This window comes from Corapipo altera, unplaced genomic scaffold (genome assembly GCF_003945725.1).
Source record: "Corapipo altera isolate COAL_440 unplaced genomic scaffold, ASM394572v1 61281, whole genome shotgun sequence".
Lineage (NCBI taxonomy): Eukaryota > Metazoa > Chordata > Aves > Passeriformes > Pipridae > Corapipo > Corapipo altera.
The window spans coordinates 446975-591153 of record NW_020884921.1 but is presented as its reverse complement, the minus strand read 5'-3'; the positions used below and the strand labels follow the sequence as shown (position 1 = coordinate 591153).

Here is a 144179-nt window from a genome sequence, read left to right as displayed (position 1 = left end):
CTTATGTCATGGTAGAGATAGCTAAGGTTGTATATAATGTATTGTAGTATTTATTTGTATAGTCATTGTAATATATTCCCTTTCCCCCCGCTTTGAATCTGTGTGATTGTCTGGAAAAACACATCTTACACTAGGCTGAGATGTGGGAGGGGGGCTTGGAGCTAGGGAATTGGATTTTGGAGTATCTCAAACCATGACAGCCAGCCAATTAAACTCAACTTTCCTATGTGAAAATAACTAAAAACTATTCATGAAAAACAAATTAATCCGTTACATCAAGATTTCCTGCTTACTGACTTAAATTATGATTAAAATGATTTAAGTACCTCTACCCTGCTTCTTTCCTTGCCAGGTTGTACTCTTGCCATTACAAGTATGGGGGACCAAAGAAAATAGTTTTTCTCCTTGGCTGGAAATGGATAAAATATATTTTCTGCTTTCAGAAATGAACTCTGAAACAGAATAAGGACAAGGTAAGAAGTTTGGGACAACTTGCATGTGTTACCAACTCTCGGTCTTTTTCTGCCCGTGTCAATTTGGCCAAGAGTTGAAAAGTCATTGAGAAGTGATGAAATGTCATGATTTCTTGCTCTTCTTTTCCATTTTGCCTTTGTTGTTAATTTTAGTCAAATTTTTGCTATTTTTTAAGTTTTCTTATGTTTTGGCTGACAGCTCATTCCAGCTCTTCAAAAGAAGGGTAGGTTCTCTCTTGGTATTGCAGATATTTACAAAATATTTTATCCTCCTCTATGGAAAATTCAAAGGTAATATTTCTTTACTGCTATAAGCAGTCCACTGAACTTCCCCACTTGCAAGATGATCGGATCCCATCCAAACAGTTTATGATTGTATTTGTCAGAATTAAATTCACCTTGGATGTGATTTTCATTCCAGGTAGTAAGCTGTGTCTTAGCTTTCTCTCAGGGTAAATGTTGTCCTGACTTCTATTCAGCTCAGAGGTGCTTGATGCAGTGTCTAATGACTAACACAAGAATGAACATAGTAAATGGAGGTGCAGATTAATAGCCACTGTATTTGTGCAGACACTCAGTGTGGTGGCCACCAACCTCTATAGGAATCAGCAGTACCTGGCACACGATGCTCAAAGATAAGAGCTGGATGCATTTCAGATCCTGGTAATTACTCAGGTCTGTGACTAAAGAGAAGTGGACATTTTTCAAAGGAATGATTGAAAAGGGAAGTGTTGCAAATAGCACGGTCTCTGGTTAAGTGGAGACAATTGGAGATGCAGCAATTCCCAGAACAGCTATATAAAACAGAGAGGCTGGGACCTTCGTGTTTCTGGCCCTGCACAAACCTCCGCAGTTCAGTCACAGTAGATGTCCCAGCATGAAAGCTGGGGTTTGAGTTAGACGTGCACTTTTGAAGTGGGTTTCCCACTCATCCCTACATGCTCTGGTTCACAGTTCCTGGACTGCACATACTTCTTTCAGGTGATGCTAAATAAGGGAGGCGGCCCTTGCTGCTGAGCACTCAGATGAGTGGTAATCTGAGCTAACCACTCTCTGAAAGGCTTTTAGCACAGGTACCAGGGAGTGTGGCATAAGAACCTTTCCAACTTCCCTTCCAATTCACAGTAAGGAGAAAATACAGGTGATTATTTGACCTCAGGTGACTTTTCGGAGATGTTTTACTTTCCCCCTGCATTGATTAAGTAACTGCAGGTGCAGTATAAATATAATTTTTGAGAGTAAATGTACTGTGCACTATTATTAAGTGTGTGTTGTTTGGGCACTTTGCGTTTAGCTAGCTATTTCTTTTTTGAGCTAGAGACCCACTGAAAATCTTCACTGTAGCTAAGGTGTGTTGTTTACCCATAAAATTTATGTAGTGCACACTGGTTTGCAATGGTTGCTGTGTAACTGAGCAGAAGTAAAGAACAGATCTTTTAACTTGTATCTGGGGTACCATGTCATGAGCAGTGAGAACAATTAATCCTGTAATTCCTTTCATTTTAAAGTGCACCCCTACATTTTGTTTAACCTCTTCATTTGACATTTACATCTACATGATGTGGATTTAAAAATGTGTAAATAATATTTATTTATAGATATTCTCAAAGAATATCTGTAGGGCAAAGAGGGGAAAATATTTTTAAACTTTCTTGAACATGCTCAAAACTATGATGCAAATCCTATATCAGTGACTCTTGTATGTTTTATATTTACCTCTTTTCTCTTGAGTCAAATGTTACAAACTACAAAGGAAGACAAGTACAGATTTAATTTTAAATTCCAGTTACATAAAAAATACACAACCCACCCAAATTGTTGTCTGATCCTACATACAGCCATGTACATTTCATTAGTTTGGCTACCAAATACGTCAAAGAAACAGCTGATTCTATTTGCCTTTTTCTTTTAGTGCTCAGAGGACTTGTTGGTACTTTCATTATATGCTTAATTCTCCACTGTGTCATATCCCTTCAGTGTCTCAAGAAGTTTTAGTTATACAACACTCTTAGCTGTGGATAATCACTGTCAATATGTTAAACATTCAATTGTGTTGCCATTGAGTGCAATGGATCCTCAGTACAACACAAAAGACTCTTAGGAAGCACATTATTCTGAGACTGCAATACAGGCAGATCTTAAATCATACTGACACAAGTCCAGTTATCCATATGATTACTTTAAAATAATGTTTAAATGCAGAATGGATAGTTAGGTGGGTAAGCTGAAGAAAAAGTGCTTTAATTTTATGAAATATACTTGCAGTTGAGAAATATAGCAATGGGGACTACAGAACATTCTACAAAAGAAATATATATATGATTTTACTTTTTACAAAGAAATGATAAACTGTTGTATCCTATATAAAGTATGACAGAAACATGCTTTCACAGGATTACTAAATTATTTCTGTTCTAAATTTCAATAATGTAATACATTAAAAATAAAACCTGAAAATTAGATGATTGCTTTATATTGAAATGTAACACCATATATGTATTCAGAAAAAAACCCACAACAACTATATTATTTGTGTAAAGACACTGGATAAGACAACAAGTACACAAATACAAATATGTTTATCTTAGGCTTATGTTGGATTTTATTTGCTTATCCTTTTTCAGTTTTCTGGAGCAATTTACCGCATTAAAGATAACAGATTTTGAATGGAGTTGATGCAGTTCAACAGTTTTGTCTCAAATTTTGAATGAAAATTTATTTTTAATCTATATTTTATATTATAGTTCCTTTTTTATGTGTAGTAAACAGTTCTACTCAGAAATGCTTTTATTTTAATTTATGAAATTAAAAAGATGTGAATACTTCAACATAATATTCATATAAAGAATGCCTAAAAAGGAGTAAAAGCAATTTTATAATGAAAATTATTCATGTACTGTCATTCAAAAGAGAGTAAAGGCTGTTCACTAAGAAACCAAATTTTTGTGTCTCTAGTTAAAAATCAGCTATAAAACATGCTCCAGCTACCATACAATTTAGAAAAAAACAAGATCGTATGTGTTACCCTAGCAGAAAAAAAGTATGGTGTCCTGAGTCAAAGTACTGATACAAGTCATATTGCTCAGTTCCTTGACCAATTTACCTTCTTTAGAATTGATTTGAGGTATGCGTCTGTGTACAGGGATTGTACCTATGGCTATGGTATCTAATTAGTAATACTAGTTGTAGTTGATGGTAGGTAAATTTTTAAGAAATAAAAATACTAGATTTTATTCTTTATGTTACCTATTTCTGTATCTATATCTGTGTTCCCATCTGTGTCCTTTTCTATATCCATATCTCTGTTTTTATCTATATAGGTATCTGTACCTAGCATTGAAAGCTATGTATTTTATGGATATTGTCAATTAGATATTGCTATTACTGAGCTTTTTTCACAGTTCAAAATATAGCAGATATAGAGACCTAGACTAAACTCTCATTCCAGGTTCTATGTAGCTGTATTTTAGTGCAAAAAAAAAGAAATCATATTAAAATTAAACTGAGTTGGAGAAACTATTTCATATTTATTTTACATCAGTCAGTATTTTTAATTTAGTCTTACTTTCAGCCTTTTTATTTTCTGTAGTCAGTCATTATGAGGTCCTTATGAATTTTAAAAGAATGTGGTTAGTTCTCGAACAGTGCAATACAATACAAAGTTCAAAAGTCATTAGAAAGATCTGTAAAGCTTAGATGTACTTGTGGTTTGATCTAAATATTTCTTGGTTTTAGAAATGTAAATTAAAAAAAACCACCAAAACCCTTTCTCAAAAATCCTTAAGTTCACACGAATAGGACTTCTGAGTTTCTATAGCCATAAATTGGGGCTATACAATTCAGGGAAGTGCAGTATGTGAAGATGACTTGCCTACTGTTTATACAGCATTTAGAGAATTTTAAATGCTCAATTAGAAAAAGAAGAATGAAAAGGGAAGCTTATTACCTTTTTCTCAATAAATTTATGAACTTTTTATAGGTTTCAATCAATGCTTGTCTTTACATTGCAGTCAAACTCAAGATACAGTTAGGAAGAAGTCTTATCTTCCTTGAGCCATCAAAACTGCTGATTATATTCTTGCCTGTCTGTGAACTTAGAAGTAGCATTCAACTTCGCAAATGATCATATTTTTTCTATTTCTATCTTTAACAAGAATGCATGGAAATACCTTTCTTCTTACGCAAAAGTGTAGTCAGCACCTGTAGACTACAGCTATCAACAGACAAAGTACACAGATTTGATCCTTGCAGCTCCTAGGAGTCTGTCAGCCTGTGAAGGACGCTACTTCTGTCCTCACAAAACTCTGCACAGGGCAGCATCATCCAATCAATGTAGAAATGTGTGGACTTCCCAGGGAAGAGCAAACTGCCTGAAATTTAAAGTGATCAGGGAACAGATTGTATTTGGGGATCAAAATATTCTTTTCATTCTTTTTGTAATCCATTAAGATGAAAGATTAACAATATTCAACTGTTCAATTAGGAGGATTTTTAAAAATGGCTTCCTCTCTCTTTCCAGGAAGAGGGAGGAAATCGAGTATGCAAATATAAGAGAATCATGGCATGTGGTACACTGAGAACAAGTTTACTTTTCTTTCACTTTTTTGAGGAGCTTGAATCAGTTGCACCAATATTTGAAATGAAAGAAATATTTTGAGTCATAAATAGATTATTGTTGATATTTCAGGTCTTGAAAATAAGGATCTGAGGGAAAAATTTTAAACATGTTTAATGTGATGAATGTTAAAAAATATCTGAAGCCCCTGAATTGTTTGCACAGTCAATATCACTAAGGCATAGCAGCACATAGAAGATTTATGGGACTGTAATAGAAAATTAGACCTAAATTGATTCAACAAATTACTGCATATAAGAAAAAGCTGAATAATTTAAAAAATCAATATGAATAATTTGAGTAACTGGAAAGTACAGAAGAAAAATGTTGCATAGGTTAATGTTTATTGCACATCTACTTAGTGACTATCTTGAAGTAATTAAAATATAAATATGAGATATTTTTAAGTGCATAGCAGGAGAAAGTGTAAGGAACAGAAGCAGATAGTTTTCGAATACCTGAGAACTGTGCTAGAAGTGCAAATATTTGGACTATATTTTGGCAGAGGAACATCTGGAAAATTTAAGTCCCTTACTACTTTTCATGCTGCTTCTTCATCCAGTAAGTGAAATATTGGAATTAAAAACTTAAAAATGTCCCGTGATGTAAGGTAATTTGAATTTAAAAGTTACTGAACTCCATGCAAGTACTAATGTCATTTTAGTAGCAAAGATGTACAAAAAATTATTTTTACAATTATTGCATTTGTTTATTTATTTATAATAAAACAATTGAATTTTTAATATATTTTAGGATTCAACTGCAGAATGGAAAAAAAAACCAGAATGAGACCCATTTTAAAAAATATATGGAAAATATAAAAATAATAATTAAAATATTGTCTTTATTTCCTGAAAAGGTAGCTGTAATGCTTAGGAAAATTATTTAAGATTGTTTTGGATTTTAGAAAAAGTATAAGAAAAACATTTTGCCATTTTAAAGTACTACGTGAGTTCACACTACAAGTTGCCAAATGACTGTTTCTGCTTTTTAATCTATATTCTTTAGGATTAGCTAAGAGCCACTTAGGAAGGAGTGCTATAGGCTATGAACACACTAACTGACTTAAATAATTTTGTTTATTGTTCTTGTACTCTTGCTCAGCTAATTCGAGGTGTCCTGAATTTAAAGGCTTATATCCTCTCTTTTTTGCAGCCTCCTGAGAGTAGGGAAAATCAAGCCAAATCATCATCCTCACTTTTCTATTTTTCTGTGGAGGCAACTGCAAGGCATTTGTGTGCACTGCGATTTTAACTTCAGGGAAAATAAAACACAAATAATTGCAAAGTTTTATAGCACTATAATTTATTGATCCACATTCATTATTAATTCCCGAAGGGAAAAAAGAGAAGGTGTCTCACTGTTGTGCTTGAATTCTTTAACTTGCTGATTTAGTGAAAAAAAGTCTATCGCTATTTCATAAAAACATTTGATTCCACGGTTCAGTACAGCATCATATTCAAGAAAAATCAGCAGAGGTCTGATTGTTTGAGATTTTCCTTCCTAGGCTCTGTGCCACAGCCAGATGTGGGAGAGAGGCACTCTCCATGCTCCTTCACAGACAGGAAAGAGAGGGAATGGAGTTATATATAGATGTTCTAGGTATGAAGCACTGTGTTTAGAAGTTCATGTTCAAAAACAGATTAAAAATTCAAAGAATTAAAAGGTTGACAGTTGAATTCATGGTGAGTTTGTTTTGGCTGTTTGTTTTTTTTTTTTCCCCCTAAGAGAAATTCTGTAAAAGTTACCTAAAAGAGAAGACATTTAGGGGTAAAGCCTATTCTCAGTGAAGAATTTTTCAAAACGTAACCACTTATTTTTCCATAAGTAACTTACAATGAATAAGACATCTACAGCCCAAACAGGCCAGTCATTTCAGTAATGTAGTGTTACAACTGTTTCTCTGGACTTCTGTCCACTGCACAGAAACCTTATTTTTCCGTAGAAACATGGCTCAGTTTGGGGTCCGTTATTCAAGATGCTCCCTGCACATGGTGGTACACCATGGAGTAGGCAAAGATATCCATCTTTAATAAAATTTATCTCCCTGAATGTCTTTTCTTATTGGCCATTTCTTCCTACAGCTTGGTCAATTTCCACTCCTTTTCCCTTTCAGATCAACCGTTCAGGAAAAAGGAAAGAACTGCTTTAAGGAAGTGAATATTGTAACTTTTTCATATAATCAGGTTCTCCCAAGGGCATGCTGTCAGGAAAAGGTGGCATTCCAGAGGTGTTCTTGCTTCAGAATCACCCAGGGAACGATTTTAGTTTATTATGGCATTGCTAAGGCTAGGTTAAAGGTTGTGAAGGAAAGCAATAAAAGGAAAGAAAATCACAAACAAGACTGAAATGTACCATATGCCTTTTTTAATTAATCACCACAGGTGCCACCTGAGCAGCTTTATCAAGTATTGTATTGTACTTCTGTTTCACAGAATGTACAAGGTACATTTCGTCTGCAAGTTAATTTAATTGCTTTTATTCTAACTCATTAATATTCTTTTATTGCAGGTTTCTTTGTGGACATAAATGACCTTGGAGGGACTGTGCAATTTCAAACGTACATAAATTTTCTGATAATGCTAAATTGGACTGGACTGGTAAATAGAGGAAGGAGGTAAGTGTTTGAAAATTATCGGTTTGGATAAGGCTTGGAAGCTGATAAAGAAGCTCATTCAGTTTAGCAGGAAGAAGTGTAAGATAATGAAATGGGCCACCAGAAACAATCACAGCTTCTTTGGGCTAAAATCATACAAGTTTCAGAATTTGGAACAAACAGACAATTGATGGTAATTAAGACCGTACCTTTGCAATTTTACATGCTTACATTCAAGTCTTTGGTTATTCTGAAAACAAATGAGGAACATGAGTCAAAATCATTTCTTACAAATGAGACTGAAAATAATATACGAACAGAAAACATCAGATGTAAGATCTGAGTTACCCATTTTGTTTTCTATTACCAATTAAAGCAATTTCCAGATTCATTTGAAACTGTGCAATCTCTTCCAGCAGCACCAAGAGATTGGTTTGCTCTCAAACCATCATAAAGAGCTTGATCTTTCAAAGATGATTAAATAGCCTGATCTAGCAAAAGGAAGGAAAATTTCTAGTTTCCTCATCAGAATTTCCATGCCACTCTTGTTTCTACAGGCTATATGTTTGGCTTTGAAATCCACCGTGCCTTGCAGTTGTTAATGTTTATATTGTAACTCTTAGGAATCCTAGGCATGAACCAAGTCTAACTTTGCTTCACAAGATAAGCACCTGCATCAACTACAGATGACCTATTAAAGAATATTTGATTTATAAATACAAATTTCAATGACAAAGAAAGCCTAGGGATAACCCATTTGTTTAGCAAACATGAAGAAATGCAGCTGTCTTTCAGTGTATCCATCTCTCATGGTGAAATCAAGATAGCTAAAAGAATTCTTCTGCTTCCTCTGTCTCCTCTTGCTCTCGCATCCCATGTCCATTCTCCCAGCCACAGGCCTTCCATCCCTGTCTTTCTTAGGCTCTATCCCGTTTTCCAGACTACCTCAATTCACTAGCCCTGCAGCAAAGCGTTTTCTTGTTTAGGTAACCAAATTGGCATCGCAGGAGGCTGATGAGTGCTGGGGTTGGCGGAAGGTGAAGTGTGGAGAAGAAAGCCTGCAGCCAGGGGCAAGGTATGGGAGATGCTGCTGCCTGTGGAAATTTGTTCCATAGTCCCAGGCTGCAGAAGATAATTGGTCTTTCAACCCTTTATCCAGCTTCCTGAGGCAAGAGCCTGTGCACCAAATAAAACGGCATTGCACAACATCAGAGAATACATGGCAACATTGCACTTCCCCCCAGAAAAATAGACCCCTTCTAGAAGAAAGGAGTCAAATATCAGTGTTCCTGCTGGGCTGTTCACAAGTCATATTTAAATTGTCAAGCAAAGCAAAAGATTTGACCCATTCCTTTTCACCTATAAAAGAAAGGCTTAGTCTATACTTCATATCTCCTAGCAACACATCCAAGATGTTTTAATATTGTAACTTGGATATTGTTAAATAAGAGAAAAACATTCTGTGTCAATCAGTACTACTTAATTTAATTGGAAGAGTAGTATGGGTTTAAACAAATAGAAATATAAGCTTAGTTTCAATAAAATAATGCTTTCAAGTTGTTTTGCTTTTAGTTTATTACCAGACCAAAGCTCAAAATATTAGTTGTTATTAGTTCTTTTTCAATTAATTGAATAAAAAAAATTGAGACTTTTTATTTGCTTCTGGCGTTAATGGAAGATATTCTAGAATATTTTGGTTTCTTTAAAGACGGTGAAATGTGTTAGAAATAGTCTAGGAAGAAAATGAATGATTCTTTGGAGAAATATAGGAGCAAAACCAAATGAATCTTTCCTAAAAGGAAAAAAAAAATCCAAATTTTCTTTGTTATCTTTGAGTTTTCTATGTGTATCTTTGTGGTTGTGTGGTCAGACTGCTTCATCCTTCATGCTGTTTTCCATGGGGATTTCCATTTGTCTGGCCAACATCAAAATACTTTATTTCCAGCTGTTGCTCCCTCCCTGCTGTAAAATATAAGGAATAGTATTGACAACATAAATCTTTAAAAAGGCTTAAAAATACTTCATATAAAGTCCAGGAAAGTTGCATTTTCTAACAGACACTACAGCTGAAACACATTCAAATTGTCCCAGAGATTTAATTTATGTATTTGTCTGCTTCAAATGTGAGTGATAAAGGTGGGTAAGAAAGCACCTGTCCCATTTTATCCACCAGTTTTCTGATGCTGGACAGTAAACTGAGGTGAGCAGCTTTTGGTGAATGTGTACAGTGCCAGAACATTCTCTGACCTGACCCTGGAATGTAACTGACCCAGCACACCTGCTCTAAGGAAATTGGCTGTGAATCCAAAGGAAGGAGAACACAAAGATTTTAACTCTGCTGCTTCATGCAGAAAATTCAGAAAAATTGCTTTTCATCCTCAGAACAAAAAGTAATATTTATAGCCCAATTAGAATGTCTGCAACTGTGTGAAACTCTGCACCCAGGGAGGTGTCTGATCCCCTGGGCTGGGCCTGCCCTGGGGAGACCGTCCCCCAGCCCACAGAGAGCAGGTGTTATGTAGAGACAATGGAAGAACTTGCAGTAGTGACAGACATAAAGAGAAAGTACCAATAAGAGAGAGGCAAAAGAGTGAAATTTTGCAGAAGGGTTTTTCATCTGACTGCATTTTTCAGGATACATTTAAGCTTGATTAGTGTTACCATGCACACTGATATTTATTAGATGAACATAGAAGTCCAGAACACAGATTTGTTGTGTCAGGTGTTCAAAGTCATGTAAATCCAGGTGAAGTCTTCTTTTATACCATAAGATTTTGCCTAAATGCACTATTTAACTAAAACATCCAGACTTGTTAGATGGTGACCTATCACAACTTTTGGATATCTCTGTGTGGGCCTGATGAATTGTCTATGAAAATAAAATGAATAGGCAAACATGTATAGAATGGATCTTCAAGGGTGTCCAATAAAAAATGTATAGAGATATGAATGTTGGACCTTAATGTATTGGCAGCTCTTTTATTTGCAAGGAAATGGGGAGAACAATGCTGAGAAAATACCTTTACAGATTCGTTAGAAACATTAAAAAAAGGGAACAGATCAAAGATGAATTTTGAAATTAAAAATTTTTTAAATTAAAAAAAAAGTTACATACTTTTCCAAGATAGTGTAAGGTTTGGTATAAAATTGGAAAAATTCAAATTGAATGTTAGGTGCCATTTTCTCTCAAATAATAATAAAATAACAATAAATAAAAAAATCAGCACATATTCTTCTTGAATTTGAACAACAGTAATATATCAGTCCAGTGTAACAGAAAATTTAATACAAGTGGATTTTCATTTTGTTGTGACTCATTTAACTAATTTTCATTTTTATACTTATTTTTTTACCATAAAATTTATGTTTATTTTTACCATAAAATTTTAAATAAATATTTAACATTTTTATTGTATTTTATTTTGTTTGAACATTTGTTTATGAAATAAATTAAGATTAACATGTTAGACATTGAAACAAATAGTATTTAAATAAATATTTGATGTGTTCATTTTGTTTTATTTCATAAATAAATTGTCAGACAAAAGATATGGTAATTTAAATCAGGAAAAAAAGGAAAGCAGCATCAAATTTATATAGAAGTCAAATTTTAAATGAAAAAACTTCAAAACTGAATATCCAGCAGCTGCTGCACACTAATTCTGGTCTTCTTACACGTGATGGCAGAGAGCCAGTTGTATCACACACCTCAGGAACACGCCGCAGCATTCACCCTGTAAGGTCGCTTTAAGGGTGGGATGATCCAAGACTATCTGAGTAATTCCCAGCACAGGAACTATTCTGGGCTGTGCTTTTTGATTGACATGTGCTTGATGCCAGGGCTGCAGGAAGAAAGGCTGGTAGGCAAAGGGAGTAGGGAAAGGATGGCTGGAGCCGTGGGAGGCTTCCTATTCTCCCACAGCTTGCTGCACCTCTTTAGACTCAAACATCTAAAGGGTGCCAGAGGATGGCTGTGAAGTGGAACATGATTTTCAGGAAATAATGTAGGTACGCTGGCTCACTAGCTGCATTTTATATCATTCAGTCCACCTGATAGGGCTGTCTGGAATATAGGGCATATGCTGGAGATGTGGGAAGCAGCTTTTGGGTGAAGACTGGAAGGTGGAGAAAGGTGCTGGTTTTTGGCCTTGAGCCTGAGCTAAAAAAAGTTACTTGAATAGTTAAAAAGGGGTCACAGAGAGAGAAAACTGCTATACTGGATATATCTCTACATGCCATATAAAACAGATAAATTTTTTAAATTTTTCTTTTGTTTTTTTTTTTACCTGTCAGCTCTGTATCCTCTGCTTTCAGGAATGTATGCAAGAGAACCTTGTGCTATGGATGGAGTATCCAGTGTCACTTTCCAAGAGTGCTACCATGTCGTCTGTTGTGAGGGGCCACAGCAGAGGAGGACTGGATCACTTTGCGTGTGTGCACACACAAGTATGGCTGGCTATGTTTACTTCAATTGTGCCAGGTGAGATGTGGTGTCAGGACCCTGCAGGGTGGTCGAGCTGCAGCCCATCATTTAGAAGCTGATGCATTTGGCTCCTCCAGTTGCTGTGGGAAGCAATGAGAAGAAGATATCTCAGGATACCACTTCTGAAGACCCAGTTTTCTTTGATTGGGAAACCCCTTGGACTGGAATTTACCACTGAGTCTGATGGCAGCAGCAGTTCTCCATCCATTGCTATTTTGATCTCACTGGAAGATGGTACCTTGGGAGTAGGAGAAAAAGCTCCTAAGCTGCAATATTTTAATTTCCAGGCCTTACTCATCATTTGGGAGACCCTGCAGTACTCTCCTTTGAAGATCCAGTTTAGCACAGCTTAGTGCAGATACTTATGCTGAGCTGGGATGGATGTACAGCCCTGACCCTGGACCTCGATATAGGCCATCTTGAGTTTTTTTAGTATGTGTATGCATGCTCTGAAAATCCACCACTTCGCCTTACCTGGAAACTTCCCAGTAAACAGGTGGAATTAGACAGAGCTGAATAGGCTTGATTCTAGTCTAGCTTCTCAGGTATAAAAAAGACCTATCTTCCCATGCCCTTCTGTGGTCTACAGCTTCTGGCAGCTTTCTGTCTTTGAGAAAGTGACTGCTTTGCAGTGGACTATAAACATCAAGATGTGTTTATAAAGCACAGCCTGTGTAGTGTGAAATCATACAAGGAAAGTGAGCAACAGAAGACAATGTAGATCTAAAATGCCAAAATGGTATGGTCTCATCTGGAATACTGAAAGGAAACATTCCCTGGAAATTTCTGAATTATGCCAGTGAATTATTTAGAAAGTAAAATATGCCAATAGAAATATGCTAAACCTGTGCCAAAAAAATAATAGGAGTTTATTACCATAGCCTACAGCATCCAGATTCTGGGAAATGTTCCTAAAATACTGGATATGTCAAGGGAAAATGTAAGATAAACCCAACTTGATACTGAATGGTACCAAGGGATATAAAAGAACTCTATGAATACTATTATAAGAGCCTCAGAACAAAATGTTATGTCAGCATTTACATTGGAATTGCATTTATAAAAATACAGAGTGGATTAACTAAGGATAGTCTAAAATAATCTGAAACTCACAGTTTTAGAATGAGAACTGGGGAAAACCCTAAACACAAAACATAAATAAAACAAAGGCTAAATCTGAGCATGGCATTCTGGATGAAGAGGTACCTGACCTCCAGAGAAGAGAAGGAAGTCAGCATCCTGCCTGTCCAAGGAAACTTCCCTTCTGCAGACCCTTTTAGCCTCAGCTGAAGTCTTATACCTGAGAGAGTTGGATCATAAGCCTAATCAATTTTTAATAATTTCTAGGGCATACTGGTGTTTGGGTAAGGTTAGCATTTAAGAAACATTTAATTGTGTTTTGCAGTCCTCAACACATTTCATAGATTGTAACATTTATGACAACTACAGGTAAAACAACTATTGCTTTTGCTATAGCCTGCAGAAACTAGGTTAGGCTGCTGATAGGGAAAAGAAAGTGTTAAGCATCAGCATTTATGTAGTCCTAATTGGATCTATCTAATTGTATGTATCTCTTGTTGTTCAATAAGCACTGTTCCATCATTCTTCCACTGGCTTTAAACAGTCCTCTTTTCTACTAGGAAAGAATAAGCCTAACCAGAACTGAAACTCTTATTATATACATGATAGATGTCTGACTTGGCCTACATAACTCATAGCTTTTTTAGTGCTAAAGTAGGGCACAACTAAAGAGAGAAGAGAATTAGGCAACAAATGGAATAAATGTCTCAAAACATTCCTCTGAAAAATTCCCATGCTTTTCTTTGGATTTGAATCAGACTCTGGAAAAAAAACATGTGGTGATGAAGCTGTGGTTGACAGAACTGACTTCTAGGAGGCGAAAACAATTCAGAACGTTTTATGCTGTCCTTTGTTATGGTAATTTCTATAGGAAACATGCACAAGTGAGTTGCTGATAACTTCCTCCTAGGATTGCTGTTGGAAAGGACCCTACAAATAGTCTGAGTGACTCAAACTGGCCAAATTGCTACAGCCAGCATTGTCAGTGATGGTATATACAAGAGGTTTACTCCGGTAAAATTAAAGAAATTCATACCTTTAGGATACAATTTGATGTTACTGATTTTTTCTAAATCCTGAGTGTTTAGATTTAATTAGTTATATCATACATTTTAAAAAATTAAATAATTTATTCTATGAATGCATGAGATATTAGATGAAATGAGGACAATACCATTCATAAAAATTACTTCATCTCAATTTTATATCAATAGTTAAATTAATAATCTCTACCAATTTTTTATATTACCCATAATAAATTCAGTGTGACAAAAATGTATTCATTATAAGCACTACTACAACTACTGCTAGCAAGAGTGTAGTTTAGAGAAAACTGCAGCTAAATCTTTCTTTGTTTTCATTTCATTATTCAGTTAATAAGATCAAAACAGGAGGCAAGTAGCAAATTTCTATGTGAGAGGATCAGCTACTCAAATATCTGTATTATTTAGTTCAGATTTATGAGAGCTGATGGAGGGTTACATCTCTCTTTCACATCTATTTGTGGAAGTCCAGCTTACTTCGACAGTACTGAACGGGCCTTTCATTATTATACACTCTCTTGGTGAATAGTACTTGATGACTGAACCAAGAAGGAAAAAAGATGATCAAGATAAAGTAAATTCATCAAACACAAACTAGAAAATGTACAAAAGTAACACAGGTCAATGGAGTATGGTGATACTATTTATCATGTTATAAAGTTAGTGCATCTGGATAAGATCCCAAAGTCTGAATTACAAGACGGTGCCTTTCTGCTGACCTTCTGAAGCAGAGTTTAGTTTTCAGAATTCAGAAGTATAAGAGTTTAATATCAATACTGAATTATTCTGCTGCAGTGAAGGTACAAGAATGTGGTTTGTCTCAATGCAAATGTGATAAAGTCATCTGTTTCTACACTCTTCAAACCTTAAATGATAGTACATTCTTTCTTACTCATTTCCTCAAATGGCACTTTTGCTGATTGTAAACAGTAACCTTTTAGAAAGACTGTTATGCTAATGCATACCTCTTTAGAAGCTTCCTTAGACATTGAGTAAATAGATAAATAAGTTTGCTTGTAACAGAAGGATTTTTATCAAGGCAAACTCACCAACTGTTTAGATTCATCAGATGGTGTGATTTAACTGTCTTTCTCCCAAGGAAAATTATCAATAATCTATCAATCTCATCTTTTCTCTCAATTGCTTTTTAATGCTGTTGGGAAGGGGAAAGAATATAGAAGAATCATATTCTTTTCCCTGGAGAGGTTCATTTTCCCGTGCTGCTTGGATCATATACTTCATCTACTTCAGTCTAAGAAATGCTTGTTTCCTGTCTAGGATGTTTTATCAACAGACACAGTGAAGCCAGTACAGGTGTTCTGATAAGGTGTAATCAGAGCTGGCTGCCTTTCCCAGATTAATCAAGTCCTGGTAGAAAAAGACTACAGCAAAAAACATAAGGTTTTGGGTGAAACCATCCTTGTATCTTGTAGGAGACCATGTGATGTGGTATCCTGTGGACTGTCTTTTCTCTGTGGTTTAGGCTTGCTATTTTGTACCACAAAATCTGCCAGAGCACTTCAGCAAAATTCTAAGAAATCTGTCTGTTGTGGGTTTTTTTTCTTTTTTTCTTTTTTTTTTTTTGTTTGTTTGTTTTCTTTTTAGTGTCATTTTTATTTCTTAACAGGTCTTTCTGCTAGTAACATGAATGCTGAATTAATCAGTGGAACTATCTCATATATATTCAGGTGGTGAGAGCTACTTTTCCGCTTGCAGAATGACAGCACCATAAAGGCAATCAGCATTTTCAGAGTTAACTATATCACCTGACTCAGTGCAGGTTGTGGCAAGCAGCTTTGGAAGACAGAAGGAAGGCTAAAAATGTCTTACACCTAGAACAGTCATTATTACAGAAAATATCTGTCATGCTATTGTGGCATGATTGCATTTCATGACATTTGTGAGACATTCTAGCTCTGAGGCTGATGTAAGGTGTTCAATTTGTCTGCTGACTTCGAGCAACCTGAGATTTGCCAATATTTTGATAAGTGGCCACAGTAAGATTTAAAAGGGCGGTTTGACAGAACATGAAATCATGCAGCTGGAAAAGGAATAGTTGCTTTGGACAATTTCGGCATGGCTGTGTGTCTCAATACAAAGACACTTTTTTTTTTTTTTAACTAGAATTGTCTAGAAAATATTACTTAAAAAGTGGACTGCCACAGGAATTGCTCTGACTAAGCTAATGCAAGGACTGGAATTAAGGACTGTAATCAAAAGACCAAGATCAAGAAGCAAAAGCTGAATCAAAGGCAAGGTAGGAGCATGCCCAGCACACAGTTCAGCTGTCAGTAATCCTAGCAGTTCAGTACTGCAAGGCAGGTCCTGAGAGAGCTTGTGGGGCAGATATGAGTACAGCTGCAGACTGATGAGTACAGTAGTCATGACTGGTCAGCTGGGAGCCCAAACAGGGCCCCAGCACAGGGACTGCTCCATTTATGCTTCTGGTGTAAAGGCAGAGCACTGAGTAATACAGCAGTAGTGGAAACAGCATGGATACCTATCAATCATTTAGGCTTAAAGGTCAGGCTTTATTTCTCACACAGTTTGGTCAGGTTATCAAGATGTAGGAGATTGGCTTCTGCCAGAATGCTGTCTGATATTCAATAATCCAGGCAGAGCATAATTGCAACTGACAGTAAGTTTATTCATAGAAGTTCTTATTATTTTCTGCCAGAGTGAGATTATAGGTCTACTACTAGGAAGACTGAAAACCTGACAAGGAGATTTACATTACATGGACAGGAATAATTTTTTTTCTGTACTGTCAAGAGGCTTGTGCTGCAAACCTGCTGATATTTTGATCAATAGTGCACTCTTGACACTTAAGTCTTTTGCAATGAAAGATGCAAAATCTCTTTGGGTACTAAAGATCAGTCTTTCCCAATCAGTTTTACAGTGTAACATAGCATAACTACTTAGCAAACATCTCTGCAAAATTTGTCTCATTTTTGACTGCTATCAAGCACCATATTATCATGAAAATAAATGTCCAGGTTCAAACAAAAAAGTACATGCAGCTATCATTTTGAAAAGAAGGTGGGGAAAGGATTTTGGAGAAAATAGGCTGTCTATATTTATGAAGCAGCCACTTCTGCATCACATCTACTCAAATTCTTTCTCTTACCATATCCAGACACATTTCCAAGCATTTAGTTCTTTCTCTCAACATCATTGCATTTACAGCTTTAACATTTTCTCCCGCAGGCACCATTTGTAGGGCTTTTCTCAGTTCAGATCCGATTGCTATCCATTGTTGCTATTAGGAAGGCATCAGGTTTCCAGTTTAACATGTTAGTGATGAATTAAAAAAAAAATCATATCTGAATAGGAATATTCAGGCTTATATTTGTGCTCTGTAATCTTGATAAATCTGGTACATTTAATTTCTCTTTATTTGGCATACACTCTGTCCTGCTGTACTTCTGGGCTTCCCTGCCTCCAACAAAAACATCCACATTATCATTGATACAAGACCTGTATATCAACGTTTTAAGGAAATAGAAGATTTTTTTCCTACAGCATGTAACAGCATAAAAGTGAGGCAGACTACGCACGATTATCAGAAAAATGTGCTTGGATTTGACAGCCAGGCTCTCCACGATGCTTTGCTCCATGAAGAAGAATTAAAATATTGGAAAGAGTAAAATTTCTTCTGCTGGAATAGCTGCATTGTTGGCTTGTTTTGGGAGAACTGTTTAAACTGTGATATCATTCTTTGTCTGCTTAGGCACTGCATAAACACAAATATAACAACAGATCTCTTATTTTGTTTGAGGAACAAGTTTATATTCACTGGTAAATGCATGAGAATTATGTACACAACTTTATGCATACAGACAGACTGTGATAAAAGAAGCCAAGTGCCACTGATAAATCTTTGTAGTAATGACCAGGCCAATGCTAAAAACTAGGAAATATCATTTGGATTCCATAATCTTTAATTCTGCTGAGTCTTTGAGCAAGTATGCCAACCATGATGAGTAAATAGTTGGTTTTGCTTTGTTTTAATCATAGACAAGCTGTGAGATTTCATATTTAAAATAATTCACAGCAGAAATGTAACATAATTGTGACATCCAGTCTTACTGAAAATAGACATATCTAGACTAACTGTGGTGCAGGAAAAAGCCCCACATAGTAACAATAAAATAATTATTTTAAAAAAGCTGTTGATAATCTACTTGTCTATTTAGACTTTGTTTTTCAACTTGCTTATTTCATTCAAAAAATTAAAGGTGACTGCTCAATGCACCCAATTCTGTCAAGGTTTTATGTAGTACCTGGCAACAGGTAGCACTAATACAATTCCAGAATTTTGGCCTTTTACTCAGAGAGATCATTAAGAACAGTGGAAAAGGAAAAGTTTTACTAAGATTTATCAAACTTGTCTCCCTATATTGCAAGCTGAATAGTTTCAGAGCAAATACTGTTCATATCTTTTCAGATGTTTGTCCTAGGGTCAAGCTTTGGAACTGCCCTTTCATCATCTATTTGAAAAGAGAAATAATCTGTTTCTATTTCTTTTGTCTGAATTTTGTGGTTTTCAAATGTGTTTTGACTTATTATTTCCATTACAGAACTCAAGTTGTTTTAAGATAGATTATCTAATTTAGTTCAGTTTCACTAATTTTTATACTTCTTGGATAGTTAGACAGATGATTTATAAACTGCATGAGTGAAACAATCCTGAACGATCAGAACAATTCTGTTGTCCAATATGATACTCAACTTCCTTCAATTTATTCTGCATGCTTTCCAATGTATTGTATTTCTTTCAAAAAAATAGTACAAATCCAGAAAAAATAATGCTATGTTTATCCATTATGACAGTTTGAATTCAAAATTCACAATGTTCTCTTCTTTGGTCCTGAAGAAGTTTTCCCAAAAGGTTTAAGCTGCCTCAAGAGTGTCTTAGCTCTGCAGAAACAGGATACATTCAAAAACCAGAATTATTGGCAGTTTTCTATTAGTCACTAGTGACCAAAACAATCCAAGCCCCAGTAATGAATTTAAGTATTGCATGTTTGATGGTTATACACAATCCAGCCATACCTGAAACTCAGATCACTGCATCCCTGGGTTAAAACAGTGAGTAAATACACCTTTATTTGCCAGTTAAGCTGCTTTACAATAAAGGTGTTGCTTTAACATTCATCTTGAAACAATATAAACCTATGTTCTCTTGCTTCTGCCAGAACAACTATTTCTGCAATCAAAGGGACAGTTGGATTCAGGAACCCAGCTGGCTCGAAACAAATTATTTTTTGTTTCCTTAGGTATCAGCTGCATTGGCTGATTGCACTGACCATGCACCATCATGATCTCCAATGCTGCAGTGCAAGACCTGTGATGTGAATTCAGGAGTAGAGCAAACAGTAAGACTGACTGTGATAGAATTAGTGACAAATAAGATAAACTGTATAATTAAGGGCCTGAATTCCCACCTTCTATGAGCTGTAAATGTTAGTTATCACTCTTTTGAAATTATGTAAAGGTGGATAAGCTAGCCCTTGAATATCAGTTCACATATTGATTAGCACTGGTAGAAATAAAACACACAAAAAGAAAACAGCTTGTCCTGAAATAAAGGGAATGAGAATTTTCTGTTGAGAAACATATTATCTAGCCAAAGATTTACCGTCTCAGCTTAACAGAGAAATCAGTTCTGGAATAAAGCTATACTTTCTCATCTAGGAGACTTTTTCGAGGCAGTATCCCTAACAACTCTTTTGTGATGACAATAAAAAGAGCTGCTCTTCCTGCTAGATGATAAGAACTTCAAAACCACTAATTCATTCTCGCTCCAGATTTACCACTCTCCTTTACTGTAAATTTAAAAAGTATTCAGAAAGTATCACAATTGCCCTCTTCCTCCCTGTAAGAATGCTATTCAGTTAAGTAAATTATAGTAACAGATCACTTATGGTTTCTAAAACCAGAAACTAATGTGACTCAAATTACTAAGTACAGAGCAATTTTCAAATGTTTTCCTTCTAGTTTAGTGTTTGTGTAACTGAAGTAACAGTTCAAATCTACTTTAAATCCTAATAAGGATCTTGATTTAAACCTGAAGTTAAATTCTAGAATTATCTCGCATTCTATGTACTACAAAATACTCACTTTAATAAGTGAATAGTCTGCTATGTAGTGTATATCTAATAAAACACACTAAAAAGAGAAAAAATATATTAATGATTTATATTGTCATTATTATTTAGAAAATTACATTACATATACTTTCACCAAATTATGTGCTCACTTACTTGTCATCAAAGAATATCATCAATGGCAAAGAGATGGGAATTTTTAGTTTGTAGGACATCAACAAGTTGCATATCAAATACAAAGCAACAGCCACAGTTTATATGCACAATTTTGTTGTAACTGGAAGCACAGAAATACTCCATAGAACTCCATAATTCAGTCTCAGTGTTTTTGCTGTGCCGTTCAAATGCATAAGTGTGAATATTATCTTAATCTGCAATTCTATCACAAACCACCAATACCTTCCAATTCTCATTCAAGCTTGCAAATATTGTAAAACTTGTTGAAGGTACATTCACTATTGGTATATAGTTTAAATTATTCCTTATCCAGTTGATACACACCAAAATAAAGCTTCCTCTGAAGGGCAGCAAGGGGTTTTAAGCTTTCCTGTAAGTACAGCAAGATGTGCTCTCGTATGAACATACTGTCATTAAAACACTGAAAAGGTCTTCCTAAAAATGTCTTAATTTACTTTCCTTCATGGAAAAGTTCTAAGTCCATGCTTGATCATTTTAAATTTCTGCCGTTGAGTGTTCCCATCTATTTTTGAGGTCCTGGTGTACCTGATCTATATATTCATCCTCATCTGCTCCTTTTCAGTTGTTGCACCACTCTAAAGGACAAGCTTGGTCATCTCCATTTTCTCTGTCTCTTAAGCAAGCTTTGCTAGGGTCTTCTAGCAATAAAACAAAGAAAGCTATGAAACACAAAATCAGCACAAAGTCCTCAAAAAGATTCCCCTTCTGAAAGGCAGATCTTGGTCCTAATAATTACAAAGCCAAAGATTCATACCTCCAGCATCTGACTTTAATGAAGAGAATTGAATGGTTTCCTTCTGTGATGACAAGCATAAGCAGGCAAATTATATCAATTTCTTACAAATGCAAAGACTAAAATGATACAATGTGAATTTCTGTAAACAGACCAGATACCTGTGTTACTTTTCATCACCACACAGAGTGCCAATAGAATCTTGTGTCTTGCTGACACTGGTAATGTGGTCATGGAGCAGACATGGTCATGTTGACAAGTATGTGATTGCTGGTGATGAAATTAGCATGCTGTGAAGAAAAAAGCTACAGAACTCCTTGTTGCCTCCAGCAGAGAGGAGAATGGGAGATAATTTCCTCCTCATCATTCACATATTTTTCCTCACAGCAGAAAGAAAGAGATGAAAGGGCTAAGGAGCTAGTTAATCATTGACTGAAGAAAGGCAACATCACCAACAGAAAAACATAGATACAGTGTCAGGTTGTTATCATAACTACTTAGTGATTCCTGATTAATGCCATTTGATAAGAGTCTGAGGACCACCTGAGTTGAGGATAGTTGCAGTATTTGCTTCTAATCTTCTCTGCTGTGGTGGTGAAGGACAATACACTTATTAAGTCTTTTCATGACAAAGCACAATATTTTCTCAAAAATCTCAGCACTGTTCCTTATTTAATGAGGAAAAAAAAAAATCAGTAATAAGAGTGCTCATGTGTCCTCTCTCATCTACAACTTTCAAAATCACTAGCAAATATCAACCACATATTACAGAAAAACAATTATAAATATGTTGTGGTCTTGCAGAATTAATAAAAATGGGCAGTCGAGTAGAAGATAGACATCTGATTAATGCCCTTCTAATGGTGAAGTTTCGCAGTTAGCTTAATATTATTAGTTAGTTTATTTAAATCTATAGGTTTAATAACCTATAGGAAAAATAGGCTAATAAATGCCGTCTCTGTGAAAAATGGCGCCTGTCCTTTATTAAATTACTGCAAATCAAAGAAGGACCAAAATGACAGGAAACTCAGCCTCACTTGTTCTGCTGTCAACAGAACAGCTGCTTTTTTTCCTCCTACCTTTCCCTTTTTGCTTGCAGACTAAAACTCTAAAATATTTTAACTGTGGGACACCATATTACCAAATTCTTCCTTTGTGCATCTCCCACAAGAATTTTGGGGTCATTTCCACCAGAACTGTATAAGTAAGGCTAGAATCTTTCTTTCTTTCTTTTTTTTTTTTTTTTTTTTCCTAAATAGTGACATGAAGTAGTGGAGTAATGCAACCAAGTATTATGCCTCTCTACAATATAGTTAATGTACTTCGATGGTCATATAAGGTTGTTGCAACATGTTCCAACTTGTAAAGAAGTTGTTGATTTTGTTTTTTTGCTTCTTGTTAAGGTAACACTTCAGCATCCTGCAAGAGTCCTTGCCCAGGGGTATTGCTGCCCAGCAGCCCTTAGCAGGCCATCTATCTTCCTGCTGACAGAGCTGGATACATGACAAATCAGTTTAAACTTAAAAATGGGCTGCTGGGAGGAAGTTCCAAGGTACTTGATGAGGTGATGAACATTCTTTCTGTTTTCCAGTATATAACAGTATTCTCATTCTGCACTTAAATATTTGCGATTCCCAGAATGGTTTCACAGTTGTTGATAATTCTGAGAATAATCCGAATAATGTTATATTCTTTATCTATAATTAAATACTTCCTTGCTGTTATGCTTTTTAGTGAGGGAACTTAGTCCATTTGGGATACTTGGAGATGCAGAAAACTGACTGTACATATTTAGGAGATGTAACCCTAGTATTACAAAATAGTTCTGATCACTGTATTTCTTGAGAACTGAATGACTCTGGAAGAGGGCCCCAGAAGATCTGTTCTACAATGTTCAAATTCTCTTTCCTTAGATCAGACTATGCATTACTTTTAAAGCCAGTGCTTCACTGTTTACAGTAGAAACTTCTCTGTCTTTGCTTTATCTGTGCTTTGTGCTGAATCAGCTTTTATTTTGAGAATAAAATACATGTATAGCAGATATATTGTTCATTTTTCTCTTGTGCATTTATTCTAATTTTTTAAGGAATGACCACATATTAGAGACATGACTGAGTATACAAATAAACCCCACATACCCAGTAGTGTTTAGTAAAGAAAGCAAGCATTCTTTTCCTTTGTAAAAATACATTGATCTATTGCATAATGACTAGATTCATTGTGAATGAACAGCCTTGTCCAATAAAAATTTTTTTGCTCTCTGGTATTTAACATTTTGATTTGAGCATTCCTTGTTATAGAATGGCATATTATTAGTCTGTAATAACTTCAGGAAGCTTTCATAACACACATTCAGCCAGACTTAACAACATGAGGCTTGGCACAGCTTACTTCTAAGATCTTTTTGGTGTTTGTCATGCCATACTCATTAAATTAACATTTGTTGGGAAGATCTCTTCCCCTTAGAATCCAGCTTTTTTGACTCAGCCCATCTAGGATTTATGCAGGACTGTTGAGTTCAAAGTCCTTCAGTAGAAAAAGGTTTTTCTACAGTAGTGGGCAAACTGGCCATTCCATTAGCAAAAATTAATTCAGTGCTTGAGGAAAACATCCTATATACAGGTTTAAGACATATGGTTAATGAAAAAGTTTGGAAAAGGGTGTCAGACAGCACTTCCTGAGAGGGATCATACTGTTCTAATTGACTGTAGCACTGTCGTTTGCAAACAAACAAAAGGTCTTCTGTGGGTTCAAAAGAGAGATTTATGAATCCTAATGGACATGCATTCTGCACCGTTATATTCTATGGTTTTGCAGGTTAGTGGAAACCTATAATAGGTTAATGTAATGATTGAGTTACTTTGCCTATCAGGATGACAGAACAGACGTAATCGATTGCCAGCTTCCATGATAGCTTTCTGCATACACAGAGTTTCAACATTTGGATTTTAAGAGAAGCATCACACCACTTTCCCTCTCTAAATGATGTATTGTTAAATAAAGACATAAACTGTAAACATATGTTTAAAACAATGCACTCCAGAAGCAGCTGGGGAAAAGTTCTGTATGTAAGAGAGTATACATACATACATACATACATATATATATGTATATACAAGTACCTTATAAAAATTAAATTTCTACAGCAATTCAGCTCTAAAAATGAGAGAGATATTGCTAATTGCCTGGTACTCCACTCTGTTATAGTTTTAAGATCTATACTAGATCAATGCAGTCTAACTTTTAAGCCATGAGCATTTAACATTAAGTTATATACAAAAAACAAGCAAATAAATTCAATGGAGGTGAAAGCAATGTCTTATTTTCCTTCACTAGTTAGTAATATTTTAGAGAAGAATGACCTGACTGTTTGGAAAGTGGATTGATTTTTGCAGTCTGGAGCCTTACACCTTCAATAAATGCAAAGACCGGCAAGTACTGCAGCATGATTTTAATAGTAGGCAATAAGGCACTGCTAAACCATTTCCTGGTTGATTTTTCATTTGTATTTAAATAGAAGTGATTGATCTGACATTGCAGAAACATCAAAATTAAGTGGTTTTATTATTACATCTTTATCAAATGTAGGCTATTGCATCCAGAACTTGAAAAACTAATGAAGCGGAAAACAAAAAGAAGGATTGTATGCTCAGATGAGCTAAATTTCTTAAGAAAATGAAACTAAGAATTGTTCCTCACTGTGATCATTTGTATGGAATCTCATTCCTAAGAATGCATATGCTTAGCATTAGTGGAAAAAGCAAAGTATTCTACAGAAGTTCATGAAGCTGATGAAGAGTCTGGAGGACAAGTCTTATGAGGAGTCCCTGAGGGAGATCGAGGTGTTTAGCCTGGAGAAAAGAGGGCTTGGGGATGATCTTGTCATTCTCTACAACTACCTGAGAGGAGGTTGTAGGTAGGTGCGGGTCAGTTTCTTTTTCCCAGGTAACCAGTGTCATGACAGGAGAAAACAGCCTCAAGTTGTGCCAGAGGAGGTTCAGATTGGATATGAAGGATAATTTCTTCATTGAAAGGGCAGTCAAGCATTGGAACAGGCTGCCCAGAGAGGTGGTGTAATCACCACCCCTGGAAGTGTTCAAAGGGCCTGTGAATGTAGCACTTGGGGACATGGTTTAGTGGTGAATGCAGTGGTGTTGGACTCGATGGTCTTAGAGGCATTTTTTAACCTAAGCAAATCTATGATTCGGTGAAGGATGATGATAAAGGTATATTCTTCTCACTTATGCACTTGTATCTGTACATCAAAGTGTACTATCCATATATATATATATACACACATCTATATATATGCGATACACTTACAATACCAAAACAACCAAATGAGAACTGGAAACACTGTAGTTCTTGTCTTTAATACCACCCAGAACAGATTTATTGTTGATAGATTAAAAGTGTTAGTCTTAGACCACTTAAGATGAGTCCCTTATTCTACAGAGGATACATTCTTATGTATCAGGTATTAAACATTACAATTCTGCAGTGCATCTGACACAACAGCACAGAGCATGTATCTAAACAGGTAGCAATATCTAATCTTAAGAGTCACCTAAGGAAATTCTCCAACCATAAGAACAGGAAGAGTTGCAAAATCAAACACAAAGAAACCAACACTAACAGGTCAATTTGTGCATTGTGACACACCTGTAAAATAACCTGGATTTCCCCCCTCAGGCAAATATACATTATGACACAGCTTTAAAGTATAAGACCAGGTACTACTTTCCACTTGACCCCTGGTTTATTCAGACTGCTCTCACTGAAACTATTTTGATTCGAAATATGGTTTAACTGTAATCATAAGTTTTAACCTCTCATATTACTCCATATACACCACCGAAACAGTGAAGTGACAATAGAATTGGTAACTTCCTTGCAGTCTAAAAAAAAAAAAAAAATCACAGTTTAAAAAAAATTACAGTTTTATCTGTAAAAGGTCCTTTTAAGAAAATGGATAAACTCATTGTTTTCATTAGCCTCAGGTGCAAATGCAAGTTATGTGTGTTTCTGCAATTTAGATCACATATATCTTGAGAAAGAACCAGAAAACAAAGAATCCTTACCAGCTGTCTGCAGGTTTTTCAGTTCATATGACTTACTATCACCCAGAAATCCTCTAATAGAGAGGAGAACACGGTCTCATTTTCTATGACATTTGTTCTTTTAGCCACCTGATAACTAATGTCCCTCTGTGGTACTCTCTCTCTGTCTAAAGCCATTCCCCTTGTCTTATCACTACATGCCCCTGTGAGAAGTCCATCTCCAGCTCTCTTGTAGCCCCTGTTTAGGTACTGGAAGGCTTCTGTAAGGTTTCCCTGGAGCCTTCTCTTCTCCAGGCTCTTCACCAACCCCTGATGAACACCACCAGGTCTCCACTTGGATATTGACTACAACTCTTTGAGTGTGACCACCCAGACAATTCCTTATTCACCAAGTGGTCCACTCATATAATCCAGTTCAGGATGTCATGTGGGACAGAATCCAAAGTTTTACACAAGTCCAGGTGAATTATGTAGTTTGCTCTTCCCTTATTCACCAATGCTGTAAAACTATTGTAGAAGGCCAACTAATTTTTCAGGCACAAATTGGCCTAAGTGAAGACATGGTGGCTGTCACCAATCATCTTCTTGTTTTCCATGTGCCTGAGCATACTTTTAAGGAGGATCTGCTCCATAGTCTTGTTGAGCACTGAAGTGAGAGCAGCCTGTAGTTCTCTGGGTCTTCCTCATTTCCCCTTTTAAAAATGAAGTTTATGTTTATCCTTTTCCAGTCAGTGGGAACTTCATTAGATCACCATGACTTTTCAAATATGATGGGTAGTGGCTTAGGCATTTCTTCAGCCAGTTCCCTTAGGACCTGTGGATGCACCTCATCAGGTCCCATGGAGTAGTGCACCTTCAGTTTCCTTAGATGTTCTCCTGCAATGGGTGGTTCTTCACTCTACCTGTGCCTGACTTTGCCCTTTGTGACTTTGGCAGTGTGGCTGGAGCACTCACCAGTAAAGGCTGAGGTAAAAAGGTCTTTAAGTATCTCAGCCTCCTCCATGTCCCAGGTCTCCTATTTTCGTCTGAAGAGGGGCCACATTTTCCCTACGCTTCCTTTTACCACTGGTATACCTGTAGAAGCTTTTCTTTTTGCCCTTGAAGTCTCTATCTAAGTTTAATACTCGCAGTACTTTAGCTTTCTTAACCTTATCCCTGGCTACTCAGAAAAGTTCTCTTTATTCCTCCCAGAACACCTGTCCTTGCTTCCACCATTTGTAGGCTTCGTTTTTGCGTTTGTCCAGAACCTCCTTGCTTCTTATCCAGAAATTCATCCATGCAGGCCTCCTGTGGTTTTGCCTGAGTTCCTCTTTGTTGAAATGTATCACTTATGAGCTTGGAAGAGGTGATCCTTGACTATTAACCAGCTTTCTTGTGCTCATCTTCCCTCCAGAGTTTTATCCCATGGTGCTTTATGAAGCAGATCCCTGAAGAGGCCAAGTCAGCTCCCGCAGTTCATTTCAGTAAACTTGCTGTGCTTCCCCCTCATTGCCCCAGGGATCTTGAACTACACCATTTCATGATCACTACATCCCAGGCTGACCTTGAGCTTCACATTCCCCTCTAGCCCCTCCTTGTTGGTGAGAACAAGGTCCAGCACAGCATCTCTCCTTGTAGGCTCCTCTATCACTTGGAGAAAGAAGGATTCATCAAAGCATTCCAGGAACTTCTTGTTCTTGCAAGAGATGTTGGGTCCCATGAGGACCAGGGCTTGTGAATGTGAGTCTGCTCCTGTCTGTCTGTGGAGGGATTCATCTGCTTGGTCTTCCTGGATGGGAGGCCCGTAGCAGATCCTCACTGTAATGTCACCTGTCCCTTCCCTCCCTTTAATCCTGACCCATAAGCTTTTGGTCAGCTCCTCATTCACCTCCATTCTCATCCATCCATGCACTCCAACAGGACAAGACATTTGTTTGCATAGAGGCATTTGAGTTGCAAACCCACTTACTGGCTAGAGTGGCTGGAATTCCTTTGTGCTGCCCTTCAGGTGTTCTCCTGCTGACTGTGATCCCTCTCCAGGCCCTGGGCATCTCTTACTGGTTCTGGCATCAAACTGGTATGACTTGGATAGCCTGAGGTTCCCCTGCCCTTGGCAACCACAGTAGTTCTTAATGCCCATACCCAGTTACTGCAGCAGTCTTGTACGGTCCTTCAAAGGCAGAATCCAACACTTCAACATTTTGTCCAGTGGGAGAGACAGAAGGAGAAGTTATGAATAATCAAATGCTCAAGTATGTTCTCTAAGATATTGGAAGAAGCTCCAAACATGGAAAAACTTAGGAATGATATAAGCCTCTTGGCTCCTGCAAAGGTCTGTTGAAATTTATTGGCCAAATATTTGTGTACTATTACAGTTTTACCAGCTTTTTTTTTTTTTTTTTTTGGGAGAGGGTGGGGGGGTGTGGTGGAGCGAGGATGATTTTAATGGAAAAAGAAAATAAAGCAGTGACGCTAACACATACATCCTGACTTTAAGTCATAGGGGTATGTCTCAATGACAGTCATTAAAAAAGAAGCACACATAGTGGTAGAACGTGTTTCCAGGATGTGCCTGTACTTCCTCGAAATATTAGCCAGGAGCAGACACCAAGCATGGACGTTTTTCAAACCGAGTAGATTAAATCTTTAAGAACTAGAAGCTAAAAGCTACAAAACAGAGAAGTGGCACTACCTGAACGGCCAGCCCTGAACCGGCCCGTTCCAGCTGTGACCCATTCCTGCAGGAACAAGCGGTGCTTTCCATGAAGCTATTTATTCGTACGTAGAAAAGCCCGACCCAAGCCGGACCTTGGCAGCGGCTCACAAACGTGCCTGTTGTTCCATGGGCAACCGGTATGCTATGGAAAGGTGCGTCGGGGGCTTTGCTAAACAACGCGGATGCGGGGGGTCGTTCTGTCCCTCTCTTCCTTCTCCCCCTGGCCGCCGCAAGGCCCAGGCAGCACGGCAGAGTCCCACGGCATCCCTCCCGCTTCCTCCCCCAGCCTCCTCGCTTTCTGTCGCCGAGGCTGCCACACAACGACGGCCGACGGGGCGGCGGCAGGAGCGGCGCCATCGCTGAGTGGCGCCTCCGAGCGGCCAGGCCGCCCGGGGGGGAGGAGGCAGCTTCGGGCCGGCCCCGCCGCGCCGAGACAGAGGTAGGGAGCAGGAGCGGGGCTCCCCTCCTTCCCCAGGGGGAGCGGGAGGGGGGGCGGCTGCGACTCTCCCCGGCTTCTGGAGCGGCGGGGCCGGCAGGGGTGGGGCTGCGGCCGTGACGTGACGGCTCCGGCGGCGGCGGGGCCGGGCGGGGACTCGCTCGGCGCTGAGCGTGTGCGCGGCGGCCCCGGGAGCTCCGGCGGCGGCACCGGTACCGCTCTGGCCGCAGGAGGAGGTGCCGGACTCCTGCGCCGCGTGCGGGCAGCGAGGAGCAGCGGGGCGGCCCCGGAGGCGGCCGGAGGAGGAGGAGGCAGGGAGCGGGGAGCAGCGTCGCTTGGTCGGCCCCGCGCCGCCGCTGCCGCCAGTTCCCCTCCGAGCGCTCTCCTGCCGGGGAACTCGATCCGCTCCCGGAAACTCTCGTGTCGCCTCTTGCCGCGCCGGCGGGGTGATCTCGACACGGCTCCTCGCCCCGGCGCAGCGGGCGGGGGAGGGGGGGCCGGGGGGCAACTTCTCGCACTTCTCCGGAGGAGGGTCCGTGCCGCCTCTCTCCGGGGGCGGCGGCGCCCGCGGTCCCCGCCGCGCCGGAACAACTTTCGGCCCCGAGCGCAGGGCGGCCGAGCGGGGCCCGGGCGCGCCGGCCGCGGGGGGAGGAGTGCGGCGGAGTCGGCCCGGCGGCCGCGGAGATGAAGCTGAGCCGGCAGTTCACGGTGTTCGGCAGCGCGGTCTTCTGCGTTGTGATCTTCTCCCTCTACTTGATGCTAGACCGCGGCCACTTCGACCACCCGAAGAGCCCCCGGCGGGAGGGCACCTTCCCCAAGGTGAGCGGGGCGGTGGCCGGGGGCGGAGAGGGGGAGGTGGCGGTGCCGCCAGCGGGGCTCCTTTCTCTCCCCGCCGAGATTCTCGGGCTGCGGGGGGCGAGCGGAGCAGCTTCCGGGCGGCGCTGCCGCGGCTCCGCCCGGCCCGGGGCTGTGCGGGGAGCGGGGTGCGGGAAACAGCCCACCTGGCCGGCCTGGTAGGGGGACAAGCGCACTTCACCCCGGCAGGACGAGCTGGAGGCTGCGATGCGGCTCCCGCCGCCCCGGGGGCTCCTCGGGCGGGCAGCATAGCAAGGGTGCGGGGCTCACTCTGGGCTGTGGGAAGCGGTGCTGGAAACAGGAGCTGACAGGGAGAGCTGGGAATCCGAGAGTAGAATCTCAGCCGTGTCAACAACAGGTAGGTTTAGGGAAATGCTGACTTCGCTGCTGCTTTCCGTTCCACTGTGCCTTACTTGGGAGCCGTAACCGGCTGACCCGACTGCGCCGCGTGGTTGAAAGATGCAGCTCTTCACTTTCCTCCGTTGTCTGTGTGAGGGAGAAATTCAAAAACTGTGCGTGGCGATTGTGATAAGGAATGTTTGGCCGTGACAAGAAACATGTATTTCACAGAGGTCATGGTGTGCTGTGCAGAATAGCAGAATGCTGCTGGGTATAAACAGCTGTGTGTTTTTATAGTAGTGGACAAAAAAAACCCCAACCCAGAAAATGAAGTTATAACCTATTTATGCTTGCACGGTACTTATTTTTATTGGAAACAAATGAAAATTTATTCTAGTACTGCACTGAATTCACTTCAAGTGAATAGAATTCCAGAAGATGGTATAAAAAATAACAGTTATCTCTCTGTTAGAACCGCTATTGTTTAATTTAATGCAAAAGTAATTACTGATACCATTTTGTTAATGGTAAAGATAAAAACCTTTACTTAAATGTAAAGAAAGGGAGCAGATCTGTTCTACCCTTTTTCCTCCCAGTTACAGTTCAAAGGTCAGCCACTAGTTTTTGCAGGAATGAGGAGAAAGGAAAGAAGAAGCTCAGGAGATGGAAGAATGAAAGACAAGACTGGCTACAGCAGCTGTGTCTGTTCAAAATGTAACTCCAACAGGCGAGTAATGCCACGTGTTACACTTGTAACAGCTAAGTACAGGTGCTGCTTTGGTGATACAGTTGGTAACTTCTGTAAAGAAATCACTTAATGTGTCGTTATTTCACTAGCTGAGTTTAATCCAGGTGAAGTATAGAACTGGAAAGTTCATCCATTGGTGGTTTTTTTTTTTTTTTAATGTTCGATTTTGGTTTGAAATACTCGAGTGAATAAGGAACACTTATTAGACATGTTTTGTCTTCTGTTGTCACTGTCTTTCAGCTGAAGTTTCTGTCTGTATTCTACAAGGGTCTGAGGTGTAACATGGTCTTTTTTCTTGTGAGGAAGCGTCTGGGACCTTAATCTGTTTTTAGGCCTCTTCCTTCTATGTGATCTAGTCAGTTAGATACCAACATTTCTCCTTCCATACTCCTTTCTCTCAGTCTTCTAGAACAGTCTGTCAGTGTTTACTCTTTTTGTTTTTTCCATGTCTAAATTTCTTTGAGGCTTCTTATTCTTATTGGAGAATCTTCTGCCTATCGCCAGTCCTTCCTTCGGGTGAACAGTTACCTTTTCCTTTCTTATTGCTTTATCCTTTGAGAAAGTTAAAGGTGAAATTGACATGATTTTGTCATTTGCTTTTGCTACTCATATGATAGAAATTTTTCACTTTGTTGTAGCTGTGAAACCTCTGACATCTGGCAAATGCTTTCATAGCCTTATAATATCAGTTTAAAATTAATTCAAACCATGAAAAGTGGAATAGAAACCTCCAGAAATATTTGAAAGAAACAGCTTCAATACCACTACCTCATATGACTGTTTGTGTCAGTGCAGTGTTGCCAAAGCTCAGAGTACTGTAAGTGAAACTAGCCACAGATGTAAAACCTTCAGGCTGTTTTTGTTTGTGAAAAACTATGGCAGCAGTTTGTAGATTTTAGAAGGCATCCTGTTTTCTGATAACAAAGGTCAGTATTTTTTGGCTTAGAAAGAGGAAGCAAGCCTTTTTTTTTTTTTTTTTTTTTTCCTCAGATATTACTGGTTTGATTTACTTCATACCTCTTTCTGTGCTGGCAATGTGCTGATTTTTCAGCTGGTAGTGTCTGTTAGTCTGCATTCACCTCAAGTGTCATGGTACCTAGTGCCAGTAGTAAAATTATTAGAATTGCTGCTTCATTTTCATTGCCATGTTTTCTTTCAGAGAAGGTGCCTTGGTCTCAAGGTAGTTTGCATCAGACTCAAGTCTTGTGAACCTGTCTTCTTTCAGGCTTCTCAGTGTAGACCAGTGAGTCAAGAGCTGCCCTTACAGAACTCGCATAACACTTTGAGAGTTTGGGTGGTTGTTCAAGGATACCAACAGAAATGTCTTGCAGAAATAATTTTTGGGCAGGATCTCCCAAGATGGGTGAATATCCATAGGCAGATGGCTTTATGTGCTCTCTAACCAAATACTTAAATGATTTTCACTGCTGTGCTAAACAGAACCTGTGGTCAGGCTTGGAACACAGCGGTGACATTGTGTCTTTTTCAGTGTTTGGATTGCAAAAGCTGACATCAGTAGTCAGTTTTACAGTGAGGTTTTTTCACACCTCTCCATGCTAAGGTGGCAATAGGGGCAGCTCTAATAGAACTTGAGGTAAGGTGATTTACAGCCTTGTCATCAGTGGTGGTGCATTGAAATCATAATACCAGAAGATCTCTCTGTTGCCATACAATGGAAGTCCCTATTAATTCCAGGAAGAATAGGTACTTATAGACTTACATGCAGGAATTACAAAGGAGAGGTCAGTGTCTTCATGAATCCTGCCTGTTTGTCTGACATGTATTATTCTTAGGATGACCATATCACAAACTCTGTCTTTCTGAGCCTGTTCCTAGCCATAGGATGCTCCTGTCTCAGGACATGTCTCAGAATATGATGTGTCCCAGTGTCCTATCTCAGGCTGGGTACCACGTTACAACATTACACAGGGATGAACTCAAGGTGCAGGAATGGTCTTAGGTGCATTTTTACTTTATTGTACCCATTGTCAGTAGATCACTGTGTAAGATTCTTCTAGTGGAATATAGTAGAAAAAGTGGTTAAGTGTATTAGTTTTGTCTGCAACAACACAGAATTTTTTGAGAAATCTTGTGTGACTGTAGAGTGGAGCAAGGTTCAAATTGGTGCTTAGTCCAGTGATATCTCTTGTGCAGCGTCAGCTACAAGTGATTTGTGGGCCAAATTGATAACTGCTAAATGAAAACTACATTCGAATCAAGTCTCTAGTGGAGTAAGTCCATAAGCAGCTTATGTTGAAGAGCCTGTGTAATGGTATACAGAGGAATACCAAATACTGATAGGCCCATATTTATCTACTCTGGATTTTGGACTCAAATAGAAAAAACAAAACATTAGCATAATGGCTTGTTTTCTCAACTAACTCTACCTTGACTTAGAACAGATCCATGAAGGCTATTGAGGTCCATGAAAGCTGTTCATTTACAGAAGGCTGTGAAATATTTCTTTTGATTCTACATTTGCACCTTAGCTTGCGTGACACTTTAAAAGTCCAACTGAAAAAACAAAATTAAGTGGAGGATTTGTAAGAGTGTCTTACTTCAGAAATGTATGGTCTTTTTAACATGGAAGTTAATTTTGAGTTAATTTATGGTTGAGTAAGGCGAAACAGCAACACATTGCAGCATCCTCTGTCAGTATATGATAGGTAATGCTTTGAACTTGAACTTTTTCCTCTAACTACTTTCACGTGGCTTGGTTTAGCTTTTATGGGACATATCTCCCCCCGTGTGCAAGATTGTTTTTGGAAATACATTTTTGATAGTCAAGTCTCCCATTATTCTGGTAGATAACTGGATTGATACCAAATGATTGATTTAATTTATCTTTGTTCTTTGTTTTAAAGTTTGTTAAAAGTCGAAGCACAAACATACTGCAACTTCCATGCTTACTATTTTCTTTTTCCTAAGCAATTGTTATTTGAAGATCCCTCTCTTTGCCCCCTCTGTGTTTTCTTCACCACCTCCCTCTTCGAATACTGTTATTTGAAGCTTACTCTGATCTCATGTGTGCTAACTGCTTTTATGGTTTTATAGACTCACTAATTGCACTGCATCGAACTAAGGTGATTGAGTACAGTTCGTCTAAAACCTGCTGGCTTGGTGTATGTTTTTGTTGGTTTTGTTTTGTCTTTTTTTTGCTTTTGTTTGTTTCCAATGTCCTTCCAGCAAAGCATTAGGTATCCTGGCTCTTGGTGGTACTGATAAAGCTTCTTTACTGGAATCATACTTTCAAGGCATCTACACAATGTATCAAATATTTCAGCATAAATTGCACAAGTGGTGATTGTTGCAGTGCAGGGTGTTATTTCATCTGAACTTGCCAATAATTTGACAGTAGTACCACTTGGCCAAAATATGAATCATGGAAGGGTGGAGCAGTAATAGCAGGAAATAAGGACTAAACACATGGCAGAAACACCAGCGGTTCTTTGATCTGTGTGTTGAACAAAGGCACCTTGTGAACTTTATTCTGGAGTGCCGCAGAGATAGCACTTCCCCTACTGTAAGAAGCTCTGCCTTCAGTTAGTCCTGTGTAGCCGCAGTGTATCAGCTGATGCTCGGTAGGTACTTTGCCCCACAAATACCCTGTAAACACCTTTTCTACACAGAGTTTGGCTATGTGCCTTGCCATAGTGAAGTAACTGAAATCAGTGGCTTACATGGGCACGTTTTTAAGTTGCATGTTCGGAGTAGTTGGTGTGTTTTCATGAGCTTGTTTGGGAGCTTTCCAGTCAATGTTGTGTCACACATAACAGGACTTGTGTTTGCAGAAATATTGGAAGCAGTGCGAGCAGGCATTTAGGAAATGTTTGTTTCACTCTAAAATGTGAATAGTGATCATTAAGGTTATCCATAATTTTGAATTGTCACTTTTTGACTTCTGGGCACTGAGAAATTATGGGTGCAGTGACTTTTACTAGCATTCTTACAAGTTTCACATTTGAGGAGACTGAATGTTGAGTGAAAAAATCCCCAAATCATCATTTTCCTGGATTTGAAACATGTTGACTGATTTTAAAAACAAACAAACAAAACCCTTAGTAAGTTCACAATCTAAAAGCCTTTAAATGTCACTGAGTGCAAAATAATTTAAATTTAGGATTACTTTTTCTCAGCTTGTAGTACATTGCAAAGGAGGAGCAGCCCTCTTTGTGAACATAATTACAGGTCAGTAACAATTCTTTGTTTTCCTAATGTTCACAGAGCGTTTTCATTGCTTGCTCGTTTTTTGTAAAGTTCTGGCTAAGCAGCAGTCAAGCAGAAGCTAATAGCCTCCCTCAATTACAGGCTTTGAATCTGTTGCAAAATGTTGAGCAAAATGTATTTTACAGAGTAGTAGCACTACCTATAATTGAGCAGTTCCTTCTGCTACCTAGAGTCAATGCCTAACTTAACTGTATAAACTATAACTGTATAAACTAAATGGAGAGAGGTTTTCTAGTTTATTCTTACTTTGAGCTTTTATTTTTCTAACATGTTAAGTTTTGACTTTGTTCAAATGAAAATAACTGTTATTAAAATGCTCATACTCCTAATGGCATATAAGCTGTGCTTCAGTCTTGTATTGCTAGCCATTTAAATAAGGATTTGGCTTAGGGTAGGAAGGGAAATCAAGAAGGAAATGCAACTGAAATGTATCAGTCACAGTGGACATTTTTCAGTTTAATTGACTTTGAGTATTTTTAGATTTCTCTCCATCTCCCTTTCTTTTCTCCTTGCCTTCAGATCACTGATGCTTGTGTCAAAACTAATCCCTAACAGCATGCCTTATATTTGTCTCTGTAAATTACATGAAACTTAAATCTAGTACAATAGTACATTAAGCATTCCTGTTATTGCTGCCTCTGGTAAAGCAAAATGTGGAAGTCCATCAGCTTCTTAAAATCTGTCTATCAGGCTGTTCCATTTTTGAATCAGAACTTTCCTAATTTTTTTTAAGAGAACAGACTTTTGTTTTGTAGTTATTTAATTCAGAAGAATTCCAGTGTCTTTATAAAAAGTGAGTTTATTTTAATAATACTTTAAAGGTAGGAAATTACTAAGAGGATTACTTATGTACTTTTCATTGTCATGAATGCACTTACGCCTTCTGCCCAGATCAATAAAGTCTTCAGACCTTCAATTGTCCTTTTAACTGGTGCACTGTATGCTTGTTTTTTGTTCTATGTCCTACCTTGCAAAGTGAATACATGCTGAAACAGTGTGTTCAAGTATTAAGCTTTGATGCTACACCAGGTTGCATTTTTGACTTTCACTGTTTTTTTTTTTTTCTGTGCAGGAGGTGACCATTTAATTCTGTATTTAGTATGTTCTGTTCACTGTACAGTGCTCTGATAGTGAATGCTTCCTTGTGTTACTATCTTGATATGCTGGCATCTCTTCAGAGGTTTATATCAAGATTTTAGCAAAGTTAGTACATGATTTCCAAAGATGTACCTGGATATAGTAATTGACAAAGACTGGTGCGGAAAACCATTAAGATGACTACCATTCAATGCTGCCAGAGTCCAGTTTTCTCACTGCTTGCTGTAATAAATGTGTATAGGCAAAGATTTTGAATTCCACATCCTTTGAAGAGCTCCATTCATTGTGGTACTCCACTTTCTTCACCACACTTCGGTAGTGCACCAGTCTCTTATATAGGACACTGCCAGTTCCTTTGTCTCCTGCTTGTTCATGTACCGGAGAAAGAAAATGGGCTCTTTCTGGTTTTGAACCAAACACCAGATGGTTGCTGGCTGATTCTGGATACAAGTAACCAAATTCCAGCTGAAATAACATAAGAAGTCTCTAAAGCAGATTTCTCCTCTACCAGCCTGTTTCTTTGAGATGATCTCATCTGTGAGCCTGTCATACTCTCCCTTCAATTATTTGAGCTAGCTGTCTTTTTCCTGAGGAAATGATCATCACTGTGGCCTGTTGGAAGTTACTGCATTTAGGGAAAGAGTGAGCATTCACTCAGGAAACGAAAGTTGCAACTAATGTCTTTTCTACAATGTACAATGTTTACATGGGAGAAACTGTCCACTCTCCACTTCCCCGAATAAAACATCTTGATCTCTCCTTGTGCTGCTGGGCTTCCCTCCTTGTGCTGGGTGGCAGCATGCTCCTTTCTGGAGAGTCCTCGCTGCAGGTCAGACTGGCATCAGAAGCAAACAGAGAAGGGCAAGCAGAGGGCAGTGGGAAAGCAGACTGCTTTGGAGTATTTGGGGCATGAAAACCACTGAAGGGTTCAGACTGACTGAAGCATAAGGAACTGTTTATGTAGCTGGTTCATGTGGTGGTAATGGCAGGTTTCTCAGTGCAGCTAACAGGTGTGGACAGTTTTTGTTCCAAGTGGGAGGAGGGCATGCTGATCTGTGCTGCCCTTACATGGAAGGATTTTGTTGATTAAGTCCAATCCTGTGTAACCACAGTGTGTTGGCTCATGTGATGCCATTCTTCTACCAATGCAGCTGTAGCTACTTTCAGCACTATTTGATTTGTTGGTACTTTGCACTTCTTGTAGAAATACTTCCTTTGCTGTGAAGTAACAGGAGGATTGCCTTTCTTGCTTTTTAATAAAATCTTTATTTGCACACTCATCAATGTTAAAAGATAGAGAGAAATGAAAGAATCTTACACCAGAGTTGTTATAAACGTATTAACTGGTTGTGTAGGCCAAGTGATTCTCATAACTTTATATTTATTTTCCTTGTATTAAAACAAGTGTGTAGATTAACAGAGCATCCTTTAATGTTGTTCATTTGGACTAGGACACACCTACCCAGACGGCATACCTCCAATTTTCCTTGCAGTTAGGCATTTCTCAAAGTCTTGGATCAGGATTGCTTCTTTTATGAGAAGACTTGATGCTGTAAAGTCAGGAGTAGGTCTGCTAACATTTATGATTTGTGCAGCTAGCTCAACTTTTGCTATCCAGTATCTACAAAGCCACGTAGAAAACAAAATTTCAGATAGTACTGTTTAAGTTAAAATTGGTATGTGTCTGCTCAGGTAAAAAGAAAAAGAAAACCATGGAAAAATTGAAAGCTTCATTTAAAACAAAACACTGGAATATGGTTTTAGTAATAGAGAGGATCTGTGTGTTTTATATTTTAATTAGATGTATATAGTGTCTCCTGTAACATGCTTCTAATCTGTTTTACTAGTAAGTCAACATCTGTTACTAATAATTAATAAGATGAACGAGCTTTAGTAGTAACTTTGCTACTGTTTGATACTGTTTGGCCTTGACATTTGAAGTAAGTCAGTTGCTTTCATCTAAAAATGTTGAAACTGAATTTATTTTCATGTGTTAAATGTATTGTTTTGAAGAGTTGCAGCATTTTCCATGTTTAGGTCATATTTTAAAATCCTTTTGCTGTTGAATAGGTGATATCTATTTAACATGAGTAAGGTGAGAAGGTTACTATGCAATGAAAATAGACCTAGCTTTTGCATAATTTGAATGCATGGGAAATTTTAACCTTGAGAATGGGTTCTTGGTGTTAATTATTTTCATGCTGAATGAAGGCTGGGATCCATTTCAAGTCTGTGACACTGTTGTTTCTTAAAGTAAATTCTCATGTTGTGACATTTCACAACAAAACTGAAAATATTTTGATGCTTTCAAAAATTTGGTTGCCTGTCTGTTTTAACTTGGGTAGTGCATGAGGTCTCAGTTATGTATTCTTAACTATAGCTTTTTATTTCATGTTTAGCATTCAAGTTGAGTTAGTACATGGCATGTTTAAATGCTTTCAAAGACAGACATGATGTATCTCATAGTCTTCAGAAAAGAAAGCAGGATTTTCTGTATTAGTGTCCTCTGTTAAATTCCGCATTGAGAGCTCTTTGTAAGGATTTCTTTCTCCAAATAGATCTACCTCAAAAGTTAGAGTAATATACTTTAACAGACTCCTGAAAATCAGTGTGCTAGGTAGGCTTGAACCCTGCAGCTAGATTATTGCTGGATGTATGAAGCAACATATGAAGTTGTTGTTTGAAGGTCATGTGGGAACAAATTACTATTTTTAAACAGGGAACCTGGTTTACAAAGAAGCTGGTAGAACCTGTTACAGATATTTGAAGGTTTAAAGTATAATAAGTTAAATGAAAGGTCTGTCTAAGGATAGGTCATATTACATGACCTCCAAATCAGAAGTTCGTATCTGTCTCCTAGGGGTTGACAGTTTATGACAATGAGAGGATCAATCTAAAGACATATTTGGTGAGGTTTTAAAATATTTTTTGTTTCTCTCCTGGGTCTGTTATTGTGCTGGAGAGACTATAATTGTTTAGATGATATAAGTGAGATTGATGGTGTAATATATGACCGGGTAGTTGAAAAGCTATTGCTAAGCAATATAAATATCTTTTTGTTTAAGAAAGGTAAAATATTTCTAAAACATACATGAATAAGAATATAAGTTTTAATCAGGTGTCTGATTTCATAGTTGTATTTGCAGTGTATGTGGTGGTGGGATAGGTGTGAACAGCATTTGAGCTGCGCACTTTGTAAGTTTGAACTGTAGTCATGGGCAGTGGAGCAGGTAATACTTTGTATAGGTGGCAGCTGTACTGTAGCTTCCTAGGAATCTGAAGATCAGAGCCTATGATGGGCAGCCTGTAAAGCCCCTATCAGGTGTTGTTTTATATGTATTATTTTTAGAGTGAGGGGCATAATAGGCTGTTAGTTTTCTGTGTAGAGAAACCTTTCATAAATCCTAAACATCATTGCAAGGGAAAACACTGATTTTAGACAGAAATGTGCACACAAGTATCTTTGATGTAGCGTTTGAGATTTCCATCTGGTTGTTTCTTTTGTACCACCAGGGGGCATGAGACTACAGTCTGTTCGGTTTGAATTTTTATTTATTTTTCTTTCCAGTATTCCATCATCTGCATATGAATTTCTTCTTGTTTTCAGCTCATCCGTTTTCTAAGTTTGTAGCATTTATCTTTAAACTATTGGGATTCTAGGATGTTGACCCTACATATCAATTAGCTTGATCTGGTTCTGTTGTCAAAATATATTTTACTCTTTTGGGAAAGGAATAGCTGTCTGACTGTGTTGCATTCTAAAATCTTTGTTTGTTTTCAGGATATATCAATCTAAGAAACAAATAAACAAGCAGCAACAAAGCAGTGGGCCAGCACTTCACACAGCCCAAAAAATGAGGGGACCAGGTTACCAACATGTTAAAAAAAAACCCTAAAATTTATTGTCTGCAAAATTACAAAGAGCTTTCATAAAAGGATGAATTAAAGATAGAATTATTCTAATGGTAGAATTATAGCACTGACAGTTGGGAATCCAAAAGACTGATTGGTATCCCTTGGTTAGGGGTGGTTTTTTATTCCTGCAGGCTTCTCAAAGTGAACAGAATTTAAAAGAAGGTACACATCAATTCAGAAAGGAGGCTTAATCCTTTGCAAACCACAGTGGCTGAAAAGGAAAACACAAATACTTCAAGTGAATTATGGTTAAAAGGGAAAAAAGTGTCATGTACAGATGTTGTTTCTAATATTATACTATAGTCCTAAGAAAATAAGGCATTGGTGCTAGGAAAAAGTTATTAAAATCCTAAGTGACAGAGTAGCTGTCTACTGAATCAATGTTGTTTGTATTGAATGTAATGGTAAAATGTAGATGCCTGAATCTGTAGAAGGTTTTATTTTAACAACAGCTGCTTGCAAAAATATCTAATTATACATGTATATTTTGGAGGGTGACCACAATTTTAATAATAGGAAGTGACTATTTTTTTTTTATCTCTTATAATTTCTTATTATTGTTATGTTACAGTCATTCTGGGGAAATAAAGAAATTACTGTTAAGATGAAAATCATGTTAAATTATGTTAAATAATTTGGCCTTTTGTAATTCTGTAAAAGCTAACTCATTCATGCCTGAACAAAGGCGTACTGCAAATAATTTGGAAGGAGTGGCTATTACATGAGGGGGCAGTAGCATTTGGAGGTACCTTGTTTGGCTATGCTCCCTCCTATATTCCAACAATACAGTGATCAGATGCTGTTAAATTGCTGTGTAGAATCTGTCTCTCCTTCTAAGTTGCTTTGGGAAATGTAATGACTTTCAGTTATCACTGATGTTGTTCTGTAGCCTTCCTATGGGGGTGCACACTGGAATCATCTACAAAATCCTGTTGCTTAGTCAGATGACCTTGTGACTAAAAATGCTCTTAGCTTGATCTCTCTTTTACAGGATTTTCTTGATGTTTGTAATGGTCCAATTTACAGATTATTCCTCTGACAGGCTGTTAAGGGATCTTTTACTCCCATTAAGTGTTTTTGTTTATTTCTCTGTAACTTTCACTGAAAGTAAGAAACTTGGTATTTATTGAAATACTGTTTTAAATGTACAGGAAAACCCTGAAATGTTTACATCCTGTTAATCCCATCACAATGTGACTGATTGTAAAAACTGGCTTTCTGTTTGATATTCTGATAAGTGAAAAGATCAGATTTTTGTGAATCTATGACAGATGTGGAAGAAGTTGAAGTTGGTATAATTGCTTCTTGAAACAGTGTGACTTTAAAGAGTATCTTCATATCACTGATTAAATCTTGTGCTGTGAATTCAAGTTCATAAAGGAAAATGTATCTTTTGCTCTTTTGCCTTTTGCTGAAAAGGGAAAGTTTCATATGTTGGGTCACTTCCTTTATTAGTTTGTCTTTATATAAAATAAATATATTTTGTAATTGTTTTGTGTGATCACATGCTGTTGTGGAATTGAAATTTTTTTTAATTCTGTCAAGAATTTGTCTGAGAAATAATTAAACTTTCCTTTTTCTTTTCCCCCCCTAGGGCCAGCTTTCAATATTGCAAGAAAAAATAGATCATTTAGAACGCCTGCTGGCAGAAAATAATGAGATTATTTCGAACATACGAGATTCTGTGATCAATTTGAGTGAATCAGTAAAAGATGGTCAAAAAAATCCAGAGGCCATAAACTTCAGTCAAGGATCTGTTTCTGAGCTCTTTCCTTCTGCTTCAGTTTTGTTTGCCATTGATTCTGAGGATTGTTTGTTTGCTTCCAAAAGGGGAAGTCATGGTTCAGGTGTACAGGTAAGCAGTACATCTTTGTCTTATTCTGCTGGAGTCCCAGCTGTCATTACCTTTTAATTCTGAAAATGTCAAATTACAGCTAAAAGCTTGGTACTAAGCTCCTAATCTAAGACATAATAGAGTTGTTCAAGTAACTGTTGTATTTACCAGATGTTATGAAACTGTTCCTTTTTCACCTTTTTAAAAAACTGTCTAGAAATTGATTAGTGATTATTAAGAGCCAACAGTTGAGAAAGTTTAAAATTCTTAAAGAAGTTAAAACAAAATGATTATACTCAGATTATTGTCCCCTCAGTTCTTTGGAAATAATTTATTTGAGAGTCTCAGTTTCTCCAAATTGTTCTAAAACTGATGAAAAATAAACTAGAAATAGTGGATAGTCTTGATTTAAATGGAATTTACTTTTTAGGAATATGTAAGTAGAGTCTTGATGAGGAGGTAAAGAATGCTCAAGAATTAATAATTTCGAGAAAATCTTGGGTCCTGTGTTCCCTTTTGAATGTCATTTCTGTATTTCAGCCTTCCTGTGTGTCTCTGGTTTGTGTAGGCACTTTGGTCAGAAAGAAGGAACATTTACCATGTTGACTGGTTGGCAATGAACTGGGGAGGTTGAAGTTTTTAAAGTCAGACACTTCAAGTTGAATTTATTTTTCTTTCTGGTGATGCTTGTGAGTTCATGGACTCTTATATATTCACTTTTAATGGAGTGATTCAGGAGCACTGAGAATACTCTGTGAAGTTTGTGATCTCTACTGTTTTTGTGAGCCTTTTGGGAGTACTATAAATATTCATAGTACTCTAAAGCAAAGATTAAATTTTGAAGTCCAGCTTTCTTATTTTAGAATTTAAAGTATTTCTATTACAGGAGAAAGACTGTGGACTTCATAAGAATAAGTACAGCTATTAGAACAATTGCAACCTCTGATGTATCATGCTTAATGCCTTTAAAGTTTTCAAGGATAGGCACCACCTTAATATGTCTTTTACAGAGAAAATAGGCTTTTTAAAGGCAATATCTGAATATCTGATCGTGTTTCTAATATACATTCAGACTTCTGTGCAGGGAAGTGAAGCATGTGGACTTACAATTATGTGTGTTCAAGTTAATGGATTGTTAACAGGTTATTCATCATGCAGTCTATTACCATATTAAATGATGTGCTTTTTTAGTATGCATTAAAAATAAGTTCTAGTAAATGAGAATCATGAATTTTGAGGTAAAAATCTGTTGTCTTAAATTCTTAGGCATGTTAACCTGTTATGAACAGAAAGCAAAAAGATCTTTTCTTAAATTGTTCTCATGTTTTGCTTCACATTGGCAGAATATCAGAACATGCACCTACTATCAGCTAATATGCCTACTACCTAGCTAATGGGAAACTGTAGTAGCTAAACTACTTTTGGATAGTTTTCTCTACTTTTAAGGTTATTTACATGTACTCAAGAAGAAAACATATTGTTTCCATACTCACACTTTCTTCCTTGCACAGGAAAAAGAGCTCTAATGTTCTTTGTGTCATTGCATTAGTACCTTGTACTCAGCAGGTTATCCACTGTCATCACTAAGTCACTTTAATATTGCTTCTGTGTACAGTTTCTTATCCTGTGAGTGTGACCCACATTTCACTTATGGAATCCAAGACCTTGACTTTAGCAGAATTCCTATTACACCATATTAACAAGCTGATCTAAATTACTATATTATTACTGTATTTGAATACAGTTTTACTTTGCCATCCCTGATGGATTCTGTAAGCTCAATTAATTTATCTGAGACACTTTGGATAGTTATTTGGAACATTTTAACACAAAAATATATTTTGAATTCAAAAGCAGCTTACGAATGTTAATTTAACATTCGTAAATGTTAACTTAAACCCACAGACTTTTCCCATTTTTGTCTCTTAAGAGGATGTATGAGAGACAAAAGTAGTAAGTGCTAATATAGGTGAGAGATAGTGTTTGGATAAAAAACAACATTAGAGAATGAAGGCAAAAGAGTCTTCACTGAATAAGTTGTGGAAATTCATTATAGTCTCCCACAAGGGGGAAACATTGTGAGAAGACATTCTAATAGGGATTAAAAAACTTTGATGTTTCAGTGAGAAATATTACTGGGATTTGCTTCTCAAAGAGATGTATTTTCATAAAACATGAGACCAAAAGATGCTTGGATGAGACAGCCAAAAGATTCTTTTTCATGGAGGAATTATAAATCAAGAAACTGTATACTTGCTACTTGTGATGTTTGTAAGTAGGTAGGAAATTGTCATAGAGCTGGAAACTGAAAACAACGCTGACTTGAGAATGCTATAATTCAATTCAAATGAAAGATTAGTGTGCACTTTTTTCCAAAGGATGAATAATGGAGACAGGTAATAAAACCAACAAAATGAAAAACACTGGATTAAATATGGATACAACTTGATGATTTTTTTAGTTCAGTAGTTCAAGAAATATTTGACATTTGTGCTCAGGGAAGATGGAATTCTCGACAGCCATTGTGCTGAGGTGGAAGGCCTTTTAAATAATACAGTGAGGTGTCTCCTGCCTTGTCCTTCTCAACTTCTGAAGCATCTAACATTGGGCTTAGCAATGTTACTTCTTTTAAAAATGAGACATGAGTCACTCTTTAAAAAGGTAATCTGAAGAGGCACAAACTATGCATTTATTTCTTCTGTGCAATAGTTTAGTATTCACTGGGGAAATGTGATTTTTTCACAAGATTTGCATTACTTCAGCACCTTGAGTCCCTCAGCGTAGAAAAAGATTAAGCCCATATACGGAAAAAAAGACAACCGATAAATTTTCAGATGTTTTAATGAAAAGCTTGTAACAATATGACTGTCTTCTGAAGGAACCATAATGAAGACAGGCAGCATTCTTTTTCAATTTCTGTCTACTGTTTTAACAAAATCCTTTCTTTCTATATCAGTATTTTATACTTAGACATGAAACTAAATTTTGTCCATGAAATACTTTCTTTAACCTTTTTGGCTTTTACTGACTAGGAATTTGGAACTTATTCTTTACTTGCAGTCATGTAACTTGTTCGAGTGATGATGTAGTTTGCAATTTATCCTTTGCACAATTCTTACTGATGATGGTGTTGTATGAAAGACAAAAATGACTTCTGTCTTTTGGATGTCTTGGCATAAGTAGTGATTTCAGCCTGATCTGACTTTAGTTTATTACAGTGGGAGTATTTTAATTTTTTTTCCTAGGCTTTTTTTGTTACTGCTTCTGGTTAACATTCTAATCACAAACTGACTGATTTTTTTTTTGAGGTTGGGAGGGACCTCTGGAGGTCATCTGGTCCAACACTCAGCTCAAGCAGGGTTACCTGTAGCCTTTCGGGAGGAAGCTTCTGTGTTTCAATGTGTGCCCATTGCCTCTGGTCCTATTACTGGGCATCAGTGGAAAGAACCTGGCTCCACCTGCTGTGGACTGTCTCTTCCGGTATTGCTACACATTGACAAGATCCTCCCAAACCTTCTCTAGGTTAAACTGTTTCATCTCTCTGTCTTTCTCCTGTGAGAGCTGCTTCAGTTCCTTCATCGTCTTGGTAACCCTTTGCAGGTCTCTTTCCAGTGTGTCCATGTCACTTGTACTGGTAAACTTGGAAGCGGACACAGTACTCCAGGGAAGGTGTTTTTAAGACTTGTTTTAATTCTCATAATCTGGCTCTGATTTTAATTAGTAATAAGTTCAACTAATTTCCCTGAATCAAGTCTCCTTTGCCTGTGATGGTAATCAGTGAGTGATCTCTCCCTGCTCTTAACTCACATACCTTTTGTTACTTTGTTTTCTTCCGTGTCCAGTGACAGAGGGAAGTGATAGAGTGGTTTTGGTAAGCACCTGACATCCAGCCAGGGTCAATCCACCACACTCCCATCTGACTGCTTTCATCTTCTGTAGGCTTCCTTTTTGTGTTCACATTTTGCCAGGAGCTCCTTTTTCACTTATCCTGTGGGACTTTTGCCAAGCAAAGTGTTCAGACTCTAATCTCCTGAAGTCCATTGCCCTTCTCTGAACACACTCCAACACCTCAATGTCCTTCTTGTAGTGAGGGAACCAGAACTGGACTCAGGATTTGAGGAGCCTCATCAGTGCCCAGTACAGGGGACAATCACTTACTTGCTGGCCACACTGTTTCTGATACAGACCAGGATGCCACTTGCATTCTTCCCATGGGGGCACGCTGCTGTGTGCTGATCCTCAGGTCCTTTTCTTCTAGGCAGTTTTCCAGCCCATTTCCCCCCAGCCTGTAGCACTGCAGGGGGTTGTTGTAATCCAAGGGCAGGACCTAGCTCTTGTTCCTGTTGAACCCCATACAATTGACCTAATCCCATGGATCCAGCCTGTCCAAATTTCTCTGTAGCACTTTCCTAGTCCCCACCTAACTTTTGTGTGTCTAAGTGATGCAGGTGATTGACCATTTGCTCTGGGTTATGGGGCCTTGATTCTGCACCCCATCTCTGTCTTCCAGCTTAGGGCACTAAGTACCGGAAGAGCAAGTAGTCTTACTGTTCAAGACTGAGGCAAAGAAAACATTTAGTACCTTAGCCTTTTCCTCGTCCTTTATCACTACATTTCACACCACATCCAATTAATAATAGAGAGTCTCCTTAGCCCTCCCGTTGTTGCTAATGTATCTCTAGAAACATTTTTTTGTCTTTCACTGCAGTAGCCAGATTAAGTTCCAGTTGGCCTTTGTTCCTTCAAATTTAATTGGCCTTTGTTCCTTCTAGTTGGCCTTGTTCCTTCTCTGCATAACCTCACAACATACTTGTAGTCCTCTGGAGTGACTTTCCTCTTCTTCCAAAGCTGATAAATTTATTTTTTTTCCTGTGTTCCAGCCCTGAGTTCAACAAACTTGTTCATCCAGGCTTGTCGTCCATGATGGCTCGTTTTCTGGCACGCGTGAACAGACTGTTCCTGCTCCTTTAGAATTTCCTTTGCGAATAATGTCCAGCCTTCCTGGACCCTTTTGCCCTTCAGGACTGCCTCCCAAGGGATTCTGTCAACCAGGCTTCTACACAGGTCAAAGCCGCCCCTCCAGAAGCCCATGGTGGCAGCAGTTCTGCTGGCCCTGCTCCTTGCTTCTCCAGTAGTTGAAAACTCTCCTTGGTTGACCACTGAGGCCAAGATGGCTTCTGACCACCACAATACCTGTTCACAAACAGCAAGTCCAGTGGGTCCATCCCCTAGCTGGCTCTCTCACCAGCTGTGTCAGGAAGTTATCTTCCACTCACTCCAGGAACCTCCTAAATTGATTTGTCTCCGTTGTGTTGTGTTTCTAGCACACATCTGGTAAGTCCGTGAGTCCCCCATGAGAACAGTGACTAGCAGTTGTGAGACTTCTACTTGGAGAATATTTGATCTACCTCTTCATCCTGCCTGTGTAGTCTATAACAGACTGTCACCATGGTAGGTAGGTCTTCTTGGCCTTCCCACTGATTCTTGCCCATAAACAATGGTGTTGTCATCGTCATAAAGCTCTAGACAGTCAAAACACTCTCTCACATACAGGTCTACCCCACTGCCTCTCCTTCCTTGCCTATCCCTTCTTAAGAGGTAATAGCCATCTGTTGCAGCACTCCCATTGGGTGAGTCATCCCACCATGTTTCTGTGTCAGCAGCTGTGTCATAGTTTTCCTGCTGCACAATGGCTTCCAGCTTCTCCAGTTTGTTTCCCATATTGTGTGTATTGGTGTAGATGCATTTCAGTTGGGCTGTTGGTCCTTCCAGCTTTTTTGGGGGGGAAGCCCTAGTTGCTATGTGACCATTCTTAGGTACTTCTGTAGTTTCTACCCTTGTGTCTTTGGATGGACACATGGGTGTCACATGGATCTCCATCCTCCACTCCAATTAGATGGCAGACTGAAGGACCTTGCTAGCAGACTGACCCTCCAACTTTAAAGTGCTGTGTGCAGGCTTATCTCTAGCAAACGTGGTTTTATCCCTTTCCAACTTCAAACCCACAGGCAGAGCTCCATGCACACCAGCTGTTCTCTCACATAAAAGCCAGTGCTCCCTCCTTGTCTTTCTGACCTGTCTTTCCTCAAAATCTTGTGTCCCTCCATTGCAGCTTTACAGTCATTAGAGTCATCCCACCATGTCACCATTATCATAAGATCATAGGCTTGCAGCTGCACACAGCTCTCTCTCACTCATCGTGTTTATTCCCTTTAGTGTACTTCAGTGAGCCACCCCAGCATGCTGATTTCCCAGAAAGGCTTTTGGGGATTTCTCTGTAATTATGCCTTGTAGGCACTTCCTTGCTCACCTACAAATGTTAGAGGTGACCCTGTTTAAGCCCTGTTTTGTTGATTTCTTAAATTATTATACATTTTTAAAATCCTTTCGTGTCACATTGTTCCAGAGCATTGCTCCTCTGCAAGACTGCTGGTATCTTAATCTGTCCCCCTTTATTCTTAGCCAGAAGCTGTCTTTAATAGGTCAGCCATCCTTCTGGCAAAGGTACCTCTGTGCACTTAGTGAGTTGGATCTCATCTCTCCTAAGCAGACACAGATTTGCAAATAGGGTCCCATCGTCATGGAATCCTCAAATCTGTTTCAAACAGCAGCTCTGAGGCCAATTATTGATCTATGCTATCAGTGTCCTCCTCTCACACCCGTACCCCTCACTGGTGGGATAGCAGAGGACACCACCTGGGCCTTGATTACTACCCACAGAACTCTGCAGTCACTTTTGATGCAGTCTGGGTTGCCTCTGGCAGTATCATTGGTACCCACATGAAAGAATAACAAGGGCTAGTAGTCACTGAGTTGGACAGCTTCAACAGTTCCTCTACAATATACAGGATCCAGGCCCCTGGCATACAACAAAAACCTCTAGATGATGGGTCAAGTCAGGTCATTGAAGCAGTTATTTCAGACAACTTGTTGATTAAGGTTCCAAGACCTATTTTCTGAATTGCAGTTTCCATCTCTTGAGCTCATAGTCATATAAGCATGGTTTGAGATAACTGTAAGGTTGTAGATTTTAGGGAAAAAATAATCTATGTTATGGACTGTAAAAATTGGTATCTTGCAGACTGCAGAAAGTTCCTTGTTAAATTCAGGCTCCATCCATGAGAAAAAAACAGGAATGTATGGAATTCCATCAGTTACTGCTTTTTAAACAAATACATTTTTATGGTTGAAATGTCCAAAGAGTTTATCAGTCTTAACGCTTATCTCAGTCTGAGGAGACTGGAATGTTTGCTAAAGAGGATGAGTTGTGAGGTAGACCAAACTCCTCTCTCTCAGCAATTGTAAATTCAAAATTAAGGGGCTTTAATCGAGGAAGTGTGGAAAAAACAGAAGAAATAACAACCCTTTATTAAAAGATATATATATGTTGGCAAAAACAGTAACAAAACACAAAAAAACTAGACAGTAGTCCTAAAAAAAAAAAAATCTGAATGAATCCTTCTCTGTCCTTTAGCACAGTCCTAATCGTGGCCTGCAGGGGGTGCTGTTGGATTACTGAAGGTGTAGGGCCTGCAGTTCTTGTTCCCAGATCATGGTGTTCCAAGGCTCTTCCCTTCTCTCCCAGCAAGCACAGACCTCTCCGATGAAAGCCCAGTAGCTCCCGGCTGGAGTCACGAGGCAGTGTGCGAACCGACCGAGTCCGGTGGTCCGGCCTCACCAGGACGGAAAGCCAGAAAGAAAAAACTTCCAGGCCTTATCTCCAAATGCCCACACGCAGATCCTTGTCTCTGTCCCCGAGAACAAACTCCCCAGTCTGCCTCCCTCCTCCCAAAACTTCTCTCTCCTCTCTCCCTAGCCTCTCTGATGGGCCATTAGCTAGGAATTCGACCAGATCTAGGAATTCGGCCAGATCCTTTGTAAAGCTAATTGACTCCCTTCCCCACACTCACTCTGATTTTTCTTAGAGTGGAGCAGGGGAAGCAGAATTCCCCTATGGAATTTATAACCTATAACAACGTCCTTCATTGTTAACTGGCAAATTTACAGAATATGCACTTACATTTTTTTCAGAACATTGCATTGCAGAGAAAAGATATGCTTCCTCCTCAAACTGAGATTTTGGAAAATACCATATTGAGAAAATATATAATAATAGCATATAATTATATAGATTGTATATGTAACTATATATATAATATATATAATCTATTATGTGATTTATATTATTTATATAAAATATAAATTAGCCTAAAATAGTGCATTTAGAAAATATTCCATTAGGTTAATTTCAACATAACCCTTATTTGGGCCCTTCAGGCTGACAGTACAAAATGCCTGGATATGCAAGTATTGCACCTATTTTTTTCCATTAATTAATATTGTCCAAAGATCTTCTGTTGGTGTGAGGTAAAAGAACAAGGAGTGGAGTTTTATCTTATATATGTGTATGTGTAAAAATTTCCACTTTTTCAGTGTTCTTATGTCATTTTGATTTTAGTGTTTGAAATGTTTTTTGTAAATATAAGTGGAGTTTGTGAAGAGTATGTGATGAATGTATATTTTATAGACTTTTCTTAAGTGTTTCATGGATGTGATGGTGGAATGTACTGGGTACAGATGTCCAGGTGTTGGCAGTGAGGGGCTCCAGGGGTGGTGTGTATGAGGAGAGGCCAGTGCTGTCCTGTGCCAGGCACAGCTGTTCTAGGCAGCTCCAAAACAGACCCAACACTGGATACAGCCAAACCCTCCATCAGCAAAGGGTGGTGTGCTTCTGGGACAGCGTGTTTTAAGAAAGTGGAAAATGTTGCATGTCAGTGTATCATAAGGTTAAACAAGGGAGAGAAACAACCCTGTGAACAACAAGGTCTTTGATGAAGGAAGCAGAGAAGGTATTCTAGTCCCTGGAGCCAGGTGGGGGAGACCATAGTGGAGTAAGTATTTCCTTGAAATTTGTGGAGGACCCCATGCCAGAGCAGGTAGATATTTCCATAAGGAAATGGAGCACATAGAGGACCCATACAGGAGGAGTTCTTGAAGTACTGTAGCTTGTGGAAGGGACCCCATGCTGGAGCAGGCAAAAAATGTGAGAAGGAAGGAATGACTGAGAGGAAACAGGAGGGACTAACCTCTCACTATCCAATTCTATTTGAATTATCAATAAATTAATTTACCGTTCCCCATGTCAGGTCTGTTTTTTCTGTGATGATAATTGGTAAGTGATCTCCCTGTTTTTATCTTCACACATCATATTTTAATCTTATTTCTCCCCCTGTTCTGTTGATGAGCAACTGGATGGGGGCCGAAATCCTTCACAAGGCCTTAACTTCTTTAGTCAGATGTTTGTTTCAGATGTGTGCAGTTTTTTAAAGTTTCCTAGCAGGACAGAAACTAGCTTGCCACTGAAAAGTTTTAACTCTTGTGATGTTAAAGTAGTAAATGATTCATACAGGCTTTTTTTGTGGAGAGAAATTGTTTATTCCAAAAAGTTTGTCAGGTGACTAATGGTATTCTAACATAGAGTTAGAACTAATTGAAATTTAGTTTTTAAACTAGAATGTCAGGAAAAGGCTTGACCAATGACAGTTCATGCTTATATCTTGTCTTCTTTCTTAAAAGCAGAGCAGAGCATTAAAAAAACCAAACAACCAAAACCAGCCAGAAAACTCATTAGTAGACTCTCTTTGCAGCTGTGCGGTGTTCCCAAAATTTCATAAGAACTTGCTAAAGTAATTCTAGAGTTGTTTTATTTACCTGTAACATTCTTATTTGCATTGAAAAGTGAAATATGTCCTCTCTTGTACAATTATTGTACTGGGCAAGAGTGAGCATACAGGGAGCTTTGTTACAGCAGTTGGGTATCGATATGAATGTTTTTTCTTGGTAGTTTCTTTCAGTTCCCTTTTGTGACCTTGACTTTTGCCTCGATCTCTCTTATGCTGTTATTCCTTCTTACTGCTTGCTTATTTTCTTCATTTTCTGCATTCCTGTTTAGTGTACTGTGCTTTTCTGTGTAGTCCTCTTCATACCTTCCTGCCCAACACCATTGTAAGCTGCCTTAATTTTTGTGTTTTAAGACTCTTAATCCTACTGTTTGTCTAATCAATTTCAGTTTCCTCAGAATACAGCCTGCCAAATGCTCCCCTTCCTACCACCTGTGTCTTGGGTGTCCTTGTATGACTTGAAAGTTGCTCTCATTTGTCAGTTTTCTATGCATTTGGCACGTTATCTCTCCCTCTGTAATGAACAAGCTTGTCCATTTTCATTGAAAATGGCTTTGATTTTTAGTAGCAGAACTGTTTTTCTGAATTCATGTTTTATATGCTGTGGTTTTTTTTTTTTTTTTTTTTAGATGCTGGATGTCTACGACATTCTTCCTTTTGATAATCCAGATGGTGGCGTTTGGAAACAAGGATTTGATATCACATACAATGAAAATGAATGGGACAATGAACCACTTCAAGTTTTTGTTGTGCCTCACTCCCATAACGACCCAGGTAATATTTTAATTGTGTTGATTTGACTACTTAGAGGCTTTTGAATTAGGAAATATATTGCTATTTCTGTCAAGATTTGGGGTTTTATGAAGTATATTATTTAATAAGTTAGATTTAAGTCTATACATCTTAAACAGATGTATAATTTATGTGCCATTGACTTCAAATGACAACTGTTATGATATAAATTGTACATCTACTTATTTATTAACCAGAGTAGAACTTCAATGTTGAAATTGATATGTAATATGAATTTTCTGTGTTCATTCTTCTGGTAACCCATTCAGTTTATTCATTGCTGCATTATTTGCTGTTCTTATTTTGACTTTTGGACTGTCACAGACGTGTAACCCTTAGCCTGCGCTAAAGAAGTATGCTTTTGGAAGATGTGACAGTGGTAAATCTGAAGTTTTTGACTGTAACACTGCCTTTACTGTTTTGCACACACCCCCAACCTCCAGTGGGATAACATAAAGTCTAGATTTAAACAGAAAACTAGGTATGCCTACCTAATTTCACTTCTTCTGCCCAAGTGGATGTTAACTGTAATAATTAAAATGGAGAAATATTCCTTTATTTTGAAATTGCTGTAAAATTTACCACAAAGCAGTGAATTATACTGCTACAATATAGTTCTGATACATGTACACTGAACATGAGAAGCTGATGGTTGTTATTGTAGAAAGCCACAACTTCAGTGATATTAGATTTTACTACTGTGTATCTCTTTAACAATTTAATTTGTTGTTTGAAGTGGATCTGAGTAAAGATATGGTAGTTTGAATGTAAGTGGCTTTTATCTGCACATATCTAGCATTTTCAAAGAAAATGAGCACTGAAATTTGGAGAGGAACATCAGGGGGGCTGCATACGGGTTGTGCTGCTGCAGTGAAGGTACTTGTGTCTGAGTGCGCCTCCTGGCAGCCGCACTCGCTTTCCCGTTTCCCTGAAGAGCCTGACCGTTAGTGTCATATTTAGAGCGACATTGTTTAGCAAAATGCCGTGGCTTTCCACAACGATTGCAATGAATTCCAGGAGGATTTGGCTTTTCCCCTTTGCTTTTATCAGGGCAGTTAGCCTTAAGGTGTCCTTCTTTATCACAACTATGGCATCGAGGGGTAAGACGCAGTATTGCAGCGAGGGCAGTCATTTTGTGATCTATAGTACCCACTTTGGAACATGCAGATACCATATCAGCCACAGATGGGTCTCCTGGCAATGCATCTATAATTTTCTAACAATCTTGGTTAGCATTATCTTTTGCTAACTGCTTTAGGAGTACCTGACACAGAATTTCATCATCTACCTGCTTTTCTAATGAAACTGCAATACGTTCAACAAACTGTAAAAAAGGTTCCCTCGGTCCCTATTTCGCTGTTGTATATCTAGGATGAGGGGAAGCAAGTTCCATAGTTTTAGTCAGAGCTAACATTCCCACCTGCTGTGACATTGTTGTAACACAACAGGATCGCACTGGGCTTCTAAGTCAGGATTGCTAAAACAATTTTTTCCCATTAAACTTCCACTCCTACGCCCAGTCTCAGATCCCCTGCAGGAAGTCTCATATTCTTCATAGATATTCTTTCTGCTTGTTTCTGCCAGTTAGATTTAAACACTTGGTGTTGTACAGGTTCAAATAAAACTTGAGCTAGATGGTCAATATCATAAGAAGCTAGCAAATCAACATTAATTGCATGAACCATACACATAACTTCATGAGAATTTACACAATATTTTATTACATACATTTGCAAATCCTGAATAGCCTTCCAAGCAGATACATGATGTTCATCTTACTTGCCAGAGTTAGGAACAGCTTTTAACACAGGATAAGCTTCTACTCCTGGCTCTATTCCTGGAGCAAATGCAACATCCTTCACAGCTTGTGAGGGGTGCCCAATCTTGTCTAACAACTCCCATTCCCCCCTTTCCGCAGCTTGTATGTACACCATCTCCCGAAACTTTGTAGGATGATGTGGCATCACTGTAAAAGTTACTGGTGGCAAAAGTCCATGGATTAGTCAGTGTTCATGTCTTTAGGCACTGGGCCCCCCCCACGTATAGGTTGTTGTACAAGTTTCGAGCTGGCTTCCCGCCAAGTCCCCAAAACTCGACAACAAGGACCCGCCTCCCAGAGAGGGAAAAGAGGGAAAAAAAAAAAAAAACAAGCAGCCAAAGCTATAGCAAATATATATGTATATATATATATATATTTTACATATGAGACGATAGACAAAAGGAAAATACCACACACCCGGGGGGGGGGGGGAAAGGGGGAGGGAAAGGGAGAGAGACAAAAAGGGGCAAGGACCGAGCAAGTCAAACAGCCAGCCGAAGGCAAACTAGCAGAAATCTCACCACTTCCCTTCGAACAGTCAGAATGACTTGACGCAGCCCAAGGCTCTCCTCTCACGCGAAGCGGATAGCGGCAGTCACTGTAGGCCTTGGCTCCAGATAAGCTCGACCGAAACAGGGACCCACCGTTCTCGAACCTCGCCGGAGAGGAAGAGGGCGCGATCCCTCCCACTGGCTTTATTTATACCTCCAGTTACGTAAAGGAATAGCATGGAATACTTCCGTGATCACTTTTCTAGTTCCTTCCTGGTTACAAGTTGGTCTCCAGGAAGGCCTAGGGTGAAACCACTACAGTTGTAAGGCTCAGATATGGACAGAGGCATTTTCAGCTTCCTCCATGTCTGCATCATCTGTTGGGGGTGCTGATGCTGACTGATACAAGCCTTTATTAGGTATATCATCCTCATTGTTTTAGTCAGTGTCCTCGTCCTCCTCCTCCTCCTCTGGCAGAGGAACAGAAGATGCAAACTTTTGCTTTGCTTTAAATCCTTCAAGTTCCATAGGTGTGTTATAATGGTAAGGGACTATTGCAGTAGGGGACTTGTATTGACAAGGAGTTTTAACTAGCTTGTGGGGTCAGGATAGCGAACTTTTGAGCTTTTCGGGGTTCTTGTATCCAGACCCTTGGTAGATTTTTTAGTATGTGTATGTGGACACCACACTGTTTCTTTTTTATCTGCTAAAGCACCCAATTCATCATCAGAGGGGGAGGTAGCAAGCGGAGATGCCACAGCAGCTGAAGTTCCCTCCTCCCCTGCATGTCCTCCTGTATTGACAAAGGCTCTGTTTGAGGCAACTGAATACCTTCCGAAACTTGTTCATTAAGCCAGTCTTTTAAAGTCTCAACCAGTATATGCCAGGTGGCAGGCAAACCTTCTACTTCCTTAGCACTCTTAGTATCCTTATAGACCTCTTTCCACAGTTTATTCTCCACCTTCTCCCAAGTCTTAACTTTGAATCCAACTGATGTGTTAGCTTCAAAGCCTTGGTTTTGACACCAAAGCAGCAAATGTTGCAAGTCATAATCTTCAACAGTTACACCTTAACACTTTAGGAAGTGCTTCCAAGTGGATAGCACCAACTTTTCCTCTTTAGAATCTGATTCCCCATTATCACAGTCTTTGTTCTTGATGGCGGCTCACCTTTTCCTGGTGTCAGTAGTTCTCAGTAGTTCTCAGGTCCGGACCCAGGCAGTCTGCCCACTGCTCTCAGCTATGCCAAGCTCCGTCACCACCATCTGTCACCCGATGGTCAGTATTGCAGTATCACATCAGGGTCACCATATGTCGGTGTAGAGTTGTGACGGCCGATAAAGATACAAAGAGTCAGTTATGTGCAGAAAAGATGTCTGAAGTTTCACTTTATTTTCTCATCTGCTTTTTTATACTCCTTGCTAGCATCAAGCAGTCACCTTATTTTAAGTAAGCAAGCAACAGCATTTTCATTGGCTAGGATCTATTTGTGATACATTTGGCAAAGCTCAAGGGCTTATTGCAGTTCCCACATCCTAGGCCTACTGACTTTACAGTCTGTCTTTGTTTCTTCATTAGGGCTGCATACTGACTTTCTTATCATCAAGGATACACCCGAAAGTTTGCCCAGTCAATATCTTCATCCTAGGAGCTAATAGACCCACTATTAACCCCTTCAATACAGTATTGTCCAATTATGACAGCTAAATTAACCAAGTATGGATATAGTAAAAAGAAAATAATCACAGTATTAACTTTGAACTGCCTATCTGTAGAAATATCTTGAAACCTGTGTCTGTTTTCTCTCTTGTAGTTCTAAAAACTTTCCTAGAAAGAAGAAACTCTGTACAGACACTTAATAAATCCAGAGCTATCCCAAAGGACTATACAGAACTCATTCTCTTGGTTCTCCTTAGAAAGGGCTTTGGAGTTTACCTGTGTCATTTCTGCTGAAGTTAGTAGGATCATATCCTAACAACAGCCTGTTGGCATCCTGCTAGAGACCAGTTGCCAGGTCTGGTGTTACATCTGTCCTGGAATAACTTTAGCTGAATTGAACAAAGACTCGGTGCACAATGTAGGCTGAGGCAATTTTTCAAGAGCATGAGGCTTGGGAGCTGCATGGGAACATCCTGAGGAAAACAGAAAACTTCACCAGTGTCTGTGCAAGTCATGAGATTCAGTAGGGGCTCAGTGTCATGGTACTGATTTTTTTTATTTTTTATGTTTTATTTCTACTGACACTTTTTCTACAGATTCTAGTAATTTAAATTGTTTTAAAAATTATTTAATTTTTATTGGATTTGTACACCTTCAGTAACTGTCTTCCAAACATTGTGCTGATTTCCTCTATGGTGCCTGATGTGTGTAAGACACATGGAATTTACCAGTTTCTATTGCCATTATGGAAGGACTCTTTGGAGCTAACCGTTGGCTTTCTGAGCTCTAGCCTTTTGCTTTCTACTTCACGTCCAGCTTTGAGTCATGCCTCCTACAATCAGCTGTGGTAGGTTTTCACAGCCAACACCTTTTGCATATGACAAGATTTAGCACTGAGTGCCTTAGCAGTATTTGGTTCATTCTGTAGCACTAGTTCTGTTTCCCAAAAGTGACTCACTGAATGTTGATTCTGAGGAATCTGAGAAATTTGAGTTTACTGAACATCTTCTCACATCAAGATTATTGCTGGACAGGCTGGGTTGATGGACCAAGGCCAGCTGTATTGAAGTTCAACAAGGTGAAGTTCTGGGTCCTGCTGTTGGGTCCTGACAACCCCCTGCACTGATATAGGCTGAGGGAAGAGTGGCGGAAAAGCTGCTCGGGGAAAAAGGACCCGGGTCTGCTGTTTGACAGTGGCTGAACACGAGCCAGGAGTGTGCCCAGGTGGCCAAGAAGGCCAAGGGCATCCTGGCTTGGATCAGTAATAGTGTGGTCAGCACGACCAGGGCAGGGACCGTCCCCCTGTACTGGGTGCTGGTGAGGCCACAACTCTAATCCTGTGAACACTTTTGGGCCCCTCACTACAAGAAAGACATTGAGGTGCTGGAGCAAGTCCAGAGAAGGGCAACAGAGCTGAGTAAGGGTCTGGAGCACAAGTCTGATGAGGAGCAGCTGAGGGAGCTGGGGGTGTTTAGCCTGGAGAAAAGGAGGCCCAGGGGGACCTTACTACAACTTACTTACTCCTTACAATCACTTACTACAACTACCTGAGAAGAGGGTGTAGCCAGGTGGGGAGCAGTCTCTTCTTCCAGGTAACAAGTGATTTACAGGAGTAGATGGCCTCAAGTTGTGCCAGGGCAGGTTTAGATTACACAGTAGCAAAAAATTCTTCACTGAAAGGGTTGTTGAATATTGGAACAGGTTGCCCAGAGAAATGGTGGAATTGCAACCCCTGGAAGTGTTCATAAAAGCATGTGGATATGTCTCTGAGGGACATGGTTTAGTGGTGAACACGGTGGTGGTTTAATGATTGGACTTGATTTTCTTGGAGGTGTTTTCCAACCTAAATGATTCTGCAATTATTTTGGTAGATACTGCTATCTGTCACTACAAATTACAGTCCTCCTCACCGTGTGCCAAGCAGGGCATACGATCTGGAGGCTGTTGTTAGCTCAGCTGGCCAATAGTAAAGGCTCTTAATATCAAGTTGTACTGGAGGAGACTTCATCAGAGTCTCCAGATTTTTGGCTTTGTGTCTTTTGAGACTAGGAGACTGAACAGCTCTGTGTTGCTTCTATGAAAACAGTTCTCAAAATAGCGGAATTGCTGAGAACATGGACACATCTCTTATTAGACTCCAAAATAGGATGAAAGTTACTGAGCTCACTGAGTGAGAAATGCCTTGAGCTTCACTATATATTTGCCATGATTCCTGAAATATTATACTATCTTTTGGAAGGTCAGGGTTTTCTCCAGGTCCAGAGACCCTCTCCATGCCATTCCTCTCTATCAGGTTTGGGTTGTCTATGTTAAAAAAGCCTAAACAAACAAACAAACAAACAAACCAACAAAAACCCCCCACCTCAAAGTCCCCAAGCAAACCAGTAAAAAAAACCCAAACAAACACCCTCACAGAACAAACCAACAAAAAAATAAGAAATCCCAAGTAAACAAGTCGCAGCACCAAAAATACCAACCACTGAAAAAAAAGTCAACCAAAACCAACCCCCCCCCCCCCCCCTTTATAAAAGTTTGTGAGTCACCAAGATTATTAAATTTCTGAGACAGATAAAGCATAACCAGAGGTAGCATCACCAACACCTTTTCCACTTTAACTTTTTGTGTTATCAGTATGGAATTTTCTCTCCCAGTAGGAATTTGCTCTTTACCTAGGAAGTAGGTAAGTAATGTGTCCGTCTATTTCTTAATTTTTACATATGAGTGATGCCTCTTGGTGCACCTGAGAGCTCCATCTAAGGAAGCTTAATCTGTTTTTCCCTTTCCAGCACTGCTCTGACCCTCTTCCAAACACAGGCCATAGTGAACATAGCTTAAGATTTGTATTTTTACAAGCATTCATACATCTGTCTTGGAGGGAGTAATGAATCAAATCTATAGTAAGATACTTATTCTTTCATCTCTGAGAGAAGTCCTCCTCGTGACTGTCCCTTCAATAATAGGGTTTGAAGAATTCTTTGAAGTTATGAGTGCTGTCTCCCATCTTTCTGTTGCAGCTTTTTTCTGGTGTATGTTGTTCACAAGAGCTTGCCTGAAGTCTTAATGCTGTTGTCAGTCACCTTTAAGAGCTGACTTCCTTACTGCTGCCTGGTTTTTGTTCCTAAGTCTTCCTTCTTAATATGTAAATTCTTCATGCCTTTACTATAAAATTGTGTCTGTCCTTTTACTAGCAGCAACTAAAAGCAAGAAGTCTGCATCTCCTCATACATACAATCTAAATATCTCTCAGTATGTTTAGGCTTCTCAGTTGATACCTAATAGACTTAAACTGAGAGATAATCTGGTAAATGTAAATGTTCCTTCACCAAAGGTGATCATGTGAGACTGGTTATTGTTTGTTTTTGCAAAGAATGTTATCGTAGAAATCTCCTGACTTGATACTGCTTTTGGTAGGGACATTTCTGTGCAATTGTCTAGAGTATGAAACTACACTTGAAAGAGGGAAAAATTATCTGTAACAAACATCTGAAATCTCTTGTATAGCTAATGGTTACGTTATTCCTTTCTCAGATAATTAAAAAAGCATTGTGCAAAGGAAATGCATTCTGGAAAAAAAAGCTTAAGGCATCATGAACCTATAGTGTAACAATGTATGTAAAAGATATTTACCAAGAAATGAGATCAGTAAAGATATTAGATGCAGAGGCTTTAAATTCTTATTACATTTTATGTTTTCTCATCTGAGGTTACTTTAACTTCTCATGTAACCAATTACGCTAGTGAGAATACGCAGCTCAAAGGCAAAGAAACTGCCTTGAAACAATCTTAGCGGGTGGCATCCCTGCTCATTGGAGGGGGTAGGTAGGAACTAGGTGGTCCTTTCCAATCCAAGCCATTCTATGAATCTAAGAAACAGAATCCACAGGGAAGGTGGTGGGTCTAGGTTCCATGTTCTTTTTTGGGGGGGGATGACTGAATGTGCTGATGCTGTGAAACACTAAATTCTGCTCAATCTGGGTTAACTACTTCTGTATGAATTTAACCATGACCTAGAAAGTTGGGGTCTATGCTTCTCCCTTCAGTAGCTAGTGTATTTACCCATAAATGGGAAATAAGCATTGAGAATGGGTTCCCTTCAGACTTTTGTAGAATGGGTCCCCTTCACACTCTTGATCAGTGGTGGCATAATTGTCTTTTAGTTGCTGGCAGCTGAGGAAGATTTGAGCACCTCAGTAGAATGTCTGATCTGGGGGGGACTCACCCAGTGCAGGTTAATCTCAAACCAGTTGTTGTGTGATACTAGGGCCATCAAATAGGTGGCATTTCTTTCTGGAGCAGATTAAGGAGCGAACATACAACCTGCTATACTGGCAAAGCCCTTATGTCAGCTGTCACATGGTTCAACAGCAGTGACTGCCTGAAGTGGATTAGGCAGCTAAAATCCAGAGAGGAGAACTCTGCTCAGGGTCAGTGAAATTGTCAACCAGCACAGCTGGATTTGAAAGATGATGTTCAGCTATGACCCAAGGGGTTGAAAGACACCTCTAGCATCTATTGCTCTGTTAAGCAGTGATGATTTTGGTAATGACTTCTCATTAAATAATTTAAGAATTGAGATTTGTAAGCTTTGTAATATATGTGTACCAGATTAGAGTATTTTATTGCTCAATGTGGTTACAGACCTAGTATAAAGCAGCACTTAAATCTTATTGAAAGTGACCAAAGTAGATTTTTCTCTTGCCTCTCCACCCATGTGAAAGTGTATGGGCACCTCTCAGGACTAAATACTACTTTTTGACATTTCATTAATTATTGATAACATCAGTAACTTTGCCTTACTAGCACTCACATTAACAATTTTTTACTATTTAAGACAGTCTCCATTTCTCTGGTGTAAATCTGTATAGCCCTATGAAGTTAACTGCAGTGTTAAGATAAAAGAAAAATTAGGCATAAAGGTTTGATGCTGTTAATATACCATGGAGTTCCAGGGTTGTTCTCTGTTGACCAGGTATGCTGGATGGATATGCTATCCAGATATCTGGATATGCTTTTCAGATGACTTCTTAGTTTTTTAACATGTTTGGAACACAGATTGTTGAGACTGTTGTCTGACCCACCAAAATGTAGGAAATGGGTAGCTCACAAGTTTTTCTTGACATACTGAATTAAGGAAATTAGAGTTTTATTCCTGGCTTATTTCTCAGTATTTCTGTGTGTTTTGGGAATAGGGTGTGGACTGGGAAGATAATCTGTCAGTAGATGCTACAGTCCTCTTGATCTGAGAGATGAGGAAACCTAATGGAACTTCTCAAGGAAGATCAATTTGCTGATATGTACTTTTTCCTTTTCAATTACTTAATTTTTCCTTAAATTAAAAATAAATAAAAAAAAGAAAATCCACGATTGCTGGTGCCCATGTATTCCATGTATTCCATTGATCAAACTTTCTATTTTACGAAGTAGAAAGCCTAGTAATCCAGTATACATTTATAAATTTAAGAAATAAAACATCTAAACTTTGTAAAATCAAACTCCTGAGAAGTTTAGCGCTTAAAGCTGTTCGCAGCACATAAAGTTCAGTTTTCTAAGAAAAACCTTCACTTAAGTTTTTGTGGGGAGCAGAAAGAAGGCAGTTCCCTAAGGCTATTGGAAGCAACTTCAATTTCATTTGTTCTTTTTCTTAGGTTGGCTGAAGACTTTTGATGATTACTTTAGAGATCAGACACAGCATATTTTAAATAACATGGTTATAAAACTGCAAGAAGACAATCGAAGGAAGTTTATATGGTCCGAGATTTCCTACTTTTCAAAATGGTGGGACGGAATAGATAGCCAAAAAAAGGATGCTGTTAAAAGGTTTGAACGCTGAACTATATCTTACCTTCCATGTATCGTGCTCCGAGATTTATGTATTTTGACTACACTGTAGACTTGAGATTTCAACTTACTGTGATGCAGAATTGCTAGAACAGTTGTCTGCTTCAGTTCTGACTTTTTGGACTTGATTTGGGTTTTTTCCACTTGCAAAATAGAAATCTCTTCAGAAAACTGAAGACAAATTACTGAGTTGCTTAAAAATTTTACTGAATGTTTCTATGTACAGCCATGAAGATATCATTCAAGTTGTAATGAAATTGTGATTACAAACTTTATTTGCAGTCACATTAAAGTATTGGCTGTGGAATAAATATAATCTTTCATAATAGCTACTTATGTTAATAATTATTAGCAATTATGTTAATAATTATGAAATGAGGGGTTTTTTGTTTGTTTTGAAGTATGTGGAGTTTTTTATAAACATTCAGCTGCTTTAATGGTAAAGTAGTATGTATTCTAAAGTCTTACTCTTCTTAGTTATTTTTAAAATCACAAGTCAAAAGGTAATGTAGAAGTAAAAGATTTCCCTAGATATTGAGACAAGAAAGCAGGCTTCTTGGATAAACTTGAACTAAGGATCTAGTTTGGAGTTTTCAGGAAGTGGTGATTGTTTTTTGTTGGGTTTTTTTTTTTTGACTTTGCTTTAAGATAGGAACTAACAGTTCTTGGCTTCTCTTTGTGATGCCCTCCTTCTCATGCCCTGCTTCAAGATGCATGTGTTGCAGTATATAGTAAGTCTGTTAGATCTTCACAGCTGTAAAGGTTAGGTAATGCTGGAAATCTGGGGAATTATGTAGAAAACTAGTAATTAAAAATTTATGTACAATGCAGGAGTATTATAGCACAGCTGTTGTTTTTTGACATTAAAAAGGTCTCTTGTAACACAATAAACAGTAAATGATAATCACTAGGTAACTATGTCCTCTCTTCAGAGGAGTCAGGTATTGATTAAGCTGCTCTAACTCAAAGAAGTGCCCTGTAGATTATTTTTTTGCTATGTTTTTCATTACTCTTATGGGTATTATCTATGATGTGACTAAATTTTGATAAGTTCACTGCATTTCTTTCTTGAGTTCATTAAAGATTTATACTCTGGTGTACAATGTAAATGCTGAAACTGTAAGGACAACCTGATGTTGGAAATGTGGTCATTATGTTCACTGACAATAGAGAGACTGGATTATCTTGTGATCTGTTTCAAGAAGGCATTTTAATGAGTGTGATGATGTGAAGCCTTTATAGAGACAATAAACTTCTAAGATCTGTTGGCTTTCTAAAACTCTAAAATGAACGTTAGATCAAAGATGGGGAGATAGTAGTAGTGCTTGGAATGTGTAATATCTGGGCATCTTGCTCAATTGGCCATCAGTACCACGGCACATACATTTTTATTTTTGTAATCTGTACAGGAAACAGTGTTCTTCCTGATTTAAAAAAAAAGGTATCTAATATGGCACATGCAGTAGAGCTGGTTTTCATTGCGCAGAGGCATTAAAATGTCACTGTTCGACTATTCGTTATTCCCAATTTGATTAAAGAAATGTAGTCCAATTATGGAAGTTGCACGAGTAATTTAGATTTTGGCATCGCCTCACTGTTAAATACCTACTGGGTATACAGAAATTGATTTTTAAGAGTGTGTTTTCATATGGAAGATTCTGAACAAAATTTACATGTTTTTCAGGTTAATAAAAGATGGACAATTTGAAATAGTAACAGGAGGATGGGTCATGTCTGATGAAGCCTCTGCTCATTATTTTGCTTTAATTGACCAACTAATAGAAGGACATCAGTGGCTAGAAAAGAACCTTGGTATGTATATTGATCTAAAATTTAACTATGTTAATACTGGTTTGTTGTTTTGGTTTTTTTTTTTTTTTTGAGTTGTTTAGGAGGCTCTCTTTACTTTATTTTCCTAAAAGAATAAATCAGACCACTTGCAGGAGTCCAGTATTTGCAATTTGTGATTGCAGATAGAAGTTCCTGGGCAAAGGGAATTCGAACAATTTTATGTCATAACATTTTGTCTTGATCAATGTAAGATATGCATGGAATATTGGCATAACAAAATATTAACACTAGAGCATGCCGAGTTTTAGATACCATTTCTGGTATCACTAGCAGTTTCCAGTTGCCATATCAGTGTTTTAAAAATCATGACAAAGGTCTTAAAATGAATGAAAAATTTACATTTCTTTCATGTGTTTGGATCTCTTCTGCAGGCTTTCTTATTCATTAGGTTCTCTTATGTAAAGCTTTCAAAAAAAGTAAATATGAAATTTAGATGTAGCAGTAGTAGTAGTAGTTATAAACCCTAAACTGATTGTAATGTTAGAATTGTTTATAATTGAAAAATAAAAATGCTGCTGTTGCAACTTTGAGGAATTACTGACTGCAGTTACATTGACTGAACTGTTTTGCTGGCTTTGGGATGGATTTTTTGTTTAGTTCCATACGTAGAGATAACCCTTTATATATAGAAAATATTTGTACAGTGATTTTAATAATAACATTATTTCATGCAATTAACTGAAATTATTTTGGAAAGCTGTTCCACCGTTTTTCTTAGATTGCAATTTCCAAAAACACAGCTTGACATAATTGGATGGGGGAGGAAAGACCTAATAAAAGGGATTGCATTCCTTACTGTTTTGTTTTCTTTTGGAAAGATGGTAAAAAGTGCCAGTGGAACTATGCTGAAGAACTAAGAGTCAGATATAGGTTCCTTATTTACTATATGAAGTTCAGAGAAAAGAGGGTATTCATTAATGTGATTCCATTGATCATCAAACTAATAAATCAAAAGAAAAGTTAGTTCTGAAACCAAAAAAGATTAATGTTATTTAAATAGCAGTTAAATTTCAACAAGCTACAGTATCAATCCATCTACATCTGTTCATTTTCCTTCAGCTTTTTTTTTCAGTTGTAACATCTGTAAGCTACTTAAACTGAAAAGGGAGATGTGTTTCATTATGATTCTGAGTAAAGATGTTCAGTGCACAATTGAAATAGTGTAGCAACAAGGAGTACTAATCCTGAATATTTTTATTTATTTAGAATGTCTTGCTTATAAGATATTTGATTTGTTTATTTGTTTGTTTAATTGTTTATCTGTTTAGTTCTATCTTGTTAATTGCTGGGGGTGTTCTGCAGGAGGCTGAATAGTTAACTGTATATCTTCTTCGAAATATTATCTTTAGTGGTCTGATTTGAATTATTGGTATAGCTTTCTTTGGGTCAAAAGTAAAACTTTCTCTTCTTTTTGCTTTTTTCTTTTGTCAACAGGAGTAAAACCAAAGTCTGGCTGGGCAGTTGATCCTTTTGGGCATTCACCAACAATGGCTTACCTTCTGAAACGCACAGGATTTTCCAATATGCTTATACAGAGAGTTCATTATTCAGTTAAAAAACATTTTGCGATACAAAAGACACTCGAATTTTTTTGGAGACAGAACTGGGGTATATGTTTTTCCTTTATATCAATTTATTTTGTTAATTTACCTGGGTAAAATGCAACGAGAATTTGAAAAAATACTATGGAAGTTTTTAGAACAGGCTTAGAGGAGTAAGTCTAAACTTGAAAATTTTAAACTTGCTGTTCTGATTAAAAAAAAAATCCAAAGTTTTTCATCTAGCTTAACTTTTTCCTCTTTTCCTTTTTTTTTTCCCCCTTTTTTGAATAACGGAAAGGGAATGAGAATAGCTGCGAGGTAGGAAAGGTGTTAAAAACCTGTGTTATTGCTATTGTTCCTCCAATTTTTTTTCTTCATTTTCATTTGTGCTTTTACTTTCTCTTATTTTCATTCTCTCATGTGCCTTGCAAGTATGCATAAAAAAAAATATAAGGGGTGGAAAATTCTTTCTCTGCTTTCGTTTCTTTTCCTCCCTCCTACTCCTTTATTTCCTTCTATGTGGAAATAAAGTGTACGAGAAGGAACATTTCAGCTAATTCAAATGTTGTGCTAATGAGGTGATTGGCTTTTGGTTTGATTTTTTTCTTTGCTTTGTTTTGTTGGATTTTATTTTTCAGTTGTTTTGATTCACTCAAAGTATAAAAGATATGCTTGGTTACCTCCAAAATTCTGAAAGTCATTATAATACCCCAATCTTGGCTGAATCTGGTTTTATCATCTCTATATATAAGGTACATACAGAGGTAGACTTAAGATATAGATATTCAAAATAGAAATTGTCTTAATCTAGTGTTTTTAGTGCAATTCTTAGATTAAGATCATGGAATTAATTTAGTTTTGGCAAATCTGATAAGGTTTATTTTAAAGGTGTACTCTGTGTATTTAATTCCAGATTTGGGATCCAGTACAGATATTCTTTGTCATATGATGCCTTTCTATAGCTATGATGTTCCTCATACGTGTGGTCCGGACCCGAAAATCTGCTGCCAGTTTGATTTCAAACGACTTCCTGGAGGAAGAGTAAGTTGTCCTTGGAGAGTTCCACCAGAAGCCATTCATGCTGGAAATGTTCAACACAGGTACAGTTTTAATGTATTCCCGAAGGGAATAAATTTAAAAAAACCCAGAATTATGCTGGTTAAAGATGACATGTAGCATAGCTTGGTGAATTTATATAGTTCTGTTGTGTTTTAACAGCTCAGCTCCACACAACTGCTCACTCACTGGCCCCATGGTGGGTTTGAGGGAGAGAACCAGAAGGGTAAAAGTGAGAAAACTCATCAGTAAGAGATAAAGGCAATTTAATAGGTAAAGGAAAAGCTGCAAATACACGCAAAGCAAACCAAGCAACTAATTCACTGCTTCCCATGGGCTGGCAGGTATTCAGCCATCCGTGGGAGAATAGGGCTCCATCCCATGTGACTTGGAAAGAAAAACACATCACTCCAAACATCTCCTGCTTCCTCCTTCTTCCCTGAGCTTTATATATTAAGGATGACATCACAAGTTATTAAATATCCCTTTGGTCTATTGAGGTCAGTTGTCCTCACTGTGTCCCCTTCCCACTCCTTGTGCACCCCGAGCCTGCTTGTTGGTGGGGCGGGGTGAGAAGCAGAAAAGGACTTGGCTTCAGTGCAAGCCCTGCCCAGCAATAACTAAAACATCTAAAATATCAGTGCAGATCGAAATCACAGACCCATACCAGCTACTGTGAAATAAATTAACTCTACCCCAGTCAAAACCAGTACAAGTTCTTAAAATAAGCTTGTAATAGGTAAATATTACCTATTACTTAATGTAGTGTGTGCTCCTTAGTTCAGAACATAATTGTCAGTGAAATTTGAAGGAAGGTTGTAGTTAAGAAGGATGAATTTTTTTTTTCTTTTCTATTCATGATACATGAGTCAATCTCTGAATGACAGGCAGAACATTGTCATCTGTTTAGTAGAACATAGTCATCTGGTTGTAGTCATGTTACTGGTTTCCTGTAGTTTTTGTGAATTTTATGAGCAGTGATCTGTCCCCTGCAAGTGGAACACTTCAGGCAGGAGCAGCATGGTATAGTATGCTCTAACTACAAACAGTGGCATATTTCCTAAATGGTATATCTTTGAAAAACGCGACAATCTGTTGCCTAGGTTTTCTGAAGTGCACACCTTAAATGAATCTGAGTCCTATGTCTTACGTGTCTTATGATGGGAAATCCTATTAGCCTCAGTTTTAGTTTTCAGATAGAAACACTGTGTTGTTTTGCCACAGTCAAGAATCAAGTTTATATCTTCACAAAACTATTTTTCAGTTTTGGGAGGAGGTGGGGGGAAATTAAAAAAAAAAAAAAAAAAGAAAAGAAAGGAAAACTAGAACTGCCGAAAGTTTTTCCAGTAAATGCTTGTATTCTATGGTCCTGTTACTATCTTCAGGCCTTCAAAATATCCCAAATTTCCAGAGTTAGAAATCTATTTAGGTGTTTACAATTGGTACAAATTGCTGAATATAACAAATGTATTTAAGGGTAGCAGGGTGACTTTTTGGCTCTTGATGCTGAAGTTTTAAAGTGATGATAAAGTGATGATGCATTGGTTGTCTACATGTCAAGTATGCATCTCCTTTTTTATGAGGATAAATTCTGAAAAGCGTTATGAAAACTTCACTTTATCATTAAAATTAAATTACAAAATGTTATTGAAGATAAAACCAAAATAAACCAGAATACATTACAATTGTCATATTTTAAAGTAGAAATTGGAGTGATAGTAGGAAAAAATAATTAAAAAAAAATAAAGAAATAAAAGCTGATGGTGACAACAGAAAAGTAGAAGAATCATTATGACACACTCAATGCTTATAAAATGTGAAGGAAAGCTCTTATGCCTTTAAATCAAAGTTGTAGAAAGAAAAATCTTGACTATGTATCTCAGTTAACTGGGACAAATATTTTCAGAAGAGTAATAACTTCTTTAAAAAATACCTGAAACGTAGAGGCTATAAATAAAATGTAGAGTGTCTGCTTGGAATAGTTTTTTTAATGGTCTTGTTTTTTAATTAGATCTTATTTTATCCTTGCACTTCCTAGATGCAACCTTTGTATAACAATCTAAATTAGATCTTGTAACAGAAATGGTTCTTTCACGTGTCAAAGGATATCGAAGAATAAGATAAATGAGGCAGGTATGTAGTGAACATATGATCAAGTTGAAGAGGTTATCATCTCAATATGGTCTCTGAAACTTAATCTTTTACATCAACTTTTGGTAGATAAAAACAGTTTTGGTGTCTAACAGAATTGAAACAGCAGTATGCTAGATGATGCCTAAGGGAAAAGTAAGACTTACACATGGTCTTTGAGTTGGAAACCTGGAGTATTTACATTTGGAACACTGAAACTGCACTTTTAGTGTCTATTTTCAAACAAAGCCACTAAAACACAGGAAGTAATGTTTTGGTGGAGAATGCTAAAACATCACTTGTATTTTATGAAAATGTTGACATACTGTAAACAACCAAAAACCTCATTGATCTGACCTCTGTAATAACATATTTTACAGTTGTTGTGATGAGGAGAGGTGTGAGAAGTAATTGGAAAATCTATCTCTACATCATAAGCTTTCCAAGGTTAAAGGTTTATAGAATACTAATTAATCTGTCCCTCATCTCTGATTACTTTAAGACTGGAAAAATACAGGAGATCTAGATGACATGGATTTGAAAAATGTTCATTAATTTAGAGACCAGGTTTAGATCGCTGACTTTTCTTCAATGTTAAAGATAAAATAAAATTAATAAAACCCAGATCTTGAATACTCAGCTGGGACTGTTGTGTTTGATGTCAGTGCTATTATGGCCTTACATATACATCAAGAGATGTTGAATTGAAAACTTCAGGCTAGTAATTGTTGGATTTTTCATTGCCTTGCTACTTGAGTTGTGACTTAGTAAGAAGGAATGAAGCAGCAACCTAATGAAAAGCTTGTACTTGTTAATTACACTTTGTAACAGCATTGCACTTGCCCTGATTTGCAGCTGCATTCTTGTCCATATTTTTAAATGCTGAAGCTTTTCACATTAGGAATAAAAAATAGCTGTTGGGTTTTGCCTGCTTTTTTTTTTCTTTCCCCCAGTGGAAGCAGAGTTTGTTGTGGTGTATGTCTCTCTCTTCCATGTGTGGAAATAGGAAAGAATTTTTCTAGTTGCAAATTTTCTCATTGTCGAAGAGTGAGTCCCTAATGAGGCCATAAACACTGTCAAACATGTCACATAGGACTTGCTATAGCTGCTGCAAAATTTCTTGTGATTCCCACGGACTCTGGGTGACTATTGCTCCTCCTCCTTTGACATAGGAAGAGGCAAAACCAGCCATATTGTTTTCATATGTATTTAGCTGAACGCTTGAATTTTTTGCATTAAAAGAACACACTTGTGATACAAAGGGGTTTTCTTTATTTGTGGAAGGTGTCAATCATTCAGTGATAATCTGAAAGCTTTAAAACAAGAAGTTTATCATCTCTGATCTCCTTTGTTTTTAGATTTTCACTCATGTAGGCAGGATAAACATATATCAAAATGTATCTAATGCTATTTCATGGGGGAATAGTAAGGGTAAAAAATTCATGGGACTCAGTGGAATATTTTCTTTCCTGGAAGTATTTTTCATCTTCACCAAATTCTCTCTGGGATTTTCTTTTGACTCTTTCTCACTCCTCTCTGAAGTAACAATTTAGGAAGTTATTTAAGAGAAACTTAACAACATATATGAGACATCTAATTTTTCGTCAGTGTTTTCGCAATTGAAATTGGTTTGCAATTGAAAGAAGATCGTGCTACCCCCTTAAAAATTTCTAATAAGATAACTCACAGTTATGAGTAGAAAGGGAGAACAGCAATACTGATGAATTTTTGCAGTAGATTTGGAAATAAACTGGAGGAGGACTTGGAAGAGAGATGTCAAAGTCAACTGTCCTATTAACTGCGACTTGCATTTTTCAAGAGGCTCAAACATAAAGTATAATTTTAACTATGGACTACATGTGGAAAATTTCAGTTTGACTGGTCTAGAAGAAAGCATTGTAAAGTCTTGTGTTGTGCCAGTTGTTCTGGTAGCTGTGCAGTTAGGAAGTTTTTGTGTTTAAATTTACAACGTGTTCAAAGCCATGGAAAGTACTGATTCAAGAACAAATACTTAGTAATCTGAACTATAAATCAAATAATAGACGGGGAACAGGGGGAAGCCACTTTTTGCATAAATTCTAGACTCAGTAGAACTCTGTAGATTCTTAACTAAAGTTAATATTGTGGCCCTTTTCTCCTTCCAGAATACAGCCAAACTTTGTATTTATTCAGTATTTCTGTATTCTGATAAATAAGTAAGCCTTGACATGCTGTTAAAAGAAATATGAGTTTCAAATATATTGGAGTAGAATTTTTGCATAATATCTGCATAATATAGTAAATCTTCAAGAATATTGGTTGAAAGTTGATTTTGCTGGAGCATCTATAGAAAATACCTGTAGAAACAAAAAACTCACTGGAATCTGGATGTTGCTATTTTTCTCTTTAAAACACTGTAATTTGTATTGCTGTTTTCTTAAATATATTACTAAAGTTTGTATTTCCTCAGAAAATTAGTTACGTAATTTTAATTAGAGAGGATCAGCATCTGAAGATGTTGATAATAATTGTAACTTGGAGGAGGAAGAGGGGAAATAGATATCACACTCGTGACTTCTAATATATTGCTGCTTAATGACAGAACTGATAGTTTACCCATCCAATAGTTAGTAGGTGTTCCTCAGAGATTAATTTGTGGGCAGTTTTTCTGTCAAGGACATGAAGATATGAAGAAAAGTATCTAAGCAAATCATCAGAGGGGATGAGAAGAGCTTGCTTATTATTGTAAATAAGGGCTGGAGAGGATTAGGATTGTTGTCTAAATATAATGCAGGTAAACATAATTTGAACTGTAAGTTAGTTTTAGCACGGGAACAAGTTGATCCAAACTGCCCTACTGTTTGAGATGGAGCTTGATAAGCTTATTGAAGGATTTAATTAGCACAGTGTTTGCAACAATAGTAGGTTAAATATTCTCCCAGTGGGGAGGATTGCATCCAACTTTTTATTACAAAAAGAGACTTTTGTATGTCTTGTTTAACGAGTCACCATAATGCACAACTTGATATCTAAGAATTGTTTTGCCAAATGCTGAATTTTCTTCTTCTGGTTTCTGAATTGCTCTTTTCTTTTTTCCTTCTCAAGGGCTTGGATTATTTTAGATCAATACAGAAAGAAGTCAAAGCTTTTCCGTACTAAAGTTCTGTTGGCTCCACTGGGGGATGATTTCCGCTATACTGAGAGCTCAGAATGGGATCAGCAGTACCAAAATTATCAAAAGCTGTTTGATTACATGAATTCTCATCCTGAGTGGCATGTTAAGGTAAACACAGCACATTTTCTGGTTGGTGGAGAAAATAGTATTTCCCAGTATACTGAGATTCTTTATGGAAAAAAAAATTGTAGTTGGATTTGGTTTTTTTTTTTTCAACTATGACGTTTTAACAGCAGATTAATTTGCCTTTTTAGATTACATTTTTTACCTTTAGTACCTTCTCTGCCCCCAAAACAAAAACTTTTCTATTAGTAATATCTGCTTGAAAACTAGAAATAATTCCCAAACTAGATTAATTTGGAGAAGGGCTATTAGGTTTGATTGTTTTCTTAACACTCTTAGTTTTTTTCACAGGCTTCAGACATTGTTATCTAAGGGTATCAGGCTTTGTTACTTAAAACTGTTGTATTTTCTTTTTAGAATTTCAAGTGAATTTTGCTGCTTTATTTGGGTTGTCTTGGTTTTATGGCCCAAAGCAAACAAACAAAAAAATCCTAAGAGACGCCATTTCTGGCTCATGTTTTTGAATACAATGAAATCCAAGACTGACCTGGCTACAGAAGGACTGAGTATACTAACACATTTATCAGATGAGATGTCACCTTAAATCATTAATTATGTTTGAGTGTTAATACACACATTCATATATTCTAATGTGTAAACTGATTGCTCTAAAGACTCCTTATTCTATGGATGTACTCAGACAACCTTTCTTCATCTTTCAGCATGGCAATAAGAAATAGGAGACCACAACCTTGGGGGTTTGAGTATCATGTTAGAGTGCACTGTTGCTGGTTTCACATTTAGGCTTTTTAAACCCAGGTCTGGTATCATTCATCTGGTTTGTGCATGCATCTGTTTTCCCTCATCTTTTCTGAGACCTCCCCTGATTCTTCTAACTGTGTGTTTGAGCAGTGCCTGAAGTACATTAGTTCTTTCTGTTGACTTCTGGACTTGTGTTCTGCATATGAAAGATGATTTCTTGGGATTATACCTTATCTGAAAGCTGGATTTTGCATGTTACCTATGGGATGTGGGTGACATGATGCATGTGAATGACTACTGTGTCTTAGTGGAGGGAGATAGACCTGGACTATACTCTTCAAATTTTTTAAATCTAAAGCTTATCTTTTAAAACTAAAGCTTGCTGCTATTGCTAGCTTTACTCCTGTCAAAGATGGATGTACTGTGCAGGTAGTCACTCTTTGGATACTAGCAGCAACATGCTTTCTGTAGTTCCTACTAATCTGGACTGGATGATTTTGTCTCTGGGCAGAAACTGAAGGCTCTAGCTCTGAAGTCATTCTTTTAAAGACCACTCCTCTCCTGATACATCTGAAAGTTTCTTATTGTACAGGTTCTGCTCAACCCATTTTCAAGGACTCTAGCAGTCTACTTCATTAGCCTCGGTGTGCCCATGTGGATGAATGTCTTGGGAATCACATTAGCCCTTGTGACCCTCATAGAAGTACCCAACCCTTTTTCTGGTCCTTAATATCCAGACAAAAAGTTATGACATCCCCTGGGTCTGCCACTTCATACCTAGAGTACTTTGATCAGCTGGAGTACTGTTAGTATTGGAATATTTCTCCTTTTCATTTTATTCAATTAGTTAGGGTTTTCTTATCTCTCTGGTTTTTTGGGGGTGTTTTTGTGAGTTTTATTGTCTTCTTTTTTCTGTCTTGTGTGTTGTCTGTGGGTTGGGTTTTTTATGTTTGCATGTTTTTGTTTGTTTACTTGTTTTGTTCTAAACTGATGTAATTTATCCTTGAAGATATGAGTTTAAATGGAGAACTTTCATACTCTTCTGCACTTTCCCTAGTGGAATGTAACTCCACAGGCAAGTAACAGATCATGCTCAGCTTTGTTAGAACTGAGATTATATAGAAGAAGAGTTCACGTTTCTTCCTTAAGTCTAGGATATTATTACTTACACAAGGGACTGCCTACTCTGCCTTTCTGATCTTACAAGAGATTTACTGTTTCCGACAGCTCTTTAAGGTGTTTATCTAGTCGATATGTCTGTTACCATTGAGATTCTTCTGCCAGCAGCTATTGTATAGTTCTAAAAGTATGTAGTGCACTGCTGTGAAAGACACCTGCTTTGATCTTGAGGAGTTCAATCTCCCATTCTGAGATCTCCTTTACATCTGTTATACGTAAATTAGGTTGAGTCTTTTTGTATGCCAGTAGAGGAATCTGCCAGCTTATTTCACTGTTTCCATTCACCTGACTTTGATGCTTCCTCTGGTGAGGTTTTATTCCTCTGATGTAACGCAGCCTACAGAATTGAGATCACCTGTGTCTTGACTTCTCTTGATGCATTGATTTTGTTTCTCATTTTCTTCTGAATTCTACTTGTAGGTGCCTATGATAGTGATGGAAAAGACCAAGTGTCATAGAAGTGCCTGTTAAGACAAGGTGTACTAATGATGAGATTTCTGGGCCAATATTTATCTTTCTCTGCTTTACTGCCATTTTAAGTGGCAAGTTCTCATGTCGTACCCATCTAACAGATAGTTGGATGTTCTGAATGATTTTGAAGTAAAACTGGTTTTTTTACATGATGAGAAAGTATGTCTTTATTGTCACAGTGATAGTCCTTATATTCCAAGTCACTTTTAAAAGATTTTTCCCAAAAGCTTGGTTTTGGAGTTGTAAATTGTAGCATGCTACATTGTATGCTTGTTAAAAAAATAATACTAGAAAAAAAATGACTTGATATAAATTTGAGGTATTATCATTATAGTTTGTTATGAGGATACTTCCAGTAACATGATCTTCTGTGCTGTTCCAGCTTTTATTAATTGGTTTTTTCGCTTTCATTCAAAATCGTTTGCCATCTATGCCTTCTATAACACTATCTTTCAATACTAGCAACACTGACATCAATCCCTTTCCCTTTTTTTTTTTTTTCCTTTTGTTCTCCTCAAACTTGAGGGTACCATCTTTTGACCTGCCCTGCAAAGGTCTGCTATTACATTGTCTGAGTATTTTAAAAAATGAGCCGAAGACAGTGAATTTTTTTTTTTGTATTCTCACATGTTACATCTATAAACACAATTTCTTTTTACGTAGTTAAAAAAAAAAACAAACCAAACCAAACAAGCTTCTGAAAGCAAATGCTAATTTTTTTTGATCAACACTCATTTTGGGTTAAGCAAGATCTGGAGCATAAGAGAGTTAATTTTAAAAACACAGGATTAGAACAACTATACGCTTATTGCATTACCTTAAGTTTCTTAGTCCAGACAGCTACTTAGGTAATATTGAGTATTAGAGACTTACTTCAAAGACAAGAGAGAATGCTTCATTTATTTCTTGACAGCTGGTATTTTAGATACCTCTTTATCCTTAAAAAAAAAAAAAATAAAATTCCTATTTCATGAATCACAGAATAGTTTTGGTTCGTGGTGACCTTTAAAGGCCATCTAGTTCAACTGCCCGGCAATGAGTAGGGATATCTTCAATTATACCAGATTTCTGAGAGTCGCATCCCATCCAACCTTTAATGTTTCCAAGGTGGGGCATCCGTAACCTCTCTGGGCACCTTGAGTGTCTTTATATCTAGTCTGAATCTATCCTCCTCTAATTTAAAACCAGTACCTCTTGTCCTAGCACAAAAGGCCCTACTATCTTTCTTAAAAGATAGGCCTGCCCCTGTCTTTCTTAAAAGCCCCCTTTCTGTACTGAAAGGCTGCAGTAAGGTCTCCCCAGAGCCTTGTCCTCTCCAAGCTGAACAACCCGAACTCTCAGCTTTTCCTCATAGGGAATTATTTTTGTGACTCTTTCTGGACCTGCTTCAATGAGTCCATCTCTTTCATGTACTGCGTTGAAATGCTTTTGGAAGAGCTATCCAGCTTGTCTGGTTAGTGTGCAGGGGAACTTTAAAGATCTTTAGGATAGGATTTCTGCTATAATTCTGCTGGAAGAGTGGCGTATTTCTGAAATGTGTATAAAACCAAGCATATGCATTCTCTTTGTATTTCTAAATAAAGAAAATGGAGCCTTGTTACAGTAATTTTAATTTTCATTCAGGCCCAGTTTGGAACTTTATCAGATTACTTTGAAGCTCTGCGTAAAGAAAGCAATTTGGATGAAAAGAGCAGCAATTCATTTTTTCCTGTTTTAAGTGGAGACTTCTTCACCTATGCAGACAGAGATCATCATTACTGGAGTGGATACTTTACGTCACGACCCTTCTATAAACGCCTGGATAGAGTTATGGAATCCTACATACGGTAAATGCTGCTGTCCAGTACATTTGTAACATACATCTTGACACACAGGAGAGATGAATTTATGAGTACTTGTCGTGGTTTAACCCCAGCCAGCAACCAAACCCCAGCAACCACTCTCACTCTCCCACCAGCAGGACTGGAGAGAGAATTGGAAGGGTAAAAGCTGGAAAACTCCTAGGTTGGGATACAGACAGTTTAGTAGGTAAAGCAAAAGCCATGCAGAGATGCAAAGCAGAACAAGGAATTAATTCACTTTTTCCTCTGTTAGGGCAGGTGTTCAGCCATGTCCAGGAGAGCAGGGCCCCATCATGTGTAAAAGTGACTTGAGAAGACAAACACCATCACTCCAAATGTCCTCCACTTCCTCCTCCCCACTTTATATACTGAGCATGGTGCCATATGGTCTGGAATATCCCTCTGGTCTTTTGGGATCACCTGTCCCAGCTGTGTCTCTTCCCAAATTCTCATGCCAGTGTGGCAGTATGAGAAGCAGATAAGGCCTTGGCTCTGTGTAAGTCCTGCTCAACAATAACAAAAATATCTCTGTATTATCAACCCTGTGTTCAGCACAAATGCAAAACACAGCCTCCACACCAGGCATTGGGAAGAAAATTAACTCTGCCCCAGGCAAACCAGCACCATACTCTAAATCTGTTGGACAGATGGAGAAGTGATTTTGAAATGCACTGTTTAAGTTTACTTACAGTAAGGATAGCCTAAATGGGCCCCAAATGCAGGTCTTGGTACAAAGATTGGTTGGTATATCTGTTTTATTAGTAAATTCACAGAAATGCAATGGTATTTTTTCCTTCCAAACAAATAAGTTGTTCTCAAATACTACTGAAGTGATCAGCAAGTCCTGATTCCAACCTTGTGATTAATTTTTCCATGGTATTTCTTGGCTATTTTGAATATATGTATGTATTTGTGGGGGAATGAACCATGAACAGGTTCACGTGTATTCTTTACCAAGAAAAAATGCTTTTGAGTTCCAGCAATGTCAGAATTAAGTAGTATTTCACTGCTACTTAATAGCCAAAAAACAGTGTTCAGACTCAGAGCCTAATATGATAACTACCCATTTAAGTAGCAAAAGAGTTTTTTTTTTTAGGTTTTTCCTGTTTATAAAAAAGTTTCAGGTTTGTGTATTAAAGAAGTACATGTAAACTTAAGTAATTTGTAATGGAGATTGACATCATTGCTGATGTGAGATATAATTGATTTTTTAATCTTAAATAAGAGATGGATGAAGTAGTTTAAAGGGTGATAAAGTCAATGACCAAACGTTTGTTTAAAGTAATGGAGAGATAGGAAGAACAACAGCATAGTTGGGGACAAGTTAGGAACACATTCTGTGTTTTTATTCTTTACTGATGTAAGCAGGGGAAAATTACAGTCATTCTGCAGAAAAAACGATTGTTAAAGTAATTCAGAAGCAGGACAAATGCTGCCGTGATACTTCTAACTGTACAGATGGATAGAAAATACTACATCCTAAAGTTCAGAAATTCTTGGAAAAATTATTTATTTAGGTTAGATGTAAACTGGGCCTAAAGGTAATGTAGTGTAGGCTTTGAGCAACTAGTGATGCAGATTTTGGTCTATTTGTAGTGTCCTGTCAGAAAGAGATAGTGAAAAATTACAGCAAAGTGGAAAACTTGTGGAAACTATTTTAGATGATCTGCAGTAGTTTGAAATAGAGGTGAGAAAATCTAGGCCTAATACAGCTTTTATGGAAAGGTATTCCAGAGATGCTTACCTTTAAGTTGAAGTGTTTGCTAATACAGTGTCATATTTCTAACTGTCTGCCATCTTTGACCATTGTAATGTTTAGAATAATATTAAGACCTGAAAGGAAAATTCTGCATCTGAGAGTCTTTCCCATTAACAGAAAGTAAAATTGAATCCATGTGGGTGGTGGAGAGGGAAATCTAACCTGCATTTTGATTTGCGTTCTCCTCTTTACAGGTACAGTTAGGTCAGGTTTAGGGGCTAACTCAGATTCTTTTTTAAAAAAGGTAAACTGCTTTCAGACAGGATCTATTCGTTGGATAAGTGTGCATCTGATGCCTTTTTTTTTCAACTAAAATATTTTCATTTTCCTTTCAAGTTAAGCTGCAATAGAACAAAGTAGGAGGGATGCATAGATGTAGGAATTTATGCTAAGCAACAGTTAAATTACTGTGATTAAACTCAAGTGTGCTAGTAATTTTAAAAAAGGAATTATAGCTTTCTATCACCTTGATTTTGTGTGTAGTGTCTGAGCAATTACCTAACCTGTAAGAGCAAAATCTCATCCTCTTCCTCAAATATTGACAATATGGAAATGGTTAGGGTGTTACATTTACAGTTTAGTTGGGTATGTGCTAGTTGCAGTTTTTACATAATTGTCACCTATGTGTTGCATAAAGACAAAGAGACTAAACTGAATCCAAAGGTATTTTTCATGTTAACTATTCATATCAATACATAGTCTGAAAAATAGTTGAGTATGTTTGTTAAATTTGTTGTTGTACGTAGTTTAAAACTGAACACATGTACTCACTGGCAGCTTGGGTAAATGTAAAAGTTAATGTATTTTCCTTTTTTATTTTTTATTTTATTTACATGCTTAGGAGTTAGCATTTCAAAAACATATGTTATTTTTCTTTACTTGCTTTTTATAACATCAACTTGTATCGTATTTGTTTCTTCAAATGCTTGAGAAAGCTTAACTACATATCAGATGTACAAAAATAGAACTGCAACATTTGAGGAAAAGAAGATAGGAAAAAAGTTAACAGACATTTTCCTAGAATTTCTACAACCATTTTTGTTAGTGAAATTTTCATAATGACTGGAAATTATGGGGATATTTTTTGTAAAATAAATTTAGATTCTCATAAAGGAAGTGAGAATTTAGTGGTAATATTTTAATGCTAGGCTTTTGCATCAGATGTAGAAGAGAAGGGCTCTGAATTCTATGCAATCTAAGGGTTTTTGAATCCAGTGTTATCACCATTCAGGTGAATGTATAGTGAGCAGGTACCTGAAGTGCTTAAGTCCTTAGAATAATTTAGTTTGTTTAAAGTGCAAATGGCAGAATAGATATTAGCTACTATACAGATTAGTATATTTATTTAAGACAATTTTATTTGATTAATAAGTTGCTTTTAAAATGGAAATTGTATATTTTCTCTAAGGCAGACTATCTATACTGTGATATTTTAAGGCCAAATCTTTATACCTCACACATTTGTGAAAATGGTGTGTTAGTTTGTACTGTCAGATTTTTATTTTAAAGCTCTGTTTTCCATCACAGAAGCCTTGCAGGAAGCTACTGTATGAAGCTAGAAACAGGCTAAAATGTGCAAGATCAAGATTTAAAGAGCTCTTGGAACTATGCATGAGGAAAGACGTGAAACATCAGTTTATTCTTTGGGTAAAATGTGTGTTGCTTTTTACTTTTTAACGCTATATAAATACTTCATTATTCTGTGCAATTCCAGGGCAGCTGAAATTCTCTACTCCTTGGCTTTGGTACAGTCCAGTAAATCTGAGAAGATGAGTGTGTTTCCTTCAGTGAATAACTATAAATTACTGGCAGAAGCCAGGAGGAACCTTGGACTCTTTCAGCATCATGACGCTATTACAGGAACAGCCAAAGATTGGGTAGTTGTGGATTATGGCACTAGGTAATTAAACTTAATTTCCGTTTGCTTTTTTGGAACAGAACTGGTTATTTCAGAGATACAGATTTGATATAGTAACATACTCAGTACTGAGAGTGTAGTGGTGCTCTGCATGAGAAGTGGATCTGATTCCCCATGCTCTTCATTTATTTTAATTCTCTAAGTAGGAATTCGATATCCAGATTTTTAGAGGTTTCACAAGAAGCTAGGTAGATGCAATACTGAGATTTCTTTAATAACAGCTGTTATTTTTTGCAGTAACTGTTATATAGGAGATTATTTTTGTCTTTCTTAAACAATGATCAAGAGATAAGCTAATTTAAGCATATATTCCTTGGAAAATCCCACACCCTCTAATTTACCTTCCTTCAATATGGAAAATCTTTTTGATGTTGACAGTTTTCTACTTAATGTATCTGTTTTTGTTTACTGTTGTTGTAGCTAGTGGGTAGTTGCTTTCTCAGGACTGACAAATTATTCTGTTAACTGCTTCATAGAATTTTTTGAAGAAGATTGTATGATATATGGGTTTGTGTGTATGTACATGCTTTATTTATGGGTTTCTTCAGAAAATTGTTACGTATTGGAATGTTAATAACTAGGAAATTTGATTGAGGTAGATGAGGGTAGACAGTTGATAGTACAGCATGTTCATTAATTATATCATTGTTTTAAATACATCTTAAATACTCCTTCTTATTTTAATCTATTTTGTTACAAGTGTTTTTGAAGCATAGGTGTAATCAAAGTGCCAGCATGCGTAATTAACTTGGTTATGAGACAGTAAAATAAAGGCTTTTTTCACTTTACAAATAAAATTGCCCAGCCCTCTGTATTTAAGAATTAGTAAGCATTGTGTGAATTGAAGCAATGGAAAACATAGTAAAAATTTAAATTTTGTGTTTCTGATTGTTTTTTAAATCCTACATAAATGCAATCTTGACTTTGTGACCAACATCTCAGGCTTGTCTCCACTACAGAAACTGGAAATCAAACATAATCACAAACTTTCATAAGATTAGCATTTTGAAAACGTACTTGAAAAAGTATTCTAAGGGTATACCTTTTATAGTATAATAGATCTACTTCACTTTCACTATGCAAGGCAGGAATGTACTGAAATTCAGAATGTTTCTGCTTTTTTTAGTCTGGTCACCCATTGCAACTAGCTATTCTTAATTCATGCTATATTGATACTAAAAATTACATTTGCTTTTCTACAACTCATATTGTTGAGTTCTTTAATATTTTTAAATTTTGATGTTACGACATTGAATAAAAGCAACTCAAAACTAATTAAAACTTTAAATGTTTTAACAGGCTTTTTCATTCAATAATGAACCTGAAGAAAGTGATAATTGACTCTGCTCATATTCTTGTCCTAAAGGATAAAAGTGCTTATACTTATGATGCATCAACCCCATTCCTGAAGATGGTGAGCTGTCTTTCTTGATTTTTTTCTCAAAATTAAAAGTGATCTCTGTCTTTTCAATACAGTCAGTTTGAGTGACCTGGAAAAGTCAGAACTAAATTTGCGGCTAATCCCTTCTCAAAAATCTTCTTCTTATCACTGTTCGTATTAATTGAAGGTATTAGAAAGTAAAAAGCAAACATTTCAGCAGTTATTGCTGAAAAAAAGCCCACACATCTAAAGCAAAGGGTCTTAGTTTGTTCCACTTTGTGAATTAGATAGTAAAACTAGGTGTTCTAATTTTCTTGTGGGCATAAATTTGTTGATGACTTAGGTGATATGCATATGTCAGTGAATATATAATGGTAGACAGTCCTGTAATTTGACTTGTAACTTAAAAAATATGGGAAGAAGAAAATTTTCATCCCAAACAGAAGTCTAAGCTGAATTTGCGAGACAAAATCTTTTTTTTTTTTTTTTTGCCTTAGCTGAAATTATTTGAAACAGGGAAACAGGAATGTTCAATGAAATGAATGATAAAGTCAGCAACGTTACCCCATTTCTCATTTTGAGACCTGTTTTACAGTGAAGAGCACCTTGACAAAACATGTTCTTGAATTACTCTTCCAGTCATATGTATATATTAAAAAATTGCTAAAATAATTCTTTATACTTTTTATGAGTCTTATACAAATATATATGTATATATATATGCATGTTGCATGTGTGTACTATTTGGGTGTGTGCCAGAAATACATCATTTTTCTCCTGTTTGGAAAGGCTACCAAATTGAATGTGCACCTTCAGAAAGTAAAAATATTTCGAAGTCATTCATGGAATGAAGTTTTTACTTCTGCTCTGAATTATATTGGAAGATGTCTTGATGTTACATTTTACTAAACTTTCTTTGTTCCCGTTCTTTATGAGTCTGGATTAATACCACTGCATTGTAGAAGTACTAATTGCTGTTTAAATTGTGTATTGCCTAGGAGCATACTAAGTCAAACCTATTATTACCACTGTGAAAGCAGAAATTAAAATAAAAGTTCTTATTTCAATGAATTTATTATATATATATAAAATATAAAAAATAAGGAGATTACAGAAGTAGATTATGATTTATCTGTATGACAAACAGTATCTGCAACATATCATAAATGTAGTATCTCTGCAGGACATCAGATATCACAACTTTTTAATGTGGGATTTGTAGACTTCTAACTTCAGTATATTTACAAGAGCCTTTGCAAACCTTGAGCAAGTAGAAAGTTCAAAGGCACTTGTTTTACAGTACAGAATCATGGTATTTGGTGGCCGATGGAAGCTGACATCAAGAATTGCTCACAGATGAGCATTCAGAATGAATGTGAAGTGAGCTGAGAAAGACAAATGATGAAGACTTTGAGATTGAAAATGGATGTTGGTTTTGGGGGGTGAAGAAGGAAAAAAAAACATAGAGGAAGGAACAGAGCGCGGGACTGTAGCAGCAGCATTCCAGCAGGTAGTAGGTACAACTAGAAGAAAGTTTCCCTTCTTGAAGCCCAGAAAAAAAGAAGCTGTAAATAAGATATGATGAAAGGACTCTGGAATGACACTACTTGCACTTTTCCTACTATTCTTAATTGTTAGTTACATGCAAAAGCATGTCACAGTTTTCTTAGTTGATGACTTAGTACTTTTAACTTCATGTGTTAAGTTTTACAGACTCTACATTAGTAAAAAAATGAAAACTAGATGGTTTGGAAGGCAATACACTGAAAAAGAGATCGCAGAACTACCCAACCAATAGGATGAGATTTAAACTGTACGAGTAAAACTGTGCAACTATTGCAACATTCCTGTACATTAGTCTTATTTCTTTAAGTGCAGAAAGAAAATTTTCATGTAAGTGACAATAGTTGGATTTGAAAAACATGATTTTGAGGATGTTTTGAGAAACTGAGAACTTTGCACTTCGGTTTCAAAGTCTGTAGTGGTCAGCGTTGCATGAACTAAAAGGAATGCGTTGTTCATCAACAGCTTGGCTGTTCTCTTACTTAGACTAATGCAACAGTGTCAGCAATGTCTTGTCTCTACGTTTTCTCGGTGGAAATGAGCCCTGGGTCATGTTGCGTTTAAGAAAAGAGAGAAGCCAGTGAAAAGTAAGATCTCAGTATTGTGAAATAATTCTTCACATAATTTATATCACATAAAAATCTTACCACACCTCAAATTATGGTTTTTTTTTTGAAATTTTTCTCTAGGTACAATATAAGGCAACAAGAGCTGATAGAAGACTAGACAGTGAATCCTGGTGATAAATACACAGCAGTGTGGTGTTTCGGGGTCAATTTATAGCAAGGGAAAGTTAATAAAAATATATGATAAGTATTTGCAAAATTTGAAAGAAGTTGGTGATTATGAAGTCTTCTTTGCAAAAATGAAAACAATGGGTAAAAATTTGATACTGGCATCTAATAAGGCATTTAATGAAAACAGGTGTTTCTCAATGAATGGGCCAAATTGAACCTCTTTCTTTTGTCAATCTGAAATACTTATTTTATGAAGTGTAGGGGTCTGTCATCCTGAGTAATGTGCTAAAATAGGCTTTGGTTAATGGTATTGTTAACATGGTTTTCTACTTCACAAAATTCATAGAGAAAGTTCCTATATTATCAATTTAAGTGTATTCAAAAGCAAATTCAAAGATATTTTCTTGCAGGATGATGTTCAGGCCTCTCAAGATTCTTTGCCACACAAGACAGTTATGAAGCTGACATTGCAACCAAGGTAAATAATTTACATATTACTTAGTGTCTGAGGTTCTTTTAGCAATGTATGTGTTTTCATTACCTAGTAAGTAGCTTTTTATACCATATCCTTTTTTTTTTCTTTCAATTTTCACTCGAAGTAGAGCTAGAAGTTAAAAAAAAAAGTAGTCTGGGATATTATGCTAATACTGTTATTTCTAATTGAAAGAGGACACAGCATGGTAAAATATAGGCATTTCTCACATACCACATCTGAAGCAAGTATTCTGTTTCTGTGTGATTTTAGAACATTGTAATACTAAATAAATTATGCTAGAGAGAAGCAGTAGAGAATTCTAATTAAACAGAATTTCAGGTGCTGCAATTAGCATTGTGAGCAAAACCTTTTTTATATAAGGCCTCAAAATCACAATTTCTAAATACTGTATTGTCTTAAGAATTCAAGTAAAAGGTAAACTAGGACAATGTCTTCTCTTAACTCCAACTTTCCACTGTATTAAGAAGGCTTTCTTTTTAATTTATATGTAGTTGTAGAGTATTCGGTTGAAACTGACATTCAGCTGTTCCCATGAACACTCAGTATCCTACCTGAAATAACTTACACATCCATTAAAAGTTGACTAATCCTAATGAAGTGAATAAGACCTATGGGTATGAGAGCTACTGTGTGTAAATCAAGTAATACATGGGTTTTGCTCATAGAGTGGAAGATTTAAGATTCATTTAAAAAGCAGTGAATGCTATTTTTACTGATGTTGGCATTTAATTTCTCTAGTTCTAGCAAGTGGCAAGCTAATAAAACTTACCTAATTCATGAAGGTGTCTGACTATTCAGCAGAATAACTGCTACTGTTAAAAAGTTCTAATCAAGTTTTTGAAAAGTGAGTGAAGTTTAGTCCTTGTGAGCTTTTGGGCAAAGCTGTCTTCAGTCCTCCAACACTGAATGTACATAATGTGTTTTAATATAAGCTTTTCTCTAGAGCATACTATTTTTTAAGTAGGAACTTTTATTCTCTTATTGGAGTGCTAGATAGGTGCTAATAAATTGTCTTAATGTTATCCAAAATGGCCAAGGATTCAGGTGCTTAGATGTTTATTTAACTAAAATATTTCAACATTTTCAAAATTATCCCCTCATGTTTCTTCACTGTAAGAGGATTGTATATATAGTATATAAACACTTGTTTGGAGGGATGTTATAATTTAGACTTTCTTTGCCGTTTGAGGATAGCTTTATTGCTTTTGCTCTCCTTGCCTAGGTTAGCTATTGAAATATTCCCTGTGCCCCTTTCACCCCCTGATATGCCTTTTGTTGGCATCCACTGTTCCACTTATTTCTTTGCATAATATACTGAGTATATTATAAACCCTTTTTGGTGTTTATTCATTTCAAGCATTTGCTTTTTCTTTTTTTTTTTTTTAAACTCTTAGTTGTGCGTTAAATAGATATTCATGACATTAAAATTAATATTACTGTAGCAACGTTTTGCTATTGTTCTATAAATTGGTCCTAACTTACTGAGAAGATAACAATGATAGAAAATTGCTGATTTTACCTTGTCTGGTAATGTGAAGGTACCATATAGTCTTATAAGATGTGGTTGATGTTCCAAGGACTGTGCAGTCAGAAATATGGGAGATAGAATAAAGAACGTAAATTAGTGAGGGAGAAGGAGCAGAGAAATATTGTAAGAGAATATTGATATTGCCGACTAAAACCCTGTTTCTTTTTGTAGTGATTTCCATTTTGGAAACACTTCAAAAATAATGCTTAAGAGTACACTACTTCATGCTTTCTTTGTTGTTGAAATTTTCATTTGAATATGTTCTTTGTTAGACTGTTTTCGCTTATAAAAATGAGCTTAGTCTTTTTAGGCATCTAACTTTATCTCTGGTTGTAGTCTGAATCTCCACTGACATTGTTATCATTGGGAAAAGTTGTATGTAAGCTGACACAGTAACATTTGGTTAAATCTAGTGTTTGATTATTATGACTGTGCATCTGAGATTATTAGTAGAATTTTGTGAGAAATGTTAATTTCAGTAGAAACATAAAATCAACTCAATAAATCTATAATTAAGGATTATGGCGCTTAAACTTCAAAGTCTGAGGCTTGTAAGAGAGAAACTGATTTTTCATTTGAAGTTTTGAAGCATTAGCAGATTGAAAATACTGATTTTCATCAAGACTTTATTATTCGCTTATCTTCTGTTCGTAGTAGTCTTTATTGTTCATGTCTCTATAATCAAATCTCTAGATTTCTGTCTGTTAGTGTGTTCTAATATATCATTATATGGGATAGAAATTAAGTCAATGTAACTGTGAAGATGTTACTTTTCTTTAATTGGCTATTTAGCTTTTGGTACTTTTGCATTTCTATCTCAAGACTTTTGAAAATAGCTGTATTGTAAATTGGTTATTCTTGTAAGAGTTTGGTTCATATCGCCTATAATTTTAAAATCTGATTAATTACTCTATCATTTTTTTTCTTATTATTTTACTAGTTGCAAATATAACCTGCTTTTCTCTGAGAAAGTAGTTGGTAGTATGTTTTTGTGTCTTTCATCAAACCTTCCTTTTTGGTGTTTTTTATTTAAGTGTTCTCTTCACTGCTCATGAAAATTGTAGTCAGTACTGAAAACCGATCTGACAGGCTGTACAGGAGACCTAGTAAAACTTGATTACATGGAAAAAAAGAAAACAGGAAAAGACCTATCTTTCAGTATTTATTGTTCTGGTGTTAGGTATCTCCATGTTGTTGTGTAGCTGAGAAGTATCTTTGAAACTATTTCTAAGTAGGTGCCATTTGTAATATATTTAGTATTGTTTCTGCCCTCACCTGGGCATCTCTTCTCTGTAGTGCTTTGTTGCCTTATTTTTATGAATCCATAGTTTTATTTAAAAAGTAATGTGTTAATTTCAATTAAATATGTATGCAGAGTATTTTAAATCTTACTGTAACTCCATCACCTTAGAACAACTAAGTGATCTTCTGATATGGCTTTTGAATACTGAAATTATGGAGTCTTCAATTACACTACATCCCTTTCAACTGCTAAATGAAGTTGCATGCTTTTTAAAAAATTGTTACTTCCATCTGAAAAACGAAGCTTTCCATGTCTAACTAGATGTGGAACTACTTCTGTCTTGTTTTGAAATTTGAAGTTACTGCACGTCTTGGAGAAAAAGCCCATGAGTGAGCTGATAAATTGGTTGCTGGTTCATCCTTCTGTGAGTGCCCAGTACAATATATAATTATAATTGATATAATTATAGTTTTTTAGAAGTAGTCTGCCAGAGGTCATACTTCCCAAATGGCAAAAGACTTGCACTCAGTGGACTTGGCAGGGTGGGTTGTGTTTGAATGTCTTGTTGTCACATTTGGGCTGTTAGTAGCAGATGAAGGATATGTTGACAGTGTGAATGGGAGGATTTTTTAGCTTTTCTTTTTAGTTCTATGTACATTGTTTCCTGGAGGCAGCATTGCAAGGGAATGTGATACACACCCAAATGACTGAATTGACTGTTTGGACCAGCTTGGATTTTCTAGTAGTATTATTTGGCACAACACGGTGAACCTGGGAGTGAGAAGACCTAACAAGAGCAATCATGCTTTTTATTTTTTTTAACTCCCCGTTTTGTTTTAACTTTTGAACCTTTCTGTACCTGGCCGGGAAGTTTCAGTACTGAGCTCCACTGTGCTCTACAGGCATGGTTTAAGGCATCCTAACCAAACTGAAGATACTGTGATATTGAAAGATTTCTAAAAATCATTGATCCAGGATTTAGTACTAAACTGACAATTCTAATAATTTTCCCACAAATAACTTCTATCAGCTAATCTTAGAGAAACATTATGATATATCTTTCTATTCAGGCTACTTCAATAGCTTAGCAGACACAATTTCCACTAGTTGAAATGTTTAGGTTACCTAGGGGGTTATTTATGAGGAGGATGCGCTGTAATCAATTATTTCTTCAAAGATCTATTAAAGCACCAAGCAGTTTATTGATATCCACCTTATAAAAGAAAGTTTCTTGTTTTCAGATAGAGGATACAAAATCAACTAGGCTATTGTCCTTACTTCAGTATCTATGAGCAGGTTTTGGCATAAGATTGTAGTTAAAGTTTTGGCACAAGTTGTTTCTAACCTCTTAGGTCCAAAATTTGTGATCTTTTATTGAGAAAGAAAATCCTCCAAGATTTTTCAAGTTGCTTATCTTTTCAAAAATTCACTTGGAAGAGGTGGGGTACCCACTGCTTTCTCAACACAGCACTATAATATAGAAATTAAAGCTATGTTATTAAGCTTAATGTGTGATAAGAATAATGCACAAAAATTCTTGACAGAGCACTGTATATGTTGCTGTATTTGGTTGGATAATGACAGCAAGAATAACTTTTCTGAGAAGGAAGCTTTGTTGGTGTGATATACCATAACTGTGTCTTTCTGAGCTTAGAAAGTGACTGGACTGGGGTAATACTCTCATTTGGCAACTTTAAGTTTGGTGGTGGGGTTTTTTTTTGGTTTTCTGTTTTTTTTGACCTGCGTTGCCCTTGTTAGTGTAATCAATCTAAACTTAAATTACAAGGAAAGGACCCTCCAACAGCATTTGGCAGTTTAATAAGGAACATTTTAATTACCTTTTATGCTTGCATGATTTCTGTAACATATGTATTCCCAACTATATTCTGAAACAGCTGGAAAAAAAAAAGAGTTGAATTGTCAGTGAGGGGAAAAAAAAAATTTAGAGAAAACAAGAAAGAATAGAGTAACGTTTGAGTTCAGAAGTATTTGTGACAACTTGTACATTTTTAATATGCACACTTGTTCCCTAGAAGGAAAAAAAATAAGCCAACAAATGAACCCTAACCTAAAAAATATTTCTAGTTTTTTATTGGGTGAAATAGGGATGACAATATGCACAACCTTATTATGTTTTTGTTAAAGTGAAATGTCTGTATTCGTATTTTTAAGGAAGGTGGACAGGATATGAATATTCATTCAGTCAAACCTTAACACTCTGCTTCTGTTGTGCTTAATTAAGCACTTGTATTAAACACACATTTAATACAAATGTTCAAGAAGTTAAAAAATTAGAAAACACTTTGAAAATTATATGTGAAGAGCCTTCACTTTTAGTTTCCAGTATTCTGGCTGCTTAGATTAAATACAGCCTAATGATTTTTTTTAAATTACTTTGAAGTGTAACTCTTGATGTTCAGCTGCCTGATCAATTTTCTAGATTTCAGGTGACCTGTTACTGCCATGAACATGTTCTGTTTGTAGTGAACTCAAGGTCATTTTAACTGAATCGGATGAGTATTTAAAAAGCATTCTCCTTGATTTTTGTTAAGGAAGAACTGTTGCAAAGGCAGTTAAATGTTTGGCTAACACAGGATAATCCAGACTGTGTCTGACTCTAGAAACATCAGTTAATGTGAACTTGAAATAAATATTTCAGTAAAAACCATTCTGGTAAAAGGGGTGACTTCAAAATGAACAAAACCAAAACCATGATACATGGTACATTCATTCTGGTGGAAGTTAGCTGTGCAACTGTGCAACTGTCTTTATGACCAAAACTGGCACACTCTCCATTGACAGTGTCTAATCGGACAGAAAGTGAGGGGTATGGAAGAGTTTACAACACACTGATCTCTTTATTCCCACTCTTTTTTCTGTAAGGTCGCAACAGTTTTTTCAGAGGTTTTCTTATGTACTGGGCAAGTTTTCTACTGTTTGTGTTAACTATACTACCTGCAGGCTTATCTCAGATCTGACTCCAGGCACTGGTATTTGACATCTCTCTAAAGGCTTATCTGTGAACCCTAAAAATGCAACAACAAATAAGCTAGGAGATGAACGCCTGTTTTGATGTGAGGATAGCTCTTTAAAACTGAACTGTGGTATATTTTTTGAGTTATATAAATTTTAATTAAGAAAAAGAAAAAAGTAGCTTTAATTTGCAATTAATTGTACTCCAGAGTTTTTTGTGGAATGAATTTTTGAATGTTATGCTTCTAAATTCAAGTTATTCCAAAAGTTGTTACATTTCAAACTTTTAATCATTACTTCTTCAGTGGATAAAAATTCTTATAAATCAAGCTTTTTTCATTTTTTGGTCTGTCTTATTGTTGATGAGCCAATGACAGTCTGTTCTAAATATTTTTGTTTACGAACTATCTTTGCCATTGCAAAATTAAACCACTAAATAAGTTCATAGTTTGTAGGATTTGTAGAATCTTTGAAGTTCTTCAAAACTGCGCAACTTTTTGATTTTCATTTCAGTGCACAGAATATCAGCATTTTTTGTTGGAGTTCGCAGTACCCATGCAGTCAGATTGTGAGGGTGTTTGATGCTTCAGTTACTATAAAAATTATAACAGTAAAATGAAATACAACAATTAGGTCTTATAAGAAATTTCTGGTTTTCTCTGAGAACACTGTAATGAAAGTGTCATATTGTAGTGGTTTGAACCTTGTTTTCCTCCCAGAGGCTAAGAAAAGTGGTAACCCCCAGGGGTGGAAACCCCTGGAAGTTTTGAAGTTCTGTCCAATGAGCGCTCCTGCAGAAATGTAAACATATCACAAGCACCGGAAGAGAAGAGTTGTAGTTTGGTTGTTAGAAGAAGTAGCCATGTTGTAGGAGCCACGAGGAAGGGGGCCCGGAGCCCCTCGGGGCCTCTGGGGCCCCCCCAGCCCCAGAAGAAATAGATAAACTATACATACTTTAGGGGAAGGAAAAAAACCCTGTTTTCAGAAAACAAAGTGATCATTATGAGGGAATATGCTAGTGAATGGTTGAATAGAGCTGAAAGATCTACATTATATGCATGTACTTGTTGAAGCAGTTTTGGAAGTAGAATATACACATTTTCCGTATATTAGTACATTTGTGTATTTTTTTTTTTTCCAGACACTGACCCCTTCACCCTTTTTACTGGAGTTACTTTGAGGCAATATTGTAGTTAGTCCAAGACTCTCAAGGCACAGACTGAAGTGATATGGAATACTTAAAAGTCTTTCTGCTCTTCTGAACCAGATTTTTTTTCCCTTCTAAATGCAGATTTATAAAGCCTGCACTACAAGAGGAACAAGGAAAGGATTTTAGTGAAGGTACTTCCTGATCCTGAAAAAGTCAGGGGGCTTCAAGCCCATCTTGGACCTCAGAACACCTCACAACTTTGTGGTAAAAGACAAATTTAAAATAGTGCCTTTGGGCTTAATCCTTTTATCCTTAACTGGAGAGTAGTTATGTGCTCCAGATTAGGATATGTGTGCCACTACAATCCATCTAAATCATATAGGAAGTATATGTATCTGGCATATGTAATAGGTACATAACGTTTAAAAGTCTTGTCTTAGGTTGATGTTGATATTTTTGTGTTCTCAAAATTTGTAGTTCTTGCTGTGCTGTTGTCTGTTTATTGTGAATGCTGTTTTCTTGAGGGTGTTCCATGGTTTGTTCTTAAAAAAAGACACACAAAGTTCCTGTTTCCTGTGAGAGTGGAGGGTTGGATTATGTGTCTGTTGTCTGCCTAATTCTGTGCCTTTTGCATGAGCAATGGATATTATAAAGATTTACCTGTAGAGTTACAAAAAAGAGAATTCATAGGAATGCATGTGTGTGAGTTCTCTCCCCTTCATTAATGAGCCTAAAATTCAGCTCTGGGTTTGTCACTAGGAAGAGTAATCCTGGAGTGATTCTGAAATGTCAAACTAAGATAATGGAACTTTTTTTAAGCACAGGATCATACTTTTATTTATTTGTGTCTTAATCCAAGCTGTCAACCACAACTGCTTTTAGAAAGAATATTTAATTTTACCATAGCTCTATTTCTAAACTACACGGTTAACTTGCTCTTCAAATACTGTTATAATCATAGCATTATTTTACATTGTGTTAGTCTCTACTGAATTCTTGTGAATTTACTTATTTGTTAATAGTATCTCTTTTTTATTTCTTGATGTCACCAGTTGGATATTGAAATGAAGAGCTGATCTGTGGATAATAGATTCTGTTTCCACTGTTTTCTACCTTATGAAAGCAGCACAAATTTATATTGTGTGCCTGTAGTTTCAGGTTGAGATTACCTTCCTACTAATTCTTCTGCATGATATTTTTCATAAACTGCAAAAGATGTCTTATTAGGAAGATGAAGAAGATTTTAGTATTCTTCATATTTGATAATATTTGATTATATGTATTCAAGATTAATATTCTACTCTATAATGAACATTTTAATTGGATTACAATTTACTCCTTAGATGTAAATTGACTTTTTTTTTCTTGCTACATCTGTGACAGTATTGGTGAATGAAAGAATTTATCTGAATGTGATGCAGAGGAACATATTAGCATTATTTATTTTATCCAGTTAGGTAAGCTGATAAATCTCTTTAGACTTTATCCAGTTAATGAAAAACCTCTTGGGAAGCTATTGGAATCTACTTTTGGGGATAACCTGCTTTACTCTAGATAGAGACTAAATAGAGAACTCTTAGCTTAATTTGATTTTTATTAAACTACACATACTCCCATTCCCCCAAATTTCATGTTTACATCTGACACTATATCTGAGTGTAGCTCTTGACTCATGAGTTTTCCCCCATAAAAGACTTCTTTATTTGATAAAATGTCTTGGATTGTATGGTTATGAATCGTAATGTTTTCAGTATCCACTGTATCTCGACAGCTGGTTGCCTAGCTATTTTTCAGATTTTCATTGATAAATATTGGATATCACATATTATTCAAATTATATAATTTGGTATCTGAGTAGGGAGGAATTTTTTTTGTGCAAAGTGAGGCCAAATACAAGCAAGGAATTCCTTAGGTCAGATAATAAAGTCTCAAGTAGTTTCCTTTTCTGTCAGTCATGCTAATAGAGTAAATCATAAATAGATTATAAATTTGAAGTCATACTGGGAACAAACACCCTATATAGGATTAGTGTTTAAAATTGTCTTAGTAAACTGGAGACATTATTTTGTAGTCAGAGGATGAAATGAAGCAGGCAAGTGGAAGAATAATGTGTTGACTAATCAAATAGACAGTAGTATTGCAGAAGAAGACTAGGCATTACAGAAGTTCAGACTGAGAGTGTTACTTGTATGGTATCAAAAGCAATTTTGCTTTGGGGTGATTGAAATGGAAATATTCTGTGTAAAATACAGCTGAAATAGTGTGCTATACTCGAGTGATGAAGAGTGAAAAAAATATAGTATCTAGCTTTTGAAAACATACTTTGAGAGATGAGACTTGAAAGGTGAACAGGAAATGAGTACTAATTCAAAGAAAGCAACCAAAGAGATGTTGAAAAAGCATAATCTGTTTAGTTTGAAAAGGCTGATAATGAAGAAGATAAATACGTACAGGTTTGTTACAAAGAGTTGTATTATACTTGCAGTGGAAAAAATGAAGACATACTTGGAGAAAATGTTGTTTAAAGTAACTAAAAATATAATTGTATATTAGCAAAACTGGTTCTTGAGCTGCAAAACATTATAATCAGTTTTGGATATTTTCAAGAAGAGTGTTTGCAGCATTTGTCAAAGTTTAGCCTACTGAATTCTCATTTTGGTTGAGGTCAAACTACAGCAACCTTCTGGTCCAGTGGGTTTTTTGTTAATATCTAGATTTTAACTCCTTTCTTCAATTTAGTCTTGAGAGTGATAGCAAAATAGGATACTTTGTTGTACCTAGCATGACCTCAGATTATAGACTAGTCTGTTTGGTACACAGACTTCTGTTTGACCAAGTGGAATAAAAGAGAAAAGTGGATTGGTTTAAGGCAGACAAGACCTTCCTGTGATCTGAAGTGTTGCCTGATGTTTATATGAAAACTCATTGATCTAATAAGAGAACATCTCTGCTTCAAGTTGCTGTCCCTAATGCACAAGCACAACAACTTACACTCTGTTTGTCATACAGGCCAATGGAATTTCCTGTTTAGGATAAAAAGGTTTTTTTCCTCTGTTTTTTTTCCATTTTTCCAAGTGACAAATGTTATTTTGTCACTTGGCACACCTACTATTATACAGTAATGCTTCTGGGGTTTTGTGGAGGGGTTTCTTGTTCGTAGGTTTTATTTTCACTACTGTGGGAAGGTAGATTTCTGATGATGTGAGGATTAGGGAGTAGTGTAATAACTATGTAGATTAACAGAAACAGATCAATTCTCTATAGGAATGCAAAGGGTCAAGTAATTTTGTAATACTGGAAAATCCTTAATTTTTCCTCTACCTCTCCACACTCCTCCATCTTCCTGTCTCCCAGAAGTTCTTTTTCTGTAAATTAGTTGGTATGGCTTGACATGGAAATGTATTTCCCTTTTTGGAAAAAAACCCCACAAAAACCTCTGATGCAGAGTGATTCCATCTAATGGGTATTACCAATTTTGTTCCCTTTCAGAATAAGAACTAGGAAGAAAATAATTTCTCTGCTATTGGAAAAGTACCCATGCGTATCTCTTCAAAAATACGTTAAATAATTCCTCAGGGGATTGTGGACTTTTTATGGCAAAATTAACTGACACATTGATTTAGATGCTTTTTGTTTCCTTGTTTTTTGTAGGGTTTGCCTCTATTAAAAGAAGGTTGTGGGCCAGATGTCACTGATAATAGTGCAAGGTACACAGAGAAATAGAGTTCAGTGTTTTGAATAGCATAATAAAATATAATAAAAAATACATTATAAGAAAAGTATAATTTGGATGAAATCATGAGAACTTTTTTGCATTTCAGAAATAAATATTCATGTTACAGAGAGGGAAATACAGATAGTTTATATACTGTCAGAGCCAAATTTTCTTTAAAACAAGCAATAATCAGACTTCAATATGTTTGGAAAGTGGATTGGGCACATGATTTTCATGCATGAGGTTTTGAATGACTTTGTCCAAAACTTTCTCTGTTATGTAACTTTCTTACTAATTGGATTTGGAATAGGAATCAGAAGTGTCTTGAAATGCTGTAAAACATACAGTTTCTGAAGCTCAATTTAGTAACTGACAGAAGAGTTTTAGGAAAAAAGCATTAATCTGCTGTCCAGAAGAGTGTCACAATCACGAGCCTGCACAGTTGGCTTTTGATGAGTCTTGTTCCTAAAAGAATATTAAGAACAGAATATGGATTGAGATGTTGGAAAATATCTGATTTCTGTATAACCGAAAAGTCAGTATGAACAGATAATATCCTGAACCCCTTATTAAAAAGAAAAAAATCATTCAAGTTGTATATATGGCATTTATTTTCAGAAAAATTGTTTTATAGGCTTTGTCAATCTTCAGTAGTTCGTAGCAGAAAGGTACACAAAATGAATGAGTGGACCTGTACTTAAAAAGTCATGTTAATCATGCTTTTGACTGAGGAAACCTTGAGTCTTATGTGAGGAACCGTAAGTGCTTTTAACAGAGATAGGTAGCTTGACATAACTTTTTTTTTTACCTGGTATTTTGAGTATATTGGGAAAATATTCAGAGTTTTCCAGAATTGTTATGGTTAGGTTTGATTCAAAGTTTTTCCCCATGGACCTCTAAAGCAAGGAAAGAGCTTTTTAAATAACAGGAGAGGAATTTTTGTGGTCACGTTATTTTTAGTTTTATTCTGTATTAAATAAGTGATGAAAATAAGTATGTACATGTTGTCTTGGGCTTCAGTGCAAGAATCATGAAAGTCTTCAGGGGAAGTTGTACATATTTGCAATGCATAGATAAATATCTGGTTTAAGTAGGTGATTGTTTTTTTCGTTCCATATACCTCCGTCCCCAAAGACATGGACCACCCAGGGCTTGTGTGTGTCAATTCATAGCATTTTTTTAGAATTCTGTATTTCTTGGACTTTTTTGTTGTTTTTTTTTAAGCTTCAAAACATACATCGGAAGTCACATAATTCAAATTTTTTAATGGTATTTTTGGAAGCTATCATGGCAAGCAGTGCTTTATGCAGTTTAAATACTAAGCCCTAGTTTCTTTCCGCCTTATACACATCATTGTTTGGTAATTAAATGTTACTACTTATTAACTCTTTTCACATCTTTCAAAGTAATTTTTCTTGCAATTTTAAGATATGAAACAGTTTTGATTTTCTCTTTATCATTCTAGTGAGATGATTTTTTTTAGAGAATCTCAGTTTTACTTAGAGTTCTAAAGTCTTATTCTATCAAAGTCCATCTACTGCCAAGATCTCAGAATACATTTTTAGCTGAATTCTGATTTCTAACCCACCAGTTATTCTGGTGACCTTTAACATATGTAGTTACTTAATTCCTTTTCTTTATAACGTAAAGCATTTTAATGTGTTTTCATTACTGCTCCTCTTGATATTTCGGAATTTATGTGCATTTGTTAGTTTTCTTTCGTTCTTCGGTAGAAGGCCTTTGATATACTATATCATTCGGCTTCATGGCTTTACCTTTTCTCAGTTTTGGGTGTACTTGTTGCATTTTTTTTTTTCACCACTTAATGTGTTTTAACTTAGCCTCTCTAGGAGAAGAGTGTAAGAAACTAGCTTTGTAGATCTTGTTCTTGTAAGTTTTTGCATTAAAATTGTGCCTGTGGGTGTAGGGAACTGATTCTAATGAAACTATTTATAATGTGAAATGTTCCAATCTGTCTTACAGGGTTTGTCAGAGAAATTTTAGTAAACCTGGTCAGTCTGAGCTTTGAATTGGTTTTCAAAGCTTATTTGAATAAAGATCCTCTGCTGAGCAATGAAAGCTGTTGTCTTAAGCTGTAGTGAATCCAAGTGTATGGAAGAGGTGGTCTGAATAAACCTTTGTCACTGATGACCCTCTGACTGTTACTAGTAGTGAGTTGTAGTTTCTTGCATTAGTTGAATGCCTCCCTTGTGAAGGGAGCATTGAATGAACTTTAAAAAAAATGGTAATTGTAGTGTTACTGGTAAATATTTATACCAATATATGTGTCCATATATTGATGCACATCAGTGAAACAGAAAACAACGATCTTTTAAAATAGTGAACTTTTCAGTTTAAGAAAAAATATTCTTTTAGGAGACAAAGATAAAAGTTGTTAGAGATCTGAATCATCTTTATTAGTATTTTTACCTGTAAATAAAGGTACACCGGTTTACATGTTTTCTTGATATTTTAATAATGAAAGTATTTGAAATAAAAATGGGGAATAGCTGTTTCTTGCTCTGGCTGAAAATGTTCCACAGCAAGTTAAATCTTGTATTGCAGGAAAGAATAGTCAAAAATATTCTTTGATGCTTGAATGTGTGCATTTAATAGGATTTATGGTAGGTTTTATCTGGGGAAAGTGGTCATGCTTGTATGACTAAGAGACATATCTAGGTTTTGTGGTAGGGTATATGGTAGGTTTTATCTAGGGAAAGTGGTCATGCTTGTATGACTAAGAGACACTTGTTCTGAGTTTGAGACACCCAAAAAAGTATGGGGTAAAAAAATTCAAAACATATCTTTCCAAAAGTGTCTGAAAAACAGGTGTTAGGATTTGCTTCTCTGAAGTTGCAAATATTTACAGTGAATCCAGTTTAGGATTAAGAGCTGAAATCTGCACCCATTTCTCATTTTCTGATGGGCTGAGAGCAGTTAACTTGTGCTCCCTGTGCACAGATGAAATATGTGGTCTCTGTGAGTGAATTGGTCATGGTGTTATCTGTGAAAAGTTATATGAGTTCCTTTTGTTTCAGTACTTTTTATATTAAAATAGTTTCAGAATTCTTAGATAACTTGAATAAGTGAAAGAAATTATGGCTGACGCTTGGCCATAATGGTGCTTCTAAAGTAAAATATTTCAGATGAAATTTTTTTATATGAACTTTACCAATACGCATTAAAACCCTGTCACTCTTTAACTGGATGAAAGATGTGAACTTTAATAGTTTTCTTGGTGCTATTGCCAAAGACCAGTGATCTGAATAATGAAAGGAAAATATTTGCTTGCTGCTTCTGAAAGACAGTAATATTAATGGTTTTACCTTAAAATATGGGATAGAAAACCTTTAATTATTATCAATAATGCTTCTATGTGTAATGTAACTGTAATGCATTAAGCAGATTTGCTCAACGTTTTTGTATGACATTGTTTGCAATGATACAGCTTGAGTGAAGTGTAGCTCTTGTTTCATTTAAAATTTAAAATTGTTATAATGGGATGTTATTTAAGGGTGAGAGTTGAATGGTGCTTCGGAAGAAGAGTGTTTTAATTACATTAGACAGTGCTTTTGCATATGCACAGTAATTACATCTTACTTAGTATAAATACTTCAGTTTTGCTGGAATAATATCTCAAAACAAAATACTAGCATCTAGGCAAAATGCTTGCATTTTGACTGATGAAAATCTGCCTTGTCATTAGTAGCTTCATCTCACTGCCTTATTATTCTCTACACACATAATGAATTGATTCAAGAAGGTATAAAATGTATGTATCTTGATATAACAAGAGCTTTGTTTTATCCAAATTAAAAAAAAAATAGTCTGGTGAAATATAATAATAATATGGCAGTTCCTAAGGTCTTTTGTTATGGGTAAATTTGTCATGTGACTAATTAAAGTTGTGAAACATGTTTATATCTGTGGAAAGGTGAACAAAGTTCCTGGAAATATTTTTGCACTAATATGTTTTTGCTTGGCAGATAATTTAAATTTAATGAGGATATGTAGCATTACTGAAAATTTATTATATGCATAGGCTCACATTTTACTTGGAGGCATAAGAATTGAGGAATTCCATTATATAAGCAAATTGAATAAATAAAATATTTTTGTAATGTTCTGCTGATAGGTGAGAATTAGGATTTATTTTGAACTTTGAGATTGGGTAATCTCTTAATCTGTATTGTTCCTGACAGAGTTTTTACCTTCTTCTTTGAAGGAATATGAGAAATTCTTAAGAAGTATTTTATTAATTCTATTTTTTTCTGTTACTACTTTCTAATGGGTGAGACTGAGACCAGTGTTGGTTTAGTTAGGTTTTGATTCCACAAATGTTGTTTAAAAAACAAAACAAAACAAACAAAAAAATCATTAACATTAACCAAAACGTTTAATTTGAAATCTTATCCCAAAAGAACGTTAACCCCAGTTAAGGAGAAGTGTAAAATGACCTACCCAAGTCTTGGAGAGGCTCTCAGAAAGTATTGAACAAGTTCTTAAAGACTCCAAAAGCTGACCAAGAATATGGTTAACTGTTACATTGTCTGATAATGTAGGAGTCTTCAACATGAAACAGGGTAAAAGAGAGCACCTCAAAGCATTTCTTTGTTGTGACCACAAATATACATTGAAATTTGTTGTTATGCATAGAAGTCATGATTTAACAATACTTCAGCACAGGTATCTAAAGAGTTGAAAGGAAAATAATTTTTATGGGAAACTCATTCTGTGTATGGCAGGTAATCCAAAGGTTCTTGATATAGAAAGGTAATATAGCCTCTGATTTTTGTTGATTCAGCTAATGAGAAGTTGGAGTTGACCTTTCACTTCCTGCTGATTATGAGGTAATAGGGTAGCAGTGAAGTGCTGTGGAATTTACCAGCCAAAGTCTGACACTGGAAAAAAGAAGAAGCCAGTGAAAAGATAAGGGGAAAACAATAGCCTGCTTAGGATTCTGCATATCTGTAGAGCAAAACTGCATTTGTTAAAATTAGAGTAGTGTTGCAAAAAAAAAATTAAAGAACAGGATGAAAAAAGAGTAGTTGAGAATTTTCAGCACTACGGAGAAAAAGGAAGGATTTTCCTTGTTTGTCTGTATTACATTCTTGGTATAGTGGTAGATTAACTTAAGTCTGATGTTACAGCATAACCGTGTAGAAGTCCTCAGTTTGCTGTTTGCTGCTGTCTCTCAGCCCTGAAGTTTTATTATTTCCTTACTTCCAAAGTGTCATCTCGGCAGTTTTGTCCACTGCTTGTCAAAGTTTATGGTGCCAGGGAGAACTTACTGTCCTCTGGCATGTGTGTAGAAAGAGCGCTACCCTCAGTCTTTACAGAGCTAATGTTGGAAAAGAGAAAAGATTAAAGGGTTTAGCTATGTAAGTAACTTGTTCACAGGACCTTAGTTGTAGACTGTAGTGCCAGTGAATAATGGAGCACAGAGCAACTAAATATTCAGGTAAGGAACCTGGAAGAGTTACAGTCAGAATGTGAGATTATGGGAAGAAGTTCAAGGTACAGGTGATCTTTAAGTCAAAGACTTGAGTGACAAATTTGTAGTTTGGGTGGAAGGAGATAATGCTAGGTGAAGTGGTTTGATCTGGGAAGGAGGTAATTAAATTTGAAGGGAAAGAAAACCACAGACTGAACCCTGAGGTATCTGTGTAGGAAATGGAGCAGAGAATGCTGAGTAGAATCTACTCAGAAGAAATGTTAAAGGAGTGATTTGATAAATAGGAAATGGGTAGCATGGAAACTGTTGAAAGATACTCATGGAGGAGTAAATTGTGCTTTACAGTGGGGAGGATCAAGAAGATAGAAGATAGAATTTTTGTTCTTTGTTTAAAGGATGACATGAATAGAGGGAAACTTCTGGGAACAGTTGTAAATAGTGCATCTTTTGAGCTTGTCAATGAAAAGACATGAAGTACAATGATAGTCCTACAGGTGCAGGAGGCACAAATGTTCTGGTATAATTTCATTTTTCTGTACTTACAATTTATGAACCTGTAATAATAATTAAAAAAAATATAGGCAAATAAAGTCACTCTGTTCAACTCAGGACTGATTCTTTTAGTTAATAATATAATCTGCATTCAAATGGAAGAAAAGGCATAAGATTACATTAAAAAATAGTTATTCCATATACACCTGTGAAGATATGCAAACAGTTGCCATAACGAATGTTGGTAAATTATAATTTAAATAATTTTGTACTTTCCTTTAGAGCAGAGACAAACTACCTCCTTTAATGAATATATGTCACAGCAGGTTTTGTACATTATATACAGCAGGTTTTGTTCATTACTTCATCTTTTCTAAACTGTGTTAAAGGGGAGGCAATTGTGGATGAGAATTGAATAGTTCAGCCTGAAAAATAAATTTAAAATGCCCTTAAATATCTCGATTGTGCTTGCAACTGTAATAGAAATTCTTTAGTAATTAACAGGACAAATTAATGTATTTTTTGGTAAGCTATATTCAAAATTTCTTGCAGAAGTACTAGCATTAAGAAAAGAAGACTTGCAGAGAATTGATGTTGAATATCCATTGTTTCCTGGCTATGTTTTGTATATTTATTTGTTGTGGTATGTACCTGTTGTTCTAATGTTGTTTTAATGCTCTGTATGTAAAATATATGTGCAGTAATACTAAACCTGAAGGACGGAGCTTGGTTGCCAAGAGATAATTTAGTAAATATGTTTTTTCAGATACCTTTTGATATATAATCCCACGGAACAAGAGCGATTTTCAGTGGTTTCAGTCCATGTGAATTCACCCAAAGTTAAATTATTGTCTCCACTGGGAAAACCTGTTACTGTCCAGATTAGTGCTGTGTGGGATGGAGCAACTACAGTATCACATGAAGCATATCAGGTACACTACTTCAAGTAAAAAGCATTAAAGTATTTTTGACAGATATTGTAGCTTCACAGTTGAAGAAAATGAAAACCATACTTTATGTATTGGCAATTCTATCTTCTGTAGACCATTCAGTTGTTTTAAGCAAAAAAATATAAATTAGAAAACATACAAGGATTTAGCATTAATGTTTCTTAAAATGATAAGTTAGTAAACTTTTGTGATATGATGTATTACGTTTAAAGGATGAGTTTCAGCTGCATGAACAGAAAATACTTAAAGTATGTCTTTTCCCTTAACTCTCTAAAGCTGATTCTTTCTTCAAGTGATGGTCTATACACACAGTCACACAATCTGTATGTCCTCAAGCACTCCAGCTGGAAGGTCTTGTAAGGGCAATGACTTAAGCATTTAGATTCAGATTTTTTTTCTCTCTTCCAGATACTTGAGCTAGACATATGTCTTTGAGTCCACCTCTTGGATTTTTTTTGAAGCAAAGATTCTGAGAATTTTTGAATCATATGTCATTATAGAAGATTGTCCACATCAGAAATTTATTTCATTAAATTCCTAGTGATACAGTAGTGGTGTATTATTGTAATAGTACTTTATTACTTTCAGGCTTACATTCCAGTTCCTTTTGACATAAGAACTTCTTTCAGGATAATATTCCTGCAAAGATAATTCCATAAGTGTCTCTCAGTTGTGTCCCAAAGGAATAATTATTGGAGGTAAACCCAATTAAGTAGCTTGACCCCACACAGCCACTTGCTTACTGGTCCAGTGGGATGAGGGAGAGAATTGGATGGGTAATGGTGAGAAAACTCGTGGACTGAGGTGAAGATGATTCAATTGGTAAAGCAAAAGCTGTGCACACAAGAAAGTAAAGCAGGGAATTCATTCACTGTGTCCTGTGGGCAGCCATCCCCAGAAAACCAGGGCTCCATCACATGTAGTGGTGATTTGGGAAGGGCCATCATTCTGAACATCCCTCTTTTCCTCTTTCTTCCCACAGTTTTTATTGCTGAGTGTGGTACCACATGGCCTGGGGTATCCCTTTGGTCAGACAGGGTCAGCTATCCTGTTTGTGTCCCCTCCAAGCTCCTTGTGCACCCCCAGCCCGAGCAGCATGAGAAGCAGAAAGGGCTGATGCTGCATAAGCACTGCTCAGCAGTAGCTAAAACATCCCTGTATTATCAGTGTGGTTAATACTAAAACCAGGCACTATATATCCTACTATGAAGAAATTTAAGTCTATCCCAGTCAAAACCAGCACAATAATTAACAGTCATTGTTTGAGGAAGAGGAAATAAAATTACTTATCTGGACGTCAAATTCTAAGCAAATTGCTTTGGAGATGTACCTGGCATATTACTCTTCTCTGCAGATTATAACTCTTAAATAACCAGAGACTGAAAATGAGGCACTTGCCTTGTATTTAGTTATTTAAATTTTTTGTATTTTTAAATGTAAGTAAGACCTGTGTGCACTTGATCCAGTACACATGCATCTCCAATAAACAGCAAAGATACTCAGAACCACACATTAGAGCTAACATTTTTTCTTAACAAGATTCAAAATTATTATTACATTAATATAATGATGATCTTGATGCTGGGCAAATTAGTGATGCAGATATTTTTGTTTGTTAATTCTTCTTAGCATATAACTATTAATTTTGGAATGTCATTTGTAATTTCATAGTCATTTGTGTACTATGGGAAAAATTCAACCATCCTAAAATTATTCAGGAAAAAAAAGAGTTACCCTGAGCATAAATTCAGTGTAAACAGTTGTTATTTTGCTATTTTTAGTAATAGCTTCTTATTTGCTCCCAACAGATCTCTTTTGTGGCACATCTACCACCTCTTGGGATTGGAGTTTACCAGCTTTCAGCGGATGAGAGTTCAGAAGCAGTCTTAACTGACTATAATATATACATAAGGAATAGTAGGCAGGAGAAGGCAGACAGAATTTTCAAGATAAAAGAGATGGAGAATTCTGCAGATAATATAATCTTAGAAAATGCATACATGAAACTGTGGTTTTCGGGAATGTCTGGATTACTAGAGGTGTGTTGCATTTTGTTTCAAAACCCTATGTTTTACTTTTTTTGAGAATTTCCATGCTTATTTGTGGGAAATTAAATGTGTGTCAACTATTTCAAACATGAATCTCTGTCCTTTTAGAAAATAAATACCAAAGAAGATGGTAAAAACCATCAAATGAAGGTGGAGTTTGCTTGGTATGGAACTACAAGTAACCGAGATAAAAGTGGAGCTTATCTCTTCTTACCAGATGGAGATGCCAAGGTAAACCTTCTGTTTGCAAAGAGATTATAATCTTGAAGTAACTTGAAGCATTCTGCAAATACAGATTGGAAGAGCTGTTTTTTCTCAAAACTGAAATAAAAATTGTGTGGATAGACATAATGACATCAGTTATTGAAATGATTGGCAAGAGTCCATACTAAATAACCCTAGAGTTAAAATACAGAGTAAAATCAGAGTAAAAATACAGTAGAAATCTGGAAATGCAAAAATATGGAGAATATTTCTGATACACCAAAAAAGTTGAAATGTTACCCTTGCAAGTAGTCCAGTGAGATGTGACCATTATTCATACCATAAAAGAAGTCATCAACCATAAAAGAAGTCACTTTTCATGGTGAAATTCATACTGAGTAATTCCTGCTTTTTTATTTTTCTGATTTTTAATATTTTTTATTATGAATGAGGAGCTTCTGGTTCAGAGCACAGTACTTTTCAAACTGATATTAGCATATTTAGTTTAGTACAGTAGTTAAGAAACTGAGTGCCAATTGGTGAATGTAAAGACAGAGTAGGAAGCAACTGTTCTGATTTAGTTGCCTGGGGTTATCTGTATTTTTAGCTGTATAATTACTGAAGAGTAACAGCTAGTCCTCTTACTTTTGAAACTGGAAATTCAGAAATGGCAGTGTTTTTACACTAACTTAATTACCATACGGAATCTACTATACCCCTTTTGGAACTAGAAAGGTGATATTTCAGAAAGCAAATCATAAAATAATGAACATTTATGAAGCTAGCTAGTTTGTGGCATATTTCTTCTGCTAAGTTTCTTCTGTGAAAACCTAAGTTGCATGCATAAGGCAAACTGGGAGTTCTATGTTTACTGCTTCAGGAAATAGGCAAGAGTAATCATTCTAGGGTTTTTTGAGCAGGGAAAGGTGTTAGGCTTCCTTTTTTTTTTTTCCTGTTATATCTGTAAAGCAGTCTGCAAAGGACAGAACAGTTTCCTTTTCTTTTAGCAGTCTCTCCTAGCAGCACACATTTTGAGGTCTGTGAGTTGAGAGTTTTAAACTATTTCATAATTGTTTCTTCAGTTTCATAATTGTTTACTTCAGATATGTTAAACAGGGTTTACTTATTCTTAATTTTATATGTCAGTGTTTTTGGTCTGTGAATACCTGAAAAATATTGGTTATGGTTTTTAATTTTTACCTTTCACCTGCTGCATGGTCACACTAACTACTTTCATTGTATATGATAATTCATCTTTTTTCTTGTAAAAGCAATAATCATTAAATCTAACAGTTATATAGTTTTAACTACACTGTTAAGCTATTTGCTTTATAAAAATAGTCTGAAAAAATCTAGGTAGCAAAATGCTGTGGTTTAAACAGAAAAGGTCTGTCACATGTCTGCAAGCAGAGTTAGAAAAGAAAAATTAAATTAAAGTGCATTTTTAGTTAACATTAAAAAGGGTAGTGTTCAGCTTTTGTAACATTTTATGCAATAAAAATGAAATCATGATGCTCCTGAAAACTCTGCTTCATTAATATTATGCCTCACCATAAGGCTCATTTGGCTTGCATTTTAATAACACTAATTTAATTAAGTTGTCCCACTGGGAATAACAACATAATTCTATAGTAGTTTCTAAAACAGTTTAAACTAACACTTTCTGTCTGAAAAGAAACACCATCTGTTCAGGGTTCTCAGTGTGATATAGATTGACTAACATTTTCTCAATCCTTCTTTGAATTGGCAGTAGGGTAGATTACAGGCAGCTTTCTTGATTTTTGGCTAGGTGTTTTGTTTTTCTTTTTTTCCTATCCCACTCACGCTATGTATTACTGCAAAATTTGCAAAGAATTATTGTTTTTTATGTTGGATTATTTTCCTTTCATGTGAGTACAGTTATATCCTGTCTTTGCCATCGTTAATTGGTTAATTTGTCATCTGATAAGTCTTTTGGTTTACTTTACTTTTAGTTCTGCAGTGATCAGGAATTTTTTTTCTTCATTTAGTTTAATCATCTGTCTAACCATAGTACTTAAAGTGACATTTTGCTGTTGGGTTCTTCCGACGGTTTAATTTTGGAAACTTGGAGCTGTAATATGCTAGGTTTGCAGTTTAGAACAACAGACAGATACAATGCATTTCTGGTCATCAGTAGGCTGTTATAAGTAGAAGTTTTCTGCAGATGATGGTCTGTGTAGTGTAATGTCCATGGATCTAAACCTTTCACGAGTTTCATTGGATTTATCATCCTCGTGGCTGACCTAAAACTGGCCTGGTGTGCTGTAACAAGTGCATTCTGGCTAAGAAGTGGTTAGGCCTCTGGTATAAGCGTTATCCTGGACATCAGCAGAGACCTGGGTTAGTGACAGTGATTTGCAGAGTATTAAATAGAAGCTGCACAGAGCACTGGTATCTTTTTGTCACTGCTCTTGAAAGAATTGCTGGACTTCAGGGTGTATGACACCGTGGAAAACATTGCCATTGGTGTTGTGGCACAGGGTCTTGTAATGGGATATTCTGACCCTGCTGTCTCCAAAGAGTGAAACTGTGAAACCAGTTCAGTAAGACTCTCAGACCAAGACACCAGTGCAAAGTCCAGAACACTGATACAGAGCAGGGACTCCATGCTGCAGCTCTAGAGGTAGGACAGTCCTACTACTGTGCCTTTGTATTTTCTGCAAAATAGAGCAAAAGGAAAACACCAGGGGAAAAGGCAGCATCTTAGTTTTTTTAACTGTCAGTGCCACTTTACTCATTAACAGTGTTATCAAGGTTTGGAAGAAATGGATTTGCTTGGACCTCACAACAAATACAAACAAAAGCATCCCATCTATGAAGGAAAAACATGTTTTTATTTCTTGTGATTCTGTATATCTTTAGATCTGGGGGGGAAAGAAAACAGTATTCAATAAACTTTGAAACAGTGAAATGTCTAGATTTTCTTCTATGTAGTCAAGGCAATATGTGATGACTTTTTATGAGCCCTTTTAATATCCGTAGGGAATAGAGAAAAGCAGATTTTTTTCCAAAGAGTCAGATGCTAAATGCTTGTGGGATCAATGTGAGTAGTTGATTTTTTTGTTTCACAAATAATTTTTTCAGTATCAAAGTGATGGTTTTTTTGTAGACACAGGAAATTTTGATAATCCCTCAGGCCGCTAGGTGTATGATTCTGCATATGTACTAGCTCCCATAGGTACTTATGTACTAACAGATTATATAAGAAAAGAGATCTTTTTTTTCCCTGCAGGATTTCTAGTGCTAGAGTTAAAATACATGTGATTAGCCCAATTTAATCTCAAATCCTGCCAAATGAAAGGTAATCTGCTATTGAGAAACAACTGTTCTGGAAGGCTTTGTCTTGAGTTCTTTTTTAAAATCTCAGACCTATCGAGAGCAATTCACCTGTGTTGGAAAACTTTCCCCTGGGCATAGTTTGACATCCACATCAACAGAAATTTCCTGATCACACTAAGAGGGTTAGTAGTGCTTTACTTGACTACAAGGAGAAAGGCTTACTGCCCATGCTTCATACTTTCAGGCTGCAATATGCCATGCTATCTTCTGTACAAGGCAGTAAATCTTTAGGTGAAGGTATCTCTCCAGTTATCTCCACCCTCTAGAACCCGCTTTGATTATTTTAAGACATCCTAGGAAACAATGGGGTATTATTTTACTCTAAGTATTCTGTGTTAAAATTTCTAGCTTCCTACTCCCCAACCCTCCTGCCCACTTTCTTTCAAAGGAAGGTTGTTGTATTTTTCTTGAATATGAGTACAGAAAAATGGTTTCTGGACCCTTTGACCCATATTTCTGTTATCCTGTTTCTGAAAAATACTGCTTTCCAGACACAACAAAACCTCCTTCAGCAGGTTGCTGAATCTTGTGCAATGAATTTCATTCCAGTGGAGCTGAGTGGAACAGATTTTGTAACAATTATTTATTTTAACTCTGTAGAATGTGAAGTCTTTAGACCAACCACTGGATATGAGACCAAAATATTTTTATTCCTAATTTAAGGTGTGACTAATTACTATTCCTTCATGCTGGAAGGTCTGTTAGTCCAAGATCATTTTCAAAGCAGACTTAAAACTGAATTCAGACTGGGGCTTTGTCAAGTCAGTTTTGCAAATAAGTGTTGTTGTTTGTTCTTTCCACATGGCCTCTCAGTCACATTTTCATGTCAAAAGTACCTTTGTGGTTCAGGTCCAGGACGAGGATCATTTCACAGGCCTGTGCATCTCTCCAAGGATCTTTATAATGATATGAGAATAATTGCACATTCAATGCATAAAGATGTTTTCCTGCTTAAAAGCCTGATTCATTGAAGTGTTTTTGGTGAGGCAAACCTGGGCAATTATCTCTTTATAGGATGTCTCCTAGTGACTATCAACAAATCACTTTCCAGGATTAGTGCTTTTCTAACCACTAAATATGAATTAGGAGAGTTTCCTGTTCTGTCAGTACCATATTTTTCCTTCATTTTTCCTGTTCGCCCAACAATCGGGAAACATCAGTCATCCTTCAGAACTTGGATATACATCATGTTGCCACTCTTTGTATCAGTAAGAACTTGTCTGTAAATCATCTTCCTCCTTTGTGCCTTTTCCTAGCACTGTGTCTGAATTAGGGGCTTGCAAACTGGTTTTGATACATTTCTCTCAATGCATATGCTAGTGAAATTATGAATTATTATTTTTAAAAAATCATCAGTTTCAGGCAGTATCTGCAAAATTACGATTCCTTTTCTATCAACTCATCTTTCTGTATAGTTCAGAATGGTGTGAGTGGTTGCCTTATCTTCAGAAGAGAAACTGATTTGGCTACCTGTGCAGTCTTGAGACTCTTTTGTGTGAACTTAGTATTTGTGGCTATAGCCCAGAATCCAAGAGCTATTAAATCCGTCTAATTTCAACTTTCTTTGTATTTTGATAGCTGTTGTCAATTTCACCATCATGTTTTGTACTAAAAAGCTCAATGGAAAAGAGTTCCTTTAAGTGATGTTTTCATTTTGTTTTGTGGAGTGGGGATTTTTTGTTTATTTTTGTTTGGTTTTTGGTTTGTTTGGTTTGATCTTTTCAATGTTTGGTTTTGGAAATTGCTTCAGGTAATTTTTTCTATTAAGTGCACAACCTTTTATATTCCGTTGTTACTCGTCTAGCACTTCTCCATTTTGCTGGTTGGCTCCAGTGAGAGTCCTAGTGAGAAACGTTCGTGCAAACAACAGAAATAATACCATAAGATGTTTGAGTAAGTAACATTCTCCTAGGTAAATTGCTGAGAGTATTTGCTTGTCCTGAAGACCTCAGCTTTCTCAGTTCATTGTCTGGGAGTTCCTTTAGTTGATGTTTCAGTCCGTCATTGCTAACTTGAGTATATTTGTGTTGCAGGTAGGATTTTGAAGGGTTTGATTATTCCAGCTTCTGGTCAGTAATCCCATTCCTCTGTGGGATTTTTAACTTCCAGGAGCATGTAGTCACAGATTAAATGAGTTTGTCTTCTCTACCTGTGTGTGATAGAAAAGGAGATAGCACCTCTTCTGCCAAAAGGGAAAAATTCAGTCTACAGTTACGGATCTTGACAGTTTTTCGTGGAAATAAGAGAACCCAAAAGCCAGCTCAAATTCTAACCTAAGATCTGGTCTTCAAATTCCCTTTATCTCAACATATTAGTTCATCTGGCTTATGTACCCTCTGAATACCATACTCCTCCTGTGTTTCTCAGCTAGCAAATTGACTTTTCATAATAGATAACATTTGTCTGTCTTGTTGACAAGATGAGACCCCATGGAAGTATTTAATAATTTTTTCATGTAGACTGTCAAGAACTCCAAAACACTCTTTTGGGGTTTGTATTGATGAACTGGGTAAGGTGGTCAGTAGAAAAAAGCGTCTCTCCCTAAACCAAACCATCTTGTCAAACTGTAAGCAACTATAATTCCTCTTTCAAACTCCTGAACAAAGTATTCCTGTAGTTCATAGTTGCAGAGTTGTTTCTTGGAGCACTGTCAGAGCTTTTATTAAACAGTATTCTGTCTGAAGGTCTAAGAGTATGTATGTGAATAGAAAAGGCAAGCTTTTAGTCTCTGAAAGTCTCTTTCATTTCTTCTTTTATATAATACATCCTGAAATCTTCTCTGTAAATATACATACAGTTATATGCTCAAAGAATATTGGATGATATTTACCTGTACTTATTCTTCTCTAACATGTGTCTGTATATATGTAAGCTTGATTTCCACCTTTCCTCAAGATACATTTGATCTTTGATTTTGTTGCTTGAAGAAAGACTGTGATCTGTCCTTATGACACTGGTACATACAGAAGGGAGACAGTCACCCTCTGAGAGCTTTCTGCTTAGATCTCTCTGCATAACATGCTTTTCAAGTATTTGGGATGGGTTTTTTTTGAGTGAAGTCTTTATTTATAGCTGTTTCCTTATAGTAGTAGTTGCATGTGTTGTATTTTCAGTTTTGGCATTGTACACACTCAATATTTAACTCTTTTTTTACCTTTGCAGCCACCCATCTATTTCCTACTGGTGTATACAGTTTAGTTGGAATCAACTGTTTTTAAAAAACATCATCATTTGCCTAGTCAAGACCCAGAATATCCTGATTACATGGAAAAACAATTTTCTTCATCTCTTTGATTTGACTATATGCAAAATTTGTCCTATTCTTTGGGAGGCATTAGTAATAAGCCACAGTCCTCATTGACATTTCTTAATGATTCCCAGCCCTACCCTGCATTCCAAGGAGCTCCACTGGCACCTGTAGCTGCTTCTGACAAAGAAAAAGCTTTCTCTTTCAAAAGGATATGCAAATTGATCCATAAGACAAGGTAGAGGCAGCTTTCCTTGTGCAGGGTGTACCACTCATAGAGTAAACTGTTAACCATTATGGAAGTGTAGTAATTGATTACTGGTTAGCAATTAAGATTTTGATAGCCAAAAAGCTCAACCCAAATCTATGCAATATTAATACCTTAGTGTGTAGACCTTTTATCCATTAATCCTCATAAAATACCTGTGAAATATGTAATGAGACAGCCTAATTTCAGGTAAAGAAAAAGTGAGACTCTGAGGAGAAAATGCTGAATTTGAAATTGGGGGTAATCTTTTGATTTTAATCTCTTAGACTAGACTTAGACATAGAACAGTAAAAAATAAAAAAAAGTGTAAAAAATAAAATACTATTTAATATTTATTAAATACTTTGTTTTATTGACACTATATTTATGCAAAACTTTCAAAATACTTACTCTGACTTTCTCTTTTCTTTTTGTAGCCTTATATTTTTACAGATCCACCTACCATAAGAGTTGCTCATGGAAGGATTTTCTCAGAAGTTGTTTGTTTTTTTCACCATGTGACACATACCATGCGCCTATATAAAGTCCAGGGTAAGAGTTGTGAAATTCTGTCTCTCTTGGCAGTTATTTTTCATCACTACAGTCTCGGATGCCTTTTTAATGTTTAAGTGCACTTCTGAACTAGTGTAAAATTCATCAAACTGAACTCTTTATGGGTCAAGTGCATCATGATTCCTCTCTGAGTATCATGGTAGTCATTAAGTCATGGTATACTTAAACTCAACAGATTTGTTGGAGGTACCTCTCCAAACTTTACTGAGTCATCTGAATGCTGTAAGTAACTGTAAATTTTGACAATGAGGAAAAAAAATGGAAATATCTTGGAGATGATGTGGTTTCTTTCATAGTTTCAAGCTTCCTGACTGAGGTACAACAGTATCTTCTCTAAAGCTGCAAAGACCATAAGGGTGAATATTAGTGGCATTAGTAGAGAAGTCTAGTTTATTTCTCAACTGTAAGCTTTGTTATCTGTGAGCTTCCTCTGTTATGTCCTTCATTTGCCTGGAAGAGCTTATGACAGAGTTGACTGTGTCTGCTGAGAGGCACCAGCACCAAATATCAACTTATTTGCTCTTAGGACATAACATTGTATCAGTTTTGCTTGCTTTTTCTTCAGTAAGGCTTTTGGTTTTTTGTTTCTCTGCTGTTCAGGTGCTGATTTCCAAGAACATTCTAGGTAAAGAGTAATTTTGGAAAGTCTGTACCCTTCCAAACTTGATTAAATTGGCCAGTTAAAAATATAAAAGAGGGAGGAAATCATAGTGCAATTGAATACATTTATTTTCCTCTAGAATGTTAACATGCTTAAGTGTATCTTTCTGTAACTAAGAAACATGCATTTTCCGTTGTTCATCTATTTGTATTTACTGGAGTAAGGAAGCAGTGGTTAATGTTTTCAACACTGGAAGGAACTTACATTTTGTATTACCATTACTTTTACCATAGGTGTCAAAACTGTCTTTGTGGTTTTTAAAATCTTATTTATAGTATTTAATTATTTTCCCTAAACACCTTCGAAACCAAATAATGATGCTATAAGTACTTTGAAAGCCTTCCTTGTTCTTTTCCTTCTTTCTTTTAGATTTCAAAACTGGTATTGACATCATCTGTTGATGATGATCTGTTTATCTTTCTTTGTGAGTGAACTCTCTAGTTTTTTCTTCTTTTTTTTTCCCTGACAAATTTTAATTCATCACAATGTTTCAATACTTACACAATTAGATATTCAGTCATCACGGTGAAGTCCTGTACCATGCGTACAGCTTTTAAAAGGAAAAATGATGCAAAATGTATTTTATGTATTTTCTGTTCATTTTTCGGCATGTTTTCATTAATTTCTTCATGCGAAGTTTTCTTTTGCAAAATTTAAAATTTGATAGCTTTGCATCATTGTTTTGCTGGAGTCTGTTTCCTGGGCTTTGTAAGGAAAGTTATTTATATAGCATTATTTCAATTAAAATGAGATGTTTTGAAGCCTTACTAAGTAGGTACAATAACAAAATATGTGGAAAGAAATCAATAGCTGTATATGCATAACATACATTTTATTTTTAAATAAAGACCTGGTGTCCTGTTGTAACCTACCCTGCTTGCCATCGGAGAGCAAGCCTGATTGTGTGGCTAATCCAACTGTTGGACAATGCTTCTGAGTCCTACAGCTTCTTCAGCAATTTTGGTAAAACACTGCTTTTACCACTTTTGGCTTTAGAAATCTGTTATTTTGAGCAGAAAATACTCTGCATTGACAACTCTGTTCAGTAATTGACAATTGAGTGGTTTTTAATTTCTGCTACCATTGGCATCTTGTTTTGATATCAGCATGATTTTGTTGTTTCTTTTAATCAGAAGTTTATGTTATATTATCTTCATAGTTGTAGTTTTGTATTAATTCAAATTATGTAGTAGTAAAAGACTGAAAGTAATTTTGAATCTGGTAATTTAAAAATTCTAAGTAAAACTACTTTATCCTTTGCAGTGTCCTCATACCTTTATAGTCCTGCTTTAAATAGTTGGAAAATCTATGACTAAGAACATAAAAGTGGAGCCTATAAATCTACTTCTTCCAGACTAGGTTTGGGAAAATAGAAGTAATTACCTGAACTGAATGTTTTTCATTTAGCACTATATTATAATAACCATTGGTAGATGTTAACAATTTAACAGTTACTGGTACTGCTCAGGTGGCATTCAGATTTTAAAGCAGTTGAGATAAAAAATACATATCTCTGTTCTGCTTGGTGGAATTCTTTTCACAGTTGTTAGTCCCATTAGGTTATGGAAAGGATGGAAGTGATCACGCTGAATGATGGTATGATTCTGCTCCAAACTGTGTCTTGAACTGTTTGAAAAGGTCAGGCTATTATTAAAGGTATTTAATTTTCAGTACTAGGCACTGTAGAAAAAAAATAATCCCACTGAACAATTTTTTGGCATTTTCAGATACCTAATCCTTCTTTTAATGAATAGGAATCTTTTCCCTGTCAACAAGGTTTTGTGTCCTGGTTGTGGTCATATCAGCACAGTTTCTTAATTCACTGTCCTAAAGAAAGATTCTCCCTCTCATGGTTAAAACAGTTGCTCAGAGTTTCATGCTCAGACAAACAGTTCGATCAAGAAGTAAGTAACTTCATTCTTGTTTGTGAATTACCAGGTCTTGCTCCAGGATATTAGCTGCTTTTAAAGACAGCACTGAAGTGGCCTCCAGTATCTGGTTAGGTATAACAGAAAAACAAAAACTAGCACTGCAAAACTAGATAATTTTCTTCTGGGAACACAGTCATTCTTTCATATGTGGCAATCACTTTTAAAAATTGAGAGATTTTAAATGCATCTTTTCTCATGTAGGTTTGGAAGGACAGTCTCTTGAAGTTTCCAATATTGTGGACATTAGAGGAGAATATAATCGTGAACTTGCAATGAGAATTTCATCTGACATTAACAGTCGAAATAGATTCTATACTGATCTTAATGGATATCAGGTAATTGTCATCTATTAATTATAAAAGCCTAGGGTGTCAGGTTTTGACTATTTAAATCCTTCTGAATGTAAAGATCTTGAGTTAGATTAATCAAACTCTCATGTTAAACTGCACTAATCATTTAAGAGGAGAAGTGCTTTTTAATATGCATCTGTATAAAATTTGATGTAGACCAGATGAAGAAGTAACTGCTTTTAAGGAGTTTGTTGAATATTCCTTTATATCCTTTTTAACTTAAAAATTATAGAAAGGCAAGTTATGACAAACCACCATGTAGTTGTTTGTATATCTCCATGCCTTCTTTTCCTCTACTTGTTCTATTTAATTAGAACCCTTTGGATAGCACAATAACAGATGTGTATAAGGACCAGCGACTCAGAGAACAGCTCCTTGTAGCTGAGTTGTAAATAAGCGAAGTATTTTCAGATGTGTTATGTTTTATTGGTGATGCATCTGATGAAATATAGTGTGGCTATTGTCTTAACTTCAACCCTGCAGCACGCACAAAAGAAAGGAAAAAAAATATTGTTTTGCCTTACCTTCCTTCCTTGCTAAGAATAGTTTTCCAAATACATTGAAAGCCTTGCCTGCTGAATAAGAGACTACTGTTTTTCCAGTTATAGTGTAGTACTGTACTGCATTTTGCTGGAGACAGTGAATATTTAAATGTAATTTTAATATTACTACTCATTTGTCATGTACCATTTAAGAATTTGACTAGCACTTTAATAAGTTCACATTATAAATCAACAATTCCTTTTCTGCTTGAATCTATTCACTGCTTGCTCTCTAGAGGAGAAAAAATTTTCTCTCATTCTATAACTGTGATAATCCTTTTCATAGATTCCCTTGATGGATCTTTCACATTTTTTAAAATATTCTTTGATCTAAAAGTACACCAAAGTTATCATTTCCAAAGCGGTAATTTTAGCCACAAATCTCCAAAAAGCTAAATAATACAGTGGAATGAGTGCTTTCATGGTGATTGTTCTTCCAAGGCACATGGAATAAATGTTTAAAAATGTCTTTGACGTTTATATACACAAAAAGAATGTACTTTATTGAAGTTTGTGTCCATATTGCAGATCCAGCCTAGACTGATGATGAGCAAGTTACCTCTTCAAGCAAATATCTATCCTATGACTACAATGGCTTATATTCAAGATGTTGGTGTTCGTTTGACACTGCATTCAGCTCAGTCTCTAGGTGTTGCAAGCTTGAAAAATGGTAAATATAAAATGATAGATATGATAAAGGCTTATCCTTCATGTTTTTCTGAAATAGTTAATTCAGAGATTACCAAACCTACCTACAAGCATTGGAAGAAAGGAAATAAGTTTCTCCAACTCTGACAGGTTTTAGAATATGTCTGTAAAAGAGGAGGAAGAGCTTGTTCCTAAATGAGATCTGTCAGCTGCAATGAAAGACCTGCCTCAAACTAGGGGCAGAGGAAAAAGATTGTGAAAAAGACAAAAGGAGCAATAAATTCTCAAAACTAGGTATTTTTCACCCAAGAACTCTGATGGAACTCAAGGATGAAACAGCAAAACTAAAGGGTTTGTTCCTTTTTGTACTGCCCTGGTACAGTACAGAGGACTTACGAATGATGCTGATCATGTTTTTTGTTCATTTTTTTTTGCTTTAGAATAAACAGCACTAGTCTTAAGTTTTATACAGTATAGCCTAACTCTCTTTCTAGGAAAAACAAGAGCAGCTTTTTTTTAAAGATTAGTGTTAGTGAAATAAAACATAAATATGACCCTTGGTAAGAGTCAACAAGCATACCTTACAAATTTAATGGAGCACTTTGAAAAATCAATTCATATTAGGAATTCCAAAAACGACAGTCTTGGCCCTCAGAGCAGAGAAGGGTGCAATGAATGGCTGGGAGAGTTGGAAGCAGAGACCAGTTATTGAGTCTATACTGCTGTCAGAATTGGGAGGTATTCAAATAAAGCTAGAAGTAGTGGGTAAAATAAGGTATATAATTCATAACTGAAGATATATAATTCCTTGCTGTAATAGATATTGCCAGTTTAAATTTATATGGTTTTGAAAAACAATGCAATGAATACTCATGAGAAGAAAGTCTGTCAGAAACTGTGCAAAAAACCTACTTCCCACTTCCTTTTAAGAAAAATATCATGGATACTCTGTTCTGACAAAAGGGGAATACTATGCTGTATTGGTGGCGGTATTAGCAAACCTAATGTATTTTAGGGCAAGGACTTAACACTGACTAATGCTTTAATAAAACCACCGTGGAAAATACCAGCCTTTTGTACCAAGACCACTGGATAGAAGGCCCAAACCACATTTTTTCCTGCCTCCCCTTGCTGGAACCCAAATTTCTATTAGCCTGATCTTACCAATAAACTTGACACTACCAAATGTTGGTATGCACTCGTTACATAGGTATTGGGGACTAAATTAGTGTGCAGAGGCTCTGTTACCTTGTAATAGTGTCTGTATTTGCTCTTTAACAGTCTTAGTCTCTGCATCACAGAATAACGCACCATCTAAATTCGCAGACACTCCCGCTTTCTGTCATAAAATTAAGGAAGACTGCCACTGCTTGACATTTTGCAGTTAAGCATCCGGAAGAAACTGACTTTCTGTGAGCACTTGTTTTAAATCTGTCAGAGGGCATAAGAGGCTTTTTGCCTACTCCAGTTAAATAAAAGAGCAGCAGATGTGTCCCATGCCTGGTTATGGCATTTATTTCCTTACCATGTCACTCTTTGACAAACTCTATTATGTCACTCGAGGGTAAGATATACCAACATCAAATATTTACTCTCTCCCTACCAAAAAAAAAAAAAAAGTGTTCATCTAACTTGTTATCATTAAATAATATTTCACTAAATAACTGAGTTTACTACCATTGCCCTAAGGGCATGTTGGATTCTTTAGAAAAGAAAAAAAATGCAGCTGAAGCTTCAGTGGTTGCTGAATATCATACGCTTTATGTCTTTTCTTCTGAAGGCCCTTCAGGAACTCAAAGGGATCATGGAAGAAAATTCAAAAACATTACAATTTAGGCAAGCGCCCTCAGTAGCTCTGTATCTGTGACTGACATAGTGTGCATAACCCACCATCTCAGATTGATATGAACAGGACCTTAATTCAAAATAGCGGTTTTTTTCTTACTCATTGCCAGCTGACCTCTGTCCTGGATAAACAAAATCTGATATTACTTGAGGGAAGGGAAGAACAAGTATTTAAGAAAATCAGATAAATGTTTGTAGAACATTGAAGTGTAAAAAAACCTACCTTACTAAGCAGAACCTTTTCTAGAAGCTTAAATTGTGCATTTCTTATTCATGATACAAGTATTTCAGTCGTCCAACTTTTATTTAGGAAACCAGTACGCTTGTTTGAAGATTCAGTGTACAAAAACCTTAACAGTCTAATTACATGCCCTGAGCTGGTTTCCCTTTGGAGATACATACTTGAAAAGAGGTGAACTTCATTGTCCATAAGACTATTCATGATTTAACATCATGCTTAAAGAGCTATTCTGTATGGCAATGCTGCAGTTCATATAAACGCTGAACTTCACACTCAGTGCTTATCTAGTGCAAAGTTCTTTCCTATTCCCACAAGTGAAATTAACCTTACAAGAAGGGATTGTGTGTGTTTATATACTCCTATTGAATATCTATTTTACCTTCTGCCTTCAACTGTGAAACAAAAGCAAAGAAAGGAAAAAAATATATTTGGGAGGTCTAATGGTATTAACTCTTCTGATAATCAGTCCTAATAATACTGATCAGTTCTTCCTCTTCCATACTTAAGAAATATTATGATTTTTTTAATAAGTGATGTTTCAGAGAAGTTTTCTTATGTTTAATAGAACTTTACATATTCTTGTTACTAGTATAATCCTTGTATTGTTCTTTTAGGTCAGCTGGAAGTGATCATGGATCGCCGACTTATGCAGGATGACAACCGTGGCCTTGGACAAGGTGTTCAAGATAACAAGATTACAGCTAATGTCTTCCGACTTCTGTTGGAAAGAAGACATGGGACAGATGTGGTAGGATTCACTGTCTGGATTTTTTTGGTTTTTTGCTAATTAACATATAAATATTTATTTCTGTTGCAGCAGCAATGAACTCAGTAAAGAAATTATTCCCTGAGCTGTAGAACTAAGGAAACATATCTTCCAAGTCCAAGTTTTGTCCTCTTGCTTGCATATGCTCTTCTAAAAGACTTCGTCTTTTCTATTCCTCACTCAAATCCTGCAGCATGTACTTTCTCACTCACACTTCAATGTATGAATTTTGGTTGTGGAAGTCTCGCTTTTTTTTTTTAATTCTTTTTTATTTATCATGCCTTTAAAAATTTGCTAATGAGCATGAGTTCTGCTTCTTAACAGTGTTAAATGGGTCTGAACAAAGGTTGACAAATTAATTCAGTTGAATGGGTAGAAAGAGAAAACCTCTTATGAATTTAATATTCTTAGGAAATAAGAATTAAGTGGAAATATTTAGATGCCAGACATAGGAACCTTATCAGTTCATTACGATTCTAGGAAAATTGAGACCATTTTGTTTTAAGGGTTTTTTTATACTTGCACAGACCTCACTTTGTCTTTTTGTGTCTTAGTCTTTTGAATAACTTCAGGTTTTTTTCAGTTCTTTGTATTTTATCACTTTGTTTGTTTTCCTATCATTTTTGAGAAGGACAAAACAAGAAGTATGTCTTCATGCTGAGGCAGTAGAATTGTGATGACAGCACTGAGTATATTTTAAAATCATTGCATAGCTAAAGATGAGAGGTTGTATACTGAGCTACTAATGAATATGCAGATAAATTGGAATTAATTCTGGTTTATAATGGGTGTCATTAACCACTATGAGAGGATGATAATATGAAGCTGAAAGCTAATTTTCACCACTTAATGATTGACAGTTGTACATGTCATTTTGATTTTCTAGTTCCTCATCATGTATAACACAGGCTGCATATTAACTGCATTTACCAGTGGGGTGTGCAACTGTCTATGCTAACCTGAGTTCAGCAGCAAGTCTAGCTTTGACAACAATGAGCAGTGTACAGGTTAATCTGTCCTTACAAGAAGAAACCTGCAGAGAGATCTGTACTGCCACCAAAAAATTCTTTAGTGCCCAGGGTAATTTGTATTGTATTAAATTAGAATGTGAAGCTGGTAAGTAAGAATTACTGGACATGGAAATCTATGTTTACATTATCAAATAATTTGAAACAACAGAAGTAGATCAAATCAGTTAGTGCAATGGTGCGTACATTGACACCGTGTGCAGTTTTAGTGTTTTCCATAGAACCATTAAATAACTCACTAAAAGGTACCTCTGGAAGTCTTCCAGTTTAGTTCCTGCTCAAAGCAGGTCTATTTTTGTGTCAGAACAGACATAAAAGATTAGTCATCCTTTCAGACCATAAAGGAGATGTGATGGGTTAGAGCATGTTTGGTGCCATTCCTCCAAGGAAGCTTCTTAGTTACTTCCTTCTAATAGAGACCTTACACATTCCTCTGCAAACTGCAACAGTGCCTGGTGAAGTGGGGTTGGCTGTAAGTTTAATTTCAGAAAAGCACTGCTACTTCATACTAAAACACTGTATCAGAAAATATTTTAGGTTACCTCAATTTAGAATAAAGGCAACCTAAACAACTCTGGTATTTTTGAGTTAGTGAAACATTTACGTTTGTCTTTGGATATATTTGCCTGTTTGTTTGGGGTACCAGGCAGGCATCATCTCAGTAGAGTAACAACTTTTTTGTTAAACAATTTTGTTTAACAATTTTTTTGTTAAAATCCTTTCTTTCCTACAGTTTTGAAAGATTCTGTGCAAATTATTGAGAATCTTTGAAAGGAGAAAGGGCTTGTAATTACCTACTACAATAAAAAATTTCTGGGATGTTTTGGATACCTGTGCTTCTGCATCTACCTTTCCCCATAACTCTTTATGCCGTGTGTGGTTTTAAAGAACTGTTGAGGACTTTAAGGACAGTTACTTCTTGTACACTCTTCCGGAGACTTAAAGAGAAGTGGAATCAGAGCTATGTGGGAGGAGGCACAGCCAAAGAGGTGCTATTGTTCCAGCTGGTACAGTGTGCACAACACCCAGGAGCCAAGAAAGATGTTTCAAGGAAACATTTTCTTTCTGGTGTTATATCTGGAATTCCTGTTTCCTATATTGAGTGTTCTAGAATTTTGTTTTTTGAAATTTATCTGAACATCCGTAACATTTTCTGATTCATGGTAATGTTTCAGATACGTTAAAGTAAGGAAGGGTAGTAGCCTCCTTTTTTTATTGTTAAATGTACAAACATGTTTTTTTAGTGCATTGTTACTCAGAAGGTAGTTGTTATAATAACTTAAAAATAGCCATGTCAGAAAAAATGATGATGAAATTATATGCAGTTTATATATGCATTTTGCTACAGCGTGACTCATACACTGACCCTGATTTTGTTGTCAAGCCTTATTTTATTATTGACTGGAGGAATCATGAAAGCCATTGGAGGAGAAACTTTTTGATCACTTAACATCTTTGCCAGTACAAGCTTTTCCTAATGTATATTCCAAAATATTTCATTTTATCTTTTCTCAAAAACAATTCTGAAGAATAGGACGTTTTCTACTCTTTGAGAAACTTCCCTGTAAAAGGAGAGTATATGAAGTGTAAGATATGCAGTTCTTTAAGATTAATTAAAATAAATGTGCATCACTGGTGAAATTACTGTGGATGTTTTTGTTTATGACAGTATCAACCAAAAGTTTCTTTTCATTTATATATCTGAAATACTTTCCCACCCTGAACAGTAAATTTTAATGGCAGAGTCAAATCACATGAATGTCCTCAAGTGTAAGACGCACCTGTCCGGCGGGTAGATAGAGGAGAATTCTTAATAATTCATAATAATTGCTAGCATACTCAGTCTGTATTCTAATAGGCTCCTAATCCTAATGCTACCTGGGTTTTGGCTCTTGAATTCTAGCCCATCAAATCAGTCATAAATACTCATTCTGATATTGCCTGATATTGTCTTCAGGTTGAAGACAATTGTCTTTTTGGGTTTGTTTTTGTGTAGGTAGGAGGGTTTGGGGGGAGGTGTTTAGGTTTTGTTCTCTGTTTGGATGTTGTTACTTTTTTCCCTAAGCTGGATACTACTAAAGGTTTGTTCAGAATGACAGTATTGTTCATTAAGTAAGCTGTGTACGTAGTAAGACCTGGACAAATCTCATTTCACTTTACATTATACTCACATAATTTATTGATAATTGTGTCCTTCAGGGCTCAGATATTTTTACTATGTTTTGATAAAATTTCTACATAGGTCTTTTAATCCTAGTAGTTGTAACCAATTCTGCTTATATGTTCATTTTGTCCTTACAAGCATTTTTTGGCTCTGAATATCTCTTTGAATTCTCTTCTAATATTAAACCTTCTTTTTCCTCAGATTGTTAAGCAAGAACTGAATGCATTTCAATTTTAAATTGGAGGGATTAATATTTAACTGAGAATGAAACTGAGTACTGTTATCAGTACTTGCCTGTCAAAATAGTAAATGCTTATTTTTGAAAATATAGACTGTTCTATATTTATTGTAAGTTTTGGAAAAATAAACAATACCTTTTTACTTTCTGAACCCTAGCATGTTGTATTAGTGTAAGAATATGAAAGAAGTAGGATTTATAGGGAGTATAAATATACATTTATTTCATCAGTGGCGTAGCTGTAGAAAAGATGCCACACCAGGCATATACTTTCTTCTTCAGGTTCCTATTTCATACCTTGCCTTCAGTTGCTCAACTGATTTACCTGGATTCATAGCCAAAATTCAGTGGCTCAAATAGTTGCTGTGGTTTGGGGGAGGTTGTTTAACGAAACAGTGATGCAGGCAGTAAATAAAATCACAAATATGTGGGAAGATAGTCAAACTCCCTTTCTTCCACTAAATACAACTACTCTCTTTTTCTTATTAAATATCTGTCAGTATCCACTTTCTCTGCGAATGTGTGGTTGGTGATACAGCAACTTCTGCCTGATTATTCTGTTGCATTTGCCACTTCCTTGGTGTGCATATTTATAATGCATGTGCATGCCTCACATGGTAGCTATATACTACATACTGTGCGTTGCTGTACTATATGTAACTACACCTTAACAAACATAATTGCTTGATGTTTCAAAAAAGCAGAAACTTGACATTGACCTAATTATTACAATTTAAAAGCTTTTTCAAGCCCATATATGACAAGCTCAGATATTCCAATATAATTTTTAGTTGTAATTACCACAGTGAACTCATCAAATGTATAGAAAATCCTGAATGTTAAGGTTTTAGGGTTTTATGGTGAATGAAATAAAATATAGAATGAAGTTTAAAAAAAAGGCATTTCCCTCTTACTGTCACACAGAACCCAATGCATCTTTTTTAGAGCCTTACCACATATATATAGTAAAGAGGGAACACTAGTTTCTTACTTCATTTGGAGACATATTCAGGTATGTGCTACTTCTTTACAGCTTTGCTTAAAACACTAAATTATTATTACTGCTACTACTATATGGGTTGTACTGTATTTCTTATGCAGGAACTTTGTGTCTGCTAGTCAAGAATAATGTTTCCATCTCTTGTTTATCTACAAATACTATCTACTTTCAGGCAAACACTGTCCTTTTTTTATGTCAGGGCACTTTATAGCATAATTCCCTTCAACAATTTTTTTTTTTTTTAATGAAACAGTGACAAAGATTTGTTGCAGAAAGATTTTAAATAAAGACTGATTTGTCTGCAAGCTCCATTCATGTGTTACTGTGGAAAGCTGTAGGGCCTAAACATTCTCATCCTGTAAAAAGTCACCAGCCATTTGTAGCTGGCTCATGGCTCAAGTAGGTAGTACATAGGACTGCCTTCCCTTCGGTTTTGGGCTTTCAGCTATGTCTCTTTTATGTTGTTTTTCAGGAATTATGCACGTCTCAGTAGTGAATCACTTTCCTTGGTTTGTTTTTATCTGTCTTCATTTGTGTGTATCTGCCTGCTAGTTCTGGTTAGAAAGAATTTAACCTCAGTAGTATGCATGGTGTTCAAGCTTGTTCCCTCCACTTTTAGCTCATATAATTCACCAAAGCCAGAGGGTGGACCTCTTTGTAGTCTTTTGTGAGTTTATCTAAGCTAGTGCAGTTTGAGGTCTGAAAAACTTTTCTATGTCACCACTTCGAGGAGGGCCTACTCATGCCTGCTGCAAGCTCTGGTGGTAGGATTCTGATCCTCCCTAAAGGAGAGAGAAAGTCTGCAACTCCTTCTTCTTCTTCTTCTTAAATTCTCTAATGAAATAACTTCCCAGGAACAAACTCTTGCACATGGAACAAGCAGTTTCCATCAGCAGCAAGAACTTTACATGAGGAACAGACTTTCAATGCCCTCTACAGGGCAAAAGTTAGTAGATATTATTGTGTAGTTTTTATCTTTATCATCAGTTTGCTTAACTCATGGCTAGGCTTCGCGAACAAAGATTTGGGGAGGGCTCTACCCATGTTTGTTGCAAGCACGTTGACTACTTCCTCATCAAAACTCCAGAAAATTTCTGATCATGTTTTCTGCCATCATCGGGAACAGGATAAGCTCTTCCCACTCATCAGGGAAAATCTAGCACCATGTCCCTTTCACAGAGCTAGCATAGGTTATTCATTTAGGCATTAAGTCCCTTCTCCTGTGCCATTATTAACAATATAAGCACTGTAAAAAGAATTAGAGGAGAAGAAATAAAACTGGAGAGTCTCTAACTGAAGTACAAATTACTATTATTATTATTATTTTTATTACTTTTATTATCAAAGAAAGCATGTTATGCTGTATTTTTGCTTTCATCTAACTATATTGATGACTGCATATTAACTGAACTCAGTAATTATGGTGATGTGCTTATGGTCGTAGTGACTAGATACTTTCTTCACCATCTGCACTCTTCCATAGACCAGCAAGCACCTGTTCTTCAAATGATCTCTTTATAGAACATGATTTCTGTTATGGCATCTGATTAAAGACTAACTATATAAAATGCAAGGAACTGACAGTCACCAAAGGAAGAGTGATAGGTGGAGCAGTGGAGCACTAACTGCTCCTGAGACCATGAAAGGGAGAAAATGAGGCTGTTCCTGGTGTGAAACCGAACAAGATGGATCAGCAGAAATTACCCTAGTCTAAGAGAATTTTGGGACTTTTTTTGTTTTTCAAATAAGAGGTTTGTTATGGAATGTTCAGTGACAGTGACACAGGAGAGGAAAGAAAAGGATTGAGGAGTAATGAGTGTGAAAAATAAGGGGTAAAAAAGCATAAAAGGGTCTGATTAGGACTAGTGCTTAATCACCACAGCTCATTCTGTATTATTAAATCTACTTTCTTTGCAAGTGCCCAACCTTTTCTGAATCTGTGTGAACCATTAGCCAACATCAGGTAGACTAGGAAACAACTAGACTAAGAGGTCTGTGTGACAGTTTTTGGAGGGAGAGAGGCCATTGGACTGGCTTCCAGTTGCTGGTCAGACCTATGTTTTCCATGTGTGCATGTAAATAGCTAGCAAAATGCAAGCTGAGAGGTAAGGGGCTGGCACCTGGAAGAGTGTGAAGTCTGAGCTGATGAATCTGGAGGCCTAAGGTCCAGAGCTGCATTTCAGATAGGCTTAAAGTCCTGGTTTTTGAGAGATCAGTGGTTGTTAACTTACAAATCAAGAAAGTGAGGGTCTTTAACCAGTGAACTCCAGACCTGATCAGCTGGAGGGCACAATCAGATTTGGATTGTCTGTTCTGCTTATGTGGGTTATGTGCTCTGCTTAAGTGGGTTCTGGCAAAGGTGTTGCTCTCTGCTGATGTGTATGTCTGGCCATGTTTTTACATATATACCTTAATGGGAATAATGCTCTGCCTTTCTCCTGATTGATGTTGGAGGCACAGAACCACAGCAGGGTCCCATCTATCAGCCTGGAATGAGAGGAATCCCCTGGTGTTGGAGACTACCATATTTGGCTCTGACAGACTGGGAAGAGTTCCTCCTGTGGATCCAAATTTCCCTGGATTTGGTTATCTGTAGGAGTCCCAGGTTTCCTCATCTGCAGTCTTAGTGCCAGCTGAGAATGCACAGGCAGTACAGAAAATCTGTTGTGATTTTAGTCACCAAGTGAACATGCAGTCTTGTGGATATTTTATGGTGCCTCAGAATTTCCACTTTTTCTTTAAAAACTCCTTTCACCTAGTGTGGCAGACATGCATTTCCAGTGTAACAACCTCCAAGTGAATTGATAGAAAATTTTACATTCCCTGAAGTAAAGAGATATTATCAGATTTACTCTGCTTAGATGAGTCCTCTTTTGCTGGTCACTTCAATAGCTATCAAAAGACCTTCAGCATTCCAGATCATCATTCTCAATAAAGGACTTGAAACATATGGCAAAAAAAAAAATAAAAATGCTTTGATGTGCAAAAATGTACCATAACTGATGGATATGTCACTGTTGACAAAAATGTACAGATTAACAATTCTAACCTTATATTTATCTGGGGTTTTACCCCCAGTATTTCGGAAAGCCTGATACTCTGGTATAGTAGAAGATAATCTGGCATCAGTAGTCGTTTACAGTCTTTTTAAGATTTCAAGATAGCTGCCTGTTCAGTACTGACATTTGTGGCTGTTATGTCTAGTTGCATCTTATCCAGCCTTTCCTAAAAGTCTAATTTTTTGCAGAGGACATGCTTTTTTTTTTTTTTTTAGAGATTACTTTAAGATTGCTCTGCTGAAGAATCTTGCAGAGCTTTGACATCTTAAATGTTCTGAATCCCACTGCTCAGAGAAGATCTTGTTATCACTTTATTTGATTTCCATACAAAATTCCCTCTGCAACCACTAGCCATTTTCAAACCTGCCTGAAGTGATGGTCAGTGCTTTCTTTGACAGATGCTTACATGAACATCACACTCTGGGACACTGAAAAGGAATTACTCAGCTCAGAAGAATTAATCCAGTTTTCATCAGTGACTAATTGCTGTTTGTTGTGTCATGGGTGTAAGGTCCTTTGTCCAGCATCTTTCTCCTTTCCTTCTCAAACTCACAAGGAGTTTTTACACAAAAATCTAGCTCCAGATATTGACCTCAGAAGAAAAGGAATGATTCATCCATATCAGGAGGACTTTGAGAACTTGTCAGACTTTGATTATTCTTTTTGTATTACAGTGTGCAACTTGGAATGAATTTAAAACAACTGCATCTGATTTTCACTTGGTGAGATAACAGCCAGGCAGTCTTGCATGTAAAACCTGTAGCTACCTTGAAACCATTTACTGGTTCATGTCAATTGCATGAACTTGACTAGTGTCAGTCCAAAATAAAATCTGAATTTCTCTTCTAAATTAGGAGTTTTAGGGCAATGTGTGTATAGAATGTTGTGCAATTTTCTCACTCTCTTTCTGTTTAGATACTCCTTCTTCCTGAAGTGGAGAGCACTGTAGCTAAGGATTCAAGATGTTTGCATTTGGGGTAAAGTGTATGCAATCTTAAAGCTCAGGTATCTACCCTGTGGTGGTTTCACTCTAGGCCTTCCTGGAGACCAACTTGTAACCAGGAAGGAACTAGAAAAGTGATCACGGAAGTATTCCATGCTATTCCTTTACGTAACTGGAGGTATAAATAAAGGCAGTGGGAGGGATCGCGTCCTCTTCCTCTCCAGCGAGGTTCGAGAATGGTGGGTCCCTGTTTCGGTTGGGCTTATCTGGAGCCGAGGCCTACAGTGACTGCCGTTATCCGCCACGCGTGAGGGGAGAGCCTTGGGCCGCGTCAGGTCAACCTGCCTGTTCGAAGGGAAGTGGTGAGATTTCTGCTAGTTTGCCTTCGGCGGCTGTTTGACTTGCTCGGTCCTTGCCCCTTTTTGTCTTTCTCCCTTTCCCTTTCCCCCCCCCCAGGTGTGTGGTATTCTCCTTTTGTGTATCTGTCTCATATGTAAAATATATATATATATATATTTGATATAGCTTTGGCTGCTTAGTTTTTTTTTTCCCTCTTTTCCCTCTCTGGGAGGCGGGTCCTTGTTGTCGAGTTTTGGGGGGACTTGGCGGGAAGCCAGCTCGAAACTTGTACACTTGTCACTTACTTTTGTCATGCTGTAAAACTGAAGTTCACATTATCAGTAATGTTGTCAGCTGTTTGTTTCTTACCGATAAGCAGCCTAGCACAGTATTACAGGATCAGTTTCTCATGCAGAAGCAGCATTTCATCAAACATCCTGATTCATACAATCTTTGAATTGTACAGAAAGAAACAAATTTTTCTTTCCATACTTGTCTTTGGGATTCTTTGATTCACCTTCTTGGTTGTTTTCAGTTGCTAGTTTATGATTAAGAGATATTTAAAAATATTGTCTCCATATATTTTGGGACTAAAGATGCCCTGAAAAGTCTTTCACTCCACAGATTAGATTTTCCAGTCCAGAAGCATTCTTCTTTGAAGAGTGCTGCGTGTTGGTGAGAGGGAAAGTTGGTATAAATTGTTTCCTCACACAGCATGAGAGAGAATGAGAGACTTTTTCTTTCCAGGAATAATCTAAGTGGTTATATATCAAACTGTTTTAGTCTGCATCCCTTGATCTTGCAGGCCCAGAATTCTCTCTATTTCCAGATTTTATTTGAATGAGCTTACACCCAAAGTCAGCATCCACATTTCAGCATGTTTGATCAGGTAGTTCAGGTGCCAGTGGGGATTTACTGTTATAATTAAATTTGTTTTGTGACTTTTTTTATAGCAGAGAAAAGTCTAGAGAAGGAGCAAATATTCAAGATATGTATTTGATATACTGTCTGCCTCAGTTTCTCTCCTTTTATATTGGAATTTTTAGACTACTTGTCTGTGTTCAAAAGTTCATTGGTTTTCTATTAGCTCAATTCATGTCCAGTTATCCACTGTGTCAGCTTTACTTTCTTCTCTACATTATTACATATAATTTCTTATATTCAGTTAATAAGTGATTTTTCAAGAGTGATTAGGGGTTTTGTCCCCTAATCAAGGGCATTAGTTCCTCAATTTAGACTCTTTCCAGAAAACACTCTGAGTATTTTCTTGGAGGGAGAGTGACTTTTTTACAGAGGCAGATGATGATAGGAAAAGGGGGAATGGTTTTAAATTAAAAGAAGGGAGATTTAGGTTGAATATTAGGAAGAAACTCTTTACTCAGAGGATAAAGAGGCACTGAAATGCTTTGCCCAGGGCAGGGATACCCCAAACCTGGGAATGTTCAAGGCAAGTTTGGACAGGGCTCTGAGTAACCTGATGTAGTAGGTGGCATCCCTGCCAAAGGCAGAGGGGTCAGAACTTGAACATCCTTTCCAACCCAATCCTTTCTATTATTTCTGTGATTATCAGTAAAATAGCCCATTTATGATATAAAGGCACTTTTTATAGATGAGGTTATTCTTAGAACTTGTTGCAAATTGTAAGATAGTTTTATACTGCAGTATGGTTTGTTTTTCCTCAAAACAGAAAGTTTACTTTTGATGATGAGGAAAAATCCTAAATTATTTGTTTACGTGTATTGCAAAGTCACTCAAGTGATTGTATTTCAACACAGACTATTTCCAATTGGATAAGTGTATATGAATGTACTGTAAGGTGGTTAAAAAGGCAGTATTTGCTTCGATTAGAGCTCATTAAGCTGACACATCATGATCTGGCATTCATCAGATTGTTACCAGTACTTAATGTTTGTAAGGGTACCAGAGGAGCTCCGTTCACGCTTTGAATGATAAATGCTGTCATTTAAGTTGATGAAATAACGTCACTTTTGAGAGAGCAGTACTTTAATTAGATGGAGACTGTGGGACTATATCTTCTACTTAGCATCAGCAGGGTACTGCTGAAAGCCATCCACATGGTGAAGGTGTGTATAGAGTAATTATTCTTCCAAATATATTGTTTGCATGGGCAAACCCTTCTCATCTCTCTTTCCTGAGAGTCCTGTTTAAATTTGGGATCAGTAGATTGAGAGGGGAAAGATGTACTCCAATCCTTTCATGACTGTGATGTACCTAGGGGGCAGTGTGATTTGAAGTGTCCCTTCTCAATCTTCTGTGATAGCATTGTCTTCACAGTGTTTGCAAAACCGGTTTTCCCTTGGTCTTCTGGCAGCTTTTGACACCTTCTGTACTTTCCATTCCCATTTCTATTGCATAGATTCAGTGAATGACTGCACTTAGTCATTAGTTAGTGCAATCATCCAAAATGGACTGTTGTTCCACATGTAGCAATACAGGACTCAAGATAAAATCTCCACCTAAGTCTTAGTTTCAAAGGGGATAATGCATGAGGGATAATGCCCATAATGTTTTATTATGGGGAGACGTATTGGGAACAAAAATCAACCAAGCTGAATCATCTCTGGTTCTAGCATTTGCTAGAGTCTTTCAAGGCTGTGTTTCTCAGCAATCCTCAGTTATTTCAAGAATCTAGGAACTGAGGAGCGGGTTTTCTGGTTCTGCTATGGGTTATCTGACAATTTTGTCCCACTGCCCATATTCTCTCCCAACCACATTCTTTTTCTAAGTTTCCTGTGACATTCCTTCCATCTTTCCTGGATTCTCAACTGCAATATATCTTTATATTAAATCCACCTTTTTTATTCTCATTGCTTCTGTTAGTCTTAGAGAAGGCTAAGGATTCAGGCCTAGAAGATTGACCTTCCCTGTGCTATCTTTTCCTTGACAAGGCTGAGGATTCATCTGATACTTTTACCATAGGCAGTCTTTTACTTTTGTGTCAGACAATACGCAAACTTGCCTCCCATTTTTATTTACACTTGGGTCTCTGGGATTTGGGCAAAGTTTTGACTCATGGATGGCATGCTTGTGTTTCCATACACAGTGGTTTTCTGTACGTATAGCAGAAGCTTTCAGAAAGATGTCACGTCTCTTCATCTAAAATTACCTTAGTGGCGTTTTCTGAGGAACATCTGTTACTGAAATTATGAGGACATCTAAATGAGTTCAATTTGTTTTCAGCAAGCACCTTCTTTCAGACATAAAGTTGCACTTAATAGAATGATTTTTCAGTCACTCTTCACATAACAAATTGTGACCCTTCTCCAAATATTTGGGATGTCTTATTGTGAGGATTTGCACATAAATAAAACATTTTAAAGAAAGACAAGACAAAATGAAATGTTTTTTTTGTGAAGGCTCACCCTTCTTTCTCTTTCCGTCTCCTTGGAATCCCTTAAATCTGAGAAATCTGGAGTTGAGGGCAACTGTGTTGGGTATGGGACAGGCATTTCTTCCTTGAACATATTAACAGTGTATGTTAGGCAGAGGTTGAAAGTAGAGGAGGAAATGGCTGAACGTGAATTCTGTTTAGGCAAATTTACTGATCTCAAATGATTATGGATACCCATTGTTTAAAATGAAAAGCTTATCTTGAATAACTTTTGTTCCTGGATGGTAGTTGTCTCTTCTGCTTATTCTCAGGTAACGTACCTAGAACTAGGAACCATTTGCAAGGACTTTTCCTGCATATTTTGTTTTAAACAGAATGGATAAATTATTTTTCTGATTCATGTGTGATTTGTGAGATATTTTAAGAGACCTGTTTTCAAGTTCTCAGATATAAGCAGTCAACTTATTTTGCAGGGGGAAAAAAGATGGAATAATAATAATAATAATAAAGAGAAATGACAATAAAATATTTTGATTGACTTCAGCACATCTATGGCAACAGAGTGAACAGTGTTCCTCTTGGGGCCAAAAAGTGAATTCTGCTTTGAAAGAAGATTTTCCCTGTGGGTAGAGCATGCATGCAGTCATTTGAACTGCATGCAGTCATTTGAACTGCAGGCTTTCAGATTTAGTTGTATGTAGAGCAAGCTTGCTCATACTGTAATTGGAAAATAAGAAAATCATGACAATGAGGTTGACCGGTGATGCTGAACTTTTTAAGATAATGAAAAAAAAAATCAAGGCTAACTGAGGAATAGAAAACTCATGACTGATTAAAGATGCTGTAAAATGGCAGATGGAATTCAATGTAAATAAATGTAGTGAGACACATAGAGGAGCAATCCTCTGCAACAATCAACTGTTATCAGTTCTATATAGTAATTTGTGTGTCATAATAGGTATTTAAAAGTACTAACCTCAATGCTTAGTAGCTACCAAAGAGGCACAGTCTTAGACATTATTAAGAAAAGCACCAAGAATAAAACAGAAATTACCATCTTGCATTGATTCAGCTCTGGCATGTGTTCAGTTGCTACACTGTCAAGCTGTACTTAGTGCTGCTCCAGTGGTATAAATAAATATGCATACATGCATACGCACCCCAAAACAGAAATTCCTGTTATGGTTGTCTGTTATAAGATGGAAAATAATCCTCTCCTTTGCTTAAAGTATCACACATTTGTCTTTTATTTCTATTTTTTCAGCCTGTCATAAAATGTATGTTTAATATAACAATGGCTTAAGATACTATGTTTTCAGTAACCTTTCTGCAAAGTTTTCATTAAATGTCACCTGTTTAACTCTAAACAAGCAAGGATTTATCTGACTAAGTACGCAAGGAAAAAAAGAAAAAATAAGAGCAAAAGAAGTTTTCACCCATTTCTACTCTTTTCTTCACTGACATTCCAAAACAGAAATTGCCTTTTTAAAGTTCCTTTGTTTTTTCCTTGGCTTCTGTGGAGTTCAGCTAGTTGTTGTAAATATGTAGGATTAAGCAATTTCAGATTTGTAAAGCAGCTTCTGCAGCTGTGTAAAAGCACTGCAAATACAAAACTTGGGAAAGTACAAAATTTGTGAAATGCTGGAAGAGAGTCCCTTCACTTCCTGCTGGCATGACATTGACATAAAAATTTGAAAAGAAATCTTTTGCAATGTGGACCAAGACAAAGATGCCAGTTGTTATTTCTTCCAGCGAATAGTTTGAATAAGAAAGATTTAGAATAGAATGAAGGATTTAGGATACAAGTTAAAGAAAGTAAGAAATACAGGTCAGAAAATTAATAAGGAAAAGGAAGCCTACAAAAGACTAGCTTTTTTTTCTCTATATTCAAATAGCTACTGAATAAATAGGAGCAACTTGCTAAAGTAGTTACTAGTTTCTTTCTCTAAACTACCTTGTTTGTACATCAGAGTCTAACACAGAAAGGTAAGGAATGGTGTAAAATGAGGTGTCATGTAATCATAATTTTGGAAGATGTACTAATGGTGTACAGGAAAGTATACCTAGTAATAGAAGAAAACTAATGGACAATCAAAAGTTTCCAAAGGTAATTAAATGGACAGTCTAAAAATTAAAATTTTCTAGGCAATGAATAATTTATAAAGTAAGTGAGTTTAAAAATTCAGATATCTTAACTGGATTCATTCTTTTGTATTTTGCAGAGTGAAGAGAAGGCATCAGTCAGTTTTCCATCACTTCTTAGCCATATGACCTCTCTTTTCTTAAATCATCCTGTAATTCCAATGACAACAAATGCAGAGTCAGGTGTCCCAGAGATGATAAATACGTTTTCTCCACTCATGTTGTCCATGCCTTGTGACATGCATATAGTCAATCTGAGGACAATCCAATCAAAGGTAAGGTCAAACCACTGCTTTTGTGAGCAAAAATATGATATAGCTTATTAATATAGACAAATAATTTATTCTTTGGAAGTAATTTATGGGGGTTTTATGTGATATGGTAAACTGCTATGTGATAACTATCTTTGTTAATTCTGCAAGAACTAAAGGCTTGTGTCGGAGTAATATGAAATGCTGGGGTTGTTTTTTCACAACATATGAATATGCATAGTGCAGTATTCTGTCTCCGGAGGGGGCACATTTCAACGTGTTCCCAAAGTTTAAGAGAGAACAGTTCATACACTTCAGCCTTTTCTGTATTAGAAGAATTAAATTTAAGATCATTAGACTTTGTTCTAAGTGTGTTTTTGATAAAGGTTATAGTTTTAAACTCAACTTGTATTGTTAAAGCACTTCTAAGCTTATTTACAAGACCTTGTTTAATTATTCTAATATCATCTTGTAATGCTTGGATCCTGTGAAACTATTCTCTGGTAGGTATACAAAAAAACCAAAACCAAAAACTCAAATAAAAAAAGCCTTTTCTGTACTCAATATTTTTTTCCTTGCAAAGGCAGGAAAGGCATGTAACTACCATAATTTAATTATCTGTTTCCTAAACTAAAGGAACTGGTTTTGCATCCTTCTTCTGGCAACTGTTCTATAAATTCTTTTCAGTTTTTCAACACCTTTTAAAATGTGAATCTGTTAACTTTATGCTGCATTGCATTGTCACTCACAAGTGCTGTTACCACAATGAAATCTCTTTTTTTATTCTGCCATACTTAGATAGTTACAAACTACTTGTCCCTTCTCCTTTAGAATCTCCATGGTGGCTGAGGTAAAACTACTCATCTATATTAATGTCAGATTATATTCCCTTTATCTGTTCTTTGTTGTAAGTCCTAATCCTCATTTTAAAACTTAAAGAATTTGTTTACTTTCTCATGCTTTGTCTGTTAAGTAGTTCAATCTCACATACACTCCTTCAGCTGTGACTGATTCTTATTTTGAATTTCAAAGTGGAATAACTTATACTTTGTGGGTCTTATACCTTTGAAAAGTTTGGAGAAAACCTTATATTGAATTAAGTCTTCACATGAAGTGATGTTTCACACTTCACTGTGAGGATTTTCATGTGAGGATTTGCTTCAACATATCAAGTTCAGGTGTAGACCTTCATGAACATGTTCCCTCTCCCTCTTTGAGGCCTAAACTTCCCCCCTCTTGTTTGTATCATCTGACTGTGAAACCTGTGAAAATAAAGGGTGGTTCTGTGTCTGCTTTTTTAGTTCAGTGTTGCTACTTGCAGGTGAATTCCATGATTTTATCTGAGCTATAGTGGCCCCACTATCCCAATTGGTATAAGGGTATTTAAGACTATGATCTCTTCCTTGTCTACAACTGTATATTTCACTGATTACTGATTGACAGCTCTTGAGCCTGCAGCTTCACTTTGTCCACCGCAAAGTGAACGTTTGCAGTAGTCATTGGAGAGGAGCACATCATTATAGGCACAGAACAGTCCTTCCCCACAGCAGAAAATGCTTTGCAAATAATTTTATAAATCTTTCCTCACTTTCTGCTTCCTTTCTTTATCTTCCAAGAATTTGAATGATAAGTATCATAATTCTGGCTAATTGACACAATGAATTTTTTTTCCAGAAATATGAACTTCTCCATTGCTTTAGCTGTTGGTTTTCCATAATCCATTACAGTTTCACATAAAAGGTTACCAAATTAAAATAAAATATTATTAAGATTTAAGGTAGAAATCAGAAAGAATATTGCTATTTATGTAAGGTATCTGATCTTGTTGTGGAAGAGTCCAATCTCTTATGAATTTAAAGAATTTTTTTAAGAGATCTCCAGTTAAGAAGTTTGACACAGATTTTACCTGGTGTAATAAACTGGGCCTCAAGATTTAAAACTGAGAACATTTGTCACTTTATACTAAATATAAATACATAATTTTGTCATGTTACCTTAAATTTTTGGATTTAAAAAGAGTTTAATTTTTTTTTCTTTCCATTCAAAATTTTAGCAGCATTGCCCTGGCATACTGCTTATGAGAAAACCTAGAAATTTTATTTTTTTTCTATCTAAAGGCCTAATGAGAGGATGCATTTCAATTCTCAGAGATCAAAATCAAATCAAACTTTGGCATCTCTTCCAAGAAAGCTAGTCAGAGATTTGATAGTGCAGTGGTCAGGATTTTTTTGCCATGTAACAGTACTGTGAAGTTTTACAAGGTTAAGGATGTTGTTATTTATTGAAAATTGAGGAATCGGTTACAGAGTTTTGTGCAGTGAGCATGGTTGTGTTTAGAAGCTGTATTTGATGTAAATTAAGTTCACCCTTGCTCGGACATTCCTTAGACTTGCATGCAATTAGTCTGATTTACCTAGAGATGATATAAGAACAGGTAAGTTAAAGTGCTGTGACTTAGTTTTACACCTGCTTTGAAAATGAGTTAGAAAAGCTTTATTTTTTTGCACATGGTTGCTATATGCATGATAAAAGGTTGAATACTATATCATAGATATAGTAAACCCTTTTTCTCAAGTTGTCATTAATTGTGTGTTACTTTTATGTTTTAAATCTTTTGAATCTTAAGATAATATTTAATTTTAAAAATTTGAGAGATTAACTATTCATGCTGTAATTTGAAATTCATACATGCATTTGTTATGCAGATTAGTAAAAGATAATAGAGGAAGCTTTGATACCCATTACTGGCTTGTCATTTTTAACGTTAATTTACCCCATAGGAAGTCAGGCTTTTTCAGTCTAAATTTTAATGTTTCACTAATCTGATGTTTAGGCAGACAGTATTATTTTGTGTTCATGAAATCTTCTCAAACTGAGTTTTAGTCATGATTTGTAAACTATGCCAAGTTTTTAACCATCAGTGTTTTACTAAAAAGGAGCTCATTTCAATTCCAAATACTGCTGAATCAATTTTTACCATTTTAAATGGGAAAATTAAAATCAGTAAGTTTATCAGTTTTTACCATTTTTTTATTGTTTGAATGAGTACTTAATACTACAAATTTGTCGCACTTTGAATCTGTGTCATGCTGGGTTTCAAAGAAGCTGGTTCAGGCTGATCCAAGAACTCCTTTATGAGAAGAAAACTATGTGGAAAGTCTGTTAGGATAAGACCTCTCATTTGGTACACCTTCAAGAACTAAAGCATGACAAAGTGTCTAGTGCTCACTGGCGTAGGTTTCTGAAGTACCAGAAATGAACTGAACTCATGGCAGAAGCTTTAGTGAAAAAGCACCAGTGCAAAAGCAAGTAAACCAGAAATAAGTAAGAGGATAACAGCCTGAAGAACTAGCATGGCTTTGGATAGTGGCTACATTAATGTTAAGACTTAGAATTCTTAAGGATCTTTTCCATACTGATCAATTCTATGATTCTATGAAGGGTATCTTGTGATGTACCACTCATGTGGTGTGAAGTTGGTTTACATGCAAGTTAATCTAAAATGTGAAGACTTTTTTTGCTGTTACTCCTGCTGTACAAGAGTGGTTTTCTACATTTTAGTGTAAATGAAAAAAGTTCTATCCAGTTCTAGGCTGTGACTCTGTTTTGACATATGAAAACAATACTCTGATTTGAGGCATTCTGTTCTGTGATTTGCCCTAAGTGGTGGTTTTATGATTTGATCCAAACTAGGATGTTGAGATTGAGTTACTCTTTGACGTCTGTTGAAGCTCAAGAACACTGAATATCTTATAGATAACCATAAAATTTATTTCATATTTGTATTTCAGTGTACAGTTTTCTGTACACCTTAAGCTGTGTTAGAGAGCAGCTTTGCAACATGAAAGTTTGTTCAACATAGTCACATTGAGTATTTAAATATGACTATTGTAGTTCACATGATTTCCATTTTGTTTTCAGTTTTGCCGTATAATTTTTGTGGAAAGCCAATTAATACGACTGTGATAACTGCACTTCAATTCTAAGTCTGTATAAGTGCAAGTACTGAGCTTTAACCTCAACAACATACATTTATATTCTGTAGTACATTGAATGTCTCAACTCTTTGCAGTTCAGTTCTTTCTGTGTTTAGTCTTATAAATTTCAAAAAAACCCATGAGGGTTGAATCTTGGCTGAACATTTTTTAAGGTATAAGTGGCTGTATCACTGTATGATAATGATAATTTTATGAGGTCTAAAATGTCTTTCTTACTTCTACTTTGTGAGTAATATTTTATCTTGTTTATTTGTAGGTAGATACCGAGCCATCTGATGAAGCTGCTCTGATTCTTCACAGGAAGGGATTTGACTGTAGATTTTCAAACAGAGACATGGGTCTGCTCTGTTCCACTACTCAGGGAAAGGTATGCTGATATTTTATGGGCAGCTTACCTTAGGAGTATTGCAGAAACACTGATGCTTTAGTCATATTGTAAGTGAAGGCTAGATATTTATTTCTCAAGAGTTATACTTTCAGGATAATGGTAGAATTTACCTTGAAAGCTGCTTTCCATTTGATGAAGTTGTGAATCTCCTGGTTTGTCGGAATAACCCTGTAACCATCAAGAAGTAAACCAGTTTTAATCTCATTAACTTCCTGTGAATGAGTATTTCTCAGATAATTTTTAATAGTCTTTTAGAACTTTATGAAGTAAAAGAAATCAAGTTACATATTCTAAAGTGTATCTTTTAAATATTACTAATATACCCACAGGTTATGTGACTATTGCTTTTTATAGCATGTTCTTTCTCTACCCATTCTCTCTTAAATGACCTACACCAATACAAATATCTAAGTATTTTAAGATTTTTATAGAATTGATGTGATGTGTAAAACTATGAAATATAAATAATTTTTTTCTGAAGGTTATAGATGGAATGGAAGGTAATTAATCTGTAGCAATTTTGTAATAAAATTTTAAAATAGATTTGGGATTTTCTTTAGGAAGAAGAGTAAATATTGTTTTAATAAGAAACAAGAAGATTTTTAATATTTCTAGTAGTTTTTAATGTATTCATTTAACTTCCTTTGAAATGTAGCAAGTGAATACTGCTTAAAAAGTTCTGAATTAGTATATAGTATTTGATTTATGGTACTTAAAAATATTCATAGTCTTTAGTGAGAGAATTACTATGCTGGTACCTGTAAGGAGCTGTGTAATTTTAAGATATATACTGCCTTTTCTAAATACAGTTCTTTGTTTGCTTTTTGTTTTTTATTTTCTTTCGCCTCCAGATAAAGGTGCATAAGCTCTTTAACAAATTCAGAGTGGAAAGTCTTACACCCACATCTTTATCTTTGATGCATTCACTTCCAGATGGCAGAAATATAAGTGAAATAAATATGAGTTCTATGGAGATAAATACGTTCCGGATTCGGCTAAAATGAAATCTTGCTTTAATACTCAGATAGAGAAGAAGGATCTGCAATTACATCTCCTCTTAGTTTCACGTGCAATAAGAAGCAGATTAATATTGTTCCAGCTTCTGGATACTGTGAGAAAAAGATGCATTCTGTAATTTTTTTTGACCACACAGTGAAAAGCCATGTTGCAAGCAACTTTTTTGTTTATTCAGGTTTCCCCCCCCATAAAATAGGAACATCAGTATAAGTTAATACAGCAAGTGAAGAAATTTCTAAGGATGTTAACCTCTCAACAGATTAAATCTCAGGTTAAATGCTAACTAATGATGCTTTTGGTGTTTTAAGTTTCATAAAGAGGGGATTAGATTTTAAACAGCCTTCTTTTGCTGATTCTTGATGAATTTATGTATGAATAACTCAATCTAGAAAGTCTTGATGCAGCTTGGAAATAAAATACGATAAAATGTTCTTGTGTAGTAGCTAATGTCCAAATATTTACAATCATTTATATAAATGACAATAATCTCAATTTATTCCACAATTAATTTCAATTTATTCAACACAAAGGGGATTATTAATTGTGGTAAAATGAAAACCTGCAGTACCTGTGATAAGTGATGGTAGATTTTAATACTTCTACCATTCCACCTGAGTTATGTAAATAGGGAAACATGAACCTATGAAGTAATTTTGCAATGGAAATGTTTAATAAAACTCCCATTTTGTTACTTGACACACTGGGATATGTGCAATTATTCCATTACCATGATGAGAAATGTCCATAGTTATCATGAATACAAAATTTTTTATAAAACTCATTTAGATACTGATATTCTCTGAAATGAGTTTTCTATTTCAAGATTACCATATCAAAATAAATGTGCCTTATTTTTTGATATGTCTTGTTACAATTTTGGTGTCTGTGTTAGTGTTTTTGGGGAAAAAGTAGTTTATATAATACTTAAGCTGTGTATCTCCTATCTGACAATGCTGGCCACACTCTGATCTATGTACTCCTGCACCAAGTTTGTGCTATCTTATTCTGAACATTTTGACTATTTGAATGTATTAGTATTATATCATAACCTGAAACACAGACAAAAAAGAATTACTGTAGAGGCTAAATTCAGCTGCTTTCAAGAAAATTGCAACTTGATGCAGAGAGTTGATAGTAAGCAAGACATGGTTTGCAACCCTATCAAAACATGTGCTTGCATGTCACAGACTGTGGTGACCTGTTAATTCAGAATCATGTGCCTATATTTTAAACAACATTTTTCAGACTTGCAAACTTGCAACCTCAGTTACATTGCCAGTGTTCATGTTACTGAAGAATGGAGACTTAATTTTACTTTGTTTCATATTAATTCACATTTAGTGCTTAAGCCATCCAAGTATGAAAAACATTTCCGTAAGTAGAACTGCTGTTTACAGTTAATATATATAAACAGTCACTTGAGTATGATCCCATTTTCTAGTCTTCATTTATTTTCATAGCTCATTCTTCTATATCTGTTATGCTTTACTTTTCCATACATCGTTGCTTACCTTCAGTACTAATGCATGAAAAGTCATCATAATTGGTAAAAAGATGTGCTAGCTCTAATATTGCCTCCTGTATTTAGTTTCATCACTGTTGTTCCACAACTGTATCAAATATCAAAGTCCATCAAATTATATCATGTAGCTACAGGCTATTTTAAAAGAAAATGAAAGTCATACTTATATTTCATGCATTGTCCCAGGTTGGATCTCTGAGATTGTATAGATTTTCCTACTTAATTCAATCTACTGTGTGCTTTGTAATAATGTGAATACTTAGTAGGATCTGGTGCAAGTTACATCAAGAATATAAGAACACTAACCACAAATAGAAGAATCAGATGGGTCCAATAAATGGATGTTTTCATGCAATAAACATGTACTGTAACTTTTCTTAGATATAGTATTTGAAAATACTATTTTTTGTTGGAACTCAAAGCTTGGTAGACTTTCCAGCAGGAATTTCTCATAACATTTATTTTGTTGCATCTTCAGAATTAAAATGTTTAAGGGACTTTTATGTGTTCTGTGCAAGAAAATATTCAAAATGCAATTTCAGTTTTGTTAGGCGGAAAAGTAAAATTTTGATGCAATAAAGTTTTAAAGTATCTTGCCTCTTGGAATTCCTTCAAAAGATCCTTTGTGTATAGAATTTGATCTTTTTTTTTCCTTATTAGCTGTGCAATCATGATGCCTGAATCTTCCTTAACCAGCAGATTTAATCTTTGTTCCTTTGTTTTGCATTTTTTGTGTAACAACTGCTTTCAATTCAGGATCCTTTCCTGAAATCCTTAAGTAAGTCAAAACTCCAGTCAAAGTCTCATGATAAATTTTGCTTTAATTTGCTCGGATTGTGGCTGGCATTGAGGATGGGGGTTTGGGTTGTTAGTTTGCAGGTTTTTTTGGTTTTTTTGGTTGGTTGGTTTTTTTTCCCCAACAAGTCTTAATGAATTCTTATGCTGTATTTTTGTGAATTGGACATCTAATTCAATTCTATTATCTTGGGGGTTCTTTTGGTTTTTATCCCTGCTGGGTTTGTAACTACTGGTTAAGAGAGCCAAGCATCCTTACCTTTCAATATGGTTTTAAAGACAATGCTGTTAAGGAAATGGTTTAAAACCTTGTAATTACTTTCCTACCAGAGTTGTACCTGTACTCATTTTTTTTTTTTTTTTTACATTCCATTATCGTAATTGTCTTTGGTTTACTTGCTCATATTGTCTGAAACAAACTGATTTCAGCCGAAGGTTTTTGCTATTTTCTCTTGGAAGGTTTTATATCTTATGGGGATATGTAAAATAAGATCTCTAATAAAAGGTAATGTTATTGTGAGATGTGGCCAGTGTCATTAATGCCTTGGCTGTAGCAAATTTAAATTTAAAAAAATTAAAAAAAAAAAAGAGAAACAACAAAAACACCTTATTTGAGAAGGCTCATGTATCAGTAGCTTTTGGGAATTACAGTTATCTGTAGTGAGAGGAACTCCTGATGAAAGATCCGATCTATTCCACAGCTGCCAAAGAAAAGAAGATAGATGCTAACTTCAGGGATATAAACAAGTGACACTGCACAGTGTGCAAAGGAAATGGGTGGCTCTTTTGCATAAGAAATCTTGCACTGACTTGCCAGAAAATAGTAGAAGCTGTAAAATTCTAGAATTTTCCTTTTTTTACTTGAATTAGTATTTATATTTGAAACAGTTGACAGTAATGGAATGGAAACTATTCTTGTAAATTAACAAACACACCATTAGAGGATAACAAGTCAAAATAACAGTTCAACTGTAATGAGACTGAACACTTTAAATTAAATAACATAATGCTAATATAATATACTGTAATTACATATGGCAAGTTGAACAGGCATAGATGCTTCACAGGTTTACTTCCCAAAGTGCCGATGGAGCTTCAGCGTGACTTGCAAAGACAATAAAGTATAACTTTTAGTCAGTGCCTGAAGCTATTTGATGTTGGACTGGACAGTCTTAACTATAAACGTGAAAGTATACATGTACGCAGACTGTGTAAATCCCTATTTTTAAAGCTGACGTTTCAAGATGCAAGTGTAACTTGCACATGTAACTTGTTACATGTAACTGTAACAGGCAAAAAAAAAGGGTATGAGTCCAGTTTAAAGCATCCCTTCACCATTTCATGCTCATCCTACTTTGGAATTGATTAATATCAACACGACCATGGAGACAGAACATATTCCACTAATTTCAGCAACCAATGATGTATTCTTTTACTTTTTGAAATTATGTTAACTATGTCTGATGTATGCCTTTGAAAATACAGATGCTAGATCTCTGTACACATCTTTACTGATAGTGACACTATTGCTCAGATTTAGTGGGTTATCTGATTTGTGATGAGTTATATATATATGTGTGATAAAATATAAAACAGAGATTCAGTTTGTTGTACTTTTTGTTTTAGGTTAACTACTCTGTCATAATACTATGAATTTCAAAAATCAGCCAAAGGTATTAATTTTGTCTTCTAAAAGAGAGAACAAATCAAAATAATATACTGTCTAGAATAAGCTTATGGTCAATGGAGAGCTATCGGGATTTTCAGACAGTGCTCTTACTGACACAAAGTTTCTCTGTCTGCAATTTCTCTGTAAGTTATAATATTAAGTTGTGGACCTGTTGGTCTTTCAATATACAGATTTTATGAACTAATAGATATTAAAAATTCATATTGCATCACCTAACCTTTGTATGTTAGAATTTCTACGGAGCTTCAGTAAGGCATTATTTCCATTACTCTTCCTTTAAGTAAATTATTTAACAGCAGTAAGAGTAATAAGAAAATAGTTAAATAAAAAAAAGATTTCCACCATGTATGTAAACTTGTGTTCTTTGGACTGTAAAGGCAAGAATATTTTTGATTGTACATTTCAGAGCTTCAGGTTTTCTTCCTGATATGCAGTGTCTGTTAATGTGATGGCCTTTGACTGACAATATAAAAATCATTCTTGTTTTGGGTATCACTAAATTGGAGACTTTAATCCCAGCTTTATCTCCACCACCACCACTCCCCATATGTCATACACATCCACCACATAGGAAAGCACATGCCTTTGTTCCTCTCAAATCATGACCTGCAGCGTAACTTGTGGTCTCCCAAGATAGCTAGTCAATTTTTATTTCTATTTTTCTTACTTCTTTTATCCTGCTTTCTCCTTCCTTGGCATGCCAGCTAAATGTGTAGGCATTTGTAGCTCCAATATGTACAGTACAGCCTTCCAGCCCTGCCCAGTGCATTCTACAGAGCTTTCTGGGGTCAGGCTGCCTGCAGTGCCAGCCAAAGCCTGAGTTGTGCTGGATTCTTAAGAGTTACATGTTGTAAGTCTACATCAAGGAGCATTTATGGTGCACATGCCCTGCTTGCTTGCCACAACTGTCTCACATCACTAGCTTGCTCTTCAGAAATATACATACTTGTTCCTCTGAAAATCCACTTGAACAGGCTTCAATGGCGTTCTCCGTTTTCTCTTCCTCAGTTTCATGATATAACACAATCTCCGTTTCAGGACCTTTCAGTTCACAAGTTTACCTGTAACCTATCTTCCAGAAGTTAATAATTATCTGTCTTGATTGGGTAATAAGAAATCAAAGGCTTTTTGAGAATGCCCACTACTGTGGCTTTGGCTGCTGCAGTCCCTGCAGTTCACCTGCAGTGAACAGGTCAACCTGTTCACATCAGTGGCCAACAAAAAACTGGGGCTGTTCAGCCTGGAGAAAAGAAGGTTCAGGGGGATCTTATTAGTGCATGTAAATATACAAAGGGAGGAGGCACAGAAGACAGAGCCAAGCTCATTTCAGTGGTGTCCAGTGGCAGAGGTGACAGGCACATTTCAA

At 36.4% G+C, this 144179-nt stretch overlaps 1 protein-coding gene across 1 annotated transcript; it reads left to right on the top strand.

The window, feature by feature from the left end:
* The first annotated feature begins 30206 nt into the window (after positions 1-30206).
* On the top strand, positions 30207-141643 carry MAN2A1 (mannosidase alpha class 2A member 1). The gene is made up of 22 exons (XM_027656847.1): positions 30207-30341; positions 42299-42559; positions 52848-52992; positions 62624-62795; positions 64501-64628; positions 66102-66275; positions 67122-67308; positions 72479-72656; positions 76647-76849; positions 80338-80523; positions 81841-81955; positions 84633-84700; positions 102041-102206; positions 104033-104263; positions 104381-104503; positions 111768-111882; positions 114697-114830; positions 115916-116057; positions 118736-118869; positions 133233-133427; positions 137658-137768; positions 138641-141643. Exons 1-22 carry the CDS (start codon positions 30207-30209, stop codon positions 138791-138793), a joined length of 3456 nt encoding a protein of 1151 aa, XP_027512648.1. The 3' UTR covers positions 138794-141643.
* Positions 141644-144179: the final 2536 nt, after the last annotated feature.

Excerpts from the sequence above, each read along its gene's own strand:
- MAN2A1 (XM_027656847.1), top strand. The coding sequence starts at position 30,207 with ATGAAGCTGAGCCGGCAGTTCACGGTGTTCGGCAGCGCGGTCTTCTGC. Across the intron at positions 84,701-102,040 it reads AAGCTGACATTGCAACCAAG|ATACCTTTTGATATATAATC; the intron begins GTAAATAATTTA and ends ATGTTTTTTCAG. Across the intron at positions 114,831-115,915 it reads CTGATCTTAATGGATATCAG|ATCCAGCCTAGACTGATGAT; the intron begins GTAATTGTCATC and ends TCCATATTGCAG.